Source organism: Megalobrama amblycephala, linkage group LG3, assembly GCF_018812025.1.
Source record: "Megalobrama amblycephala isolate DHTTF-2021 linkage group LG3, ASM1881202v1, whole genome shotgun sequence".
Taxonomy (NCBI): domain Eukaryota; kingdom Metazoa; phylum Chordata; class Actinopteri; order Cypriniformes; family Xenocyprididae; genus Megalobrama; species Megalobrama amblycephala.
This window is the reverse complement of record NC_063046.1, coordinates 19,880,444-20,024,622: the sequence shown is the minus strand read 5'-3', so window position 1 is coordinate 20,024,622 and position 144,179 is coordinate 19,880,444. Positions and strand designations below refer to the sequence as shown.

Here is a 144,179-nt window from a genome sequence, read left to right as displayed (position 1 = left end):
AGCAAATGTTTCCACAAACACAGCCTACATCATTATCTGAGAAAATAGTGAGCACACTGAACACCTAACACTGAATCTAACTCAGTTTTGTATGTCTCCTCTTAGAGGTAAAACCTCCATATTGGTTAGACTGAGATTCCAGTCGTATTACCATAAGCTGCAAATGTCATTAAAGACTCAATGGCAGTAATATTGCCAAGTTTAAAGCATTTAATGGCGGTTCATCATGTATGATTGCTGCTATTAAGTGAATACTGGCTTTCATTTATTGCACAAAGTAGCTGCATCATTTTTTACCAAGTAGCTACAGAGAAATAAAATGTATTCCATAAAAACGAACAGTATATTTTTGTTACTAGTACTTATTTTTAGTTTCTAGTAAGTAATATATTTTACATCTAATAACCCTTTTCTGCTACTCACTATCGTGATAGTGACGAGACACTATTCTGAATATTTTCCTATTTTTTCCAGTGAATTCTATAGGTATCTGTGGTTCAGACATCAACTTTTCACTTCTGACTAATACTGTATGAGTTCAATTTTGTGCTGGCATACCTAGTTTAGTTTTAATAGTAACTATTCCTTTTGTTCTTGTAACTATAGAAATCTAATTCTAGTTTCATAGTAGGTCAATAATTGAATACAACTAGGACCTATTTATTAGACCAGTGTGTGCTCTGTAACTAGTGAGGTTGTAAATAAGCTAGTAACAACTGGGATAGATACTAATGTCCAACAATAGGTATTTTCCGTGAATAAAAACAGTACAGTAGAAGTAAATCAGGACTATTTAGATAGTTACTATAAGGAGAGTTTTTAATAGGCTACTAGCAGCCTACCTTTTGGTTTCTAGGCAAACTGAAAAGATAACAGTTGATGAAATTAGCCATTTACTAAAAATAAGTACAAGTAACATACAGTATAATTAATTTTAAGAAATGAATGTTAAAACGCCTTGCCACTGAGATTTGCCTGCGTAGCCTACTGAAGGCAGACAAACAGTCCTCTACACCTTCATATAGTCGTTCTTCAGGCGGCTCAACCGGGTCCCGTGACTCCGGATGATGAGTGACAACAGCTCGTGCTTATCCCTCAGTCCCAGCGAGATGTCCAGCGTCTCCTTCAGCACGTCGCGCGTGTGCACGATCATGTTGAGGAAGTCGTCGCTGATCTTGTGCTCCTCTTTCAGCTCGTTTTCCTGGCTCTGTTTGAATTTCACCTCCAGCTCCAGTAGAGACTTCTCGGAGTTGGAAAACGCCTCGCTGATCTGGGTCGTCTCCCGTCTCAGGTATTTCCCATAGCTGTCCTCTCCGTCCAGGTCGAAGGAGATGCTCTTCCCGATGCCCTCGAGCACACGCGCCGCGTCTTCGATGTGCCGCTTGATGATGGTAAAATCGTCCCGGATCACTGAGTCCTGGTCTTCGTCCAGGGTGCATTTGCGATTGTCAGTCATTTTGAATAGCATCTGACATTTCTCAGGATCGTCGTTATCTTCATAGAAGCCGTCTGGTACGAAATAATGATGAAAAGTGCCGTTGGACATCTCCGGGTGAAGGGGACCCGAAAAGAAGGCTCCTCCGAGACGCAATGAGACCAGACAGGCTATCAGTATGAACAGAGGGGAAGCCATCATACCCACCTCTGTCTTATCACAGTCAATAGTAGCCTACCTTCAGCTCTTCTCTTCAAACTTTACACAAGCCCTCCTGCTCCAGCCCCACGCATGTCCAGCGCGTGAAATGCCGAGCAATCCCGACAAGAAACAGCTAAATCACACAGAAACGACCGCAGTTTGGGATAGCAACTTTCCTATCCCCTTTCCTGTCTGTGTTTTTGGCAAAATCAACAGGCGTGAGCCACATTAACCCTCGCCGTGTCCTTCCTTGTGTCCGTTTCAACATCTGGACCGTTCAGACTCTGTGCTAGGTTTAGATAATAATACCCCCGGTCAGACTCTCAAATTACAAGCCCGTCACTCCTTCACTTAAAAGGCAGCACACATTACAGGGGCTGTCATTAAAGGAACTCGAGTTTGCACGAGCTTTTAAAGATCCTAAAAGCTACAAAACACACTTTAGAATTAGACTGGACCAGGCTAAACTCATAGAAATCTAATAAAAATGACAGAAGACAATTCATTACATTTATTATACATTAAATGGATGAAGACAAAGATTATGGTATTAAAACAATGAAGAAAATGTTTTTTGGTTATAAATTATGGAGAATTGTATTATTCCGTATGCAGGCTGTTCTCTTTTTATTAAAAATAACTAACTATAATCATTGCACAGTAATGGTTAAATAGTTTGTCCAGTTTTGTGTTTAAAACGAGAAAAATCAAAGGCAGCATTTAAACACTGCCACAAAGATGCTGAAAATGGAATAAATGGAAATCTGATTCTTTGCACTGTAAAAAAATAACTGATTATTTGCACTGTAAATCTTATTCTTTGCACTGTAAAAAAAAAAACAATAAATATTTGTTTTTTTTGTTTGTTTGTTTATTTGAAACTCTGAAAATCCATTAAATTGAGAATTGAGAAAAAAAATACATAGTTCTGTCATGAAACTCTAGATGCCAGGCTGATGGGTCTTTAATGCAAGTTGATGATAATTACAGCATTAACTACTGGCACAAGCTGATTGGTCCATGTCACAGCCAATGAGCTCATTGCTCACACATTTGAATGGCTGGTTACATTCACTATAGCAGTTTGCAGCACGCTTTAGAGTTTCTCTACTAAAACCCTCCACCTTCCCCAGCTCCACCTTTATAGTTCTGCTATGGGTTATTGATATATGCTGTTGTGCAACAGCACTGTCTTACTCACAGCAGCATATATTGGCAGCAGCAGTAGCGTAGCAGATCTATTCCACCAAGACCAAATACATTAACATTGTCATATGCATTACCATGCTAAAAATCTTCTGAGAGTTGTCATGATTAAAATAACATTATTTTTGAGTAAAAAATGGATGGAAACAAAGACTTGGGTGTGTGTGTGTGTGTGTGTGTGTGTGTGTATTTGTATAAGTATATACATTTACTGTGTGCTTTTGTTGGTCACTTCTAGAAATGCTTATTTTTTCTCTCTCTTTTGCAATGACACACTTGTCTCAGTTTAATGCTAAAAATACATAAACAGCAATGTGTCAGAAAGTTATGCAAGAGTGAAAAGCCAAAAATGGGGCCGTCCTCACTTTAGACAAAAGCAGACACTGCAGATGGCCACCTTGCATGGTTCTCTCTTCAATTTGTCTTGGAGGTGTGTCTGACAGGCCTCTGAAAAGAGGGTGCTCTCTTTATACTGGAGGTCTTCATTCTCAGAGACAGGTCTCCCAGTTGCATATGCCGATTACCTAAAGAGGATGTCTGAGTGATGACGAAAGGTCGTGACAGAGCGTGAGACTGAGCAGGAGCAGTTCTGCTCCGGCATCAGGATGTGCTACTCGTTCTCTTTCCTGCGCGGGCCCCTGTAGAGATAGGGTGAACAGCAGTGTGCTCACACTTATACACTTCTCTGTCTGCTTTCATAAAGCCCAAGGCATTAATGAACCACACATTCCTTGAAAAATAAAAGACAAACATTTTGTGGAAAAAATGGTGATGTCATATGTGAACATGCATATGAAGACAGATTTTCAAAACCTGGATCACAGAAGATCACAGCAGAGCGTCGGCCATGGAAAGCCTCGTTTGCTTGGCCTTGTTGGATTTACAACCGCCTTTTATCATTTTTACAGACACTGTACAGACACTGCCAGTGTGCTTTCATTTCACCATATGGCTCTTAAGCAAACACATATACCCACACACTAACAGACACATGAGCACTCCACCCCACACAAGACACAAGCTTTCAAGACGCTCACATGTGTTATTTACAACATTACATCCCTGGCAAATAGTCATTCAGTCTGGTATTTGTCTGTGAATATGAGGTAATAAGGGAATACCGCACTGATGTATGTTCATTATGGCACAGATGTGTGCCCTACCATCTCATTGATGCCAAGAAGCGAAGTTCCTGTAGAATAATAGCTCTCCCTCAAACCCCTGTAAAAAAAATCACCACAGATGCAGAACAGAACATGAGCTCGAGTGGAGAAAAGCAGGGAGAAAATCAGAGTATGTGTGTGTGAGAGAGAAAGAAAAGGAGTCTTGTTTTCCACTACACTGGAAGTTGTTCCACTAGAATCTATTCTTTATAGAGTGCTCTAATTTTATGGTCTTCAGTACCTCTTCTCAGACGCCCTATACCCCCTTTGAACCTGGTTCCCCCAATGTTCCTCCTACAGATATCCACTACAAGAGGGCCGTCTCTCTCTCTCTCTCTCTCTCTCTCTCTCTCTCACGTCTCTTAAACCCCAGTGGATGGAACAATGCCAGCTCCTGAAGAACTTCCCCCACTGTTGCCCTGCTAATGATCCTAATAACAGGGGTCTATAAGTATTGTTAGAGTAGGTTTTTTTTTTTTTAATGTTTTAACTTAATATCAGGTTAAGCTCACATAAAATGATCATATTCCCAAATGTGGCTTAGAATTATGTTGTGAGTTGCACACCTCCACCAGACTTTTCACTGAGAGAATGCTTCATAAATACTCCTGAAGTCATCATGTCGCCCTTGGGCGGGCCTCTTTAGTAAATGATGGCTGCACACAGTTCCTTTGTGGTTAGACTGAATTCATGCCATCAGCCTGGCAAGGATGAAATGGGCACCGACTTAAATGCCATGAACCTTGCATGAACTGGAACTCTGGGCCAGTTCTAATCTTTTGAGGGAAGAATTATGGGAGAACAGTTGTTTCATCATTAATCCATGGTATTTTCCACAGGCCAATAAGACTCAATTACTGAAGCTTTTAAGCAAGACGCTCATAAAAGATACAGATGCTGGAGGAACACGGCCAGTGGGGCCATGAAACAGAATACACCAATACAGAACCTATTAGAAGACCTCAGAGAGGACAGGCACACGCAAAAAGTAGCATACAAAAAAAGCAACATATTAAAGTAATAGTTCACCTAAAAAATAATTTTTACTCACCCTCTTCATGTCATTCCAAAATTAGACTTTCATTCTCAAATGGAGAATTTCTAAAGACATTCTGTTACAATTCGGACACAAAAGTAGTGGCAAAAGTAGCAAAAAATGTCATAAAAGTATTTCATGTAACTTCTGAAGTGTTCCGAAATCATAAAATAGCTATCTGTGTGTGTGGAACAAACTGCATTTTAATTTCCCTTCAGTCAGCTTTGAATGGCTGTGACTTGTTAATGAGTCAGTGAGTTGAACTCATGAATGAACCTTTCAGACCTGTTTTGTGAACTGAATCAAGTGATTCATTGAAAAAAATATTTGTTCACATTTACAGCTTGAATTTTGGTCTGTTTCTCACAACACAGTCTTATGGCTTTAGAAAACTTGGAATACAGCACATACTGTATGGAGTACTTTTTATAATACTATTTTGAAGTTTGGAAAAGATGTTCATCTACATGCAGTCCCTGGGGTGGAAACCCCATTAATGAGTGCCAGATGATAATAATACGGGAGGCCATAGAATGTTAAAAAGCTATCACTGTCCCAATCTGAAGCCCTAAATTGAATGTAACAATCAACAGGTGCACTTGGAATACAACTGATTGGGGTAAAGAATGAAGACTATCAAATCTCTTTTGGTTACAAGCTCCCTTATGCGTTAGAAGGCTAATGAAGACTTTGGTCCCTTTGAGTTTTTCCTTTATCACACACATATGTTCCAGGAAATCAGTCCAATGGTGACCTAACACCAGCCTCTCTGATAGCTGCTCTACTGCCCAGTTCTGTAAACCTCTGGATTTACAAGTCCATTAACTTAAAAAAAGCTTCATGACGCAATTCTAGGAGCTGCGTTGATCCCTGGAAGAAAGCATAATTACATAGCCCCGCATTCGAATGAATCAGTACAAACTAAATAATCCACTCCGAGACTAAAAACAAACCAGATCCATTTGTAAATAAAAATGTTGTAAGACAACAACCCGAGGATGACCACAACAAAGTTTTAAATGTGAGTTGTGAGAGATTAAATGCATAAAATGAGCTATGTCTATAGAACTACTGAATCATACACAGCAAAAATGATATATTTATATCTATAACCTGCCATTATAGATACAGATCTACCTCACCATGCATAAAGGTCCACAGCAATCAGAGGCAGAGGGAGGGATGGAACATAGGGTAGGCCTAAATCTCCACAGGGAGAATCGAAGGAATTGGATTTGTTTGTTGAAGAAGTGCTGAAGAGATTTTTCCAGCTGTTTTGTGGTTAACTGCTCCCCTCACAACCCCTTTTTCATTTATACATTTTCCATATGGAAATATTCTGAGATTTATGTACATACATGCACATTACAGTCCTGCATTTAGCCTCTTTCCTCGAGGAACAGAGAATCTAAACTCTAATTGGCCCAATATTTACACAGGTATGGTCATCTGGGTTAGGTGTTAAATGTGCTCAGTGTATGCAAAAGTATGTGAAAGGTCAGATCAGAATTTAAATCAGTCCAATAATCAGTGCCAGCTGTACTATAGGCACCTCTTTATGTGTAGGGCTGCCTCTTCTTCTACTCGTCAGACTTTCCTGGCATATCTTGAGAATGACACTCTTCTTCTGTTGTCTACTCAGGGTATCCTCATAGCACAAAACAACCCTACACAGCAGGGGGCATTTTGTCTTCCATTAGTAAGAGTCTGAGTGCATCAGTCTCCATTCAAGCTATGCCAAAATGATTATGCTATGATTATTCCCTACTGATCCCAAATGGAAACAAACCTCTGCAGTGAGCAAGAAAGGCCAAACAAGAAAGGGATAAACAATAAAATAAAGAAATAAACAAATGCCCCCTTTTCCCTGTTGTGTAATTTGGTAAATTCCCAAAGTGCTAGTACATATTAGTGAGATCAGAGGATGTTTATGTTTAGAAAAAAACACTGACTCTAATGAGCTACACATGTGGATTTAGAGGAATGGCTCTATGCTGGCTCTTTTTTCCCCCCATTCATTAATCCATGGTGATTTATCGGGTTGCTTGTAAGAAGTCATCGAAACTTCCAAAACACATGTATATGGCCCCCCTTGTTTGCTCCTCTCTGCTTGAAATGTTATTCAGAGCATTTGAGACACAATTAGGCCTACTATAAACCCTGAACTGTGAACAGTAGTGTATGGTTGTGGTATTGAACCTTTGGTCATCTAAAGGTATTTGGACATAGTCGAGCCTGCTCTAAAGTGGCTCAACCATTGGAGAAGCATAATGGCAAACTTTAATCACATGTGCCTCGATAACCAATCACGTTACGGCATTGACGTCAATGAATTTCTTTCAGTGTTGTACGACAATCAATCGCTGTTAGCGGATACCATAGAAATGAATGAAAAGTGCCATTAACTGAATCCTACCTGCTGCAAAATTGTCAGTGACTTCTCTTATAAAGCTGCATTTTTTTAGCCTGGTAATACCAGACTCTGCTACTTCACTTTGCTTCGTAGACAGAGTCTGGAATGGCATAATAGAGAAGTGTTTTCTCTCTCGCTAGGGGACGCTTGTCTGAAGTTTAAAATCATTGGTTACCCGTAAGCCAATCAGATACGTTTAGTTATGACGTATGTTATCCGCCTGTACAGCTGCATCGAAGCACAGACATCATGCATCGAACTCAAATCTATGATTGAACTTCCACTGTAAACCTGTTGTAAACACATGATGATGTGAGCGAAATACCGGAGTGAACATGGCTGTAAACGACTTTTGCAGATTATGCGAAGTTAATGCATCCCGAAGTTTGCATCCCGTGTCTCGTTTCCCATTTCCGCGGTCGTTTCGGTTTTCGATTTCTCTAACCTACAATGTAAAACTCGGCGCTTAGCATCTACGTCACGGCTCTCAGCCCGCCCTCTGTTCGTTGATTGGCCCGGCTGTTTCCAGACCGGTGGCAAACACAAAGCTCTGACGCTGTATCAGACTGAGTACAGAAGCGAAATGAAATTGAGCGGAAGTAGGAAGTCTGACGTAGTCAGGCTAGCATTTTTTCAGTGTAAACTTTAAAAAAGATCAAATCTAAAATAAATGTTTAATGGCTCGTGGAGGGTGTTTTTTTATGTCAGTGTAGTTCTTCCCCTCAGGTGATGGATGCATTACTAGTATTGCACCTTATGTTGCATAAACCTAAGCATTAAATGTGATATTCTGGCTTATATATATATATATTTTAAAGCTTCCCTGTAAATACTTCAGTGTTTGTGTAGGATTAAACTAAGTGGTAGTGCAGGTTTTTCAGTTATTAATCAGTGAAGAGCACAGCAGGAGTAGCAGCCAAAGACTGCAGTCATCTGTACACCGACTCTGCAGGCACACACTGGAGGATTTAGTATGTATACTGCTCTGTCATAATGAGTGGAAAAAATGAGCGCTCAAGGACAGTCTGGTAAAAGACTGAGAGATTCGCCCTGTTCCCTGTTGGCCAGTCTAAAACGTGCCATCTCCAAAAAATTAGAAAATAACAAGCAATAAGAGTAAAACTGACAGAAAGAAGAGAGAGAAAAATGAGAGAGACAGAGCAACAGCTACCAACACAAATATGGATGAGACTATAAATGATGATCTGTCTGGCAGGAAGAACATTTTCCATGTTTGTGCACACAAGAGGGCCCTCTGTGCTCAATTCATCACCCTGGACTATAAAAAAGTGGACAAATAAAAAATGGAGCAATTAGCAAAAGCCTTTTTAAACTATTAAATTATTATACAATGAGCATTTGTGCTTCTTTTACCATAATGTTTACTTTTGAGTACTTTTACCATAATGTTTACTTTTTTGCTCACAAAAAGTACAAATGAGTACTTTTTGTGCACAAAAAAAACAAAACAAAAATAAAAACTTTACTCAATAATTTCGGCCAATACTGAGTAAACACCAGGGATGCAAACACATCAGGGGTGAAAAAGGTGAGAAAGATGCGAGACATTCCATACCCACCCCCCACCCCCCCAAAAAATATTTATATTATAGCTATATTTAATATTCATATTGACTTATGAGTAGTACAGTAGAGTTCAACTAAAGTTGTATTCATTGGCAAAATGGCAATGTTAGTAGCGTTATACAAATTGTATTTGGAATAATAAAAAGTACATTCAATTAAGTGGAAATAACGAAACAGTGGAAATCACAACAAGTCAGGCGTGTCAGGCTTATTAACAGGCCCAAGCTTACAGTGTACATTTTAGGACTTCCTCACACCGTCATACAACGAAAGGCGCCATGTCTCAGACTAAAAGACTTCAGTCATTGGACTAAACGGCATCGCGCCTCAGACTGAAAGGATTCAGGTCTCAGGAAAAACAACGTCAGGTCTCATACAATTAGGCATTGAACTAAACAGCCTCAGACCAAAAGGCATCAGACAAAAAGGCATCGGATGAAACGAACTTAGCAAGAAGCGAATTGCCCCGCCTCAATGTGACATCACGTGCATGCAGTTTTCTGTTAAAAGTTGTATAAAACATATCCCATTAAGTTTATTTTGTAAATTTGTATTATTCACTAGTTTTATTTGCATGTATAAAAAATTAGCTAAATAACAGCATTGCAACTAGCTTGCATTGCAAACTATCTTGAACGCATACGAAAATTAACCATGGTTAAAAGTGTGTTAACTATGATTTTTTTTTTTGTTGGATTGATAGACTACTATTTGTATAACAATAATTTTACTACAAATACCAACTATAGTGTAGCAAAACCATGGTTAAATTTGTGGTTACCATGGTTAACTACAATAATCATGTTTTTTGTTTTATTTGTAGTAAAACAATGGTTAATTTTTATAAGAGAGGTAAAAAAATCTTTCGAGCTATTTGACTGCATTGTTATAAGCACAGCTGCTTTGTGTACAGAGGTTACGAAGGAAACAGCTTTATTTCTGCTGTTCCAGTGCCACCTACTGTCAGAGAGTCGATTAGGCAAGGCAATTTTATTTATTTAGTATATTTCATACACAATGGTAATTCAAAGTGCTTTACATAAAAAGGAAACAAATACATAAGAATAAAAATGGAATGCATAAAAAATAAAAATAACAATAAAAACAGAATACCACTACCTGGATGGAAGAGTCACATTTTACATTTTCATTCAGCCCGTTGCTGTTTTTCTGCAGACCAATGTGAAAATTGGCATGTTCTTTTCTGTATAGAACCTAACCAGTGTAATATTTAATTAAAGCTTGCACACACACCTTACATCAATTTGGGAATAGTAACAGTTAAATAAATAAAAGGGAAAAAGAAAAAGACAACTGAAGGACGGCATTATGATGGGATAAAAGCCAATAGAAAATTAGGCTATACAAAAAAAAAAACAACAGCAAAAAAAAGATGCCTTTTAGACTGATGCCTTTTTGTCCAAGTCCGTTTCATCCGATGCCTTTATGTCTGATTTACGTGATTCTCATGATTTCATTCACCGTGACCCTGTCCAAAGACTGTCCTCTCAGACGGCATGAGGGTGAGTAATTAATGACAGAATTTAAATTTTTGGGTGAATTAACCCTTTAATGTGTTTTTTTTTTTTTAAACAAACAGACAAAAGAAATAAAAAATGACATGGAGCAGATGAGGATGATGATGTAATGAAACCAAGTGCACATGAAACATAAGACAGCAACTTACTTCAGAGGACTTTAATACAGAAAGCTAGACCAGAGACAATGGAAACATGAGGGCTGTTTATACAGAGAGACTAAAGAATAACAAGGAACACTTGTGCATAATCAAACAATGAACAAATCAGAACATGACACATAAGACAAAAGAAGCACAATACATGATCACATGACGGGATAAGGGAATTACATGACAAGACCAGGAAACAAAGGAACCATGATAATGACATTTACAAAATAATGATAGACTGCGTCCAAAAACTGGAAAATGCTGCCTTCGGAGGATACATTTCAAGGTAGGAAGGCATCAAGGCACATCCAAATCCAATATTAGGTTCACTTCCCGTTTCCTGAGATACCTTCCTCTGATCGATTTTTGAAGGCAGCATAGATGTGTCCTTCACTGCCTTTGATATCCCACACTCCATTCTGTGACAGTTGAGCTTGAAAAATAAAGATGGCAAAGTTGCGTTTGTTAGTCAGTTTGTGTGTAAATGTACGTTTTTTACCAATGTTTCCCACTTAGTTCTCACCAAAGCTTGCGCAATTTTTCGGTAGATCATGAAACTGTTACACTGCCTCAGAAGTCTGTGTGTGTGTGTACTGACCCCTTCCAGTGCCCAGCGTAAGCTCCAGCCACCCGGCGCACCTGGGGGGTGGAGAAGGGGGCGAGCTTACACTGAGAGAGTCTACTGCTGTTCCGCAAGACCCACTACAGAAGACTTAGACAACACTGGGGAAACAAACCCGTAGAGGACGCTGCGGAGGCCACAACCTACCCTGCAGGGGAGGAATTTACGCGGAAATACACATATGGACTGGCCGTGGGCAGTACGCATATGGAGTCCCTGGGATGGCTCCAGCCTAGAGATAGGGGGAGACTCATCTGACAGGTGACAGCAGAGCTGGCTCTGCTAAGGGAAAGACAAAGGCTCACCGTGGGGAGTTTGATCGTGGACAATACACATATGGGACCACTCACGTGGAGGGGACACGACATATGGCACCCAGCTAAACCTCAACGTAGATATGGAGATTTGGCCTGGCATCAGACACTTCGCAATGTCCGAGCCACAAGGGGAGGCGGAGGAACTCAACAGGGTTCGCCAAGCGGGGAACTCTACTGGAGTAATGGATGCACGTATCCGGCCCAGGGGGTGGGAATGGCATTGCAAGCCAACACTAGAACGGGTTCTTTACGTTTACCGGCTACTGGAAGCGAGTACACGGAAAGATACCGGTTCCACACAAAGGCTATAGAATCTAGCGAATGTGTTGGGTGTCGCCCAGCCCGCAGCTCTATAGATATCTGTCAGCCGTGTGCCAGCGCCCAGGAAGAGGCAACTCCTCTAGTGGAGTAAGCTCTCAACCCGAACGGGCAAGGCACGCCTTGGGACTGTTAAGCCAAGGCGATAGCGTCCACTATCCAGTGGGCCATCCTCTGTTTGGAGACAGCCTTTCCCTTCTGCTGGCCTCCGTAACAGACAAAGAGATGATCTGAAGTCTTAAAGCTTCGCGTTCTATCCACGTACAGGCACAGAGCACGGACGGGACAGAGCAAAGCCAGGGCTGGGTCTGCCTCCTCCAAAGGCAGCGCTTGCAGGTTCACTACCTGATCTCTGAAGGGAGCGGTAGGAACCTTGGGCACATATCCAGGCCGGGGTCTCAGGATAACGTGAGAGTCACCGGGCCCGAATTCCAGGCACGCTTTGTCGACCGAAAATGCATGCAGGTCCCCTACCCTCTTCACCGAGGCCAATGCTACCAGGAGGACGGTCTTAAGTGACAGTGCTTTTAACTCCAGTGACTGCAAAGGCTCGAAGGGATGACCCCGGAGAGATGTAAGTACCAGGAAGAGATCCCAAGAGGGTATAGAGGAAGAGCGAGGTGGCTTCAGTCTCCTCACCCCCCTCAGGAACCTGACGATCAGGTCGTGCTTCCCCAACGACTTACCTTCAACTGCATCGTGATGTGCGGCAATAGCGGCAACATACACCTTGAGGTTGGAGGGAGACAGCCTTCGCTCCAAGACCTCTTGCAGGAAGGAAAGCACAGACCTGAACGAACATGATCAGGGGTCCTCTCGGAGAAAGGAACACCATTTGACGAACAGGTTCCAACGCATAGAGGTTCCTGGAGTTGATTGACAGGATTGCTCTGCTCCTGTCTGATTGCTCGATTGCTCCTGTCTGCCTCTCTGCCTCGCTGCTCATTGTTTTGTATCTCCGTATAGCTTTGTTTTCTCTTACTTTTATTGAATCTCGTACTTTTTGTTGCTTATATTATCATTACTTTATATATATACTATTGCCCACCACATTAATCTGACGTCGCCAGCTTGTAATCTTTGAATCTAAATCGCTGTTACAACGCGTTTGCATCTCGCTAGCTTGTTTAACTTGTCATCAGTCTCACGCGCTTCTCTTCCAACGCGTTCATCAAACAGCTGTGGCAACTCGGATCAGTCTACAAACACGGTGAGTTATGTCATCCTTTCCCAGTGTTATATCGTGTTCCATCAGTCACATGTTTAGCATAGCCCTCTCTGTCAGCGATGAGGGATTTACATGTCATAAATGAGGGAAATAGTCAGGCTGACAGAGAGAATCTCAGAATTAGAGACACGCATCCAAACTTTAATCGAGGATAGTAAGAATGCAGGGGCTTCAGATACTGTTTTGGATGCGACTAGCTTAGTGAACTCTGTACATTGTTCGGTTCCGGCTGTAGAGCCCACGCAGCAGGGCACTTGGGTAATGGTGAGGCGGCCTAGTCGCAGAAAACACCACTCTTCCGTTCCATTAAGAACATCAAACAGGTTCTCCCCACTCAGTGACGCACCCACTGAGAATCCTGTTGAAAGTGCCCTAGTAATTGGCGATTCTATTACACGGAACGTGAAAATAGAGACACCAGCCACCATAGTCACATGTTTGCCGGGAGCCAGAGCACCTGACATCAAAGCAAATTTAAAAGTGCTGGCTAATGCTAATCGTAAATACTCTAAAATTATTATTCACGTCGGCACAAATGATGTTCGACTTCGCCAGTCGGAGATCACTAAAATTAACATTAAAGAGGTGTGTGAACTTGCAAGTACAATGTCAGGAGAAGTAATTTGCTCTGGTCCCCTTTCTGTTCGTCGGAGTGATGAGATAGTTAGCAGATTATCATCACTCAATGGCTGGCTGTCTAAGTGGTGTCCGCAGAATAATATAGGTTTCATAGATAATTGGAAACGTTTTTGGGGCAGACCTGACCTGTTGAAAAGAGATGGTATTCATCCCTCCCGGGATGGTGCTGCTCTTCTCTCTAGTAATATGGCACATAGTCTTAGAGCTGAAACATGACAAACTACGGCCCAGGTCAGGAAGCAGACACACTGGCTAAACCGACCGTCTGCTAGCTGCCTCACGTTACAGAAGTCCGATAAATCTATCTCGATCTCAAATCTCGATAAATTTATAGTAATATTTACAGTATTAGTCAAAAGTCTTTCAAATATAATTCCTTCGAAGTGATGGTGCTTTACGTAACATTATGTAAGTTGACATTTGTGTTGGCTACTGTATACAGGCCACCAGGACACCATACAGACTTTATCAAAGAATTTGCTGATTTTCTATCAGAGTTAGTACTAGCTGCAGATAAAGTCCTTGTTGTTGGTGATTTTAATATCCATGTAGATAATAAAAAAGACTCATTGGGATTGGCATTTACGAACATTCTAAATTCTATTGGTGTTAGACAACACGTGTCAGGACCCACTCATTGTCGTAATCATACTTTAGATCTAATATTGTCACATGCAATCGATATTGACGCGTTGAAATTCTGCAGCAGAGTGATGACATCTCAGATCATTATCTAGTCTCGTGTATACTACATTTAGTCAAAGAGGCTAAACTGCCTCCCTGCCATAAATATGGTAGAACCATCACTTCTACCACTAAAGATCGCTTTATAAATAATCTTCCTGATCAGTTTCATCACCTTAGCATTCCAGACAGCTTAGAAGACCTCGATGTTGCAACAGAAACTATTGCCTCTGTCTTTTCCAGCACATTAGATTCAGTTGCTCCTTTGCGTTTAAAAAAGATTAAGGAATTTAATCCAACACCATGGTACAGTGAGCAGACTCGGGCCCTAAAAACTGCAGCCAGAAAAATGGAGCGTAGCTGGAAGAAAACAAAACTAGAAGTATTTCGCATTTCGTGGAGAGAGAAAATGATTGAGTACAGAAAGGCCTTAAAAACTGCCAGATCTGCCTATTTTTCAAAACTCTTAGAAGAAAATAAACACAACCCTAGGTATTTATTTGATACAGTGGCTAAATTAACAAGAAATAAAGCTTCAACTTCTGATGTTCCCAAAGAGCACAGCAGTAATGACTTTATGAACTTCTTTACTTGCAAGATTGATAATATTAGAGAGAAAATTATAACCATGCAACCGTCTACTACAGTATCGTGTCAGACATTGCATTGTAGTGTCCCTGAGGAAAAATTCATTTCATTTACTGCTTTAGGAGAGGAAGAATTGTCTAAACTTGTTAAATCATCAAAATCAACAACATGTATGTTAGACCCTATACCAACTAAGCTATTGAAAGAGATGCTTCCAGAAGTCATAGATCCCCTTCTTAATATTGTTAATTCATCTTTGTCATTAGGATACGTACCAAAAACTTTTAAGCTGGCTATTATTAAACCTCTTATTAAAAAACCACAACTTGATCCTAAAGAATTAGTCAATTACAGGCCGATCTCAAATCTTACTTTTCTGTCAAAAATACTAGAAAAGGCAGTTTCATCGCAACTATGTTCCTTTTTAGAAAGAAATAATATCTGTGAGGATTTCCAGTCAGGATTTAGACCGTACCATAGTACTGAGACTGCTCTCATTAGAGTTACTAATGATTTGCTCTTATCATCAGATCGTGGTTGTATCTCTCTATTAGTGTTACTGGATCTTAGTGCTGCATTTGACACTATTGATCACAATATTCTTCTAAACAGACTCGAAAATTATGTTGGCATTAGTGGAATTGCATTGGCATGGTTCAAATCATACTTATCTGACCGTTATCAGTTTGTAGTAGTAAACGATGAGATATCATATCGATCACAAGTTAAATATGGAGTACCACAAGGCTCAGTACTAGGACCATTGCTTTTCACTCTGTACATGCTACCCTTGGGAGATATCATTAGGAAGCATGGCGTTAGTTTTCATTGTTACGCTGATGATACTCAGCTCTATATTTCTTCACGCCCTGACGAAACTTACCAATTCACAAAATTAACAGAATGCATAGCTGATATAAAAAACTGGATGACCAGTAATTTCCTACTACTAAATTCAGAAAAAACAGAGATTCTAATTTTTGGACCAAAAACTTCTTCACGTAATAACCTAGAATATTGTCTAACACTTGATGGCTGCTCTGTTAAGTCTTCGTCGTCAGTTAGGAACCTGGGTGTGCTCTTTGATACCAATCTTTCATTTGAAGGCCATGTTACTAGCATCTGTAAAACCGCTTTCTTCCATCTTAAAAATATATCTAAACTACGACATATGCTCTCAATGAAGAATGCAGAACAGTTAGTTCATGCGTTCATGACCTCAAGGTTAGACTACTGTAACGCTCTACTGGGTGGTTGTTCCTCCCGCTTGATAAATAAACTACAGCTCGTACAAAATGCAGCAGCTAGAGTTCTTACTAGAACTAGGAAGTATGACCATATTAGCCCAGTTCTGTCGTCACTGCATTGGCTTCCTGTTAAACATCGTATAGATTTTAAAATCTTGCTAATTACTTACAAAGCACTAAATGGTTTAGCCCCCCAGTACCTAAGCGAGCTCTTAATGCATTATAGTCCTTCACGTTTATTGCGATCTCAGAATTCAGGCCAGCTGATAATACCTAGAATATCGAATTCAACTGCAGGTGGTAGATCCTTCTATTTGGCACCTAAACTGTGGAACAACCTTCCTAGCATTGTTCGGGATGCAGACACACTCTGTCAGTTTAAATCTAGACTAAAAACGCATCTCTTTAACCTGGCATACACATAACACATTATATATTTATATTTTCAAATCCGTTAAAGGATTATTAGGCTGCATAAATTAGTTCAGCCGGAACCGGGAACACTTCCTATAACACCAGATGTACTTGTTACATCAGAAAAAGAATGGCATCTCTACGCTAATATTAGTCTTTCTGTTTATCCCGAGGTTTACCGTAGCCAACCGGATTCGGGGCCGTTTCCAGATGAGACCGAGGACCGGTGCCTTGACACGACCACAACGCAGCCCTGTATCAGCAGAGATCGAGTCGACTAGATCATCCATTGTGAAGACATCATCGACACGACAGCCAGTGCCACAGTTTCCTCAAAATTATAATCACGATTATTAATCATGTTTATTCTATCAAAAGAGTAATGTAACTATGGCTATTTTGCAAGTTCTTTACCAACCTACACTTCACCCAAAAGGCCTGTAGGTGGCACAAAGACTTAAATTTAACCAACTATGATAACTTCGTTAGATGGTAAATCAATACAAAACATGGTTTTGGTGAGCGCTTTGTAATATGTATTCACATTAGATTTTAAAGCAACACAATTCGTTTGCAATAAGACAAACCAGATTCAAATTGCCCGGCAAATTCGTAAAGCAAAGAAAAATCATTTCTAGCTGATCAACATTATGAAAACTGGTAAAACCTTTAGGAACTTCAAAAGATAAAACAGCGAAATTCCTAATATTACTTCCAATATTTCCAAATTATGTTCATTTTCATAGAGCGGGCCAATATCGTGACGATTATTTAAAATCAATCGAGAGAAGCAGATATCGTTATCATGATAAAATACGATTAATCGTGCAGCCCTAATTTAATTTAATTTGACTTGACATTTGATATTCAACAGTATCCTTGACATTTATTCAACAGTGCTTTTGATCTGCCTGCATTGACACTATTCTTTAAAAGGAAAAATTATATACCAATTATCAATGTAAAGCTGCTTTGACACAATCTGCATTGTAAAAAGCGCTATATAAATGAAGGTGACTTGACTTGACTTGACTCGTAGAAGGAGCTCTAGCGGAAGTGATTGTGTCTACAACCGACTGGAGGAGATCACTTAGAACTTCCGCGTCCCATCCAGGGACCAGACATGGAGTTTCAGAAGGTCCTTCCTCAGAGGAATGGGCCAAGAAGGTGCTGTCGCGAGGAGCAGATCCGAAAACCAGGTCTGAGTGGGCCAATATGGAGCCACTAGCAAGACCTGCTCCTCGTCCTCCCTGACTTTGCACAGGAACTGTGCGAGAAGGCTCACTGGGGGAAACGCATATTTGCGTAGGCCCTGGGGCCAGCTGTGTGCCAGAACATCCGTGCCGAGCTTGCCCTCGGTCAGGGAATAGAACAACTGGCAATGGGCTGTGTCCAGGGAGGCAAACAGATCTACCTGTGTGGCCTCGAAGCGCTGCCAAATCAGCTGGACCACATGGGGATGGAGTCTCCATTCATCCGGAAGTGGAGGCTGCCGTAAGAGCTCGTCGGCTGCACGGTTGAGCACGCCTGGGACATGAATTGCATGAAGCGACCTCAGATGCTTCTGACTCTATAGCAAGAGATGGCAGGCGAGTTGCGACATGCGATGGGAGCGTAGACCACCCTGATGGTTGATGTACGGAATGGCCGCGGTGCTGTCCGAGCGGACCAGTACGTGCTTGTCTGTCAACAGCTCCTTGAAACGGCCCAGTGCAAGAAGTACTGCTAGCAACTCAAGGCAATCGATATGCCAATGCAGTTGAGGCCCCGTCCACAGACCTGATACTGCATGCCCGTTGTACGTGGCTTCCCACCCGGTGGCAGAAGCATCTGTGTATACCACAGCATGCCTGGACACTTGTTCGAGAGGAACTCCTGCCCGCAGGAATGAAGGGTCTGACCACTGAGTGAGGGTGGGACGGCAGGTCGGTGTCACGGGGACACGGAATGTACCGCGCTGCCACACCCATCTCGGGACCCGGCCATGAAGGCAGTGCTGAAGCGGCCTCATATGAAGCAATCTGAGCAGAATGACTGCGGATGCCATATGCCCCAGGAGCCTCTGAAAAAGTTTCAGTGGGGCCACTGTCCTGTGCTTGAGCATACTCAGGCAGTTCAACACTGACTGGACGCGCTCCTCGATGAGGCGCGCTGTCTGGGCGACCGAGTCTAGTTCCATACCGAGATAAGAGATCCTCTGCCCGGGGGCGAGTTTGCTCTTGTCCCAGTTGACCCGAAGACCCAACCGGCTGAGGTGAGCTTACACCATGTCCCTGTGTTCGCACAACTGCTCCCACGAGCTGGCCAGAATTAGCCAGTCATCAAGGTAGTTGAGAATGCGAACGCCCTGTTCCTTGAATGGAACAATGGCTGCCTCCGCAACCTTCGTAAAGACACGGGGCGACAGGGCCAGCCCAAAGGGCAGGACTTTGTACTGATATGCCCGACCCTCGAACGCAAAACGTAGAAAGGGTCTGTGTCGAGGCAGAATTGAGACATGAAAGTACGCGTCCTTCAGGTCGATCGCTCCAAACCAATCCTGGGAACGGATGCATTTGAAAATGCATTTCTGCGTAAGCATCTTCAATGGCAGCCTGTGAAGGAACCGATTCAGGACACGCAGATCCAGGATTGGCCACCTGGCTTGACTGGGTTCTGAGCCGCGTTCGCGACCGGCTTCCTGCTGTGGGGGGTGTAGGCTGCTGCTTGGCCAACTTAGCAGGGGTGGAGGACGACGCAGGCGGGCGCCCTCGGCGACGAGCGGGCTGCGGCTCTGCGGCCGGTGGTGGGGTGGGTGCAGCAGCGGACCGCCAGGGCAGGACGTGTTTGATAGCCTCAGCCTGCTTCTGTGCGACCAAGAACTGCTGGGCAAAGCTCTCGACTGCGTCGCCGAGTAGGCCGACCTGGGACACGGTATTTATCAGTCTCCCTCATGTCCGCCAAGGTCAGCCACAGGTGGCACTGCTGGACTACAAGTGGCCTGACCAACTGAATGCGCCGTCACCTTAGTTGCCTGGAGGGCGAGGTCAGTGGCAGCGTGCAGCTCCCCCAGAAGCATGTCTATGAGCGCTTTGGCCTGATAGACCTGTAACAGGGCCGTGGCATGCAGGGCAGAGGCAGCCTGTCCGCAGGCTCTGTAAGCTTTCTCTGTCAAGCCTGATGAGAATCCGGGGCGGGGCGCTGAGGACCAGAGCAGGCCGCCCCGAGAAACCAATCATCCAACCGAGAAGGTTCGGGACGCAGTGGAGGATTCCAGACGAGTCTGACCATCTCGGCGACCCGGGACTGGGGCCTGTGGAGCGGAGCGGAGCCCTGACCATAATCCTCAAGTCACCCTGCCTACATGCCGCCGTGCCGCTCCCCTGGCCGAAGCCAGAGAAAACGGCCATACAGGGCATAGGGAGGGGACCCCCACCCCTTGAAAACCAAGGAACGAGAGTCTAGACCTCAACACTGAGATAGTCATGTTCCCGCAGTGAGAACATGAACTATCCACAAAAGCTGCCTCAGCATGCTGAATGCCCAGGCATGTGACACAGCGATTGTGACCATCAGCGGGGACCAGGGAACGACCGCATCCAGTAACGCACAGACGAAATGACATCTTGAAAAAGACACAGGGTTCGTCTGTGAAGCTTTTTAGACGGGGGAAATTCAGCTCTGTTCTATTGTGCCGAAGCACTCAGGGAACAGCCGCGATGTGACTGCAGGTAAACCACTCCCTGAGTCACATGCACAGAGGAACCCGCCCAAATCGCAAACCAACAGGTCAAATGATGCTGTGAAAACAGCAGTTGAGAGCTGTATAAATAGCTCGAGGGCTCGCTCTGGAAAGCTTGCGGCTTTGGTGTAACGTGCCTTCACACCAACACACATAGAAACGGCTCTTCAAAGGCTTGAGAAGTCACTCTCAGTCTAATAGCAGGAACACACAGGTTGGCTCCGAAGTGAAAGACAAAGTGCGATTGCATCCGCTTCCATATTTATACCACCTGGCGGGGGCGGTGCAAATATCGCACACCAATTCCATTGGCTTGTTTTAGTTCACTCGAAGCTGATATGGCTCTCTGGCGATTTCCCAATTCATCGGTCACTACTGACATACGTCGAACATGACCGACTGAATATATTGAAAAGATTCCTAAAAGATAAACATTGTGTAAATATTATGTAGCAGGAGCTTTGAAGTATGGTCTGTGATTAAATGTGTGGCCTACTTCCGAAAAGTGTTGTAACAGATAGTATAAATCACTCCGACATCATGACACATTGAAAATATTTTAACTTAGAAACTTGCTCTAACTGATAATTTGAGTTCACCATTCATATGTCACACAAAAATGTGCTACTTCACACAGAATATATCAGCGTTTATGCATTAAGCAGAGTTTTGGTGAAAGGCCATTTAATGTGTCACACCTTTAAGAGGGTTATAAGTTTTGAGTCATTCTGGATCCAGTCAAGGATCTCCTGCTGACCATAACAGTGATGTCAGCATTACAAAGTGTTTTAAAGAGGCATTTATGAAATAATGGAAGTCCATTTTAATTGGCATGGGCAAACAGGACCATTGGTCTTTCCAACGCCTGTTAAACACCATCATACATAAAAGCAGTATAAAGGCTAGAGAAGGAGAGTCAGAGAACACATTCATAAACACGCTTCAGTTTTCATTATAACAGAGTGTTGCAGCACACTCCTTAGGTGTGCAAAATATTCAAACATTGGAAATGCTTAGAGCATCTAGGTCCTTATTTAACACAGGGAGGAGGATCATGCATGCTTTCCATATGCAGTAAGTGTTGGGAGCACTGAAGCAGTTGGAATAGACCCATGCTAGGCCAACAGTGGACCTACACTGGGCTTTCTCTGGTGCAGTAATGGTTGGAGCGTGCTCAACAGGAATAGCTGCGGTAGTGTTAAACCTCCATGCATCTGCCAGGAACGCTGCCGCAGAAGCAGTTCTGTCTCACTACGTCTGAGGTCTATAAATGCCCTCATTGTGCCCAAGACACTGCCAGAGTCAGGCAAATCACGCTACACCATGTCCTACCACACTGTGACTGAAAATAGCCATATTCCCAGCATAAAAAGCTGATGAAAAATGACAAATGTTTACACAATGTTAGTCTAGGGCTAGTCGATTAAGTTCTCAGGGACTAAGTTCTTAGGTCTAGTGTCTAGTGGAATGAACAGTTTTAGATGTCAATGTGAGATTGTTGCAGAAAAAAAAGACTGAGAAAAAGAAATGTCACTTTAAGTTCGATGGATGGATGATAGTGCTGAACTCAACCAAGCTGAGTTCTTAATAATTAAACTCCACATCCTCCCAAAAGGATTGAGAGGGAAAGTGCCAAGGTCATACTGGGCTTTTAAAAATATCTGTCACATTTGATAAAATACAGCTGACATTGAGTTTGTTTTCATTTCAATTTATAGCCCTGTGTTTTTGCCACTGTATTTAATTAAAAAAAAACACTTCAAGATGCTTTGCACATGCTAGCATATTACCAAAAATGACACTGCTAGCAAATTTATAATGAATTATATTGTTTATGTAAAAAATAAATACATAAATCCACCGCTGGACTCTGGTCAATAACAAACTTTACAGAAATATTTCATAGGGCATTTATTGAGAACAGTTATAAAAGTATGACAGAAACTCTTACAACAGATGGCTGTGAGTCTTGTGCCTATTGCCATAAACTAAAAATAAAATTCTCTTAGGGATCAGACTTGTCACTATTTTATAGTTTGTAAGAACAATCCATGATTGTTGGAGCAGAGTAAGTGTTTTTGTTAGTGCATTGCTACAAAAGCCAGCAACAATTTTTGCACTTCCAAACCATTTGTTCAAACAGTGCAAAAGTGCTGACTAAAAAGAGCTGACAGATCTATAGATAATATATAAGTTCAATATATGAATCTACGTAGTGAAGGAAAATCAGTAGTACATACTGTAGTCTAACTATGAATAACATCTTAATAATGACATTTGCATAGTCCTCATATACATTCTGCAATAAAAGTATGCGATTCAGGACAGCGAGACAGAATGATGGATGAAGGGTTGAATGAAATAAAAATGAAAAAGACAAAGATTTTCCAGCCCAGCATATAAAATCCATTGTGAATTACAAAATCTGCAAGTATTCCAATTCTCCAGACGCATCTTTTCATGAATATGCTCATATACATCTGTGTGTATGTGTTGTGAGCACTGTGATATATCACCATCATTTTAAACTGTTTAAATAATCCATCATTTTAAATAATTGTCATAGATTAGTGTAATATCAAGTTTTATGTTACTTTATGGTTTATGTGTGTGAGTGAGTGCATGGATTCTGTATGGATTCTGTAATTGATAGAATCCAGCTGAAAACAAAAAATGTGTCCAAGTGACCTAGTTTTTTTTAGATGTTTTTATGGATAAAGGGTTAGATCGCCAGTCAAAAAATCGCCAAAAAATAATATTTTATCTCACATTCCCTACATCTAAGCTGTAGTGGATCTCCAAGTTTTCTTCTTCAAGTCTTTCAACAGCCAACCTTCTGGCCTCCTCAGGGCATCAATCAGCAGTGAAACATCAGTGAAGCAGGATGCTGAGCTCATGTCTGAGGAAAGTCTCTCTCTTATTATCTCTCTCTGTCTTTCCTCCAAATCTGGAAGCATTTTGGGCTAGATTCTCACTCTCCCTCACTTTTCTTTGCCCATTTCTGTACTCTCTCTCTCTCTCTCTCTCCGTCTCTCTCTGTCTCTCCCTCTCTCTCTCTCTCTCTCTCTCTCTGTGCTGGCCTGCAGTCACATGTGCCCAGGAGGTAAACAATTCTCACTGTCAGCAGGAAAAGAATAGCTCTAAGCACTGATCTTATTCTGAGTCACTCACCAGATGCCCTTAAGTGTTTGCACAATTTGTTTTGTTCTAGCAAAGACTATTCTAAAACTATCTCCATGTGTTCACCATATCTAAGGTTAATATCGCTGCCAGAACTGCAAATCAAAAGTTGTTGTTGAATTATTTGTACCTGGTGGTTATTATGTAGGTCTGTGCTGTATCTATTCAATTTAACTGTAAAAAGAAAAAAAAAGAAAGAAAAGAGCCTTCAGTTCATTAGTCCAAATGCACAAGCAATAATATCAGAAGAAGTTTTCTGATCTCTAAACATCTCTGATGTCCTTTGATGCACAAAATGTCTACAGGGAAAGAAAACCTCTTACTTTGAACCAGATACTATATTGCTACAGATATTAATCATTATAATCCTGTATCTAACATGATCTTTGACTGGGAAGTTAAGCTCCACTCCCACATTTTTCCAGGGTTTATGTAATAGTGTGATAAACGGAAAAGCAGCTGCTGAAAAGGTTGAAAAAAGTGGGGACAAAAAAACCTGTACGAGAGAGAGGAGAGGGGAGGAGAAGGAAAAGTTTGTGGTCATTGAGTTTGGCTTCTAATGGTTGGCCAAGAAGATTCCAGCTGTAACACACCTTTATATATCATTGTACGTCTGTTCTCTTTAATCATATGTTGGGCAACAGAAAGTGTATTTTATTCCCATTGAGACTTTGCACAGTTTGCAGGTTAACTAAGGTTTTGAAAATGCCACAACCCTAAAAATATTTTAGCAATTTTGTAGCTTTATATTCTCTCCATGTATTGTAGTACATGGATATTGGATGTAGGTTTACATAATTTAATTTAGATGGAGAATTACAATTCTTTTTAATTTTCTGAATACGCCCATTGGTTGGTAAGTAATACATTTTCATATTAAAGATAATTCACACCAAAAAAAAAAAAAAAAAAAATCTGAAAATTTATTCACCCTTATGTGAAATCTTTCAAAAATGTTATGACCAAGGAACACAAAAGCACGTACAAAAAGCACGTACACCATGTTTACACCAGACGCGACCGTTGTCTCATCGCATCGTGCCACAACTGCTAAAAGCTGTCTACACCAAATGTGACAAACCGACTGCAACAGTCAAATCTTTTCACGCATCCTGTCGCACCGCTCACGTCGGGTGTAGACACGGTGTTATGCCACATCGTTATGCCAGTAGTAGATGACTGTGTTCATGAGTGAATCATTCACTTAACCGCTTTGGTCAACAACACTAATTTATTCAGGAATGAAAAAGGAGACATCTGCAGTGAGTCACTGAATCATTCACTAAACCGATTTGTTCAAAATCGGTTATGAAGGAAACACCGGTTGTGTTTCTCAGAGACGTGGCATTGTCTGGAACTGTTATCGTTGTCGATGCAAAAACTGACTGACAAAATGTCTGGCAATACTGTGTCTAAAATGTAAGTTACCCAATATTACCATCTTGTTTATTGAACTGTTGTATAAAAGCAACATCACAGTTGTAATTAGGCGGCTGTTTGAAATATCAAAGCATGCACATGATTGGTGACCATGTTACATGGATTTTCAGGGAATAATTATCTAATATGTATTATTTTTTTAAATGTTCATGTTTTTTTTTTTTTAAATGAGTGTTGGTGCACATCTGCTATCATTATATGGAACATACTAGTGTCAAAACTTATAGGCTATCTTGTGTTGCTTAGAAGAAGAAACTCATAACAGGATTGGGATTAAGGAACATCATTTTCATTAATTGAAATAAAATAAAATAGCATATAAATATTAAACGAAAATGAAAAAATGAAATAGTCATTTACATTGCAACTAACTAAAAAGCTGAAGTAAAATGACTAAAACTAATATAAATTAGATTAAAGTTAACAGAAATATTTAAAAGTAATAAAAATTGCAAATGCACATAATATTACTGAAACTTAAACTAAAAATAAAATGAAAACGGAGAATATATAATAATAAAAGTATATTAATAATAGATTAATTTTATTTATTTTATTAATTATATTAATAAAAAAGGAAAAAACATTCCTTTCACTGTCTGAAACCAAGACAGTGTCACAAAAAGAAAGTTACAAATTAATGAGACTGTTTGGTTGGTCTACTGACATCAACATTCACTCTTATCTAATAAAGCTGGAAAATATGTTAAAACATATTCTGGCCTTCATTTCTAAAAACTGCAAGATATCCCAGAGGCTAGTCAAATATTGCTTTATCTAAAAGTCTTACTTAAAACATACTGTTTTGGCTTCCATAAATACCATAAAATGTTTGAGTAAAACTTCTGGTAAAACATTAAAAACCTTAACGGAATGATCTGGCTTTGTTGTGATCAAAATAGTTTGGCTTGCTTCTCCCAGTTTAATAAAGCATCACTCAAGGACATGATGTTCATGATTTCTCAGCGTCCAGCTGCTAATCATATTTCATGCAGTATTGTAATCATTTACATTTGACGCTGTCACTGCATAAGTCTGTTAACTCACCATCCATCAGGTTCCTCCAGTCAAATACAGTTCACTGCTCCCCCATGAGGTCTTAAAATGCAGGAGGCCCCAAATAAACTGTAAAAAAGTTCTACGCTTTCAGCTGGTCTAACAGTTTCCTTGGATAATCATTTGACCATGCTGTCATAGCAATGATCATTTTATATTTTATTCTGTTTTATTCAGTTTTCCATAAATACGGTGTTTTCTGTGAAGGCAGCTTGACAACTACAGTGTGCTGCAGCTTTATGATGTAAAGCCCCCGTAGTTTAATAGTCTGGCCTGTGGGCATCAGGCTTTTGTTCTCTTGGGGCAGTTTATGGCTCAATTTCATTTTATTCATTTGAATAGGAACCTTCTGCAAACAACATTTTCCAATGCCCAAAGTGTTAAATTGGCTTGGAAGACGCTGCCTCATTTAAAGGGTCAAGAAAGCAAATAAAGTAAAAAAGTTAGCTACTCCCTCTAAAAGAAAGTTTCTAATTGAAAACAGCCCTACAATAGTAGTTTTTCTAATGTCAGGATTTCTTTTGTCAGGATTTCTTTTGTCAGGATTATTAAACGTAACAGTTTATTAATAACTTTAATCATATTTCTAAATGTGTGATGATCATGTGTAATATAACGACTGGAATTGTTACTTTAACTTGGGACAAATTCAGCATCCTAATTTTTCAAAAATACATCAAGAGTGTAACGATCAGAAATATTTCAACATTATTTTAACTGATTTATTTTTTGTTATTTTGTTGGTTGGTTTTAGAAGGGTTTTGGTCCCATTTCAGCATGTCAGGCTATAGAGTCCAGCTTAACCAGGCTGGGGAATAAGTTTAAGTTTAAGTTACGTTGGCCTGTTGGTAACATCACACTGATATTGTCTGATTGTGAAAAAAAAAAAAAAAAAAAAAAAAAAGAGGTAGTATAGGGTCATTCCATGTCAAATCAACCAGAGGCCCCCGGCTCAAATTTCTGATTTTGTTCATATTTTTTCTGTTGAAAGACAAACATAAATATTGACGAAAGCCAAAATATTAAATGTCACAGATGTATATTTACTGAGTAATCCACTATTTTGTAGAGGGGGGTCAAAATGACAATTTTCACCTGAGATTTGGAGTCAATTTACAGGGGTGTAAAAATTACTTTAGAAAGATGGCAGCATCATTATTTTATTTTTACACAGAGATTGTTAAGTCTATTAGTAAAATCTGTTGACTTTAACAATCTTTGTTTCATTATATGCCAACAGTGACAGTTCAAAAATGGTACAAATCACTTCTTGTGTTTTGTGCCTCAAGTTTGCATGCCTGTAACTCAAGAAGTATTAAAGATATATTAATATTCTTTTAGATTCTGGATCTTAACAAACTTTCATTTTGGTTTCTTCATTTTAAAGGCCCTCGATTGTTCATTTCAAGAGATATGGAGATTTTAATGCGGCTCCATGAGTAAACTGGTAAACTGTACTCATTGTCAGTGAGTGTCAAATGTGGGTCATTTTGCATACAGCTGATACTGAAAGGAGGAATATCTGAAGAACAAATAATGTTGAAACTAGAAATGTATCTTGTGTTTTTCTATCATCTCAATTGCATAGAACATACCTGTCTGAGTGCCATAAATATTCCTTTTCTAAAGTTGTCTTTGCACTAATGTCATACTGCTGCTATCTGTCATGTAGCTTACAAATGCCTTTATACTCAGAAGTTCAAAATGTTTACATATTTTGGATGTATATTTGCACTTTACAAATTGTTTACATATATTTGGACATTAACAAAGTTCACTGTTTACATTTACTTATGTATATTTATTCAGAAGTTTTATAAGATCTAGTTTAGTTGGTCTATCTGTTTAGTATTAGTATATTGCTGCTACCTTCGTACAACATCTGTTTTATATTGCATTGACTGCAGATATTTTATATATATATATATATATATATATATATATATATATATATATATATATATATATATATATATATATATATATACACAAACCTATAGTGCATTGACAATGTAAACACTTGATGAGAGAGAAGAAAAACGGTATTTCGATTCCATTGTATGTCTGCACATATGGTGGCACTGACAAATAAAAACCTGAACCTTGGTGTAATCAGGAACTGCTCCAGCACTGTCCCGCATTGTTTAGGCCTACATTCTGCAAATTTTTCACGCATTGAGATTCCTTTATATATTGTGTCAGTTTGTAGGGCCATTCAAACCCGATAGTTATCAAATCCTTCAGTATATGACATACTTTTATAACGTTACTCTATGTACTCCTGACAGTAAAATAAGTAACTATAAGCCTATATAAAAGGCACCACCAGAATCTTACCGCCCAGCACTACTCCAGTAAAAAGTCTTCTTACCTGTAATTGGTCAGGAGGACGCTCTTGTTCACTACAACCATGAGGAAGGAGATTAGCTACTCCATAAATCAAGACTACAGTACCGTTTGTGTTTGTCAATAATCCCCACCGCTTCATTCTGAACGCAAGTACACGGTGTTCTCTGTCGCCATCATGCGGCAGCTGACCGCAAGACATTTACCTACAGAGGGTCATAATGACACTACTGAAGAGTATTTATATATATTGTCATTAAAAACATTTACATTACAGTCCAAAAGTTTGGAACCACTAAGATTTTTAATGTTTTTAAAAGAAGTTTCGTCTGCTCACCAAGGCTACATTTATTTAATTAAAAATAGGCTACAGTAAAAAACAGTAATATTGTGAAATATTATTACAATTTAAAAAAACTGTTTTCTATTTGAATATATTTGACAAAGTAATTTATTCCTGTGATGGCAAAGCTGAATTTTCAGCATCATTACTCCAGTCTTCAGTGTCACATGATCCTTCAGAAATCATTCTAATATGCTGATCTGCTTGCTCAAGAAACATTTAATGTGTACAATTGTACAAAATATTTGTGTACAATATTTTTTTTCAGGATTATTTGATGAATAGAAAGTTCAAAAGAACAGTGTTTATCTGAAATCTAATCTTTTGTAACATTATAAATGTCTTTACTGCCACTTTTGATTGATTTAATGCATCCTTGCTGAATAAAAGTATTCATTTCTTTAATTTCTTTTCAAAAAAATAAAATAAAAATTCTTACTGACCCCAAACTTTTGAACGGTAGTGTATAATGCTACAGAAGCTTTGTATTTCAGATAAATGCTGTTCTTTTGAACTTTCTATTCATCAAGGAATCCTGAAAAAAAAAGTACACAACTGTTTTCAACATTGAAAATAATCATAAATGTTTATTGAGCCGCAAATCAGCATATTACAATGATTTCTGAAGGATCATGTGACACTGAAGACTGGAGTAACGATGCTGAAAATTCAGCTTTGCATCACAGGAATAAATTACTTTGTCAAATATATTTAAATAGTACACAGTTATTTTAAATTGTAATAATATTTCACAATATTACTGTTTTTTACTGTATAAAGTATTTTTTAGTTTATAATTCATATTTCTAATTTAATAATTCAACAATATCCTTTAACACAGCATTGATTTGATATTTGCATACAGTTCCACAAGACATTGTTAGATAGTGTGATAATATTAACCTATAACCTATAAACACACTAATAACAAACTAATATCAATATTAATAATAAATGTGTATGGTGAAATAAAAATATAGCATATGTCATTGTAAGCTTGAGGCTTCTGCCTCAGCAGCTTAAGGATCTTTAGTTTTTGACTGGGACCTTGTCTGGCATGGGTGCTCCATGTGGGGAACATGCGAGCACCATAAAGGCAGGCACAGGCGCTCTCTGTAAAGACTTGGTGGGCATGGGTATTTCTTGCGGGAACAGGGAGGGCACAGGTGCTCCCTGTGGGGACCCAGCAACCCCAAGTGCTCCATGTGCAAATGAAGCCTTTTGCAAATGCTTAATCAGATGCTCAGGGATCCTGAGTTTTCCTCTTTGTTGGGAGCCAGTGGACACAGGTGGTTCCCAAGCAGACCCAGCAGGCACAGGTGCTCCCTGTGCAAAAGAAGCCTTTTGCAGATGCTGAATCAGATGTTTAGGGATCCTGAGTTTTCCTCTTTGTTGGGATCTGGCTGGTACAGGTGGTTCCAGAGGAGACACAGGAGCTCCCTGTGGCTTTTTCTGCCTCCGCTTTCTCCGCTGCTCCGTGCTCTTTAGTGTTGCATCTGAGAAGCCTGAGTGCGAGGCCCTCATTATTGCACACCACTGCCCCGAAGCAAGGGCCGTGATGAGCTCATCTGTGAGTTCAGGAGATGAGGACTGCTTTGCGCTCTCAGGAAAACTGGTGGGCATGGTTGACATACTCATCCTAATGTTGGATTTGATGGTGAAAGATGATCGTAAATAGAAGTGAACAATACTGCCTTTGTGCAAGCTATTGCTGTAAATCACTGTGAAAGAAAGAGAAAGGGAAAAGATGAGTTGAGTAAACATATAAGAGTCAGGAAGATGGTTGTCTTAATTTTCCAAAAAATAATATTTATATATATTTTTTTTAACAGTGTATGCCCAGTGGTGGCCTGTCAAAAGAGGCAAGGGAGTATGAGAACCTCCTTAAAATGTATTTGGAATAACAAAGCTGAAAAAGTAAAGTATTGTTTTTATCATTTTACCAACAAATGTGCATAAAGATTGCTTTGCTTCTTTGAACATTGATTGCTTCTGCCTAAAATGTGGCTGATAAATGCATGAGAAAGACTAAATGAAAATTGGGAGCATAATGGGATCATAATTATTAACAATTAGAAATATTATTTTTAATAAATCAAACCCAATTTAATTGGTTTGGTCGTTATTGATATACATATCAGCCTCCCCAGAAATTTACACACAAACCACCACTGTGTATCTTATTTATCTCAGTGTAGACCTGGATTAAAACTGAACTTGCAATAAATAAAGAGACTAAGCATTTTTTATATATGAGCCCATGTATGAGTTCTTGTTTTTTATATTAATACATACGGTAGGTATAGTTAAGCAATAATGTTTCGACCCCCTGCCAGATTATTACCCCACTATGAATGGTAGGTTTAGGAGTAATATGGGGGAGGGGTTAGGATTAGGGGTGGGGTTAAGATTAGGCAATCAGGTAGTGACTTCAACGAGGGGGTAATAATTTGGCAGGGGGTCGAAATTCGGCACATCACCGGCAGTACCATGTGGGTTATGGGCATAGGCGGAGTTTAGACCATGAGCCAGACCAGAGCCAATGCTTTTGTCTGAGGAGCTATGAATAAAAATTTTTTTTAAATAATACAATTCATATTTTCTCATTGAATTTGTCTTTTTTATTGTTTTAGTGTAGAATGAGTAACATTAAAGCTATTTATTTTGCCCTCACAATGGCATTTCTCCAAAGTTAGACCAATAGGTAAACTCTTTCCAGCACGTATTGTGGGAGAATGCTGCTTTATTCCACACCACAATGAATATGTTGAAACAGAGTGAAACTACAGAAAGGAGATGTAAATATAATAGAACTACTTAGTTATCTCCAACCATAACACTAATATGAATTCATGGTATAAAGTTCCTAAAATGTCTGAAATTCTACATTATACAGCTTTATAAATGGTAAATTTAACAAATTGAATACAAATGAAGACTTACATACAATGCTTTCTACAGAGGATCACAAAATGAATGGCTGTTTCAAGTTCCTTCTGTGTTGTATCAAAAGTCCTTATAGCCTTTGGTTGTACTAACTTTACTAAGCGGGGACTTAAACTAACTTTTTGCCATACCTGCTAATGGCCGGAGTCTCGACCAAAGCGCACACACATAGCCGCCTCTCGCGAGTGTCAGATTTTCAAGGTTTATTAAACATAAATGTTCAAATACACACACAGTTATGTCAAAATGTCCGTCTTGGCGTATATTCGCGTTGGTTATGTGAATGTGAACAGCATGTGTAACAGCATATTGTCTCCGTCCATTAGGTCTTAGTGACAGCAGCCTCTAAAACATGGTACTGTCTACTGTTGGCTGTCTGTATTATAAATTATAATCAAACAACAAAAGAAAAGCTTTAATAAGGATTAATATATATTTAATTTATACAGTTTAAAACAGAGTTAGGCTATTTTATATTTGATTATTCAATTACTGTGGTAGTTTTACTTACTACTATTAGACCTACCTGAAAAAATATATAGCATTGTTTTATTTGTATCTTTACATATTTTTACTGTGGTATCGACTTTGGTATCGAGTATTGTGCACTTTTGGTGGTACCGGTACCGACTACTAGATTTTTGGTATAGTGACATCCCTATTTGTTACTTAAAATTTTTAAGTATTATAGTATGTTTTAATAAAGCTAAAATGTTTTAAAAAAGCTATAAAAAGCTAAACTATTCCATGTTTTTAAATTATTAAAAAGAGTTTCCTTTCTATTGTCTATCTGGTCAAGGTTTATTGGGATTTTAAGAAGTAATTAGTAATGAGTTGAATTACTTATTGAGTAATTAAAATACTTTTCAGACAGAGTAATTAGAAAAGTATTTTAAATACTACATTGATGAAGTAATTAGTAATTAATTATTAATTAATTTTTTGAAGTAACTTACCCAACACTTCACAAAAATCACGTTTTGCTTTACAATCGGGTGCGGTCTCATCCTGCATTGGCTTAGATAGGAAGTGGAGGGTTCTTAAACAATGGTACAGTAAAAATATGTTTAAAATGTAGATATTGTAAGACCATTATTGTGTCAAGCCAAGCCAAACTACTATATTTTATGCAATATGCCAGAGAAACAGTGCTCTCTGTTATGGGGACAACGGTAGCCTATATTGGATACAGATGCGTTATGGAAGCGTCACGTTATAGAACAGAAAGCCTTAATAATTAGCTATTAACTTAACTAACCAGATTCAACCTTGTGATAAACATGTGAGTTTGCAAAATAGATGAAACTGTCGTCACACAACAACAACCAACAGCATTTTCCAGTTTATCAAAAAAAAATATTTCTGGCATAACAGTTGTCATGGCGGGAGACTCTGACATGGCTTCCATGACCGCTGAAGACTCTGGCGTAGCGGCCATGATGGCTGGAGACTCTGGCATGGCTTCCATGACCACTGAAGACTATGGCATAGCGGCCATGATGGCTGGAGACTCTGCCGTGGTGGGTACAGTGTGAATGTTGCATTCTTCCTCTGCAACTCCAACAATAAAAGCCGAGTCACTCAGTTGTAATGCTAAGTATATGTACAGTTATAATGTCCAATTAGGATTATGCAACCGCATAATTGAGATGGTTCAGATAGCATCATTATTGTTGTTATATGATATATCAAAGAACAATCATGTAATTGCTCCCTTCAGGACAGAAAGAAGTTATAATACACCCTCTGCTGGGCAAATGTGGGAAGTACAAATCATCTGGCCAGTTTGCCCACTTTCATTCCAGCTACAGGTACTCTAAATTCAGGCACAAGATTAAGCACTGAAAACATACCCCTACTATCCCTCCTAAACACATGTTTAAATGTTTCACCATCTCAGTATGACATTGTAAAAATACAGAATTTGACCCCACTACCACAAAAGACACCCTTATGACGCACAAGGTCATGTAAAAATAGCATGTGTCTTTTGTAATGGCTATTGTTGCAAAGATATGGGGAGGATGAAAGCAGATCTGAGCAACCTATGTGTTTCCATGGACACAGGGCACGGGAGGAATGCTCGGAGGCCCAGCGCGTCAGGTGCTCCTCCCTCCAGGGAGTTTTAGTTGCTCAAAGTCTTCAAAACCCACCTCCAGGATAAACCTGTGTACAGGGATGAGGTGTGTATAACTGACGTATGACTGGAGAGTGACGTTCAGCTTAAATCCTTGTTACAGCTGATGTACATCAATGCTTTTTTTTTGTCTGTTCGTTGCAGAGGTGTGGTTTACAGGTGACAATTCAGGAAAGGCCAGTTTCCTGATAGCCACAAGCGAGGTAGATCCCTCCCCTTGCCACTTGTCTCTGGATGCCTAGTCTCTGAACTCTCAAACGATTCTTTTTCAACCTCGATCATCTCACCCGAACACAGCAAGCAGAACTCAGGTAGGTACACATGTTTCATTTTAAATACATAGAAGTCTACTGAGGAAAGTTGTACTGCTTTCACATTCGGCTGCCCTAGTTTGGTGTAAAATGGAGAATAGGTATTAGATGTCAGTGGTATGAACGCTATTGAAATTCTGATCAAAGGAAATCATTAGGGTTAAATAACTAATAATAAATCACCATTGGGATGTTTGACCGATGATGCCACATACCTAGAGGTTTAACACCTGAAAATCATAAGTAAAGTTTTTCCAAATGTGTTGATAAACTTCTATACAATAATGAATGAACCAAAAATGTATTCTTTAAACAAACCTTTGGAATGTATATTATATTATAGATTAACACATTTGCCTAACACTTTTCTTTTCAGTACATTGCGTTATTGACTATTCTTTAATCCTGTATCGAACTTTAACATAAAAGATGCCACATAATCAGTACTGGGAAACCTGTTTTGGCACATTCTAAGATAACTAATTCAATATTTTCCCCCAAAGATGGTATGTACTTGATGGCATGTACTTTTTTTTTTTTTTTTTGGCCACGGGGGTTAGGGGAGGGATTTTCATATTGTCCTCATATTGCCAATCAAACATAAAATACAATGATAACTGACAATATAGAATACTTTATATATTGCCCATAAAATAAGAACAAGGAAATGTTATAAATAATTGTTACAATAACATAACATTATCACTTCTATTTTTAGTTTTGTTAGTGTTTGGCAATAATAAACTGGCCAAACAGGAATAGCTATGAAGTCACGACGTGATGGAAATAGTTACTCAGTTAGTCACAAATGTAGGTGTGTCTGTTCAACAACACATTAAAATTAAAATATAGATATCAAATTACTGACATTATCATTATATGCCACTTCTATATTGCATCAATATTCAAATTTTTATACAAGTATTTGTATAAGAGTCACATTGTCCTTTTTTGTTTTGCTATAATTTCACTCAAAATGTATATGTAAATTTGTATACCATACAAAGAATACTGAATATTGTGTGCTCACATTGTGTTATTGCAATGCGGTGACATGGTTGAACGGTGTACATTACACTTGCATCAAGAGGGCTTAGATACACTTCAGTGAAAAGGACTCATGGGAGTGGAACAAAGGGCTGCTAAACAGAGGTTTCTGGGAAATAAAGACTGAAGAACACTTTCTGTTTATATAGGAGAGACATCTTAGGATTTGCTTCTTTTCCTAATGTTGATTAATATTGTGAGCATTTGCCTTTTGCCAGCATTTATAGCGACAGTGTCTTTGTAATATAACATTCGTCACATTTAAAATAGTGGAATATTTTTGCCCTTTTTTGGCTGTTGGTCTTGAGAGTTTGTCCTAAGTGAGACCAAGTTGTTTTCTGTGATAAGCACATTCACTCTACACACAAGTAACATGTCTTATTTTGACAGGTAGAACAACCCAACATGAATTTGCCACTGGGCATCACACTTACACTCCTCTTGATACTTCAGACATTCCAACAAGTGTCCACCCAAGTGTCCATACCTGAAGAATGGAAAAGAGATAATATGGACGTCAACGAAACACAGTCATCTAGTGTGAAACCACCTCTTTCACTAGGAGACAATGCAGAGAATTCAAAAGTCAAACCAGAGGGAAGTTCAGGTGATGGAGAATCATTTGGCTCAATCATTTTAATTAAAGAAGACAAACAGAAGCAGAATTTCACAACACTGTATCAAATCCCTGATCACGTGGATAATGACACAGAAGAAGCCAGTTCTGGCGAACCCATTGCTACAACGCCACCTCCTATGATTGCACTTAATTCAAGTTCTGATCCCTCAGATACTTCAGCAGAATCCACAACAGAAACAGAGGAGACAGCCACAAATACCCCCACACCAGAGCCGGAGCACACAAATCAATCTGCTCTTAATGACACATATACCAGTCCAACACCTGAGACAAACACAACAGAGAGCAGCTTCGGCGAATCAGGTTCTGGATCTGTGCCCTCAGACGATGTGCCCACCAACAGCACTACTAAGAGTCCGGCCACCACAACAGAAGATGAGAGCATCCAGTACAAAACTACAGTGAGTCCAACTGAACCACCAGTATACAGAACAACAACAGCAGAGATTCCACCTGCCATCCCTGAGAACATCACTACACCTGCCCCAGGCAGTGTGAACACAGGAGCAGACCTAACCGGACCTTTTGACAACAAAGAAAATTCTGAAAGAGGTTAGACTCACAAATCAGCATTAATCAAGCATTAATAATCAGAGTGTTTATACCAAAGAGTAAGCTTCATTTGATGGCCAAAGAATTTTGTCATGAGATATTCAAAATATATTCAAATAGAGAACAAATGTTTTGAATTTGAATATTCGAATAACATATTTTTTGATCAAATAAATGCAGCCTTATAGAAGATTACTTTCAAGAACATCTTACTGACCAGTAGTGTGTATGACAAAATAAATATTTTAGCTGAACTGGAAATACAAAGCACACTACAAATCTGGGACACTGATAGTGTTTTGACCTTTTATAAGCATTTTTTTTACTCTCCGTTCCCATAGTTCACAAAGATCACAAATCTTTTCATTTCATCCCTCAAGCTAAACTTTATTCTGAGCTTCTCAATTCAGTCAAAAAAGCCATATTTGCTGCTGTTCCTCTGTGTTAGATTGGGTTTCGGGCTTTGTTTGTCCTCTGCTCTGGGCCAGAGTGTCTAGTTACTGACACCTCACCTAACCTCACAATAAGAGTGGTGTTCACCCTGCTGATATTAGGAGGGGCTCCTTTCGAGGTCAGGTGTGGACCAATGTGACACAGAACACCTGACATTGCTGGAGAACAAATAAATCCCATTATCTCTTCGTGTAACTCTGACCAATTTGTGTCCAAACTGCATCCTAAACTTTTACTGCATCCAAATTTTTACATATCTAGAATTATTATAGATCTTGTGTGTTTGGCCTGTTGAAGTATTTTAACCCTTAAACAGGCAACTACGAGATACATACTCTTTAGTGTCTTGTTTGGGGCATAAGAAAGATTTTTTCATCATCAAATCCTTTTATCATTTATCATAGTCTGGTCTGTCTTGAGTATGCTGGTCACATTATTTGTTTCAAGTTTTCTGTGATCAATTAGTCAGCCTGACCTAAATCCAAGATGGGCTCCATTAGTGCGGGACATTCAGATTTTGTGATAAGTAAATATATATTAATCTTACTTTTTTCAGAAAACAATGCAAAACAACAGCCAATATTTATTTTGAGCATTGTCTTAAGATGTTGAAAAAGAAAATGAAGTGATATGTTGCTCATGTTGTTATTTACCGCATTTTCAAAAGTATGTATCTCCCAGTACACATTGCCTGTTTAGGGTATAAAAACAGGATTATCCACAGTTTTGTCAATGAATGGTGTTTCAAGGTAAACTGGGCTCCCTGTACTGGTCAATGCATTGCGAATGCATTCTGGGGTGATGAGTGAGGGGTCAGTTGTGGGTGGTGGGAGGGCCAGTAGAAATCTCGTTCCAGGACCGGGGCCCTTTGGGAAGACCCTTATAGGCCCTCCAGGCCTCTGGGCCCACTGTACACAGTCCCCCTTCTCAATCTATGTATTTTGAGTTAAACAAAATGTGCAAATGTTAATATTCACATGTAAAACTGATATTATTACTTTTTTTTTTTGACTACATCTTTACGTTTTTAACTAGATATTTTCTTGCAGAGTTTCACACAGCTCATTTTATGGTAGAACAGGGGTGTCCAACCCTGCTCCTGGAGAGCTAGAGTTGCAAGAAAATAAAAATAAAATAAATTTCTCTGCAAGTACTTAAAAATGCAACAATATAGTCAACAAAATGTAATAATATCAGTTTTACATGTGAATATTAACATTTGCAACTCAAAATACATAGATTGAGAAGGGGGACTGGAGGGCCTATAAGGGTCTTCCCTTTGCCCCAGTCCTGGAACGAGATTTCTACTGGCCCTCCCACCACCCACAACTGACCCCTCACTCATCACCCCAGAATTTGCAATAATGCATATTGACCAGGACAGGGAGCCCAGTTTACCTTGAAACACCATTCATTGTCAATACTGTGGATACTCCTGTTTTTATACCTAGAACAGGCAATGCGTACTGGGTGATACAACTCATAAAATGCGAACTACATCAAATATTTTAAAAATTCCTTTGGATATGTTTTACTTAAGTCCAAAGGATATAAAAAGTGACATGAAATGATTTTTTGCAGATCATTTTCCAGTCGTGCCTGTTTAAGTGTTAATAAACTGCAGGAAAAAAGGCTTTTAAAAAGCAACAATTTTAACAATTGTTAAACTCTTTAACAATTTTAACTTTGAAAGATCTTCGATGGTGTTGGCCTGATTCTATTCACATTTTTTTAAACAAGGATCTCCATATTAAAGGCAACCACAATATCATGAAGCAGGATATTCTGCTGTTTTATCTCTGTTCTCTAATTTGGCCAAGCATTTCTTTTATTGTGGGCATCTTTGGATAAAGAAGTTTGTGTATTTGTTACAATAAACATGAAATATGTCTTCACAGGTTTATCCTCAGATGTTACAGATGCTACTGAAAACAGGAAAGGGCAGGCATGGGCTATAGTCCTAGCCGTTGGGATTGTAGTGGGGATCATTGCCTTGGCAGCATTTATCATCCTGAATCGAAGGAACAGAAGAGACTTCTCACACAGAAAACTGGTGGAAGAGACGTCACCTGATCCAGGTAATATAAAACTCTCCTGTCATTATTTGCATCACTTTGATCCATTTGAATAGCCTATACCTGTTAAGGCTTCTATGAACATAAAGAATCATTTCTCCACTCTGATGTTATTTAAATTGTTTTGTTTCATCCTTTCAAAGTTCTCCGACTGGATAACGGTGAGCCACTAGACCTAAAGTTTGATGGATTTGGTTACTACAATCCAGGACTACAAGGAGATAACATCCAGATGACCAACTTTCCACAGGGACGGACACAATGAGAACAAATCTGTGATGCCAAAGACTCTTTATTTAATGTTGCACCCATGTGAAGACAAAAGGATGTAATTAAGAAATTATCGTCATTTTTAAAGTGATTTGCCAAATCAATCTCAAGGCAATTTTACATAGCTAACTGAACAATCAAAAATGTTTTTAATTTTAAATAGTGTCTTTTGTTGGGATGTTTTAGCCAAACCAAAATATAAAGCATATTGGTCACACTTTATATTAAGTGGCCTTAACTACTATGTACTTGCATCAAAAAATAAGTACAATGTACTTATTGGGTTCATATTGAATTGCAAAACACTTGTGCTGCTATTGAGGTGGGATACAGGTAAGGTTAGGGAAAGCTTTGGTGGTATGGGTAGGGTTAAGGGTAGGGGTAAGGTGTAAGGGATGGGTCAACAGTGTAATTATAAATGTAATAACAGAAATTAATTACAGATGTAATTACATGCAGGTGTTTTTAAAATATAAGTACAATGTAAAAGCATGTATGTACACAATGAGTGCATTGTATCAAATTATTAATTTAAATGTGAGTACATAGTAGTTAAGGCCACTTAATATAAAGTGGGACCAGAATATTTCCATACTAGGCTTTGTTGGGATTGCAAAGCATTGGATTGTATGTCTGCTTCTTTTTAAGTGTTCTTTGTTCTTCTTTAGATCAGCGAGATTGTTTACTTGACAAATAATTATTGTATCACGTCAAAACCAAACCTAATTTCTGAATGTTGCTAAGATAGTGTGAAATGACCAGCATTATGACACAATTTCTCTATGCACACTATGTTTTGTCTAAAAGAGTATGTCAGTGAACTGGGGGAAGTATTTTCTGACGCAGGTCTAATAGCCTACCTTTCTTCTGAGCCTATTATTTGAAGAATGTTTTAGTTTACAGTAGCTTAAATGTAAAATAATAATAATAATAATAAATCGAGAATTAACATGACAGTAGGTTTTCAGATTATTATAAATAATTAAAAAAAAATTAAAAAATAATAATATTTGCCTCCGTGTCTAATTGATTATAAATTAGTATAATATATTATGAAGAATACCGGGACCAGTTTGCGCTTGCTCGCGTCCTCCAGTCCTGTAGATGGCGCAGATTCATTCGAATATAATAAACACATCTTAATAAACAGCAAAGAAGAATTGAGGCTTCTTTTCTGATGTTTTTGAATGTTACCTGAAACTGTAGTTTATTATGGATGACCCGGTCATTATCAAAACCGAGAAGGTTTTACATTTGAACAGCTCTAAGGGAAGAAAGGTCCGTGTGGTTCGGGAGCATTATGTGAGGCAGCAGGTGCCGTGTGGAAACTCGTTCTGTCAAGCGAATTGTCACAACGGTAAGAGGAGCATGAGACACTTGGGTAAAGTTGGTTTTATATTCGCACATTCGGACATCCGTATTCAATAGCCTTGTTAATCACACTACATTGGACATTCAGTGGACTTTCACAAGTAAATATGCCATTAAAACAATACTTGCCTATTTTGATCGACTGTGAAAAATGTTGTAAGTTGACAATCGTTGGTTGTCAATATCATGTCGCTGCTTAAAATTAACAAACATTAATTTATTGCACATTTATTGGAAAGTCTGAATTTATCAGAAGTCCGAATGTGCGAATATAAAACCAACTTTACCCAAGTGCATGAGACAGACAAACATCAAAACAACATGAAATGTGTAGATTTTCTTCTCATCAGTATACCAACAGAACTAGCTAACAAGAGGTAATCTTAAAACACGTGGTCTGTACCTTCTACACTTAACTGTAGTTTTAGGAAATGTTAAATTATTGCTTCAGAAAATCTTACTTATGACAGTAATTCTCATATGAGATTATGAGTAACATTAGCAGTAATATTACTGCTTACTAGTGTTGGGTGTAATTAGTTACTGTAATTTAATTACTTTTCCATTGCAAAAGTGAGGGATTACTCTTATTTTTTTCTGTAATTTAATTACAGTTACTTCTGATGTAACTGAACTACATACTGTGTATAGTCTGTAGAACAATTATATAGTGGATTTAACATAAAAATTTAAAGTCTAACGTTAAAATGCAATTTTTGTATGTATCCTTTTCATTTTAAATACTTTGGTCAGTTAATAAGAATAATTTATGTAGTTTTATTTGAAAGAATTAAAAGAGTCGTTTCATGTCAAGTAATCACATAGACACTTCATAGGATTATAGGAGAGACTTGAACTGCAAATTTCTTCATGGGGAAGTCATTTTTATCTGTGAAAATGATGTTGATTCTTCCAGAAGTTTCGTACTATAATCATCTGGCTGGACTCTGGCCAGTGGTCATGATTACAGAAGATGCTGAAACTATTTCAGAATATAGTGCCTTAACCAAAATATGAAGAATATTTCCATACTAGGCTTTGTTGGTATTGCAAAGCATTGGATTGTATGTCTGCTTCTTTTTAAGTGTTCTTTGTTCTTCTTTAGATCAGCGAGATTGTTTACTTGACAAATAATTATTGTATCACATCAAAACCAAACCTAATTTCTGAATGTTGCTAAGATAGTGTGAAATGACCAGCATTATGACACAATTTCTCTATGCACACTATGTTTTGTCTAAAAGAGTATGTCAGTGAACTGGGGGAAGTATTTTCTGACACAGGTCTAATAGCCTACCTTTCTTCTGAGCCTATTATTTAGTCTGTAGAACAATTATATAGTGGATTTAACATCAAAAGTCTAACGTTAAAATGCATTTTTGTATGTATCCTTTTCATTTTAAATACTTTGGTCAGTTAATAAGAATAATTTATGTAGTTTTATATTATTTATTTGAAAGAATTAAAAGAGCCGTTTCATGTCAATCCTTGTATCATTTATTAACTAGTCAAGGTTGATATGGGATTTAGAAAATAATTAACATTAGTTATAAGTAATTAAATACTTTTTGGAGAGAGTAATTTGAACAGTAATCTAATTACACTATTGAAGATGTAATTAGTAACTAGTAATTAATGACTTTTTTAGAGTAACTTACCCAACATTACTGGTGACTAAATGTGCCTCATCACACCCTCTGGAATGATAACAGAACTTTGCCACTCCATAATAGTTTAGGATGAACGTAATGTAGATTTTAAGCAATTGAACAAGCATAAGTTTACAAGTTGCAACCTTTCTACGCTTTACCCTACTGCACCGATCTGTGATTTACTGATGTTTCGGTGAATGATGGACAATAAATATTTTTGTTCGGTTGTTCATCCTGTAATTAATTTGTTTCATGTGTGATGAATTTTCATATTGTGTTCACAATTTAGATAATAAGATAATAATGGTTTCCAATATAATATCAACCATTTGTGCTCCATCAGTTGGGAAGGTGCTGTCTAGTGATGTAACCCACTATGTGGTTCCGGATGTGGGAGTAGTTCGGGATTTCCTGGAGATTCTGGAGTTCAGGGAGCTGCAGGGTATCGTTTTGACCCAGACAGCCTACCAGACTGTACAGCACACTCGTGGACGCAGGTCAACTTCTCAAAAATCATTTTTGATATTAGTTTTACTTTATTTTACTGTAACACATGGTGCATTTTTAAGCTCTTACTCCTAATGTTGTGTGTGAATAAAAAAGAAAAATTCATTCAGGATATTTAGAAGGGTTATTTTTAAAGGTTGTTTTTATAGATGCATTTTTTTTTGGTCTTGTATAGGCACTATAACAGACTTCGTGCGTTACTGAAGGACCCTCGCCATGATTGCGTGCTGTTTGCAAATGAGTTTCAGCAATATTCCTACTGTCCCAGAGACAAGGGTGAACCTCAAGACAAATGGAATACAAGGTGAGTCCTGACTATCCAGTATTGATGCATTATGTACTTTGAGAAACGAGTATTAATTGTGTATAGAGAAATAGAGTATTCATTTGTGTCAACCTCTAAAGTGACATGCACTTTGATTTTTAATAAACAATAGAAGCATGTTTTTAAAAATGCAAATAAAGCATATGAAACTTAATTGAGAAGTGAAGCTGCTTCCATGATCACATAGACACTTCATAGGATTATAGGAGAGACTTGAACTGCAAATTTCCTCATGGGGAAGTCATTTTTATCTGTGAAAATTATGTTAATTCTTCCAGAAAAGTGTACAATGCAGCAGTTTGGTACTATAATCATCTGGCTGGGCTCCGGCCAGTGGTCATGATTACAGAAGATGCTGACACTATTTCAGAATATAGTGCCTTAAACAGCGGAGTGTATGTCATCTCGACTCAGGTATGTTCTTTTATTTTATTTCCTGTCAAATCTGTAGTATTTTAAGTGCATTAAATGAGACCAACATACTTGTCCATTAGTAACGCCAGTGAACTCTACTGTAGGAGTACCTGTTAAGTTTCTGGCCGCAGCTGCAGGCTGCCCGTGATCTATACAACTCCATTGCTCAGACCCTTCAAGAGCGAGAGAGTGAGGGAGCAGAGAAGGTGTACGCTGAACACCTGCCTGCAGAGGTGCTTGAGGCTGGTATAAAATCTGGCAGGTACATCCAGGTAAGTGCCTCTCAGAGATACTCCTGTTTTTCAGATCTCTTTTTGGTGGCTACATTCCAACCCACTTTCTCCCCTTTAAGGGCATCCTCAGTGTGAACAAACATCGAGCACAGAATGAAGCGTTTGTTCGTTATGAGGGTTCGGCCAGCAAAAATACAGGTTGTTACCAACATACTTTCGTTCACAGATTACTGACACTCTTATTGATAGTTTTATGGTCTTTTACCTTTGACTCTGCCTGTGCGATCCTGTGTTTTTAGAGCTAAACAGTGATGTGCTGATCAGTGGAGTGAAGCACCGTAACCGAGCGGTCCATGGAGATATGGTTGTCATAGAGCTTTTGCCCCGTAATGAGTGGAAGGGCAGGACTATTGCGCTAACAGGAGGTCAGGGGGAGGAGCGGGTACAAGAGGACATCCAGAGTCAGCCCTTGCCCACAGGTAACCATAGATATATGATGATTACAACTGGTCTAGATCATTGAGAGCAGAACGTGATGATTGACTGATGCACAGTCAGATAGATAATTACACTTGCATTTGGATTCAAAAGTCTGAAACAGATTATAGTATGTGTTTGAGTGACCTATTTTATTGATTTTTTTTTTTTCTATTTTACATCTTAACATTGTTTTAATTTTTCAAAGAACTTTCAGGTTCAAATGACAACATTTCCAAAGTTTCAGTAGGTTGCAGATTGATAGCTGTATGAGTTGTGGCTGTTTTTAACTCTCTCATCTCTTTGCTGTAGGCAGGGTGGTGGGTATTCTGCAGAGGAACTGGAGAGACTACGTTGTGACATTCCCTCCTCTTGAGGAGGTGCAGTCCCAGAGCCGAAATTCACAGAAGATTCTGGTTATTCCATGGGACTACCGCATACCTAAAATCCGTATCAGCACACAGCAGGCTGAGGCACTGCAGGTGGATATAGAATTCAGTATTTTAAACGCATTTTGGTATACAATAAAGGCTAAATTAGCAGATCTTGTTGCAGCAAGCGTAATGTAATGTTTATATCATTGTTGACTTGTTTCGCACTCAAACCTTTAGTAGACTTAGTAGTACACTACTGAAATTAGAAATGAATGACTAGAAATGAGAAATTAAAGGTCCCGTTTTTCGTGGTTTTTTGAAGCTTTGATTGTGTTTATAGTGTGCAATATAACATGTGTTCATGTTTCGCATGTAAAAAAACACAGTATTTTTCACATAATTTACTTATCTGTATACCGCTGTTTCCACTGTCATAAAAACGGGCTGATGACTTCCTTGTTCTATGAAGTCCCTCCTTCAGAAATACGTAACGAGTTCTGATTGTGCCAGCGGTTCCTGTGTTGTGATTCGACAGCAGTTTAGCGCATCTTGCCCGCCTCTTACCATAACGTGGAGATGCACGCGCTCAGTGTTTTTGTAAACATGTCTTTAATTTTACCCTATCAATTTGAGCCGGAATCAGACCCGGTGATTGGACTGCGGGATGAAAATAACAGCGTTTCGACGACATGGCGACAAACACACTCTACAAACGCAACTCTTGTGTATTCCTGTGGGCGGAGGTTAGTCAAAAACTGTTTTAGTGACGTCATTAAACTAGTCCAAACTGGCCGTTCGATGTAGGCGACTTCTGTTAAATAAAATATCTCGCTTGGCATTGAACTTTGAGCTTTAAAATTTTACAGATTTTATTTATACTCTAACAACAACATTACACACTAACTAAAGTTTGAAACATGGGATCACGAAGAACGGGACCTTTAAAGGGTTTAGTTCACCCAAAAATGAAAATTCTGTCATTAATCATGTCGTTCCAAACCCATAAGACCTTCGTTCATCTTCTGAACAAAAATTAAGATATTTTTGATGAAATCCAAGAGCTCTATGACAGCATATTTCATAGACAGCAATTTAATTACCACTTTCAAGGCACAGAAAGGTAGCTCAGTCCAGCTCAGTATTGGCCAGCTCCTGCATCAGCTTCACACTCTCTTGAACAGTGTCGGCCAATACTGAGTTGGCGTTCTGATGTAGAACCTGGAAGCTCTGCACTGTGTTTACAACGTAAACAGTATAGGTCAATGGCAGGGAATAGAAGAAATTGTTGAATAAAGTCATTTTTGTTTTGTTTTTGCGCTCAAAAAGTATTCTTGTCGCTTCATAAAATTAAGGTTGAACCACTGTAGTCACATTGACTATTTTAGCAACGTCTTTACTACCTTTCTGTCTGTAAGTCTTATTCATCTGGCATGCTTTAGGACCAAAGAGTAATTGTGCGTCTGGATTCGTGGGAGAGTACTTCTGTCTACCCAAATGGCCATTGTGTGAGGGTTCTGGGAAAAGCAGGTGAGCTGGAGACTGAGATTCAGACCATCCTGGTGGAGAACTGCATCCATGTTCCACCATTCTCCGAGGCACAGGTGAGGTCATAGCATCTGAGTTGAGTCATTTCAAATGTATAAATTGTGATTTTGCCCTATTAAAAGGGTAAATTCCCAGTAGTAGACCCTCCAGAAAGTTATAAGGTGTATTCCCATAAAATGTGTGTTTTTGGATGTCCCTTTAGTTGCGAGAGATGCCAGTTAACACAGAGGAGAACCCGTGGCAGATGGACAGCAGTGAGGTGTCTTCTCGACGGGACCTGAGAGAGACGCATCTAGTGTTCAGTATTGATCCTAAGGGCTGTGAGGACGTGGATGACACCTTGTCTGTACGGATTTTGCCTGGTGGGAAACGGTTAGAGCTGGGTGTCCACATTGCTGATGTCACTCACTTTGTCAGGGAAGGCTCTCTTACAGACCTAGAGGCACGGTCCAGGTATGGAAATTCTCCAGTTATTCAATATAAAGTGGTGGAATAATAAGAGTATATTATTGTTTAATATAATTAATATGGCACATTGATATAAATGTGTAATGTCATGTTTTTGTCACACTTACTAATGAAGAATAATGGTGATTTATATGTTTATTATCAAATGCCTGTGGTGAATGTATATTTGTAAATATTAAAATATTTGAATAGCATATAATATTATGGTAACTTAATTAAGTAATTTAAATAAGTTGGGGTCAGTATGTTTAAAAAAAAAAAAGAAGAAAAGAAATGAATATTTTTATTTATCATGTATGCATTAAATTCATCAAAAGTGACTGAAAAGACATTAATAATGTAAAAAAAAAATGCAAATAGATTTTGAACTTTTTATTCGTCAAAGAATCCTTAAAATATGTATCACTTTTTCCACATAAATATTAAGCAGCACTACTGATTTCAACATAGGTAATAGAAATGTTTCTTGAGCAGCAAATCAGCATATTAGAATGAGTTCTGAAGGATCATGTGACTCCAAAGACCAGAGTAATGATGCTGAAATTTCAGCTTTGACATCATAGAAATAAATTACATTTTAAAATGCACTAAAATAGAAAACAGCTATTTTAAATTGTAGTAATATTTCACAAAATTACTGTATTTTTGATCAAATAAATGCAGCCTTGATGAGCATAAGAGACTTATATCAAAAACATCTAAAAAATCTTAACAACCCTAAACTTTTGAACAGTAGTGCAAGTTAATTTTTGGTTTAGGTCTCCAGATTTAAAATCCCACCAGATTTGAATCAGCTCTCTTTTCTAAATGCAGGGCAACCACTTACTACCTTGCTGACCGGAGATATGACATGCTGCCAGCAGTGTTGAGTGCCGACCTGTGCTCCCTCCTTGGAGGAGTGGACCGGTGAGTAACACACAAACCTCTCCCTGCTATTTGAGACTTTGAAAGTGACCCTAATGTGCTGCCTGAATCTGTGTGGATTTTCTGTCTGTATTCTATGACATTAATGAGAAATAACAAGGAATGGCTCTGTAATTTGTTCCAGATATGCCATGAGTGTGCTTTGGGAGCTGGATGCAGAGTCTCTGGATGTGTGTACAGTTTGGTACGGTCGCACTCTAATCCGCTCCTCCTATCAGCTTCACTATGAGCTGGCCCAGAGCCTGCTGAATGGCGAGGAGGTCGAGGTGCCTGAGCTAGGCCAGCTCAAGGGTTCACAGCGGGACCAAAAACTAGCTGAGCTCATGCAGGCCCTGGAGACTCTGACGAGGGTAGCCAGGCACCTCCGGGCACAGAGAGATAAGGGTGGTGCTCTGGAGTTGGAGGGGGTGGAGGTTAGGGCTCAGCTGGATGAGGAGAAGAACATTACAGCCCTTGTGCCTAAACAGCCTTTGGAGGTTCATGAGACTGTGGCAGAGTGCATGATCCATGCCAACCACTGGGTGGCACGCAAGATACAGGAGAGCTTTCCACATCAAGCTCTTCTGCGTCATCACCCACCACCCAAACAGGAGTTCTTCAATCAGCTAATCGACAGTGCCAAGGCCCGTGGCTTCAGTATTGATACAAGGTAAAAAAAAAAAAAAAAAAAAAAGTTTTGAAAAGTTAATGTTAGTGTTTTTGAAAGAAGTCTCTTATGCTTATGAAGGTTTCATTTATGTTATGAAAAATACAGTAAAACAGTAATATTGTGAAATATATTTACCATTTAAGATACCAGTTTCCTATTTTAGTATATTTATTATGTAATTTATTCCTGTCATGGTAAAGCTGAATTCTCAGCATCATTAGTCTAGTCTTCAGTGTCACATGATGCTTCAGAAATCAATATGTTGATTTGGTGCTTAATGAACACTTCTTCTTGTTATTATCAATGTTGATATAGCACAGTTGTGCTGCTAAAAATGTTTGTCGAAAGTCACTTTTGATCAATTTAATACATCTTTGCTGAATAAAAGCGTTAACTTCTTTCACTCTTACTGACCCCAAACATTAGTGTGTGCATATATAAATAACAAATAAAAATAAGTATAATTAAATCAATAGTCACAGATAGATTGTATACATGCATGTATATTCATGTGTCTGTCTCCATTGTTTAAACTAGGTCAAACAGGGCTCTGGCTGATTCTCTGGAGCGAGCTGTGGATCCTCAGGACCCCCTGGTGAACAGGATGTTGAGAATGATGGCCACACAGGCCATGTCTAATGCTCTTTACTTCTCTACAGGAGCCTGTCCAGAGGAACAGTACTATCACTATGGTAAATGCTTTTCATTCTCTCATTATTACAGATCATCTGAAATCTCATTATTACACATGTTAAACATCGGTTGAAGCTTTTATTTTTATAGCAATAAATAGTATGAATAAAAATTATTTTGTATATTTGCTTGCTAGAACTAAAAGAATGAAGGTATACTATAAATCATGCTGTTCATGTTGTTTTCAGGTCTTGCACTGGATCGATACACTCACTTTACCTCTCCAATCAGACGCTACGCCGATGTATTAGTTCACCGGCTGCTCATGGCTGCCGTTCAGCTGGAGAAGGAAGGATCACTAAGCAAAGTTTTGGACAGTAACAAAGAACTTGAGGAGCTGGCTCAACATATCAACAATAAAAACAGAGTAAGTGGGGCCATTAGCTTTTCTGTCAATGTTTTAACAGTAAAATATTAATGATTTTCTGGGACATGACCCCAACACTTCTCAAACTCTCTGTTTGTGTGACAGGCAGCGCAGCACGCGCAGAAGCAGTCCACGGAGCTCTTCCAGTGCCTCTACTTCAGAGACAAAGACTCCAACACAGATGAGCGCTGTGTGGCTGATGCTGTGATCTATGCTGTCCGAGCTAATGGTTTTCTTGCCTTCGTACCACAGTAATGACCTGCTTATGGATTATTACTTTGTTTTGAACATGGTTTAGACAAAACGTTAAACAAAAAATAATATTATACAACATCATTCAAAAGTTTGGAATGGGTAGAACGTTTTTGAAATAAGTGTCTTGTGCTCACCAAGGCTGCATTAATTTGATCAAAAATAGCATAGTGATATTGTGTCACACGATTCTTCAGAAATCAGTCTAATATTCTGATTTGCTGCTCAAGAAACATTTATTATTAATATCTGTGTTGAAAACAGTTGTGCTGCTTAATATTTTTGTGGAAACTGATACATTTTTGTCAGGATTCTTTGATGATTAGAAAGTTTAAAAGAACAGCATTTATTTGAAACAGTAAATCTTTTGTAACAATGTAAAATTCTTTTGTCACTTTTGATCATTTTAATGCTTCCTGAATAAATGTTTCTGAATTAAAAAATCTCACTGACCCCAAACTTTTGAATGGTAGTGTACAGCAAAAATAGCTCTTAAATATATGTTGGACGTGATGTTTAAAGTCGAGCTGCTCTAACACTTCTGTAACCTGTTCACATAGGTATGGTGTGAAGGGAGCTGTGTACCTTAAGGATCGAGAGGGTCAGGTGGTCAGTGTTGATGGAGACGGAAGATGCGAGTGGAAGGCTGGGATATTGCAGAGATACCCTGACAGGATCAACACCTGCACCAGCACTGGAACTCATACCTTTCACCTCTTCGACCACGTTACAGTACGTTAAATTCTTAGCAAACGACGAAAAATCACATTGTTTGTGGTACATTTATTTAGACTGTCATAGATATTTGCTTGTTATATCCCCTGATTTTTTTTCTTTGTTCTTTTTGTGTCTGTCTTCCTCCGCAGGTCCGTATCTCTGTAGAACCGTCTCGTTGCCATGCCGACAGCTTGTGTCTGCAGCTTATCAGCAACAAGCCCCATTGCGCTGTGAAACCCGAGTCCCAGCCAGCTGGTCGTGGTCGGTCCGAGCTGGTTCAGGAAGTTGTGCGCTGGGCAGAAGAGGCCTCTCTCCAGGCAGAGGAAGAGAAGGGGAGGAAGCCCAAACTGAGCAGGGAGGAGAGGAAGTTCAAACAGAGCAGAACACCAAACCTCTATGTCCTGTTACAGGAGATCAGTGAACTTGCCCTGCTGGATCTGTCTTTATGCCAACTCAGAAATACAGAGGAACAGACTTGTACTGCATCTTCTTAGCTTTTTACTGCTGATACTACAATTGACTAGACACAATACTCACCACAGAAAGGTTTTGTAATATTTGCTAGATTTAGGCCTGCCATGAAGTTCAGTTTAAGTGTCCAGATGTGAACTAACAAATAAGAGTTATACCTACTCAGGATTTATGAACCCTGGCTGCTTGCATTGTGTAATACTTGATTTCATAAGGGAAAACATTGGGTCTTCCTGATACAATTTGATGGGAGATTATTTCTCAAAATGACTTATAAATAACCTAGAATAAGATCACAAATAGCATGCAATTTACACAGGCTTTTTTCTACATGAAATCCTTGTTAAGCACATCTGTAAACCAGTCTGAGGCAATGAAAATTATAACCTACTATATTTTTGAAGTAGGCTTATAGACTTCCAAGATGTTTGCATTTTTAATGCTTTCCATTTTAAATTTTTTTTTTTTATTTAAATAAAATGTATTTTTGTATGTCAGTAATGTTTCGTGGTCTATATTTATTTTCTCCTTTGATGTTACAGAATCAAAGTGTGAGACATTTACTTATCTCCAGTAAAGGCTTGAATACACTACATATCTTTTGTCCAGATTTGGAGTTGATGCCAGTTTCTGAACGTCAGAACCCATCTGCATATTTTGGGCAGTCAGAGTCGACAGATCTCACAGAAAATCATGTAGTGTATAATACATGCGTACATTTTTTGATGCGCACAGACTCGAGATTTTTTTTTTTTATAGCTTCAGACTGATTCCAGTCGGTGGATATTAAACAATTTTTGAAAACATCTTTTTCATTTGTCATGCCTCTCCTGACAACAAGATGCACATTTCTGCATGAGTTCGCTGTGTACATAAACTTGAAAGTCTGGTAGTATGTGACCCTCAGTAGTTTAGTGCATGATGCAGTTTTAACTTTTTAACCATTTATAAAATCAGCAAGTGTATGGTTTCTTGTGTTTTAAAATCTGATTAGATTTTAAAAGTTGTGTAGTGTATTTCAGCCTTAAATCTCACTTGAATATATAGAACTGCATAAATTACATCATACATCCAGGGTGTGCTACATCAACATTTTTATTCAGAAAATCAAAACAAAAATTGACACTGAAACACTGAACTGTCCAACATAACTGACAATAACATTTGTTTTGTGATGACAAACTGGCTCAATCCCCACCTCCCCCCTTTAGTCCTGCATTATTGCGTGCATACATATATTAGGACTTTTTAATAAACTACAGCTAACAATTAAGGAAATGGTGATACTTCAGATCATCTGCAAAAAGGGAATGTGATTCCCAGTGAACCTGAGGAAGAGATTATGAAAAATGTTTTGAATATGAGCACAATACTTCAAAATCCTCACAGAGGATAAAAGATAATATGACAAAAAGCAAGATGAACTAAATGTGTGTGGAAGACCATTAGAGGTGATCAATCTCTGGGGTGGCATTACAAAACATGCCAATGAGCTGCAGAAAATGTTTGGCATATGACTGGGAAGATTTTATAAGGTTAAAATGTAAAAAAGCTCAACTGATCCAGCTGCTACTCCCCCAAACACCCTCAATTTATTTGTAGTCTTCTTTGTCCAAACAGGCAGGATTGGTTCAATTGCTATCATTATCATCATCAACTATGCCATTTGGAACAGGGCTGGCACACTCTTTATCATATAAAGGGGAATTCTGAAGTACAGCTGGCTTTTGTTTGAGGGGAGTTTGGTTTGAGGTACTCTGATCGAGAATGCCCTCATTCTCTTGACTGATATTCTGTCCTGAAGAACTGGTGGATGGTTCATCTGCAACTCCCTGGATGGAATTCTGAGAGGATTCTGGAGGGAAAAAAAAAAAAAAAAAGTGAAACAAAAATGAAACTGAAGCTGTTGAATCTTAAAATTAATAAAAATGTAATAGTCGGTTTTTCCTAGGACAAGAGGCAAATGAAATAACTTGCATTATGATCATAACACAAACACCCTTATATTATATGATGATGATGACGATGCCATGTCATGCCATGACTCCACACACCTAACTGTTTCTGCTTCGCAAGTCTCCTCTCCAGAGCCAGCTGTTTGTTGAGCTCTATGCGCCGCTGTTGTTCCTCAGTGAGAGAGGCTGGAGCAGGAGTAGAATGGACAAACGGATCTTCAGGGAAACCTCCGTCTCCAGCTGGATCGGACTCTTCCCGTACTCGAACCTCAGCTTCCTCTGGAGGGGAGTAGGAAGTCAGTGAAACTTCAGTTTTACCTGCTGCTTTCAATAGTAGTGCAAGACTGCCAATAGTTGAAAAGTATCATTACCAACGTAGTCCTCGTGTGTTATTGGCATGTCCAATCGAATTCGTTTTAGACATGTCTAAAGGAGAAACAAAGTCCAGCATTAACAAAGGATGGAGACAACTTCTATTAAGGATGTAAAATATCACATATTAATTGTTTTTAAATGAGGTTAACTCTTCCTGTTCACAACAGGATGTTCTTACGCTAACTGAACAGAAATTGTGCGGTAACTCATATACCATTGCTAAATCACACATCCAATATTAAAAAAGTGCCAGTCATGGTGTGACAGAGGAAGATAAAAACAACAAGATGTGGCACAACAGCCTAAGACACTTGTTTAGTGCATGTGTGCATAGAGTAACAGTTAAAATTGCAGATTGGTCAGATAGCATACATTTGCACAACAGTGCTTCAGGGAAGCCGAGTTTGAGTCCCAACTCATTGTCTATTCCCTACTCCATTCCCCTCTCTCCTCTCCTATCACTTCCTGTTACTGCATCTACTGTCCTGTCATAACAAAGGCATAATGCCAACAATAAAAAGAACAAATAATAAAAAATAAAATTAAAAAAAAAGCACAGATGGAAAGTAAGAACACATTCTGTGTGAACGGTTCCTAGATGAGCTTGATTTTTCCTCCATATAAAATTATTTATTTTATTTTCATTCACATTGTAAAGCCAGAAGTCTTACCTGAACTTCTTTTTTGCTTCCCAGACCCTCTACTTTATCAATGAACTCTTCGAACTGCATTTTAGGATATAGACGATGGGCCCAGTTCTCCATTTTCTGCATGAGGAGTTTCAGATTCTCTGTCTGAATCAGAAATGAATGAAGAGGGTGAGCACTGATAACTAGTCACACACCACTCTGATTAATTTATAAACACAAAAAAATTCCTGGAACAACAGCATCTGTAATCATCTAACAAAGAATTCAGGAGCATTTCAATATTCCACAAACAACTGAATTCGAAATGAAAGATTAGCCATTACTTCGTGTCCTTTGCCTTTGAACTTTACATCATCAAATAAGGTACGGAGAGCTGGAAGACCCTTTTCAGAAATCAACCTAAAAGAAAGAAGAGAGGGAAACAGTAAATATTGAAGAAATCCAGTCATACTCTGTTTGCTAAAATCAACAAATAATTATAATTAATTACCAATTAACTGCCATCTGGTGCAGTACCTGTTAGCATCCAGTTTCGGCCGAGGCCTCTTCACCGTTCGTCTTTTTGCCACTGGCACTTCCGCTAGTTTTGACACTTCTCCATCCTCCTCACCTGAACACACAACAAAATGGGATTCATTTACAGATTCAACTCAAAACATTTTTACTACGTAGAGTATGAATATCAGGGATTATGTAGCATGGAAAAGCAGGATGACAAATTTGACCAGCTCACATCGCCAAAGCAGCAAGTGGAAAAAATTCCCAATGCAATGTTCATTTTAAAATGACTAAGAAGAAGAAACGTACCCTCTCTATTGCCAAAAGGATCCTCCTCAAGTTCCCCCCGGCCAGGCGATGACGGAGGAGGAAAAGGAGGGAAAGTCTCGTCCTCTGTGTGCTCATAATCTGGCATGTCAAACAGGCCATTTTCTAATGGATCAATCATGGTGCATAGGCTACTGTAGAGAGATAGGAGCATATGATCAATTCTAGAACATAAACACAATTTCATTTTACTTTCAGCAGTATTCACATAAATACATCAGCTGTTTTTTTTTCTTTCTTTTGCGTTTCTGAACAGGAGGACATTATAAAGAACCTACAGTACAACAATAAATCTACATTTATGACATAACATTGTTATGACAGGCAGTTGTGGCCTAATGGTTAGAGAATCAGCCTTGTAACCCAGAGGTCGCAGGTTCAATTCTCAATACCGGTAGGAAACGGTGTGTGTGTGTTCACTGCTCCTAATGTGTGTGCACTAACTTTGATGGGTTAAATGCAGACAACAAATTCTGTCTGGGTTACCATTCTTGGCCTTCATGTCACTTCATTTCATTATTGAAGTGACCCAATAAACAAACAGCGGGTTTTTTCTGGGGGTTATGTGGTCAGATATTAATTTTATATTAAAATTTCATATTACAATCCAATTAAAATGTTATTACTTTATGATTTATACAATGTACATGTATTTCTAAAATGTCAAACTAATTCTAAATGTGGTCAGTCTATTATTTAGCTTTATTAATATTTTTATTGTACAGTTGTAAGAAGCAATCTCTCATGTCACCACAATATTGGATCTGTAAACCATGCTAGAATGTTGCAGAGAGTTGTTTACAAACAGAGAGCCAATTATAAACTGATTCACTAGTTATCTTATTAAATATTCATGTAACGTTAGTTGTACTGTCGCAGAAACATTCACAGTGTTTAGTCTGTATCTGACTGAAACTTTTAAAAATGTGGAACAACTATTGGAGTGATGAAAAGACACTTATTTTGGTTTGGAAGACACAGTCAGAGCAAATCGACAGCAAAAAATCGTGTCACTGGCTCATAAATTATGAAAATAATAAACATCCTGTGTTTAAAAGTATGAAAAGTGCATGAGTCATTCCACGAAACCGGTACGATTTGGACTTACACATTTTTAGATTTTTTTTTTACCAAAATGTATTACTTTTCTGAACACCCCACAAAATTAATGACATATTTAACTTCCAGAAAAACATATTTCCCATCTCAGGAATCAAATCCCTATTATTATTGGTCATTATTTTAAGTTATGGACACTATGGGAGCTCTCTTAATATTATTATACAATGTATTTGCGATAAAAATCAACATTTTCCCATTAATGAGATGGCCCTTACACTAATTCAGTAATTGCAAATATAAAAGTTACATAAAATCTCACACTTTTGCTAAACTAAAGCCTGAAATGGGCACTTTTTGTGACAGCAACCTCATTTTTTATCAAAGGCTTAACTTTAGAATTTGAACTAAAATCAGTATTCAGTATTCTTATGATTGCTCTGAACATTTCAGACAGAATTCAACTAACTTTAAGTTACTTTTTCATAAACTTAACAAAAATAATAATAAAAATATAGGTGCGACAGGGTTGACTGTGATGGGGTTGTGATTTTTTGCCCAAATTGGCCACTGTTTTAAATCTAGTGAATAAATGGAGAGCGCATGGCATGCATGATATTGAGAAATCATGAATAATGTTGAAATAACAAAGATACTTTTCACTAGTTTTCTATCTTTAATTGATGTAATGGGGTTGAGTTGTTAAGCTTGACAAACACAATTTCACAACATAATTTAGTTATAATTATTAAAGAAGGTGGTAACTTGCCTGTGTCTGCTCACAATGTTGTTCAGAAGACTTCTAAGATGTCACTTCCTATTAATGGTGTCACATAAGTATCAGTTCATTATTTTTATGGGGGAGAATGGTTTGTGTAACAGGGTTGAGGGGTTACTGAGGTACGGAACTAAATGATGTGATTTTAATAAATAATCATGAATTTACTTGATTGCACAGATGGATATTATGGGAATGGCAAAATGTATGGACTTTTTTCTCATTTTATTATTCATATCCCAAGTACACTTTCAATTAAGGCCTTGAGGGACATGACAATATAAGTGGTGTCAACTGACAAAAACAAAATAATTTCTAATATGAAGATAAAATGTATGTCATGTTTTTAAACATTATTAAAGGAGATATTTCAATTAATACAAAAAGCTTTTAAAAATATACTTTGGTGACCCCATAGATAAAATACACTGAAAAAGGTCAGAGGGACTCACATCGTACCGGTTTCGTGGAATGACTCTCATATACAGTGCAAAACGACGATTCAGTTATTAGAAGTTATTCTTATGCTATATCGACTCATCAACACTTCACCAACCTCACAGCACACACCGTGATAGTTCAGCTGTAGAATTGAGCAGACAAAATGTAAGAGTTTTAGAAGAGAGTTGTTTTGTTTCTGTCACAGCAATTTGGCGCCAGACACTAAAGATTCAACAATACGCACGACGCCCTCGGTTTCGCCCATGACTGGATATCAAGCCCAACCGATGTCGCTGTAATTTCAGTGAAAAGCTGAATATCAGTGCGGTCTGTCGAACTTACTGAATATGTGCCGTCAAAGGACGAAACTTCAACACCGACCGCAGCACGAAGACGTCGATGCAGCGCAGAACCAAAGTTTCTACCGCCGGCTTTCGCCTCAGCCAATCACATTTCTGATGCGGCGAACGTCAGCGGTTCTGTTGCGTCGTTTCTCGTGTAACTGATGAGAACTGCGACGTCTACCGGCGAGGAGCTCTGGCAAGTCTCATGTTCACAACAAAATAAAACACTCGATTTAGCAGCAGAGTAGTTAGCTAATGCTGCTTTCACTTGCTACAGGAAATTTGATAATTCCCACTTCTGTGGTCGTGATTGTTTTAGCGAGAGGTTACCGATGTAGACATATCAAAATATTAAAAAGAGATATAAAGCAGGGTTTTTCAGACTTTATTGAAAGCACAGTCTCATACATGTGGATCTTATACTGCAATGTGAATGAATCACTGAATTTTTGTGTTTTGAAGTTTTACAAACACATTTATTATAGTGTTTATCATTTGCTTGTTTGTCACATAGAAATGGCATTGCTGTTGGAGTTACAAAATTGCTTTCAAAAAGTTTTTAACAAAAACTCTTTCTCACCTCATGTTCAAACACTCAAACCTCAACATATCCTCTGAGTAATTTGTTGAGAGATGTTTGGATGGTCCAACAATTCATGAACACAGAAGTACATTTGTGGACCATTTTATTTGAAGGTACATGTAAACGAGTCTCTGCATATCATAATTATTAATAATAATCAATAAAAAAAGAAATGCTGCACGGACACATGCAATGTGAAAAAATATAGTTGTGTAAATGTGAAGCAGTCAGTTTAATATCCGTGTTCTCAGCAGAAACATGAGGAAAACTGCACTGAGGAGAATGCAGAGAGTGCACACAGTGGGGATGACAATCTCTGTGACCATCTCCATGTGGCCGATCAGTGGATCTGGGGGGGGAAAAAACACACAGGTAAGTCATAAATAGACATGTGAAACATGCCACCCTCTAAAAATAGCAACATTTCAGCCCTGTACCTAAACTTCATCATGCACAGGCCAAACCTTTGGCATGTCTGCATGTTCCTTATTTTCCTTGGATTTTCTTCTAGCTGGAAGGGCAAACAAAAGAAAATTCTTGTTAGAAAGTTAGGTTATAATTTTCTTTCTCTTTATTTTGTGCTTAGTTATAAATAGAAAATGTAATTTTAGACAGAATTTTCTTTTATTTGCCCCAGCTAGATCACTGCCGGCTGTAGGGAGTGAAGTCAGTAACAGTTACACTAACCTGCTGCAAGGAGCTGATTACTTGAGGTGCATGTTTCCAGGGCCTTTCTTTTCCAGCTTTCAATCTGTGGCAAACATTATCCATCATAAAAAAACGGCATAAGATATGAACTGAGACATAATATAAAGTTCATCACAGATTGCACAAAAATGCTTGACTCTTGAAAAGATGAACTAAACATTAAATTGATGAAGTCATACCTCTCTCTGATTGGGGAAACCATTCGAGCTGATGATGCGCTTGTAGTACTGAACTGATGCTTTTGGGTAGCGTTGTTTATTTTTGCTCCCAAAATCCACATAGTACAGGCCAAATCTTTCAGAGTAGCCCTCATCCCACTCAAACTTGTCAAGCAGTGACCAAGCTGTGTAGCCTTTCACATTCACTCCATCTTTAACCGCTGAATGAAGAAGAAGAAAAAAAACAAAAAGGTTCCTTTCACTGGTTGAATGGGTTTTATTTATTATCAGTGTATGAAGAGCAAAATGATTTGGAGCTCTGTAGAATTGTTTAGAAGCTTTTTGAATTTTAGGGACCTAAAGCATTCACGTGGTCAATCCGTAATCAAGTTTCCATAAATTTAGATTTGCAAGTTTTCTATGTTTTTGTGAATCAGGCTGAATGGGTCAATTTATTACATCTAGTCAAAGAGAGTGGTTCTCAACCTTATTTGACTTAACTGTGACAATGCTGCTTGTTTTCAAACTCTTTTATTAACAGAAACTGGATATATTAAATTAATTAATTATTCATTTTGTAATTCTATAGGATAAAGCTAATTTTGTAACTTTATATAAATAGGAAAATTGGAATTTGTTTGTTTTTTTTATCTATATTTTTTATATTAGTTATATTTATGGGATTTTTTGCTTTTATCTTGATAGAACCATAAAGAACAATGGGAGAGAATAATTAAATAATTTTTAATACAAAGTGGCCCTGGCTCCTTTGTTGACCTCCACTTGTCTAAAAGTATTTTAAAAAATAGAAGGCATAGATTTCTCTATTGATACTGACCTTTAAACATTTCATTTATGTAATCCCTGAAGTACTGCATTCTCCAGTCATCACACAGTTCTGTGCACATAATCTTCTCCGATACTCCATTTCCTGTCACGTATATCATGGGGTCTCCATACTGTGTCTAAGAATACAAAAAGAGCCACCAATGTGCTAGTCAGACTACTGGCTACCGTCTGGAAGTAGTTGTTGCAAAGTTGTTTACAGAGATGTGATGTGTAAATGTACCTTTACATAGCTGAGCAGACGGCGGAAGCCCCATGGCACAGAGTAGAGCCACTCTGATCCAGGGTCAGGCCACTGTGGGTCCACTAGCTCAGCCAGATCACGGTCAGTGAAGTAGTTGTTTCCTCGGTTGGAGGGAAAGTTCTTTTGTGTGATGTAGCGTGTGGTGAAGTGACTGATGCCCAGGAAGTCACAAGTGCCTTTGACGTAACTTTTCTCTTGGGGGCTGAAAGTAGGCAGGCGAGAGCTACTCAGGCCCTGCTGGGCACTCTTCTTACCTGCAGAAATGAAACAGAAAAATGTTGATGATATGCATGTAAATTATCACCAGCCTCAACTAAATAAGTAGAACAATTTTTTGTTTTTTATGTTTATTTGCGGTTTGCCACTTACCTATGTATTCTTTCATTATTTGAGGATAGTCTCCATTATAGAATGGCGTGGCAAACCAACCCAGGTAGAACTGAACATATCTTTCAGCAGCTTCTATATCTCGCTGATTGGTGATATCCACTGGTTCTCCCCAGTCTGCTGACAGGGAGATGCCCACCATACCTGAAATGGCAGAAACACTTATACCAGTTTGGACCTTTGTGCCTTGACAGGTTAAAAGCTGAGTTCAGTATCTGAAATTTGTCTACCTTTCTGTTTGTTTCGCCATTGGGCGTCGTATGTGTGCCAGACCTTAGCATGAGCCTGTCAGTGCAGCAGAGGGTAAAAGTGAGCTTCAAATTTATATCAGAAGAACAGTGGTTTTAATAGTTGATAAGTATTTTTGGAATAGCTTGCTATCCCTAAATGCATGCTTATATAATCATTTGTGTTTTATCATTTATATTTAGCATTTTTGCCTCTGGTGCCCATAATCAGAGCAGTTTCTGCTTTAGAGTATCCACCTTATTTTCCAGAGGTAAGCTATTTTCTGTGAATGTGTGAGACTTCAGATTCATTAGCCACTATAGATAGATAACTAGAAGAATAACAGAGCACAGTAACCAGTAAAAATATTTGCGCTACCAACCAAATTGCAATATCAACTGATACCGGAAGCTTTGCACATTCAAGTTACTGTACAAATGTGTTAAAAATAAGGTGGATACTACAGCAAAGTGGATTGCATATGAATTATGTTGCTCATTTATTATGGTTTTTAGACTATAGTGGACTGTGGTGGATTTTGATCACCTTAATGATGTTGTGGGCAGCATTATAGGCACCAGTACCCCTCATCTTCAGACCAGGAGCATGTTCTCCAGTCTCATAACCCTCCACTGCAACAGACTGGAAACATGGGAGGAATCTTTACTGTGAGTTCAAGAATGGTCTTTATACCAGATAATAAACAGATTTTTCTCATATAAGTCAAAGTATCCCTGATAGGAAGTGTTGCTAGTTTTCATTTTATTAAAAAAAAAAAAAAAAAAAAAAAAAAAAATAACTTAGAAAAGACTGGGAATTACTCAATATTGTGTAATTTCTAGAGAAAGGCCAAGTTACTTAAAATTTACACTTTTAGCGAGTTGGAAATTGTAATAGTGGACACTTTTTACAGTTCTTACCCAAGGATTGTTGAAGGTGATCCAGTATTTGACTCGATTGCCAAATCTCTCAAAGCACAGGTTGGCAAAATCATTGAAGAAGTTGACCATACTTGCATTTTGCCAACCTCCATATTTCTCCTCCAGAACCTGTAAAGGCAAAGGTATTTTGAAAATTAAATCTAACTGAAGTTTACTCTAATGTATACTCTTTTGAAAGATGTGTACTCTGACCTACAACTGTATATAGTATATGTAATATTCAGAAAAATGTCTGTGATGTCTCTGACATACTACATGTCAGTTTCTAACATACTAAATATTAGTTGTAGGTGGATAACGAGCAGTATATTTGAGGTGAGTAGAATATGTGAATTCACAGTATTCATAAAACAGTAACAGTAAAAAGTACCCAGATGACCTACTACTTCCTGTGTGATACTGAAGTGTGCATCCAATGGAGATTTTATTATCCCATAAGGGCACAGGAGAGGATTTGTGAATGAGAGGAAGTCATGCAACTGGTGCTGGTATGTCACATGACAGCATGGCAAATGTAGTACGTTTAATTCATTCATACTTCTCATTTACAGTACATACTATATAGAACATACTTTTTTATTAGTCGCAAAGTACATTTCAAACTAAATGTAGTACCCACTAGACAGTATGCAATTTCAGACACAGCTATTGTCTTCCTCTGTGAGGATTTTGTTTTACCTGAGGTAAGTCCCAATGGTAGAGCGTCACAATCGGTGTGATTCTGTTCTCCAAAAGCATATTAATCAGGTTATCGTAGTGTTCTATCCCTTTCTCATTGATGTAGTCCGCTAAAAGACAATCAGAAAAACATTTGGTAATGACTCTTGTAAAATATTACAAAAAAAACTTTTTTTTTAATTTTGCCATTAATTTGAATTACTCTTAATCCCACTGGGCAGAATCCTTGGCCAGGAGATGGAAAAGAGATAGTGGTTCAGCTTCATGTCTCTCATCAGTGAGATATCATCCTAAAGCATACATCAAAAAGCTCTTAGAACCAAAGTGTCTACATACAGTACATAACTGTGTATTTCTGATAAAGTAAATCATAGCACCTTGATTTTATAATAGCCTTCACAGGATGAGTCACCAGTGTCATTCCGGTCAATTTTCCCTCTCTTGTGAGAGAACACATCCCAGATGCTCTTTCCTTTTCCATCTTTATCCCATGCTCCTTCTGTTTGATATGCTGAGCTGCCAGCGCCCCAAGAGAATCCTGAAAATGTATCCATACACACTTTGCTATTTTTATAAAAATTACATATATATATACACTGCCCTCCAAAAGTTTGGAAAAACCCTAGAAAAGTGGGGTTTTGGACAATATTGGCATGAATCCTTTTTAATTTGTGATAATTTTGCACTGATAAGGGACAACACAAACTACGAAAACATATTTTATTTCATAAACAGTTTATACATAGAAAAAAACTTAAATTTTTGATTCATCAAAATATCCACCATTAGCAGCTATCTGACCTAAACTGGGTTCTAATTGGTTCATTGTATTCTAAACTTAATTGGCAATCAATTGTTGAAGCTATTAAGGTGTGCTGACCCAAAAATCTTTTACAAACCTGGCATCACAGCTGGCAAAGGGGCATGTCTGACTTTGACATGTATATATTGCCATTATTAAATGATTAGTAAATGATTTATTATTCATGTATTCAATGATAATGTCAAGTTACTCTAATGTATTTGCACCAAAAAATGATAAGTATTTATGCTGATATCATCCAAAACCACAATTTGCCAGGGGTGTTTCCAAACTTTTGGAGGGCAGTGTATATATATATATATATATATATATATATATATATATATATATATATATATATATATATATATATACAGTACATTCCAAAAGTTTGGAACCACTAAGATTTTTAATGTTTTTAAAAGAAGTTTCGTCTGCTCACCAAGGCTACATTTATTTAATTAAAAATACAGTAAAAACAGTAATATTGTGAAATATTATTACAATTTAAAATAACTGTTTTCTATTTGAATATATTTCACAAAGTAATTTATTCCTGTGATGGCAAAGCTGAATTTTCAGCATCATTACTCCAGTCTTCAGTGTCACATGATCCTTCAGAAATCATTCTAATATGCTGATCTGCTGCTCAAGAAACATTTAATGTGTACAATTGTACAAAATATTTGTGTACAATATTTTTTTTCAGGATTATTTGATGAATAGAAAGTTCAAAAGAACAGTGTTTATCTGAAATCTAATCTTTTGTAACATTATAATTGTCTTTACTGCCACTTTTGATTGATTTAATGCATCCTTGCTGAATAAAAGTATTCATTTCTTTAATTTCTTTTCAAAAAAATAAAAATAAAAATTCTTACTGACCCCAAACTTTTGAACGGTAGTGTATAATGCTACAGAAGCTTTGTATTTCAGATAAATGCTGTTCTTTTGAACTTTCTATTCATCAAGGAATCCTGAAAAAAAAAAAGTACACAACTGTTTTCAACATTGAAAATAATCATAAATGTTTATTGAGCAGCAAATCAGCATATTAGAATGATTTCTGAAGGATCATGTGACACTGAAGACTGGAGTAACGATACTGAAAATTCAGCTTTGCATCACAGGAATAAATTACTTTGTCAAATATATTTAAATAGTACACAGTTATTTTAAATTGTAATAATATTTCAAAACTTCTTTTAAAAAGATTAAAAATCTTAGCGGTTCCAAACTTTATTGATATATATATATATATATATATATATATATATATATATATATATAATTCTGAAAATTAATGATTTCAATAAAGTCATATACATAATTTTTTATAAAACATTTTTATTTTAATTGTATTTTATTTAAACTAAGACAGGATTATTGTTTACAGTGTTATTTTTTTATGTGCTGCAAACATAATGAAAAAGAACATACACTGTAAAATATAAAAACATAATATGTACTGGTAATTTTCTGCAAAGACATTATCCTGTAATTTAACTGAAATTTCCATTAACCCTTAAAACACAATCTATTGCAATGTGTAATTCAAAATACCGGTAAAACACCTGTAATAAAACAATACGGAAAATTCCTTCATATTTATACAGTACATTGTGCCCTATTTTTACTTTTTTTTTTCTTTTTTCTCTTTTTTTTTACAGTGTATTGTTTTCTGGATTACCAGATATATACTATTCTTTATATATTATTATGTATATTTTAGTATTTGAGCTTAAAGAACATCTATTTGCCGTTATTTGTACGTGTTATTTGTTTTTATGAATTATGCTTTACCTGAAGGAAATGTGCCATACTGAAATGATCCCTTTTCATTCTTGGTCCAGTCAAAGTCTTCGCTAGAAAAAATGCAGGGTGCCAGAAGCAGAATGTGGCATATCCTCAGCACACTGTGTAGTGGCATCCTCTTATTCTCATAGGAGTCTGTTTTTCACCAGTAACACCTGTACAGATAAAACAGACTGCTTTTACTTACAGGCACATCTTTGAAAAAATGTTATTCTTGCAGTTGTTCGTAAATATATATATATAGAGAGAGAGAGAGAGACTTTACATCAGTTATCCTCATTTCAAAAATAAGAAAACATACTCGGAGTGGTCAGTTCTGCAGCTGAGGCATATCAATGATGCACCCCAAACTAAAAAGCTGTCACAATCCACGTGCAATCAGCCGAAAATGAAAAAAAAAAAAAATTCCAAACCCAGATCAGATCAGATGAATTAACTCTCATTTCAGCCAGCTATAAGACAAACTGATACAAAAGGCTATCAGAGACAAAAAATAAGTCAGTTTGTCAAGAGCTGCCAATATGAAAGACATCTCAAAAGTATTTATCCTGAAAAGAGGAGATGTGAGTTTCTGTCTGAAGGAGAGAGGATGAGAAGATGATTAAAACACTCCCTTCTGTTCACAGGAACCAGCAGCTTTGCCCTGTCTCGTGTCTCTCTCTCCCTCCTCTCACCCTCTCCCTCCATCTAGATTCACACTCAAGCACATATACACGTATACCTGCTCCAGGCCTCACATTTGTCTCGACTGGAATCCACTCCAAAGTGCCAGAAGGTTACCTAAGCTTCTGAACTTCATTCACCCTCACAAAGCTGCCCAGTGCCTGTGCGCCCGCATGCACAAAACAGTAGCGAATCATCTAGTAGTTCCAAGCTCCATTCAGGAGCCACACACAGGCCCAAATACCCACTATTCAAATTCAATGGGCTGAGAGGGGAAAAGTGCTGCTCCTAACATGTTTTATAGAATTGAACATTTGACTCTGTAAGCAAGTTGATGCTGGTGTGGGTGAAACATTTGCATTTTGGCCCCCAAAAGAGAAATACAAGTTTATGCATAAAAGAGCACCATATAGTTATAATGCATAATGTTCTTTTATAGAGTGCAGAATATGACATATAAATTATATAAAATAATATTTCAGTATATAGTATATTAAATAGTTAAATAAACTTAAATAGTGCTAGAATACAATTCTGACTGAACTAGGATAATCAAAATAGACCAATATTATATAAAATCATGGTTGGTTACCACTGGGCAGATCTCTATTATACATACGGCTGTTATTGTTTTATGTAAAAGGTTTAAATAAAGATTACTGGAGTACATTTTTCTGCTTCAAAGATCCATGTTTAATTTAGTGTGTTACTTGCGGTTTCTTTGTTATTATTTGTGAAATAACTAGTAATTCCTGCGTGAAAATTGTTTCAATATTTTTGTATAGCTGCCCCAGTTCAAACACAAATACAGTTACAACGTGCTTTGTAAATGAACTGTGGAAAGAATGCTGAATTGTTTCAGAAAGTGTTGGCACTGCACTCTTTAATGTGTATGTTTGTGTCTTTAGGTGTGTATGAAGCAGAATTTGTTCAATGTATGTTGGTTTATCATGTGAACATGTGTGTTGTCTTGCGTGTGCTACTGATGTGCATGTTTAAGCTTTTGTACTGTATGTGTGCATTTGAATTTCTGTATGCACGTATAGCTAAAGGCTTTGACAAAACATAGCAAACTGTATGTGTTTAGCATATCAATACACAGACAGACTACAGAGAGAACAGCAGAAAGAGTATGAGCATTCTAGCACTCCCTGTTTCTATGTACCTGCTGTATTTAAGGACCATCTTAGTGGCCACCACGAGCTGACATGAACATCTTTACTAAGGTCCCCGGACTAGCCCAACAAACCAGGTATGTTTGCGGTGCGTTCGGAAACAGGAGCAACACCAAATTTCGTAGACCGAGTTTCAATCAGATCTGCACCTCCCAAGTGGGCTGTATTAATCTTTGCAGAGAAAGACGTATAAAAGTCAGACCAACATCCGTGACTCATTGCAGTTTTGTGAAAGAGAAAACATGTAGTTCAGACCACATCCATACTGTTAGGAAAGCCCTGAAACAACATACTGTTGTTATGCTTATGTGTACACAAATGTATACACAAATATACATTTAGCTTGTTATGGAACAAATAAAATGTAACTTTAATTTAAATGTTATAAACATTTGGAAAGAAACTCCAAACGGGTCAAAAGCTATGTTTTCTACTGGCTTCTTTCATGTCATATTTTTTTTTTATTGCTTGTTGTTGATTATGTGTTCTCTGTTGGAAAATGTGCTAAGAGTATTGGACTTTTTTTCTCTAGCAAGCTGGGGTCTGTGCTCCAACGTGCCTTCTACGGGTCCAGTGGGAGGGTAAGAGTTTATTTTGATGTTTAGCTCTGAACAGCTCTGTTTGGTGCTGATGAATAGTATATCAGTCTGTTAACTGTTTGCTACTCTTTTTATTGCTTCTCATAGAGTTTTAGTGGTGTTTTTAGGAAAGGCCTTTTGGAAAATTAGCTGAAAAAGTAGCTAGTTTTTAATTCAGGTTTTCATATGCTCCAAAAATTAATCCTATTGTGCTTATTTAATACTTAAATGAATGTGTATATATTAAGGTGGGGGGTTTTTTAACATTAAGTTGTGTTTTTCAGGTGACCCTTTTCGAGCAGAGGAACTTTGCAGGTCGGCGGCTGGACCTGACCTCTGACTGTCAGAAATTGAGTGAAAAAAACTTTCCCGACAGATGCAACTCTGTCCAGGTGGAGAGTGGAGCGTGAGTACATGACAGTTTTGTATCACAATACCTTATTTGACCTTTTAAAATTCTAACAAGTGTTGGGGAAAGTTACTTTTAAAAGTAATGCATTACAATATTGCGTTACTCCCTAAAAAAAGTAGGCTAACTAATTGCGTTAGTTAACTTGGTTGCTTTTTATGTAAAGTAATGCATTTCATTATTTTTGTGTAACTTTTTCTCACCTGGGCTGGGCTTGTTTGTTTGTTTGTTTGTTTTTATAACAAAAAAAGTTCTATTTTTGGCAAATGTAAGGGCCCTTTCACACCAAAAGTGAAATGAATAAGCCTCAGGCTGAAGGAAATGCATATTTACACCCAGGGATGGGCAGTATTTATGATACATGTATTTCAAATACGTATTTCAAATACAAAATAGTATTTTATCATTTGTATTTGATAGGGTTGATGAAAATGGCTTTGTATTTTGTATCAAAATACTTTAGTGTTTTGTATTTTTGTATTTTTAAAATACTGTAAAACACTTAAGAAGTCTACATGATGACATCATAAAATTGCGGGCTCTGATTGGTGCTTACTCAGTAGTTTGCCCAGACTTGTTGAGATCAGAACAGAAAATTGATCCATATGGAAGAAGGTGGTGAAAGTAAGAAACATGCAGGCTGTCAGCTTTCCATCAATCTTTTGCATAAATTGCGATAATTTTTAACAGTTCATGTTAAGTTTTGGTAGCCTAGGCTAAATAGTTTACCAATTTACATAATGTTCTTGAAAACTATTATACCGAGCAGCAGCCCCCTATGTTTATGCTTAACAATCAAATGATTAATTAGTTAGTAACTAGTTGCTATGAATACAGGTGCCATCAGTTGTCTTATGAATGATCAATGATGTTTGTCATTGAGTCAGTGTTGCTGATGCAAAGTAGGCCCTTTGTTAACAAACACCAAATAACTTAATTAGGACACAATTATGTGTCATTCGCAAACATTAAACTGTTGGTTACTTTAAAACTAACCTTCATCTAGGAGATCACAGGTATATGTGAATATTCAATCTGTTAAAGCCACAATATGTAAATTTTCGCCTCTAAAGGTCGTTTATTCAAAACAAAGGCGTAGCTCGATGACACCTTGATTTCACGGAATTATGGGAGGTGTTGTCTTCACGTCTACAGCTGGTGGTAAAGAATCGGGACGAGACTCGGGAGGAAATCATTTTCATGGATGAAATTATTAACATTACTGTAGTATGAAGCAGAGCATGGCCGAGTGCTGTGAGAGCTGAACGAGGCTGCTGGAGCGATTGCTAATGAGACACGAGCGCAACACACGTCTCGACAGCAGCTTTGAACTTTTATTATGTCGCAGTCGCCGCTTCCACTTCTTCTGCTCAAGCGTATGTGGGGTAAAGCAGCGCTGTCTTTTCATATTAGATACCTTTGTGTGTTGAAAGTTGTTATAATGCTACTCTTTTGCGAAGAAATTTCATGCTCCCTTGTAAAAGTTTTTTTTAGTATTTTTAAAATACAAAAATACAGTAGTTTATTTTGATTCATGGTGTGGCTGCTGTATTTTGTAGTTTATTTTGATACACTTAAAATTAAGGTATTTGGTATTTTATTTTAAAATACATTTTGATGTATTTTTGCCCAACCCTGTTTACACCTATACAGTAGAGGGTGCAGCTCAAACAAACCTTTCAGCTGTGCTGCCATTCTGGATTAAAGAAGAATATGATACAGGAGGAAGTTCAACACTCTTATTTCTTAATTTAATCTAAAATAATTTTTGCTTATTAGTATGGGTCAGCAGAAAAGACACTGGTTAATAAAGTGAGATTAAATACATAAAGTATATTTGTTTAATTTAATATAGTTCATTATTACAGGTTTGCATACAATTCTGAGATTGCATTTCACTGTTTTTATTCATTTTGAGGAATACTGAATGTTTTTGTGCAAGCGAGATGAGTAAATTGCTCACATTTAGTCTAGAACTACAACAACCATCACAACGCCTCCGCACTTTATTTCTCCTAAAGGGATAGTTCATCCAAAAATGAAAATTCTGTCATCATTTACTCCCCCTCAAGTAGTTCCAAACCTGTATGAATTTATTTGTTCTGCTGAACACAAAGGAAGATATTTGGAAGAATGTCAGTAACCAAACAGATCTCACTATTTTTACTACTATAGTAGTAAATGAGGGGCAAGATCTGATTACTGACTTTCTTCCAAATGTCTTTCTTTGTGTTCAGCAGAACAAATAAATTCATACAGGTTTGGAACAACTTGAGGGGGAGTAAATGATGACAGAATTTTCATTTTTGGGTGGACTATCCCTTAAAAATGGAGAGCTGTCAGTCAATAAATTTGAAAAAGTAACTTGCGTTACTTTACTAGTTACTCGAAAAAGTAATCTGATTATGTAACTCAAGTTACTTGCGTTACCCCCAACACTAAACTAACATAAATCTAATGATTACTTCACATTTTGATTCGGTTGATATTTTGCTAAATAAAATCAAATAAAATTTTTGCATCGTCCACCCCATGTAATGACATTTTGCCAATCATATGTCATATGTAGATGGGTAGGATATGAACATGAGAACTTCCGAGGGCGTCAGTATCTGTGGGATATGTCTGACAGGGGGGAGTACAACTGCACTGATAAGTGGTGTGCTCAGGGTGACCACATCTCCTCTGTTCGTGCTGTGAAACAGGTGAGACATTATTATTTACTCATTTGTAATACATCTGTATTACTCAATAATACCAAAAATTAAAGTACTATTACAACTAGTGATGGCATGATCCAAAATCATAAATCTTTTTTATCTTCAATTTTTTTTTTTTTTTTTTTTTTTTTTTGCATCTATTTAATGGGCTAGGACACCAACCCTGCCCGTGCACAGCTGTTTGAGAGAACAGGTTTCTCAGGCAAGAAGACAGAGCTCCATGATGATATCCCAAACCTGATGAGCCGTTACAGCCTTAACAGGGTGTCCTCCATCAGAGTAATGGGCGGAACGTGAGTACAAGTTCACTGATGTTCAAGTACTCGGATATTTATTCTGTTTCTGTATATATTCAGTATTGTGTACATATTTTTGCAAACATACACGTTATATTTCCCATCTCTCTTTCCTTGACAACAGCTGGGTGGCGTACCAGGAGCCAAATTACAGAGGAGCGCATTACATCCTGGAGAAGAAGGACTACAACAACTTCTCTGACTGGGGTGCTCAAAACAGCACCGTTGGCTCAATTCGTCGTGTCCGCTTCGGCTAAACAAAATCCCCTGAAAAACACTCACACCCGTCAGCTCTTTATACAAACAACATGCCAGCTCTAAGTGAAACAAACCCTACAGAAGACCTATTTTAGTAATAAACTGATGAAAAAGACAAATATTGTTGTTTGTGCTTAAATGATCTAACAGTAATTACACAATTTATCAGACATGATAAAGATGAAAAGTTCTTCAACCGCTCAAGAGCTTGAGAATGAGTGTTGTGTTGCCCTCTGGTGGTGAAGCACATCATGCGCATTTGAGTCTGTTATTCTGTTACCTGGCATGTCAGAGCCACCACCATCTTGAGATAGTCTCATAGCACAGATTCAGGATTGTTCCCAGGGTACTACAGTACTCAGGGTTTTGTCCCACTGCCCTGATGGGACGCATCATTAGACGTGGGATGCTAATAGGAACTGTGAGCTCACGGCTTTGCCCTCTCTTCTATGATCCGAATCCTTTAAAGAGCAGCTGTGGAGCTCATCTGTGTATATTTGAGCATACGTTGAGGAATTCACACGGGCTTTAGCTCTGTGTTGGACTGACAGACACATGCTGCCGTGCTTTCTAAAGGCCGGTGAGGTATTTCTGTGGGTCGTGGGAGTAGCAGTTGCTGTGGCCCGGTCGTGCCGATGATGACATTGTGCTACATATCTCTCACGGTCACCACAGCAGCCTGAAGGTACCCACCAGTGCCTCCTTTACATGCAGAAACAGAAAAGGGGTAGAAAGAATGCAAGTTGGTTTGGGATTAAGTCTCAGAGAGAAGGACATACAGGGAATGAGAGAGAGCCAGGAGTGAAAAGAGGTTTATGTGATTATAAACAACCATTATGCTAACTACTGGCTCTTTATTTACAACTATAAAACTAGCTAGATATTGTTCCCATTAGTGCTGCAGTTACTGTTGCTCTTATAATATAGAAGATGACTAAATGGTTCCAAAGATTTAAAAAATAACCAGAAATCCAATAATTAGTGTGAGACATGAGTCTAGTGTATTATATTATATTATATTATATTATATTATATTATATTATATTATATTATATTATATTATATTATATTATGTAATTACATTTATAATATGAATTAATATAAGTAAAAAGTGAATATTTACAATTCATTATTTAAAAATAAAAATAAAAATGACAGTTTCCACAAAAATATATTAGCAGCACAGCTGTTTTCAACATTGATAATAATAAGAAATGTTTCTTGAGCACCAAATCAGCATATGAAACTGAAGACTGGAGTAATGACTGCTGAAAACTAATTTAAAAATATATGTATAAATTGCATTTTAAATATATTAAAATAAAAGTTATATTAAATTGTAATAATATTTAATATTCCACAATATCACTGTTTCCACTATATTTTTGACTTGTTTAAAAAAAGTTTAACATATATAGGCTATATATATATATATATATATATATATATATATATATATATATATATATATATATATATGAATGTCTACACAGTATTTTGGGGTTTTTTTTAGAGCTCAGGGTAGGAAGTCTATCACAAAACTCTTTCCCTCTGTACCACACATACAAACAAACAAACAGTCAGAGTCTGTCCTTGAAGGTGGCAAGGCCTGTTGAATGGGAAGGATCCTATGTTACTTTCCAGTAAACCATTTGGTCACAGCTGAAATGGTAAACTAATTGACCACCCATACACAGCATTCCTCTTGCTTGAGTTCAATCCCACACACACAAACACATACATAAAAACATATAGGCCTACATTCACACAACAAACCGTAATCCAGTTTTAACAATCACACTTTGACTCCCTCTTTCTCTCAGTGTGTTTATATGGTACAGTATGTAAGTTTGCACTTACAAACATACCACACATTGGTTGTTCCTTAAAAGCTGTTTGTCCTCTCTTCTATTTTTTCTTTTTCTCTCTGTGATTACTTTTACTGTGATCCATAAGTCAAACTTTATAGATTACCAGTCCTCATGTTACATAATTACAGTACTACATGACAGAGTCCCAAACAAGCACACACCTCACAGAACAACACACCTTAATGGCAGTTATTATCTCAGTCTGGTTTAGTTTCGTTCACACAGTATTGCAGAGGAACTTCCCTGAAACCACTTCTATCAAAGTGTGACCCGCATCTTCATCAGAGTGTCACAGCAAAAACTGACACTCTCTCAAGCGAGGCAGTAACAACATGAATGTCACTTTGTTTTTGTCAGTTCAATCTGGGAAACTCCACCAACTTGATTTTGGCCCAAGAGAGAAAATGTATTGACGCTAAAGAGATTTAGACAAAATTTACAACAGGATATTCTGTTGTTTTGACTCATTTGCAGTGTAGATATAACTTTATCAATGCACAATGTTCTTTCTTGCGCCTTTTTGCTTGGTCTATATTACAGAAAGATGATCTCACCAGAAAATAGCTGCGAGGCTTAAACGCAAACTCTTTCATGTCTGACAAGCTATTTCAGTATGATTATCAGGGAAATCTTGATGGTACATGCCACTTTGCAGCGTGGCGTCTTGTTCCAACATGTTTTGGTCTTTTAGTCAACAAAGAAGGGAAATGCCTGGGGAGACTGCATGCTCAATGCTAATGGCATATCTATGTTTGAAGGAATTTCTCCATTATCTGATAACAATATCTGATAGGCACCAAAAGTGGTTTTACTGGGGCACTTTTGCTATAATGCCACTAAAATTTCCTTGATCGCTTTGATGTGAAATCAGTGACCATTTGAATACATAGTTTTGCACTCATCAGTAATGGGGCTGTACTAGACGGTTTGTACAATTACAAGAACTAGTTTTACTTAGAAGTTATCATTATTTTCATGCACTTTTATGGGTTAATTGTGAGTTTAAAAGTATAAAAATCATAGCAGTTTCAGAACAAGCATTTCCAGATACTAATGTTACTATTCAGTATGTAAATATTGCCATGAGATCTTAAAGGGGACATATAATGCCCCTTTTACAAGATGTAATATAAATCTCTGGTGTTCACAGAATGTGTCTGTGAAGTTTCGGCTCAAAATACCCCACAGATCATTTATTATAGCTTGTCAAATTTGCCCCTATTTGGGTGTGAGCAAAAACACGCCGTATTTGTGTGTCCCTTTAAATGTAAATGAAGAGGGCGGAGCTTAAACAGCTCACGCTTTGGTTGCTCAAACAACAAAGCTGGAGAATCTCACACAGCTAAAATGACGATTGTCAATAATGGTGTTCAGTCTTACATTGTTCAAACCGGAGTCAGACACTGATGGAGAGACAACTTTTGAATGCATCTGGACATTTCTGAATGGTTAGTGGATAAATTTATGTAGTTGCTGTGGAGTTGATTAAACTCGTTGACTAGCATGTGCCGTCATGTTAATCTTTTGCGCAAATCCAGCGCTGAATTGACCCTCGTTTGTGAAGCAGTCCGGCATAAAATGATCAGTGTTGCCAGTTGCTTTCATTTGAAAGTAGCTAAAACTAGTCGCTAGATGACATCATACTGGCGAGTCCACTGATCTATATTAATGTAATTATAGATTAGTGGGCGAGTCACAGAATCTATATAAGGTTTGTTCAAGAAGTTGCTAGATTTGTTGATAGTCTTTTGAAAAAAGTCTCTACAGGGGCGGGGAAGTCGCTAAATCTAGCGACAAAATCGCTAAATTGGCAGCACTGAAAATGGCGGAATGGCAACAACACTCTACTACAACAACTCTTCCTTTTCTCTAAAGCAGCCCAACATGGCCTCCCCCTCTTTGTTGCATGTTCCCGGGGGCAGGGTTTATGTGGATTTTAGGGTAAGTGATGTCACTAACCCGGGAAGAAGCTTGTTGTAGTCTCTACCAGCCGTTTGTTGTAGTCCTTAAACAGAGAATTCTTTAAAAGAAAATATCTCGCTTTGCAGTGTACTTTGAGCGTTGTAACTACGCAGTCGTTGTTTATGCTCTAACAGCAGCATTACACACTAGCTAAAGTTAAAAAAGTGAAATCATAATTAACCCCCCTTTAACATCAATATTGTGTTCATTGCAGTAGTGTTCATCAAGGCTCTTGTTTGAATTCTCATGATAGAGACTCATGGACTCATGTCTAGGTGGACAGCCAGAGGCTTTGACCACAGTCAATAACAAAGAGCCCTGGATTCTTTTGTCTTTTGTCCCAGGCCCTGGTATGAACTCAAAGCTTGGACAGGCCACCACTGTGGCCACCTGTGAACCACAATTATCACCAATGCTTGCACACTGGACCAATTAAGCATCCCGTGCACTCTCCTCCATTCAGCCAGCACTAACATCTTTGCAGCGATGCCAGGACTGACTCCCTCACATCCCGCTCACTCATCAATAATGACTCTTTTGAGCAATGTGTGTGTGAGTATGAGCTGAGAGATATTTAAAGGGTTGCCAAGTAATTACACAAACAACACATTTCCTGCTATTCAGATTTCAAAAAATTACTTCTAAATCGTGTCAAGATTTATTAGACGACTTTCAGGAATACTTGATTCTGATTGGTCAATAGCGGCACTCAGTGGTCAGATATTTCAGAAAGTGATACATTTCCACAGCAGTTAAATCTCTCCTTAAAGGGTTAGTTCACCTAAAAATGAAAATTATGTCATTAATGACTCACCCTCATGTCGTTCCAAACCCGTAAGACCTCCGTTCATCTTCGGAACACAGTTTAAGATATTTTAGATTTAGTCCGAGAGCCTTCTGTCCCTCCATTGAAAATGTATGTACGGTATACTGTCCATGTCCAGAAAGGTAATAAAAACATCATCAAAGTAGTCCGTGTGACATCAGTGGGTCAGTTTTTTGAAGCATCGAAAATACATTTTGGTCCAAAAATAACAAAAACTAAGACTTTATTCAGCATTGTATTCTCTTCCGGAATCCTTTGATTCCATTGAATTGATTCCATTGAATCCTTTCCATTGAATCCTTTCATCTGTCGGCATTGGTAATGCACTTTTACGTCGCCGTGGTTGTTTTTGGCGATTAGGACATCCGCAACATGCACACTTACGCACCATTTTAAAAAATATAGCTATACCAAAATACAAACAATGTAGAATAGCTTGAATACAGCGTGCGTCTCCCTCAGACTGTAAACGAAGCTCTGGCGCACCGGATAACACGTCATCAGCGTCTTACATCAGCAGCGTCACTGCAGAGTCGTGAACCACACAGAAGGGGGCGGTAATGCACCAATAAGCTGGATGCCAACCGCCGTAAAACAGGAAAGAAGAAGAAGAAGAACGGAGTCGTGAACGCGGATTGACAACAGACCCGGAAGAGAAGACAATGCTGAATAAAGTCGTAGTTTTTGTTATTTTTGGACCAAAATGTATTTTCGATGCTTCAAAATGTCATGGATGTCCTAATCGCCAAAAACAACCACGGTGACGTAAAAGTGCATTACCAACGCCGACAGATGAAAGGATTCAATGGAATCAATTCAATGGAATCAATTCAATGGAAGGGATTCCGGAAGAGAATACAATGCTGAATAAAGTCGTAATTTTTGTTATTTTTGGACCAAAATGTATTTTCGATGCTTCAACAAATTCTAACTGACCCTCTGATGTCACATGGACTACTTTGATGATGTTTTTATTACCTTTCTGGACATGGACAGTATACCGTACATACATTTTCAATGGAGGGACAGAAAGCTCTCGGACTAAATCTAAAATATCTTAAACTGTGTTCTGAAGATGAACAGAGGTCTTACGGGTTTGGATCGACATGAGGGTGAGTTTGTTATCATATTTTTTAAATAATATAATATACATTTATAACACTGTATTTTGTGTTGTATATACTGCCATTGCACAAAACTAAACACTGCTGCAAGGTGGTTTCTAATACAGCTACTTAAGGTACACTCTTAGAAAAAAACATGTTCAGTTGGGTTCAATACAGAACCCTAGGGTTCTTGACTCAATTGACTCAAGAACGCTTTATGCCAAAAAAGGCTCTATATAAGGAGAAATGTCTTAAATGGTTGCATAATACTTTCATGTTTAATGGGTTGATTTCTTTTTCAATTGAAAAGTATGTTTACGAGTTGTTTAATTTATAAAATTTATTAAAAATTAAAAAATAAATTAAAACAAAATGAGTTAAATTGAATCCATAAAATGATCCCATGATAACCCCCTAAACAATTTTAGGCACCTTACAGAGCCTTTTAAGGTTCTTTATAGAACCTTTTCTTCTAAGAGTGTAGTTATTATTCAACATATTTCTCTCGTCTGACTGCCTTAATCCAACTATTTATATTTTCAGACGTCATATTAGGCCTGTTTATGAAAATCCATCAGATGACAATTTTCATATCCACGTGTGTTATGTCGCCCTTATGAAATATACTCATATACTATCAGTCACTGATACATATAATGAGCTTTATAACATTTAATTTACTTGAAAATGTTTCAAAGCGAGTAAGACATCACATCAAAAACTGTGAATGGGATTTGCTGCCTGTCAGGGTAGCATCAGAGTTTTAACCCCACCTCTGCATACAAGGCCACTGTCTGTTTCCAATTAAGAGTGGAGGCTGGAAAACAGCCTTTAAAAAGGGCCTGAGCATGTTTGGATGTTTACATTTCAGTCCTTCCCTTCAGCGTGGAGGCTGCTTGGAGGCTGAGCAGAAGAAATAGCCCAAAAGCAGCTAGGGGTTTTTAAAGTCTCAGTACTCAGTTACCAGAGTCCTGCGCCACCCACGGAGCCCCCGATCCTATCAAACACAAACACAGGCAAAAGTGGTTTACTCAATAACACAGGCATGCCATAGCCTTCTGCCTGGCTGCAGAGATATGCACTACCAGGTCATTTCCATCCCTCCATACTTATTTCATGCTTCTTCATGGTTTTTGTGTGTGTGTGCAAAAGTTGTTGTTTTGGCATTAGTTTTATTTTTAGATGCTGCTAAATATTTTTCCAATGCATAAATCCCCAAGATAATAAACAGTTTATGATTTTATATTCCATTTGATTCATGCATGAAATCCATTGAATTAATTAGAGATGTTTTTGCATTATTTGTTATGAATACAATTTAAAAACCAACAGTTCTAGCAGCCATGCTTCATTCTCCTATATAAAATTTAGCAATACTGTGTATTGCCTTCGTTCCGGAAAGAGTGCTTCGGGCAGTTTTGGGAATAATGTGTTGCCTTAGTTCTGGAAAGAGAGCTCTGGACAGTCTCTGGCCTGCTCCAAAAGCGCTTATACTGACCCCATTATGGGCGTATAAATGTGGATGCTTAAATTAGAGCTGGTCTGCATTCACATGTCATTGCCAATCCCAGCTATGGACTGTGAGAGGGACCATGAAGCTGTAATCTAGAGTTTATGTGTGTGTGTGTGTGTGTGTGTGTGTGTGTGTGTTTGGTGTGTGCCATTCACAGGCCCAGGGAATAAAACTGAATGCAGTTCATCTCAGGCACTTGGAGTGACTTGAAACTTGCCAGTTCCACCATCTTATGAAACATAACTTTATAAAAACAAAAACAAAACAAAAAAACATTGTAGTGAATCGTAGAAATTATTTTTGTACAATCATATGTAGTATGCGTATATAGAAGCATATGTGCATATTAGAGAAGAGAAGGAGAGAGGAAAACATGCATGTGAACATTGTTCTTTCACAGTTGGAGTCAGTATATTTTGTCCTAGATGTGTCAAGGTCCAAACCATGCACTAGACTATATCATAATAGAAAGGCCAGTATGTCTGGACCCAGATTTCTTTTAGATAGCTCATATTTGGATTTCATGTGAAAACTGGCCCTGAACCTACTGATAAAGCTTTATCTGTCATGCTCCACCCTGGGCCATTCAATGTATGTCTTTTCTTATCTCACATGGATGATAATTATATGATAGGCTACTGCTCTATGTCACGGATGCAGGCAAAGGAAAATGATTAAAAAAAGAAATGCTTGAAAGGAAAAAAAAAAAAAGTTCATAGAGAAGATTTGATTAGTTGAGTGAGATGTAGCAGAATGGAAACCCTCTTTTTATTCACACGAAGATGGATAAACTGTAAAGAATGTGCAGTTGTTACCTTGCAGCCACTTCTGCCTGATTTGACTCTTTAAAAGTATTGTATTGGTGTATTCAGGGCAAGCTTATTCAGTAATAAAAAATAATTAATTAATTAATTAATTCTTTGACCTGAATAAAAATGGTTAATTTAGATGTTATGAACTTTTTGATGTTGAAACTTTCTGTAAACCTCTCTTCTGTATTTCACACGTTTCTGCCTCAAATTCTCCCTCTCTCTCTGCTCAGAGTCAGGCAGGGACAGGAAATTGAGAGCCGATCTGGTAGTGGTCTGGCCTCCCAACCTTAAACTGCAGAACCGCTCGTCTTTGAAGTTGAGAGAAGAATCACATGCAATTACTTGCGATATAAACCACGTTCTTCAAAAACAGATCCCCTCTCTCTCCTTCTCTCACTGAGGGCTTACTTTTTTTTCTCAAGAATTATGAACTAGTGGGAGAGTCGTTGACTCGCCAAAATCTGGGAATTTAATATACAGTAATCAGGGAGAAAGATTTAGAAACAGTTGAATGAATCAAACCATGAAAACATCCCACACATTCCCTCCAGAAACATGCAGAAAAAAACACAAATTCAGTGAATTCATTACCCATAATAGTTATTCCCTATACATTCAGTAACTTTCCCTTTGTCTTCACTTTTAGCCTTTTTTAGAAATACGAAAGTGTCGCACCTTTATGCCCAACATTCTTGTCTCTCTGAAGACCAAGCTGGGTATATATTGTCTGAGTCCAGCAAGTGAAGAAGTGGAGAACTTCCTCAGGAGAGAAAGAATGCAAAGTATTCTCCAGATGACTTTTGTGCACAATCAGAGAAGAGTAAGTCTCTCTCTGTCTCTCTGTCCATTCCCACCCTTTTTGAAGCATAATATAGAGGATTGTTTTATTTGTGTTTTCTATTAAATAGTAACTTTGACATGATTGTGATGTGTGGCGCTCAAAAAGCATTCAGGGGGACCATGTTTATTTAATCCTGACAATCACTCCTTTGGCAACTGCAAGTCCACAACCCCAAATCCACCTTCATTTCTTCTATAGATATTACATTTTAAACTTCATTATTAGTTCCACCACTAAGGACAGTACTGATAAAGCTTTATCTGTCATGCTCCGCCCTGGGCCATTCAATGTCTTTTCTTAACTCACATGGATGATAATTATATGATAGGCTATGCTCTACGCCACGGACGCAGGCAAAGGACATCAAGCCAAATATGTTTATTTCATTCAAAGATTATATATGAAGTATAATTTTGAGGAATATCTGGGCTTTAGTATGTTATTCCTGAAAAAAAAAAAAAAAAATGTTTTTTTTAAATAACTTGTTTTTTAGACAATTCATATATATTGAATTAAGTTTATTTTCTTTAAACCACTGTAATTTTTTATTTTTTTTATTTTTTAACATAAGTCTATCAAGAACACTTGAAAAAAATGTTTTTTAAGTATGCTTAGTTTGACTGGAAAACAAGAAATATGATTAACCCTTATAGGGTCTTTGGGGTCTTTTTAGATCATTTTTGGAGGATTTATTATATATTTTAAATTTATATAAATAAATAAATAATTTTGTTGAGTAGGTTTTTATACAAGAACAGCTTTTTATGTAAAAGTCACTTTATAAAAGACCTACATTTCTAACTTTCATTCATGAGGATAACATGGATAATTTGACATGGTTTAGTGTAAGATTTTTGCCCATCTTTTGGAAAATGCAGTTTTAAAAGTAAAAAACTATGGTTTTTACCAGTAGATGGCTCCAGAGCTCCACTATTTGCTATGTGCTATTTTACTAACTGAAAGACATCTTTTCACAAGTATTTTTTGTTATATTGCAGCCATTTGCTAAAATCATTTAAGTTCATTTTTTTCCCTCATTAATGTACACACAGCACACCATATTGACAGAAAAACACAGAATTGTTGACATTTTTGCAGATTTATTAAAAAAGAAAAAGTGAAATATCACATGGTCCTAAGTATTCAGACCCTTTGCTCAGTATTTAGTAGAAGCACCATTTTGATCTAATACAGCCATGAATCTTTTTGGGAAAGATGCAAAAAGATTGCAAGTTTTTCACACCTGGATTTGGGGATCCTCTGCCATTCCTCCTTGCAGATCCTCTCCAGTTCTGTCAGGTTGGATGGTAAACGTTGGTGGACAGCCATTTTTTAGGTCTCTCCAGAGATGCTCAATTGGGTTTAAGTCAGGGCTCTGGCTGGGCCATTCGAGAACAGTCACGGAGTTGTTGTGAAGCCACTCCTTCGTTATTTTAGCTCTGTGCTTAGGGTCATTGTCTTGTTGGAAGGTAAACCTTTGGCCCAGTCTGAGGTCCTGAGCATTCTGGAGAAGGTTTTCATCCAGGATATCCCTGTACTTGGCCGCATTCATCTTTCCCTCGATTGCAACCAGTCGTCCTGTCCCTGCAGCTGAAAAACACCCCCACAGCATGATGCTGCCACCACCATGCTTCACTGTTGGGACTGTATTGGTGATGAGCAGTGCCTGGTTTTCTCCACACATACCGCTTAGAATTAAGGCCAAAAAGTTCAATCTTGGTCTCATCAGACCAGCGAATCTTATTTCTCACCATCTTGGAGTCCTTCTGGCGGGCTTTCATGTGTCTTGCACTGAGGAGAGGCTTCCGTCGGGCCACTCTGCCATAAAGCCCCGACTGGTGGAGGGCTGCAGTGATGGTTGACTTTCTACAACTTTCTCCCATCTCCCGACTGCATCTCTGGAGCTCAGCCACAGTGATCTTTGGGTTCTTCTTTACCTCTCTCACCAAGGCTCTTCTCTCCCGATAGCTCAGTTTGGCCGGACGGCCAGCTCTAGGAAGGGTTCTGGTCGTCCCAAACATCTTCCATTTAAGGATTATGGAGGCCACTGTGCTCTTAGGAACCTTAAGTGCAGCAGAATTTTTTTTTGTAACCTTGGCCAGATCTGTGCCTTGCCACAATTCTGTCTCTGAGCTCTTCAGGCAGTTCCTTTGACCTCATGATTCTCATTTGCTCTGACATGCACTGTGAGCTGTACGGTCTTATATAGACAGGTGTGTGGCTTTCCTAATCAAGTCCAATCATAATGAAACACAGCTGGACTCAAATGAAGGTGTAGAACCATCTCAAGGATGATCAGAAGAAATGGACAGCACCTGAGTTAAATATATGAGTGTCACAGCAAAGGGTCTGAATACTTAGGACCATGTGATATTTCAGTTTTTCTTTTTTAATAAATCTGCAAAAATGTCAACAATTCTGTGTTTTTCTGTCAATATGGGGTGCTGTGTGTACATTAATGAGGAAAAAATGAACTTAAATGATTTTAGCAAATGGCTGCAATATAACAAAGAGTGAAACATTTAAGGGGGTCTGAATACTTTCCGTACCCACTGTATACCTAAACATTATGAAATCCCAATTATGACAATCAAAATTACTTTTTGTCAAAGTTTAGCATTTTTTTGTACTGAAAAAAATAAGTTTTTCATTAATGTTGATTTTGAGGATGAATTTTGTCAATTTTCTAAGTGGGGTCTCATCATAATGTAACAATATTGAAAAACTGATTTTTTTTTTCATTACAAAATATACTAAACTTTGACAAAAAGTAGCTTTTATTGTTATAATTGTGATTTCATAATATTTAGATATGAATCCAACTGAATAATACTTGTGAAAAGATGTCTTTCAGTTAGTCAAATAGCACATAACAAACAGTGGAGTCTGCAGCCATTTACTGGTAAAAGCCATAGTTTTTTTACTTTTAAAACTGCATTTTCCAAAAGATGGGCAAAAATCTTACACTAAACCATGTCAAATTATCCATGTTATCCTCATGAATGAAATTTAGAAATGAGGGTCTTTTATAAAGTTAATTTTACATAAAAAGCTGTTTTTGTATAAAAACATATTTAAAAAATATATTTTTAAATTTATATATATAAATGTAAAAAATATGATAAATCCTCCAAAAACTGCACAAATTGTGGAGTAAAAACATTAATAAACAGAGTAAAATTACATTTGTTTAAAAAAAAAACAAAAAAAAAAAACAATTATTTTGTTACAAAATTACATTTTGTTGCCTGGGGTCTGTGGAGACCCCAAAGACCCTGAGTGTACTTCCCAAATGAAGACTGCAAAAGGGTTAATAAAATGATTTTTTTCAGCGTACATAGTGATAATCAGTTACACTATGATTTAAAGGACAGTGTTTTTCTGTGAAGCATTCAGGATGTTGTGTGCTATGATACAGTGCACAAAAAGAAAGCCACACAGGATCAGTTTACTCACAGATCAATGAATGTTCAGTCCAAAGACTACAGCGTTTTAAGGGGTACTGAAATAGTAGTACCTCAGTGTCTCAAAATGCAGCCTCAAAAGTAATTTTTGAATAATTTAGCTTAGTTGACAGTGAAAAAAACCCCAAAGTTTTCTTTCTTTTTCTTCTTTTGCAGTGGAGCTCAATTCCTCTGTTTTTCCTGCTCCTGTGTCAGTCTAAATTAGAGCCAAAAACACACAAAAACATACACACATTTTTGGTAAACTTATACTCAACATTGCTGTCAAAGAAGAGGGTTCTTCCTGAAAGAAGTAGCTTTTCCCTTAAGTCTCCTTTCTACTCTGTCTTTTTTGCTTATCTTTGAGGAAAAGTTCCTCTGACCTCTGGCCAGACTCACACATTTCTCAGTCAGGCCCGTGTTTCCTCACCTCGGTGTTGTGGATCTTGCTTATTCAAGGACGAAATACATGTGAGTTCAGCCAATCTATTGTTACCATTTTGACCAGAGTTCAACTGTACATTAAAGGGTTAGTTCACCCAGAAATTAAATTTCTGTCATTGATTACTCACTCTCATGTTGTTCCAAACCCGTAAGACCTTTGTTCATCTTCGGAACAAAAGATAAAAGATATTTTTGATGAAATCCAATAGGCATCTGATTCATCCATAGACAGCAATTTAACCACCACTTTAAAGGTCCAAAAAGGTACTAAAGACATTGTTAAAATAGTCGACATGACTGGTGGTAAATTGCTGTCTAGGACGAGTCAGATACCTCTCGGATTTCATCAAAAATATCTTAATTTGTGTTCCAAAGATGAACGAAGCTCTTATGGGTGTGGAACGACATGAGGGTGAGTACTTAATGAAAGAGATTTCATTTTTGAGTGAACTAACCCTTTAAGAGAGAACAAGACATCATAATAGCTGAATAACATTGTGTATAAAAGCCTCACATACAGTAAATTAAAGAAAAGTATCTTAATGAAACATAATCATAAACACTAGGGAAGTCAAGGAGCATTAACTCAGTCAGACGGTCCCCATAGCAGTGCATGAGTGCTGATGAAAAGCACCAGCAGAGAGGCCCTGTGGGTGTCTGGTCAGTTGACAGTGAGACAAAGTATGTGTAGCTGCTCGGCCCGGGAGAACAAGTGTGTTTGTGTATGGAACTGAAGCCCTTATCTCCAGCCTGTACTGACGCCATAGTCTTCCTGTCTCAAATCTCCTCCATTGATTTACTCTCTCCACTCTGCCTCTCCACCCCTCGCTCTTTCTCTGTTTCTCTTTCTCGATCTCTCACTTAATTCAGCTCACCCCGAGGAGCCCTGCTGGCTCCTGGACCAGTCATCTCCCTTTTCCGTCCTCTTTTTCTCTCTCTGCGTCTCTCCCGGAGATTAGATGTAGTCTTTGTACCCACTGACGTAAATACCAGTTGGCACAGATGCACGCAAAGTCTATTACTGTTGATGGGACACGCCTGTCTCTGGTTATGCAGGTTTACTGATGAACGCAAACTGATGAACTTGTAATCTTTATATCTGTCTGTCTGTGTTTGTACATCTCTGTCTCTGTTTTCCTTTCTTTTTTTCTCAGAAGCATACTTCAATCTCAGCAGAGGTCCACCGTTGCTCACGTTTTGACTGGTGTTATTGTAATTATTTAGTCTTGTGTGCCACTGTGAAGATAATAGTTCTGGAATGACTTGGCATAAGATAACTTCATTTGCATCGACTGTGCTGCACAAATGCATAGTGAATTACACGCTAAGTGAAGTAAACTCTTTGTTTACTCACACAAGTAAGAGTATGAGCTCTATCTCTCTCTATCGTCTAGAAGTTTATGGCCTGCTCCGTCGGCGCCAGGCGCTCTGCGACTAGACTAGACTACAATCAGCTACAGCAACAGAGTGGCCTGATCTCACTGAGTTTCTCTCCCTTTCCTCTGTTTTCAGCCTACTTCCTTCCTCGGGTTCTCAGATATTCTCTTTTCCTCACAGAGGCAACAACAGGCATGCTTTAAAAAACACTAAATGAATGGAAGGAGTCAGCTTTGCAATGCAAAGACAAAGAGGAAATAATCTTTGAATTGTTTGCTTCTCAGATTTATATTGTTTAGCTATACAATAATTAAAATATAGATTATGTTTTTTTTTTTTTTTTGGAAACATTTTTTGGATGTATACATACATAAATGTAATTTAATGGCTGGCTTAAGTAATATAAAAGTGACAACCTGCAGTAATATGTTTTGCAGTGATGAGATTTTCTGACCACTTTATTAACAATAATGATGTATAGTCTAGTTACAATGCAGGTTACATTGCAAGTAACTGTATTTAGGAGTGAGTCATTTGATAATTCACTAAACTGATTCATTTAAAAACTCTTATTCATTCAGGAGCAAAGCAAGTGACTATGAGAGAGTCATTGGTCAAAACAATGGGTAATTGAATCATTAACTGTACTGTTCAAAAACACTGAATCGTTCAGGAACGAAATGTCAGCAGCCGTTCTGCGATGGCTTTCTTTGATACAGTTTTCAGTGTCGCAGCAAATGCACAAAATAATGCATCTACAATGTAAGTTACTCAATATTAACTACTGTTTTTTAACTGTTATATAATAGCTGGTATATAATGTGCCTCCTTCAATAACTTCTCAAAATGGCCTACACATTGTCATTTATTTTCTGTGGTGATGCTTTATGGCCATAACACGCTCTTGCTCATGGGACATTGCTAGGAAGAAACTCATAAATCTGGTTAAAACTCATATAATCAAAAAACACTGAAATTATTGCGACAATTTAAATGAGTGGAAACAAAGATGTTGGTACGGCAAAACGATGAAACATTTATACAGTGAATGTTTCCAAACAGTAAAGGTAGCCATTATATTACAATTTTCAGAAAAGTAGAAGAAAATTTCACATTCTGCTTTTGTTAAGGATATTCCTTTTTTTATATATGCTCATACTCCTGCCACGTAGAAACATCTGCCACATTTACACAGCAGACATTCATTTAAGGCTCTGGCTGTCTCCTTGTCTTCACCATAAATGAGGTTTTCCTTGCCGAAACTCTGTTTTGACTTCCAGAATCTTCCACAGGAGACAGATTACACTGCTAATGTCTGTCTGTGGCTACGACTTCCTGCTACCATAGTCCACACCAGAAGAAACAAATCAGCAATACTGCAAAAACATCTTTACATTGTCTAATTGTGCTTTTAATTTATTTGGAGATATTTTCTTAAACTCAAGCCATCTTCGCTCAACTCACTTATTAGTCATACTCACCCTCTGAATGTTTTTTATTTAGTTTTTGTCTCTCTAGAGTATTTGAGCAGTATCTACTGAAACTAGCGCCATCCAGTATGGAGTATGGACCCAAGGAACGGCCTTGATGGGATGTGAGTGCCGTCCTTTCTGTCTCACCACTCTCCCTAAAGTCCATTAAGAGTAAGGGGCTTGTTGACATGCTATTCCTGTTGGGTCTTGCTAGACTTCATCAACGGGACCATGTCTGTCCGGACTGGATGGACTGGGGTTATTTTGGGTGGTGCTTTGGTGCTGGTCTCTCTGTCTCTGCTCCTCTGCTGATAGATTATCTAAGAGACTTCATGGGAGTAGCTGCAATTATTAGACTGACGCCAGGCTACAACAGTTATCACCCCCTCTGATAAGTGCAGGGAGAAAGCCTAAGGATTCTGCCACTGAAGTAGTGAGAAGAGCAAATGCAGTTTACTCTTGATGCTGACAAATTTGCAAGATTTACATAACAGGGGCAAAATCTTCATCATTCTAAATGTCTGTTAAGTATGCTAAATATCATTCACCAGTGCTGAAAAATAATGCTTAGGCTAAGACAAATTGCAAATTCTCAAAGTAATAAAGAAATATCACATGCAAGATTTCTGATTTCTTTCAGATTTCACACACACACACACACACACACACACACACACACACACACACACACACACACACACACACACACACACACACAAACACACACACACACACACACAGTTCTGGTATACTTTATAGGGACAAAATGTTCCTGCAAGGTATGCAAAATCCCTGTCCTTGTGGGGACATTTTTGTTCCCTATGAGGAAAGCAGCTTATAAATCATACTAAGTGATGTTTTTTTTGAAAATCTAAAAATGCAGAAAGTTTTCAGTGATGGTTTAGGGTTAGGGGAGATAGTATTTGTACAGTATAAAATCATTATGTCTATGGAAAGTCCCCACACAACATGAAAACCCATTGTGTGTGTGTGTGTGTGTGTGTGTGTGTGTGTGTGTGTGTGTGTGTGTGTGTGTGTGTGTGTGTGTGTGTCAAACACAAAAATCTATGTAGAATAAACTATTAAAGTTAAATGAATCAAGTGAATTGGTCTTGCAGTTATTTAAATAAAAATGTCTCGATAATAATAATTATAATACAAATAATTAGTAGTAGTAGTATTTTATATTATACATTTTTTTATATTTATAATTTCTATAAATAACAAAATAAAATGAAAGATGCATTTTATTGTTCCCCAAAAAAGACTATTTTTATTTATTTTGAAATCTGAGTATCTTGTCTAAGATACTGCCACTCTGAGAAGCTGGCAGCTTGTAATACGTTTTTATCACAATCATTACAGCACTAACATTTTGGTGTCCTGTCGCTGTCACAGCGCGCGCACACGCAAAGACACACACACACACACACACACACACACACACACACACACACACACACACACACACACACACACACACACACACACACACACACACAGAGGTACATGTTGCTCCTTTAAGAGTTCGGAAACTTGATACTGTGTTTGCGCAACAATCAGCGCGGCTCGCAGCCGCCAAAGTGTCTAGACGAGCACATGATGGGAATCAACCAATGGCTCCACTTCTCTCCTCAGGGGCCCCGTGTGTGTGTATCTGAAGAAGAAAGAGAGTGAAACGGTGAAAGAAACCATCGAAGAATCACATTAATCTCGCCCGAAACACGGAACGAAACCTCAAGACAGTACATGTCCGTCTATCCACCCGGAACGACCACTTTGCCGTCTCAACACGATCATTTTCTTCCGCGAGGAGCGAGTTAAACGTCAATAAGGATTATAGTGAGATCCATTCATGTGTTCGGCGTCATTAAACTGCTGCAGAAGGTTTGCTTGAAAAAAAGGGGGTCTGTTTTGGAGGTTATCAGAGATTTTTTTTCCCCTGCATATCGTGCATTTCGCGTTGTTTATCAAAGTTTCTCATGTTGACGGGGAATGTTTACAGACTGGATGCACTGCTCCTCACTTAGGTCACTATCATTACAGCCATCCCTTTGCTACAGTGTTGATATATTGTAGCAGTGGAGTCTAATGTTGGGCTTTGCTCAGGCTCTGCTCGGCTGTGCATGTGAGCACAGATCATTGATGTCGGACAGCGAGCGCACGAGCGTTTGGAGTCTCCGCGGTTCTGACCAAACATAGAAAAAACGGATGCAAACTGTTTAAATTGTCGTATGTTCAGGACGAGACGCTCGGGTCTGGTTCGGCGACTCTGGAGAAGCCGTTTGGTCACCGCAGGTAAAGAGGGGGGCGATGGAGGTCCGGATGACTGGAGTGACAGCAACCCAGAGAAGATCCCCAGAACGGAATACGCACCGGGAAACAATGCGGACTCTTGCAGCAAACGCGTAGAGGAACGCGGGGAACCGGGGGTCCTTATTGAACAGGATGGACCCCTCGACGAAGGGAGCGAGGGCAGGACGGTGACATGCTGTTTGTTTAAAGACCTCACCAGAGGCAAAAACCGACTCGCTTGTCGTGTGGAACATAGGAACCACAACAACTATAGCAGTTTGAGTGGCAGGGAACTGAAACATGGTGCCGTAACCGAGCAAGAACTCAAGAAGTGCACTTATGCGTTTCTCAAAAAGTTGAAAGAGAAGTCTCTGGATGTTTTACTGGAAGCTGTGGAGTCACAAGGCGGGATGCCGAGTGGATGTGTTCTGGTTTCGCAGACTGAAGTGCGAATTGGAGGTCAGGTGGTGTCTCCGCAGTACCTGTTGTGTCGACTCTTTCGCTGGCCAGACCTGCGGCTCTCCTCTCTCCTCAAACCGCTCTGTCACTGTCAGAGCTTCAGGGCAGAGGACAGTCAGACTCTCTGCTGCAACCCCCATCACTACAGCCGCCTCTGTGGACCAGTCAAAGATGGTGAGGAAACCCTGTGAATGGTTTTAATCAAGGCAATAATGATTTTCTTGTTTACTTTGTTATGCATCTGAAGTGTAATGACAATATAATTTCAACCCTGCTGAAAAAAAACAAAACAAACTGAACTTCTTTGCTGTTTTAGTTGGCCTTCCCATCGATCCAGGCTGGTCTGTTTCATGCTTTTTAGATGAGGTTTTGGGCACTTTTTGGAAGTAAAAAATGTACCCAAGCCAGGAGACCATCTTAAACCAGCTAAGACCACCAAAGCATATAAGTGTTTCTATAGCATCAAATGAGGCGAAACAAAATCTTAATATAAATGTGATTTTTACTTGAAGCCTGGGTGAATGATAGGGAGGGGAGTTGGACAGTGATACTCCTGTTCAGGAAGTGGAATTCCCAACTAGAGTCCCTCTGGGATTCTCAATTTCTCTGCTCCCTCCCTATTCACAAAAACTCTACCATAACATTGTGTATGGACAGTTGCAGATTGAGAACAGAATTGATTGAACAATAATCTTAGAAAGAATATAGTGTAAAAATGTAGCATGCTGGTTTAGTGACTGCATAACCATACATCAAAAATAAAAGTAGTATGACTTACTCTGTAGTCCTCCAAGAGACTGAGTCATGCATACAAATGGTCACTACAGTCCAACACTAATGTCCTGTAAGTGGTTATTAGTTTTAAAGCAAAGTCTGATACAAGTGTTTTCCATATTTTTTCATTGGAAGGTTTTATTCACTGTCAGCCAAAAAAAAAAAAAGTATTGTTTCCGCCCAGTGTAATAATGAGATTCAGAACAGGTCGCTTTTAATTGGATTCCATGCATTCTTGGCACATGACACATTCATTGTCTTTTTGATGGATGCTCTTCTTCACCTGTAATTTCCATACCAGCTGGTAACATTCTCATTGGCTGTGCTGGAGAAACTGTACCAAACGCTTTCGTAGTATTAGATCTCTAGTTGTAGGGGTCTGGTCATATAGGCATAAGAGATTTATCCAGAAAACTCTAACTCAGTTCTCTCTATTTTTCAGACACACCACCTCCTCCATACTCCCATCTATCCCCCTTACCAGAACACAAGCCACTGAGTAAGTAATTTAGTTTTCCTCAGTTCAAGTAAGCAAAGATTCCTTGAAATAAAAGTATGATGTTAACTCTGTATGTCATTGTTTTTTTAACTGCAGTCAAATGGAGAAAAGATTTAATTTTATGTCTTGTCATTTTGCAGATTCTTCCCTCCCAATGCTGCCTTACATAGAAACCGAAGCCACGCGTTCACTTTGTGGCATGTCGCAGGACTATTCAGGTTGGTGTGCAAGTCTTCAGTAAATTAATGGCTTTAAATGGGGGAAAAAGAATTCAATAATTACTGAGACTTCCTGGTTGATCCTGAAAATCAAATAACTTATATTAACACTATACTGTTCAAAAGTTTGGGCTGCTACTTGAATTGTTGCAAAAGATTTTTTTCAAATCAGTTCTGTTCTTTTGAACTTTATATTACTCAAAGAACCCTGAAGAGAATTAAACATGGTTGCCACAAAAATATTAAGCAGAACAGCTGTTTTCAACATGAATAATAAGAAGAAATGTTTCTTGAGCACCAGATTAGAATGATTTCTGTATGATCATGTGACACCGAAGACACTTTACATCACAATTACATTTGTTTTTTAAAAAATGAATAGAAAGGTATTTTATATTCTAATAATATTTCAAAATATTCCTGTTTCCACTGTATTTTTTTATCAACAAAGCATAATAGAACTTTTGAACGTTAGTGTATGCTGAATGTGATGCTTTGGTTTGGTCCTTGCTGTTTTCAGAGCTGCTAATTAGGATAATATAATGTCAAATGGCTTAGCTTATCCATGCTGTTTTTGTTAGAACTGGTCAGCTAAGCATTCCTCTCTCTGTCGTGCATATATAAAAAACTCCCAACATAAACTTTCTGTGCTTGTTCTATGGTTCTTGAAGAAGGAGCATGTTGTCTAAATGCAGACATTTATTCGGTTCTCTCTTTCCTTTTTTCTCGTTCCTTGTCCAATTATGTCAATCATGTGGTTAATGGTTCTCTCTATTTCATCACTTCTGTGTTTAAAGATATTTTTTTTAATATGATGAATACACTTTCCTCTGAAGATTCATTAACATCAATGTTGGCTTTCTCCAGTTTGAATATGATATCTAGATGAGCTTTATGCAAACAGCTAAAATTTCTTAGACGTCATCCACCAGCTTTTCAGCACTAAGTCAAAATTAGATTATGAGCAACAATGGGTAGTCTTGTCAGGATGCTGACTGGGGGACTCAGGGCCTCCTGAGCTCTTATCAGCTGTGTGTCTTACAGCCCTTTGCTGATTATTACCCAGCATATAGAGCTCTGAAGACAAGGAACAAGATCCTCTTTTGGTGTGTCACATACGTTCTTTCCTCCATTATTTTCATGTTGTTGCTTCCTGCTGAGTTTTGCAATGCAAGCCCTGGCATAGCCAGCCAGTCGCATTTTAAAATAAGGTTTAAATTACAGGCCTCGCTGTGGCTTCCCCTCTTCCTGACAGAGCGCAGGCCAACACGCAATTTAACTAATGAAATCCTGCCTGTCTCTGCAGAGATTCTTTACAGATGTTGACAAAGAATGACTCTATCAATTGTTGGAAAATTATTTGCCCCTGCTTTTTAGGGGACATGCATGTTAAGGCTTTTTAGATCTAGTTTTTGCCTGATTTATTGTAATTGCATTTATGTGCAATTGTATGTGTCTGTCTGCATATTTCTGTCCGTGTCTCCTCAGTATTGTGACAGGGAGAAATCATTTTGCTTTCTCATCCTGACACAAGCTGTTAGCTTCATCTTAGATAAGGATCAATATGCAGTCAATTCTCTTACCACAAATTCATCATCCAGAGGAATGAGCAACAAAATGACTTGCAAAAGAAAGACATTTCTGCAAATATGTCCCCCAGTGTAAGGATTTGTGCATGTATGCCTGACTGCCATGTATTTCACTGAAAATGAAGCATAGGAGGACAGTTCACCCAAGAATGAAAATTCTGTCATTATTTGCTCACCTTCATTCCAAACAAATGACTTACTTTGTTCTTTAGAACACAAAGGAGTGATATTTTGAAGGAAGTAAATGGGATCCAAAACAACATTGGATCCCATTGACTTTTGTTTTATGGATTTTATCGTTTTAAGAAAAAGTCAGAATATCCAAAGCTATCTCACGACCAATTCATACGTATTTTATGAGGTGGCTAATTCATACGACTTGTCTAATTTGTGTCGGGTAGGTTTAGGGGGTAGGTCATTCGTACGAATTCACATGAATTTGGCAACTCGTAAAATACGTACGATTTAGAAAAAAACATTCGAATTTGTACGAGTGAGTTTGTACGAATTCATATGAATTAGCCACCTCGTAAAATACGTACGAATTGCCGCAAGATCGGGTCGGAATATCTTCTTTTGTGTTCCACAGAAAAAAGTAAGTCATACAGGTTTGAAATTACATGAGGGTGAATGATGATAGAATTTAGAATTTTTTGGGTGAACTGTCCCTTTAAGAGTGATTTCAGAAAATAGATTTAGATACACAGAAAGAAAGATGTTGGCTTACTTTTGGAGCCAAACAATTCAGACCACTGCTATTGTTCTAGAGCTGTGAAAATACTGGAAGTGTTCTATAGTTCTCTGGCAGATCTTGTCGTGGCATTTCCATTATCACCCCTCTAAGTTCCCCCACCACTCACTGGCTCGGTGGAAGGGTCTAATATGTGGAGGGAGATCTAATATTTGGCACAGCAGGACAGACAAGACTCCATCCTCTCTTCCCCCCTCTGATTTTGTGGTGTTGGTTTAGGCTAGGCACACAAGCACCAAGAATGCTTTTGCAGGCACTAACAACTGTGCATGCAAAACAGTGCATATGAGTAACTTACTAAAGGAGAGCTTCTGAAAAGTTCCTGAAACCTCATTATCATACATAATAGCACTGCTTACAGATTTAAACTAGGCAGCAAAATGTGATTTCCATGTCATTGCATAAGAAACTTGAACATTAATGGGGCACTCTTTCAAAATTATAATAGTCCTTTTTCTGTCTTTTCCATGCATATGTGTTATTTTATATATTTGGAAGCACATACTAAGAACCAGAGAATCCCAAGATAATGACAGTGCATTTCCGTACAAAACTTACTTCATTAACAGTGTGTCCTCTGATGTCTGTTTGGGCCAGAGAGGTTTGAGACTGAGCAGAATGGGGGCACAGGCCCAGGGCTTTAGATCTTCTCCCTCAATAGAGCATGTGAAGCAAAATAATGCCATCAGTCTGTGTTTGAGTTAATCAGACTGGATAGGCTGGCGGCTGGGGGGTCAGGGGGTCACGAGCCTTCACTGAGTGGTCAGAGAGCTGAATGCTGGCCCTCGGAGGGGAAGAGGGGGCCCCAGTCGGCCCCGCGCGGGGAGAGAGGAATGCTGAGGCAGAAGCGGGGGGTGTTAGAGTCAGAGATGACAGATTTGGGCCTGTTAGTGGGGGTCGTTGCTTCTTCAGTTTCGAATCCTCTCCTGATAGGATTGGAGATTTAGAGAATGAATATGCTCCGTGTAACAGCAGAAAGAATAAGGGAGCTGATACATGAGAGTGGTCAAAACATTGACATTGCTTGTCGCGACAGCACAATATGGTAGAAATAAGTGTGGTAATGCTTAGGAACACTCCGCTGACACACAAAACTACAACAACAAAAATAATCTATTAAATAATTTTATTTATTTTTTATTTTTTTCCTAATCAGCCTAAACTTTTACCAAAAAAAAAAAAAAAAGAAAAATCTTTTCTTGGATAAAAGACTAAAAAAATATTGGTATTCTGTTTTATATTGTGCTTTGTGAATTTTTTTTTTTAATTCATACCTTTTTTTTTTTTCTCTCCCTCCTCAGATGCCAGTATGTCTCCATCCTCCGTGGCACAAAATCACTGGTGTAACGTGGCATACTGGGAGCTTCGTACACGCGTGGGCCGCCTGTACCCAGTTCACGACGCCTCTCTTAGCATCTTCTATGACCTACCTCAGGGTACAGGCTTGTGCTTGGGCCTGCTCCCCCTCTCTCCACGTTCCACCTCCGTCCAGCGCACCCGTGGCAAGATCGGACACGGCATCCTCCTCAGCAAAGAGCCAGATGGAGTTTGGGCTTACAACCGCAGTCAGCACCCTATTTTTGTGAATTCCCCAACTCTGGAGCATCACCCCTACCTGAGTTTGACTGTGAGGAGAGTCATGCCAGGCTACTCCATAAAGGTTTTTGACTATGAGAAGTCGTGCCAAATTCAACCCCCCAGCAATTTGGTGCACCTGGAAGGGCCGTACGACCCCAACAGTGTGAGGATCAGTTTTGCCAAGGGCTGGGGACCATGCTACTCCAGACAGTTCATTACATCATGTCCATGCTGGTTGGAGATTTTACTCAACAACCACAGATAACGTATATACACGAACAAATGCAGACATATACATCATTCTTACCATATACTGCGCACACTCACTACAAATGCTCAGACACCCACAGCCACAATCCCAAATGTAATCTATCTAAATTTAATATAAAGTTTTATATAAACGTATTATATGGAATACTTGTAAATACGGAGTCATTTTTACAACAATTATTTATGTATGGTGCAATGTCTTTATGGATGGATGGAGGAAATAAAACAAAAGAAATGCACTTTGGATTTCTGTGTGTTGAAATGTGCCATTGTTGGAATTTACATTGAGTCTTGTAGTATTATGCCATGAATTGATACAGTCAGTGCAGTATGTACAGTTGATGATGAAATATTTCTTTTAATACAATGTGTAAAAAAAAAGAAGAAGCAATAGATTGCAAAATAACTCATAGCCCTGTTATTATATTAATATCAGTGGATTCATATCAGTGTTCAGGTGTTTTGTATGATTTTGCTGCCTGCTCTCAAGTGAGGAATTGAGCAAAAACTTAACCTCTAATTTAATTTCACCCTTATTATCAATGCTAAACTTACATTTATGAATTTATCACTGGGTCCTTTGTCTTTGCTGGCAAAGATCTGATGATTGGTTGAATTTTCCTGAATAAAACTATAAAAATGTTATTGCATATCAAAAATTCCACAGTGAAATATGAGTCAAGGTTGTTATCTAGAGCTCATTTAGCTCAAGGCTCAAGTATACTTCAGTAGAACAGGGCATGTAGTGTTCTTCATACAATCTCAGATCATTTCTGGAGAATTAAACTTTTGCATTCCTTTTTTTTTCTTTTTTTTTTTAAGTAGAAAGTGAACTTTCCTATGCTCACACATCACATAAGTGTCGCAGCTTTCAGTTTCCAGTGTTGCAATGCATCAGGGTCCAGGGAAGCTTTCTTTTAGTGCCGTTGTTTGTTCTAGAGGGCGACCGCGTAGTGGCTAGCTTACTCAGCAGTCTGCCTGGCCCCACCTCATCCCTTTTAAAACAGGACTCCCAGAAAGCAACATAGACATTATCCCTGCGCCATGCAGCCCCAGCCGCCCAGCTCCAGACGCATTATTCAGTTCTGTGAACACCATATTATGACTGTGGAGACAGAAGAGAAAAACTAGCACCTTTGAACATTTATATCTGTGCAGGGAAACGGAAAAAATCATTCTGGAAACGGCCCCTGTGAATAGAGGCATTTGCATTTAGCATGTTTGTCTTGAGTTGGTGCTGCTTTTCATGGAGGATTTGAATAGATTAAACTTTTTAAATCATCGTTGCGTTCTCCCACATTTCTCAGGGTTCAGCGGTTAACGTGATTCTGCTTTAAACGGCATAATCGACTCATAATATGATCTGTTCTCATATGCATTTTTTTTAGTTTGTATCTCTAATTGATCTCATTTGTTACATTCTCAAAGCAGGATCTCTGTCTGAATGTTTCTGTGTGAGGTTTCTAGCCGTGGTGTTTTTAACTCCATGGTGGGCTGACCTCACAGTGAACTGGATTTCTGAGTGAGTGTGGTGATATTGGCTCAACCAGTGCTGCTCTAATTCAGTTTCAACCGCACCAGATCTCACCAGTTTGGGATTTATTCATGCAACTTGCAAAGAATTAGTTCAAATATTTGCCCTTTGTATATGCAAACAGAGATAATTTTAGTTTAACTACGATATGCTGTAAAATCAAACAATTGCCTTTTTTGAGATGCCTAAAGTTATTAACTTGAGTAACTTAGTTTGGCGATCTTATGCTTTGAGCTGAAGATACATTCGAATATCAAGGCAGATAGCTGAAACAGATAAATGAATTATTTACAGTGACTAATTTGAATGACTGTGGATTTAATCTACATGACTACCTTTTTATGTAAGGAGAAATAATATTTTTTTGTGGGGGGGGGGGGGGGTGAACTTTAGCTAATCTATTAAAACTAATGAATGCATTATTGTTAAATCACACTGTAAAAACAATCCCTGTAAAATTTACGGTAAAAAAAACGCAGCTGGTAACAACATTTTAGGTTTTATGGGACAGCACATAGTTTACTGTCTATTTTACAGTTCAAAACCATATAATTTAAAGGTTTATATTGTAATGATAATTACAGTTCATAACTGTTTATTTTACACACTGTAAAAAAATTCCCTTAAATTTTTGGTAATAAAACGTATTATATTAACTGATAATATTAATTTACCAACCTACTGAAGCAATAATATGTGTTGTGTACCTTTTTTAATACACTGACAACCACCAATCACAGTGGTGATGAGAGTCACATAATGAATCAAAGCTCATTCCAAGCAGCTTTTTCAAAAGCTGAGAAGGACAATATTAATATACAGAAGGTGCACACAGTGTCATTCACACAAAAACTAAACATCACCATGGTAACACATGAAAGTTTAAAAATGCAACAAACATTAATTTAACAACATTAGATGTAACATAAACCCTAATATACATAACAGATTAGAAAAAACTATGATGTATGAAAATGAAAATACATCAAATGTGAAGTGTCATGCAGGGAATTGTGGGAATGTAAATTTACGGTATTTTACCGTAAAATTAGATTAAATGTTAGATCTAATACAGTTATTCACCGTATAGTACGGAAACTTTCTGTAAATCAATTAACTGTTTGGTCCCACTTTATATTAAGTGGCCTTAACTACTATGTACTTAGATTTAAATTAATCATTTGATACAATGCACTTATTGTGTACATACATGTTTCTACATTGTACTTATATTTTAAAAACACCTCCATATAATTACATCTGTAATTAATTTCTGTAATTACATTTATAATTACACTGTTGACCCATCCCTTAACCCTTACCCCTACCCTTAAACCTACCCATACCATTAAAGCTTTCCCTAACCTTACCCATATCCCACCTCAGTAGCAGCAAAAGTGTTTTGCAATTCAATATGAACCCAATAAGTACATTGTACTTATTTTTTGATGTAAGTACATAGTAGTTAAGGCCAAAAGTGGGACCAACTGTTTTTCACCGTAGCATTTTTACAGTCTTTTACCGTTAAAATCACAATACTTTTTTAGACTGTAAAGTTTGTAAAGTTACTGCTTGTTGAATTCGTGGAAAAAGCCTTTAAAGGGATCAACCTAATCGAATCTCAATAGCAGATGCAGAGAGATGCAATTATGATGTCACATAAGACATTTAATTATATATCAGGTGATGAGTTTTTTTTTCCCACATGTACCCTTTTCTTCCTCTTTATTCCCATACAGTTTCAAAAAATATGGAGAATAGAAATTAGCGTCGACATCACCATAAATCATTCTGTCATCAGGTAATTATCTAAATATAATATTTAGCCTTTATTTTCTTTCACCCTTTTTCCTTCATTTAAATCATTCAGCAGTCTATATAACTTTTAGATTATTTAAAGTCCATGTAAGTATGTATGTAATGTGCCTGTGATGTGTGTAGAGTTTCTTTGTGTGTAGGCATATTGGTGTTTATTCCTAATCCTGTCTCTGTTTTGTTTCTTTAAGCACTATGTCTGTCAGCCACTGTAGTAATTATAGTGAGACTGGAAGCCTGGCTCGGGACGGCCCGCTCCTTAAACATCCTTCAGACACAACACTGCTAGACCCAGATCCTGAAACACTGCCAAAACCATTTTCCTACCCTTTCACCTCTTTTGAAAATTCTCTCATCTATGTCCCCCTCTCTTTTAAATCTAAAAAAAAAAAAGCAGTTTGAATTAAAAAGCAGTTTGAATTACCCCAAACCGTTGGATAAGTATCTGTCTATGGAGGTGGTTTTCTTTTCAGGCTGTTTTGCTTGCCGAGGAAAAATATTTGCCTTTGCTTTATCATGTAATTTTGAATTATTATATTTTTGCAGTGTTTTTTTTTCCAGTAGGCTATAAACTGTGTACTTTACAAAGGACTGAGCCACTGTAGACTGTCCAGCATTTCCTGTCAATAGCTCTGCAGCAGAGAAATCAATATGGTCCCCATGGAGCCAGACACAGTTCTGCTGTTCAGCTCCGTGTTTATCAGACACACAGTGATATATAAAGAAGACAATCCATTCTTCCTTTTATTCCTGATAAGCACATATTGGTGTGTGTCTCATTGAGTGACTATTATTATACTTTTTCATTCATCACAAGCACTTTATCATTTGATTAACTAACTGAACTTTTTATTATATAGGCCTATAATTATATGTGAAAATTCAGTGTTAATGTTGCACCTACACTACCGCTCAAAAGTTTGGGATCGGTAAGATTTTTAATGTTTTTAAAAGACGTTTTGTCTGCTCACCAAGGGTGCATTTACTTAATTAAAAATACAGTAAAAACAGTAATATTGTGAAATATTATTACAATTTAAAATGACTGTTTTCTATTTGAAAATATTTTAAAATGTAATTCATTCTTGTGTTGGCAAAGCTGAATTTTCAGCATCATCAATCCAGTCTTCAGTGTCACATGATCCTTCAGAAATCATTCTAATATGTCAATTTGCTGCTTAAGAAACATTTATTGTTTACAATTGAACAAAATATTTGTGTACAATATTTTTTTTTTCAGGATTCTTTGATGAATAGAAAGTTCAAAAGAACAGTGTTTATTTGAAATCTAATCTTTTGTAACATTATAAATGTCTTTACTGTCACTTTTGATTGATTTAATGCATCCTTGCTGAATAAAAGTATTAATTTCTTTAATTTATTTTCAAAAAAATAAAAATAAAAATTCTTACTGACCCCAAACTTTTGAACGGTAGTGTAAAATGTTACAAAAGCTTTGTATTTCAGATAAATGCTGTTCTTTTGAACTTTCTATTCATCAAGGAATCCTGAAAAAAAAGGACACAACTGTTTTCAACATTGATAATAATAACAAATATTTCTTGAGGAGCTAATCATCATATTAGAATGATTTCTGAAGGATCATGTGACACTGAAGACTGGAGTAATGATGCTGAAAATTCAGCTTTGCATCACAGGAATAAATTACTTTGTAAAATATATTTAAATAGTACACAGTTATTTTAAATTGTAATAATTTTTCACAATATTACTGTTTTTACTGTATTTTTAATTAAATAAATTAAGCCTTGGTGAGCAGACGAAACTTCTTTTAAAAACATTAAAAATCTTACCGATCCCAAACTTTTGAGCGGTAGTGTACATGTCAATTAACTCTCATTAGAGTATTAGTAGACGGTCTGCTTAATATCATGCGAACGCTTTATTGTGATGGTCCCCCAACAAACATTCTATTGACTATAAGTAACAGCAAGCTACATGTCAGCTTATTCCACTAAGTAAAGTGTTATAAAATTGCATTACTTCCTAAAAAGTAACTGTTACTTAGTTACATTTTATAGAAAGTAATGTGGTATGTTACTTTTTTCTCACCTTGGCTGGACTTGCTTATTTATTTTTTTAAAACAATAAAATATTCTATTTTTGGCAAATGTAAAAGCCCTTTGAAACCAAAAGTGAAATGAATAAGCGTCAGCTTGAAGAAAATGAAAAAATTCAGGCCAGTACAGGGTGCAGCAATTAAAAAAAAGAAAGAAAAGAAAAGAAAAGAAAAGAAACAAATGTGATGTTTAACTGAAGTAATTTTTGCTCATTCTTATGGTTGAATTGGACCATTGAAGGTCAGCAGCAAAGACATTAATGAAGTGAAATTAAATACAAAGTGTATTTGTGATATTTAACATTTAATTATTGTAGGTTTGTGTAATATTGATATCTGATATCTGAGCACTGAGTCTGTTTTTGTGCAAGTGAGATGAGTAAATGCATGCTTACATTTAGTCTAGAGTTACATTAACCATCATGGTTACACAGCGCACACAATGCCTCTGCACCTCACTCACGATTTTTTGTTTGCTTTTGCTGTTAGTCAATAAATGTGAAAAAGTAACTCAGATATTTTGTTGTAAATTTAAAAGTAATGTGTTACTTTACTCATTACTTGAAAAAAGTAATCTGATTACGTAACTCGTGTTTACTAGTAATGCATTACCCTCAACACTGTCTACTAACACGAACCCTACCACTGACAGTCCACTAATACTGAACTAATACAATAATGAGAGTTAGTTGACATGTAGGTGCAATGTTACTTATAGTCAACAGAATATCTGAAGGGGACCATCAAAATAAAGTGTAATTCTAACATAATCTGATATTGTAAAAAAGTATTAGGATGTACTCCACCCTAGCCAGCCTTCTCTCTTTCTATTTTATCACCTTTGCTCTCTCTCTCTCTCTCTCTCTCTCTCTCTCTCCACAGGAGGATCGGATGTTCTCGAGTCTCCAGGAGGGCAGTCGGCCGGCAGACGGACTGGCTCCACACTAGACTGGGCATCCGTACACAGTCAGACATTTTCTCATCAGTTTTACTTTCACTAGGCTCAGCTAAACATGCTTGTTGCCAGCAAACAGTTTCACACATATGTATACATGAGAAACCACATGCGTGCATTCATTATCTTAATCTATATATGGTTTTCTCCTCAAGCCTAAGTAATCTAGAACTTATACTGGATAGGCCTATATATACAGCATATATGGTAGAAGGTGATATTCAAGAATATGATGGCACATAAGCATCTATCCACACAATGGCAACTTATGATGAAATGATTGATGGGGTGACCGGCACATGATACCAGGTTTTGATATTAATTTTATATTATAATTTTTTTCCCCCCTGTTTTTTAATTAAATGAACCAAATTAAGTAGCTAAATATTAAATAGTCAAATAATTAATAAACTATAATGAAACAATTTGTGTAAATTATTTTGTGCACTGTGAATTATGGTCCTCCAATTTTATGATTTAAGGATTAGGTTCATACTGCAACAGAGAACGTATATGTTTGTCTGTGTTATTTTGTCAAATTTTTTAAATTGCTACATAATCATCATCATCATCTCTCTTTCTCACACTCTCTCGCTCAGTGAAACCAGAGCGGGGGACATTCCTTCTTAAAATGGCTCCCTCTTCCTCTGTCTCATCCTGTGGTGTTATTAAAGCAGTATTTCAGGCCTGTCATAAAGTCTCTTAAGGATAAAGTATCATAAGTGTCTCCAGATGATTAAGGTTTTAATACCTCATTACAATAATATGAGGTCTTTAATTTAATATATATATATATATATATATATATATATATATATATATATATATATATATATATATATATATATATATATTTTTTTTTTTTTCCTCCATACTGCATTACATAAAAAAACATAGCTTAGATTCACCCTAAATTATTCGTTTCAGCCTAAATTATTATTTTCTTATTTTCAGGTATATATAGCCTACCTAGGGGATGGGGGGTGGGTGTAAAAATGTATTCTGTCATCAATTGTCTGCACTTGCTGCCACCTATCGGCGTATGAACTAACTACATGTCAGTAACAACCTTTTGGAAGGAGCAGGACAATCCTCTGGCATCATGTTTTGGCTACTGGCCATGCAGCTAGTCAATATTTTCCTGGAAGACACATTAGATGTGAACGCTCACTGGAGCCAAGCAACCTCAGATGTTTTCCTTTGCCGTTTCTGCTTCCATTCATGAGGAGCTGGAGCTCAGCCCAAATAGCTGTGTGATCCGTTAGTGATTTATAACTGTGCTGTATTGTTTAATCTCCTAAATTATACTAGCAGACACTGGAAATGTTTCCACGGTTTTCTAAACGCTGCCTAACCATGATGAATTTTTTCAACCCACATGCCTGGAGTCTTTTGCTTGTGAGAGATACATTGAACTATTCATAATAGTCTAATCAAATGGTCTGTCAGCAATTTTCTTGTCTGCCTTCCTTGCTGGAAACTTCAGCTTAAAAATGGCATCTGTGTTTTAGACAAGGTTGCTGGTCCAACCTAGTAGACAATCTTGGACCACCAACAAACCTACAACCAGCTGATTAAACCAGTCATACATTTTTGTCTTGGTTTTATCACTGTTCTTCAAAATGTAAGTCTACAGACCACAGAATGCAAATTCAATCTTTTGTCCCCTGTAGAAAACTCATAAAATGAGTTATGGAGTGCATTTCTGTCTCTACACATTCATTAGCAAATTACAGTAAATGTACATTATTATTCTAATAAGTGGAAAGTTTTAGGAGCTATTTGCAAGCTGGCTTTTGCTACTCTAAATAAAGGCTTGTGCTTAATTAAAGAGTATCCCATGATCAAGCTCTGTGTTGTATAATGGGTTGTGTTTATCCCTCTCCATGTGTGAGGCAACAGCTAAAGAGACTTGACTGTTCAGACCCGTGTTTGCTCAAGTTATATTTTTAAAGTCTGTTATTTCCTCTTAAGAATATTTGCAGTGCACACAACGGTATTTAAGTGTGGATTAAAGGGCGCTTGTAAAGCTGCTTCAAGCCCCTTCGGAGCCCCTGCTTCAGACCCACCCAACAGCATCAGACCTGAGCCGAGCCCTGCATCCACTCACATTAAACTCGCTCCGACAGCCCAGCCCACAACACTGCTGACAGTTTAATGTGCTGGTTTATCGCTCTGAAGTATATATAACAAAGGGAAAATCTCAAATAAATAGCCATAAAAATATTAATTAACAAGATAAAGCTATTGGGAAAAAATGTTTTGGAAGATGGTACCAGGCAGGGGTGTCAAAACAGATGTGTTGTTATTTTTTTTTTTATCATATATTAAAGGCACAGCTAAATGTGACATTTATTACAATAAGTTTATGTGAAGACTGTTTTAAGTTCACTTAAATTAAAAGTTGATCTATTTTTAAAAGCCTATTAAATGTTAAAATTGATCGTTTTCAATTATACTGTTGAATGGCTATAATTAATTGCTAAAACTGAGAAAAAAATCTATTTAATGTCCCCATGAAATCAAAATTGAAGATTTTTTTGCTTCTAGTATGAATATGTTATCAGTGCTGTTATGTATAAGCTAGTTTGCGCCAAAACATTTACAAAATTCGCATTTAGAAGATATAAGCATTCAAAACTTAGATTTGTGTTCTCGTGGAGACCGGTCTTGCCAGGCTACCTTGAAAGTACAAACTCGGAAGGACACAGAACGCATCCTTGTGAGAACTGAGATGAAATCAATTGTCTAATAAATGTATATGCTCAAATATTGTTAAAAAGCTTATTTTTTCAGGCTGGACCAGCCAATGCACATGCACACTCCTAAGTGCATGTTTCGGACTGTTTCAGCTGCAGTGACGCAATGACTTTATCAATCAGCGATTGGCTTTTATTTAGAAGGCGGGACTTATTTCGCCATTTTGCACGTTACACTTTCTCCCATTCATAGTAATATGAGTGTGCTGTCTTTCTATATACAAAGTCTTTGATGTTACCTATGCATTGTCAATGATTCTTTTTAATATGCCAATAAAAAACTGCAGGCATCTTCTTCTTCAGCATCTTCTGGGATTTCTAATGGTTCGATTCTCTCAAGTCTGCATTCGGTGCATCCTCAATATCAAGAACACATCCGGGTACTTTCATGTTACCTCTGTACTTGTGTTTTTGAGAAGTGAATTGGAATTGAACTTTAGGAATTGACGTAGCATACAGTGGCAGATGAAGAAAGTGGATGATGGATGGGCCTCTAAAAGTGTGGGTGGGCTGGACGTTTTCAAACAGCTTGATTTGGAAGTAAAAAATTGATGGACTGGTCCCTGCACAGCACTATAAACGCCCATGAATTAAAGGGATAGTTTTGATATAAAAACCGAACAGTATTTATATCATTTTTTACCTCTAAAACACCACTATGTCCAACTGCGTTCAGCACTCGCTTAGTGAGGTCTGATCGCGTTCTGACAACGGCAGTGATGTCTCGCGCATATACTTCAATGAATGCTAGACATCACTGCCGCTGTCAGAGCGCGATCAGACCTCACTAAGCGAGTGCTGAACACAGTTGGACATAGTGGTGTATTAGAGGTAAAAAATTATATAAATACTGTTCGGTTTCTCGCACAAACCGATCGTTTCGTGTCTTAGGACATCAATTTGTCGTCACGAGCCGCAGGGTTTAATTTGGATTTTTTCTATGCAAGGTTTTTTGACCCTTATTGATCCAAGTTCCCATTCACTCCCATTATTCGGCTGACAGACGGCAACGGTTGAAGTTAAAAATCATAATTTGTGTTCTACTGAAGAATAAAAGTAACCTACATCTTGGACGCGCTGGGGGTAAGCAGATAAACATCAAATTTTCATTTTTGGGTGAACTATCCCTTTAAAGGTGAAGTATGTACGTTAAAGATTAAGCAGGTCATGAACATGCCAAAGCGAATGGGGCATTGCAATGCACTACAATGAACGCTTCGAGACAACATCATCATGCACTCTTTCAGAAAGACAAATGTTCACTTTTTCATTTTACGTGTCCAGTATGAACAGCCTCAAATAGTTGTGGCGCATTATGTCAAAAAATGCTCCCGGTGCAGATATGTTTGGATTTATTATAAGCCAGTGTCGTCTACTTAATTGCTCTCTCATGATGACACATAGCAACACAGCTAAAAGTATTCCTCATATGTTGGACCTTTTATTGTCTATTGTCTTTTATAGGCTACTTCTCCCTGTTGAGACATGCCTTCACAAGCGCCTGTTCGAGCTGTGGTGTTTGATTTGGGAGAAGCTCAGGAAAGCTCAATGCATGGAAGGGCTGTTTGCAGGGTTGATTTATTTTTGAAATTCCGCTAGGTGCCACTAGTGTCGCAGAAACTAAACTTCACCTACACTGTAATTGTAACTGTACAGTGCATCAAGTGTGAGCGACTGCCATGTGAAAAAATGTAGAAAAAATATTTTTTTATTTTACATTTATCTCATTAGATAGTTGAAACCCAATACTTACATTTAAAAGTGTAATTTGGTAATCTTGGTCCTTCCGTCTGTTGTATCTTTCATTTCACAGGAAATGAAGGATGCATTTGGAGGAGCCATTGATTTGGGACAGCCTTTGTTGCACCTTCGAATCTGCCTTCGCATGCGGACTTCAAAGGATGCAGCATCTAAATTGGGACACAGTCACAGTCTCTTGCCAGTTCATAGTTTTTAGTCACATGACTGCCACGGAAACCCGGAGGGCAAAACATGCAGAACTGCATTACAGATCAGTCAATTTTCTATCTCAAAAGAAGAAAATTAAAAACATGTGAACAAAATGCAAGTTTTGGGTGATGTGATCCATATACAGCACCTGCTGCAGTATTTCAACTATCAAAAACAGTGGGATGTTCTAAAACGCTTAACGTGAAAAAGACTTAAAGTCTCTTAATGTACTAAAAAAGTGTTATTAAAAGATCAAATTCAGTATAAACCTTATTGAAGATGCATACTAAATACAGACGAGTAGATGAGCCCATGGTTAAGCTTTGGAAAAACACTTAATGAGAAACTGTGCGTTGTGTTTATATTCTGGGTTCATCTGCTTGTGTGTACATAGTAGGCCTATACATCAACAATAAGGTGTATACTGAATTTGATCTTTTAATATCACTGTCTTACTACATTAGTAGATTAGTACACAAACCTGGTAAAAATGACTGGCGGGCAATGGAGGAAAGCCTTTTGCCCTCCTGGTGGGCGTTCCTATAAGAGTGTGACATCATGTGAAAATGATGAATATGGATCAATGATTTTGATGATGTCACTCTGCAGCTTCTCATCAGATTTTCTGTCCAATCGAATGCTCTCTAGAATCTAAAGTGTCCCGCCCCCTACATTATAAAGAGACACTGAAGCTGCGGCTAAAATCGGTCACTTGTTCACACCTTTACTATTTTCTACATGGTGAATGGCAGATATAGGGGATAGGGAAGGATTCACACAGTATGTTTTCCATTCGAGCGAATTGTTAGATCAAAATCTCAATAATAGGTAGAATATTTGTAGTCTCAGTCATCAGTTTAGAAACAGGCGCCTCAACCCCTGTGATGTGTGGCAGCAGCAGCGCGAGACCTCGGGAGAATGACCAAGCAGACACAGATCAAGTGTTGTACAAAGCATTCTCAGATTTATTCAGGAAGAAGGGTCATATTTATAGACATAAGTCAAACACCAATGAGCATCCAATCATACGACTTAAGAATCAAACCTTACCATGTATGGCATTTCGAGAAATATAATAACAAATAAGAAATGTATGTGCGTAAATGTATGTGTGTCTTCAACTTCTGGTTACGTGTGAGAGTGTCAGTGTGTCCAAGGACTGCTACTTCTTGTTTTGTCTAGGTAGGCACATGATGGGCACAATAGAAAAATCCCAAGACACAAAGAAAGTCAAAAACTGAAGCCCAAGAAATAAGAAATTATTTAACATGAATGAAGTCTGGTTTGTGTCACGCGAACCGTTGCAGCGCACACAGTCTACTTCGGTCCAGACTCCAGAGACATACACACACACAATAGTACGGAAAATGTATTTCAGACCCATTTGAATTTTGCACAGAATGCTATTATAAAGTGATATGGAGAACGTTAGTTGGAGAAACGGTTAGAGATTAGGAGGAAATTGCAGCTTTACTGAGCTCAACGGCTCTGGCCGAGTTGTGATATAAACTAAACGCTATTGGCTATTTAAAAAAAGGGGTGGAGCTATTCGACATCGGTATCAGTACTGGTATCAGATGGCATTTAACAAATATTTAAAATATAGGCCTACCGTCTTTATGTTGTTTCTACATTATTTTGTAGATTCAATGTGAAAGTATTACAATATAAAAATGTATTAAAAACTTTCATGTTAGGTGATTAATCACGATATATATATATATATATATATATATATATATATATATATATATATATATATATATAAACATGAAGTTTCTTGTCCAGCTTGAACCAAAAATACATTCTTAGTAGCAACTTCAATAGAACACCTTCGCCACCAGGTGGCGCTGAAATGCTTATGAATCTTCAAAGAACAGCTGGCTCTACTAAATGCCATCTGTACTGTTAAGTATACATTTTGTACAGCCAGCTAAGTTGTTGAAAAAGCAATTGGGGGACAAGCTAAAAAGAAAGACTTTTAGTTGTGCGTTCCCCAAGATAAACAAATTAGATTATCTTCAACTCAGTCTAACCCAAATGACAGGCCAAGATGACACGGGATAGTGGCATCTTCACCATTTATGGTCTCTGTTAGATTTTACTCAGTGCTTGCTGATCCGTGTCATTCTGCCCTCAGTATTTCCATCACACAGTTGGCTATTCGCTCTGACTCATGGGTGCTAAGACCAGTATGCATCACACTCAGCACAATAGAGGAGTCAGATCTTCAGCCTTGTGCACGCATCAGCACGTGAATCATGGTAATCCTCACATGGGTGTGGAGTACTTTGAGCCCATTTCAGCCACAAAATATATGCCCTCCATGCTGGGTCTGCACTCTTTTAGTCCCTGTTACTCACAGATAAATAAAACAAAAAGCATACACACGGTGAGTCACTGTTGGTTTTGCAATGCAGCACACTCCAGAGCGTCATATTACGTAACGCCGGAGTGTGGGCTGGTTTTGACTAAGTGGTGTTGACCAGGTTTATCACAGCCCTCGGAGCTTATCAGTGTCTTTCCACAGACAATCAGAGTGACAAGATGAGTGACTACAGCATGCAAAATAACTCAGCTAATCATATGTTGGAGGCTTCTATATTTTTATTCCAATGATTCCAAACAGCATTTCCTCATTATTTACTTGAAATAGGATGGAAAAGCATTATTTTAATAGATGCAAGAGGCGTTGATAGACTCTTAGTTTCCTTGTGCAAACACTGAGGTAACATAATTATATATATCTTGGGTATTTATGACTTTGAATGGCTGTATTTGTGCTTTGGAGCAATAACGAATCAAACATAACAATATCACTTTAAATTCTTAGAGCTGAAAGCAGCATGATGAGTCTAAGTTTGACCTCCCAAACCTTTAGCACTCAATACACTTTAAAGGAATAAGTGACCTTCATGTGCAGTGCACAGGGACTTCAAAATACGTGTCTATATGACAACAGAGAATGGAGCATTTATGGTGGTGACTGCCTGAGGAGGTGTATGTGTGTGTGTTTGCACATGCCTGTTGTTCTGTTTTGAAGTCTGTGGACAGATTGATGGATTTAGAAGAGCAAAACCTTTTATATTGTGCTCTGCTGCCTGGAATCATTATGCTGCCGTAAAACTTGCCTTAATCACAGCCTATGGAGTTGGAAATTTCTCAGGTACACTTGTAAACATGCACCTGAGCGTGCACGCACACATACACACACAGAGTTGTTTTGCTATCTTTGTGAGGACATTCCATAGAAGTAATGGTTTTTATACTGTACAAACTGTACATTCTATCCCTCTACCCCTAAACCTACCCATCACAGAAAACATTCTGCACATTTTTAATAAAACATTGTTTAGTATGTTTTAAAAGTTATTTTAAATATGAGGACTCATGAAATACTTTGTAATACTAGTGTAATACCCATGTCATTATACAAATTTGTGTCCACAAAAATCACAAAAGCGCACACACACAAACACACATACACGTTTGGTTCACTATCCTTGTGGGGACTCTCCGATGTAATGGTTTTTATACTGTACCAACTGTATATTCTATCCCCTTACACTAACTCTACCCCTAAACCTACCCATCACAGAAAACTGTCTGCACTTTTACATTTTCAAAAAAAAAAAAGAAAAAAAAAAAAGTAGGATTATAAGCTTGTTTCCTCATGGGGACCTAAATTGAGGTGACACGAGTCCCCATCAGTCTGTGTGCATTCAGGTTGAAGTCCCCACCAGGATAAAAAAACACGTACACACACACAAACGCACACACATTTACTTAATATAAATTACTATAAATAACCCAAACCCACATGCTAAACCTAACAAAAATCTTTTTCCTTTTTATTAATACACTGTTATTCAAAAGTTTGCCATAAGGTTTTTTATAGAAAATTAATACTTTATACAGCAACGATGCATTAAAGTGATCAAAAGTGACAGTAAAGACATTTATAATTTTACAAAAGATCTTTACAAAAAAAATAAATAAATAACGGCTCTTTTGAACTTTCTATTCCATAAAGAACCCTGAAACTTTGTATCACAGTTTGCAAAAAAAGTATTAAAGGCACAGTATGTAGAATTTTCACCACTAGAGGTCGCCTATTCAAAAGGCATAGCTTGATGACGCAAAGTTTGAGCGCGAAATCTAGGTCGTCTTTACCTCACAGTCAGTGGAAAAGAATCGGGACGGGACTCGAGCAGAAATCATGTTCATGAATGAGAGTACTGTACTGTACTGTAGTATGAAACAGCGCAAGGCCAAGTGCTGTTGGAGCTGAACGAGACCACTGGAAAGATTGCAAACAAGAGACGAGCGCGACACATGCCTCATGAGCAGCAGAACTTCTTCCGGTTAAGTGTTTGCGGTAACGCAGTGCTGTTTTATCATATTAGATACATTTGAGTGAGTTGCTGCCGAGCGAACACTGTGAGACACTTGTTGCACACTGCAGTAAGCTAGATCGATTTTTATATAGCAATAATTAGTTTTCTGTCTATAAATGTAACCAAACAGTTGTTCCCTTGTCTAATAAAACATGTCATATATTAAAGCGTCTTTGGTGTTTCCATGGTTTCTACAAAATAAAACTGGAAGTCAAGGATAATGTGGGTATGACGTCACTGATGACGCACAGACAGTCAGACACGTTCATGTCCTGGTTAAAAATTGCTTATTTCTCTAGATTTAAACATTCTTGGAAACATTTGGGATAGTGTAAGCACACAATTCAGCAAATATATATAACATTGTTCTAGTGGTTTTTGGATATTTTAATAAAAAAATCCAACATGTTGTGCCTTTAAAGGTGCTAAAGAGGATGTTTTGTTTTATAAATTTTTGCAATATTACTTGAAACTGTCTTTACTAACTGATAAAAGACTATTTATTAGGTGCACTGAAAGTAATAATATTAATATACATCATCTGTGCACGAGGTAGGGCCTTAAAAACATCAGCCAATCGTTTACACGATCATCGCGTAAATGATTGGCCCTCTGGCTTGTCAATCACTGCCGTGACGTTCCTTGTGAGAGACATTTGCGGATTGGCCCTCTGGCTTGTCAATCACTGCCGTGACGTTCCTTGTGAGAGACATTTGCGGATTGGCCCTCTGGCTTGTCAATCACTGCCGTGACGTTCCTTGTGAGAGATGAGCGCGGCTGCGCGCTCCAGTAACTTTCCACACTCCACAGGCGTGCAGTGTTTTTGTCAGGAGACAGGAGTAACAACTGCAGATTATGAGTTACCTGCGGTGAGTCCGACATAATGAATCCAAAAAACACAACACAACGAATGCTGGTGGTAAACACTCGTGTTCCAATACTCGTGCACGAGTTTTGGGAGGCGTTCCTTTGAAATGAGCTGTGAAGGAGGGGGGTTGTTCTTACGCATGCGCTCATTTCAAAAACTCAGTAACAGTCTTTGGATTCTCAGTCGACGAAAAAATCCTCTCTATCACCTTTAAGCCCCACAACTGTTTTCAACATTGCTAATAATAAGAAATGTTTTTTTGAGCACCAACATCAGAAACTTATTTTAAAAACATTAAAACATCTTCTGACCCCTAACTTTTGAATGGTATCAGTAAAGATCAGGATGTCTCTAAATGTCTCCAAATGCAGGTTTTGTCAGATTTAGCTCACTTCCAGGAACAAACATTTCCCCCGAAGTATAGCTAAGTATGTACACACTCACAAATTTAGGCGATGCATTCCCTGCAGAAAAGTTTAGCATTGCTGGTCACCAGCATAAGATATGTACACATGCTTACCCTCCACATAAACATGCATATATAGACACATACATTGAAATAAAAGCTCAAAAATCTAAACACAGATGGATGTATGTAAACAAACAGATCCTGCCACACACAAAACACTGCTACTCTGAACTCTTGGCAGAAATGGTTGTTTATCTCTCCGTACCTGTCACTCGCAACATACTGGCGCAAAGTCATCACGACAGAACTGTTTACCAAAACGATTTAGTGACATATCTTTCCAGCTGTCTCCTTCAGCAGTAGACTTAATACTCATCAAATTTCCTTGTGAGAACACTGCATCACAGCAAAACATGTTACACTAAAGAAATATTCAAATATATATACAGTAACATAATAGATATATTATCAGTATTATAGTATACACTGATAAAGAACAGTTCATGTGCAATTCGCAACATTTTTTAACTTAATATAAAAATAACTTCATCAGATAGTCTGACAATGATGCTGTTGTCAGATGCTCTAGTTCTGTTTTCAGTTCTGCTGAATGTACAGATGAAGCTGAAATCATTGCTATCCCCCACCTGTCCTGTATCACACTGGTATTGTGTTAAACACTGTTGATTAGACATAAGCTTCATCTTATCACTCTAACACATGTCCTCCACTGGGACATAGTTCAGCCCCTCTTTACCACCGTGTAGCTCCCCAGGGTCTCTTGAGTCCAAGTATTGCACAATACCCTCATCAGCCATCAGACTGTATAGGGCCATACTCATTCACGCAGCCTTGCCTTTTGTGTGAGGCAATTCTTCAGACAAAGATATGCACAGACACATATACCCCCAAATCCCCCCACTTTGCCCTTCTACATCCCATCTGCCCCCTGCCCCCACACATCCTCAACTACAAGCCCTCCTAGGCCCTGGACTTCATCCCTTCATACACCCCTAAACCAGCTGTCCGAGAGCTGAATCCCCTGAGGGAATAAACAGGTGCTGAGCTTGTGCTGGCCACTGCAGTCAAGCTGCACATTTTAACACTCACAACCTCCATCCTGCCACACGCTGTCACATAGATGACAAACACACACACACACGCTTAGCTATCTAACTGAGGATATACCATACAGACCTTTGTAAACTACCATATACCGTTCAAAAGTTTAGGGTCAGTAAGAATTTTTGAAAGTAGTCTCCACTCACCAAGGCTGCATTTATTTGATACAATACAGTAATATTGTGAAATAGTATTACAATTTTAAATGTTTAATATTTTCTTTAAATGTAATTTTGTGCTTAATTTTGATTAGATTATTGAAGAAATTGTGGATTATTCAGGATTATTTAATGAATGCACAGTTCAAAACACCATTTATTGGTGTCTTTATTATCACTTTTAAACAATTTAATGTGACCTTGCTGAATAAATGTTGTTGTTTTTTTTAACAATGAATGGTATTGTGTATTTTAGATGTACATTTGTCATATTTAGACCGCTTTTGACAACAAATGCATCCCTAAAGTATGTCTACGTAAACTCACACACAAACATGTTGTTAAAGTTTCCTCTGAGGAAATATTAAAGGGATAGTTCACCCAAAAATGAAAATTTGATGTTTAACTGCTTACCCCCAGAGCATCCAAGATGTAGGTGTCTTTGTTTCTTCAGTAGAACACAAATTATGATTTTTAACTCCAACCGTTGCTGTCTGTCAGTCAAATAATGCTAGTGGATGGGAACTTCTACAATAAGAGACTTGCTTAGACAAGTCCAAATTAAACCCTGCAGCTCGTGACGACACATTGATGTCCTAAATCAAGAAACGATCGGTTTGTGCGAGAAACCGAACAGTATTTCGCGCTCTGACAGCGGCAGTGATGTCTCGCTCTCATTGAAGTATATGCGCGAGACATCACTGCCGCTGTCAGAGCGCGATCAGACCAAACGAATCGAGTGATGAATGCAGTTGGACATAGTGGTGTATTAGACGTAAAAAATGATATAAATACTGTTTGGTTTCTCACACAAACCGATCGTTTCGTGTCTTAAGACATCAATGTGTCGTCACGAGCCGCAGGGTTTAATTTGGATTTGTCTGTCGTGTTTTATTTACTCTTATAGTCCAAGTTCCCACTGACTTGCATTATACCACTGACAGACGGCAGCGGTTGCAGTTAAAAATCATCATTTGTGTTCTACTGAAGAAACAAAGTCACCTACATCTTGGATGCGCTGGGGGTAAGCAGATAAACATCAAATTTTCATTTTTGGGTGAACTATCCCTTTAATTCTTGAAAACCTGGAATTATATTTCAGCCAATTAGAGCATAAATCTGTTCATTTTAGTAATTTTTCATGAGGTGTGTCATGCTGTGCACAGAAGGATCTGTTTATGCATCGGTTTTGAGCATATATTGACTATAACCATGTGGGAGGACAAGAAGAAAGGAAATGCTGTAAAGAATATATACATCAGATGTTCTTTAAAATAGATAAAAGGAAGAAGCAGTGCCAGCATGCTGAGCTGAGGTCCAGGGTATTTTTAGCACAGCTAGTGAACTATTTTAAAAGTTGCCATACACAAATTTAACTAAACCTGTGTGGGCAGACTTTAATGACCTCTAATGAAAAACTTCACGAAATTCATGAAATTGCCATGATGTTTTATCATAACATCTGAGAAAATTGAGAAATTGGCATAAAAACTGCACACTTCTTACTTATTGCTTCCTTCTTGCGTAATGTCTTGTGTAGAGGGACAAAAATCTTGGGCTCAATCTGATAAGGATAAATCAAATCTGACTAGTGCAGTCCCTTATGTTTGCATTTTGTGTGTAACAGCTGGCCCTTGGCCGCACACACGTCTTTAACACTTATGACCTAAACTCCCACTGGCATATGTTCATGTGTGTGTGTGTGTGTGTGTGTGTGTGTGTATGTGTGTGTGTTCCCAAAGATGATGGTCTGTAATCACATACAACAAACACAAACAAAAAACATTCAGGTTAAAAAGTTAAAAACATAAATAATCATGATAAAAAAAATAATGATGATAAAATATCATCACAAGTCCACACAAGAACTAAAAAGTGGAGGAAATATTATACTACATACATTTTTAATCTCCTCTATGTTAGCTAACTGTTTATAATGTGCAGAAAGAAAAAAAGCGGTTTGTTACTTGTTTATTGTTCTTCAAAAGAGTCATTTTTTGTGTATGTATGAGTTTACTACTACATTAGGGATGTGTATGATCACATGTTGTCATGCTGAGGCAAGGCATCTGCATACTCAAAGTCTTTCATACCCACTCCCACACTAAAAAAAGCAGCCCATGCCCAGTATCACATTAATTAACTGCATACTCAGTTCGGTAGAATATCCCACTTAGCCTACTCACAGACAGTCCTATGAGAGAAAGAGTCGGGGTGGGAGAGCAAAGGGAATGTCACTCTTTTCTCTTTTGAGAATTAAACTGTAACTGCTTTTAGTGAGTCTGTGAATGATAAGGTCTTGTATAACTTGTTTCCTGTGTGTCACTGTCTAATAGTGGTTATTGGGTGGATTTTATGAGCGTTTACAATAGCACAAGAGGAAGAGAGCAATAAAACTGTTCAGCAGGACTGTTTCAAATGTATGACATTGCTTCTATCTTAATCTATGGTAGCATATAGCCTATAGCCTATGTTTTTGTATATAAGGGAGGATTTTAGCCATGTGATGTCAACATGTCGCACTCATGGACCACCAGAAAAACCGCTTGTGGTTGTACATAATTTTAAACACATTTCATTGCATTAGGGGTAAAACTTGAGGAAAAAAAACCCACAGAGTGCACCTTTAAATACAGACGCAATACATCACAGAGAGCCGCACCACACAGCACAGCGGATGACTTTAAATTTGAGCAAACCTCACTTTTTAAACTGTACACAGAAACGTAGGCTATATTACAAACAGATGAGGTAATCACTTATTTAATTAAATATATCTGTTTTCTTTCCCTTCCAACTTGTCCAGACGGGATGGAGGGGACTATTTTCCTGCGCGGAGTGATATGAATGGCCTGGCAGTGAGTGGTGTGTGGCGCGCGCGCTATGCCTGATGATCTCGGGAGACAGACGGAGCTGAGCTGAGCGCTGAACTTGAGACTGTGTCTCAGTCACGCCTCAAGTCCCTCTCACTTTCCTCCATATTATTATCGAGCTCTAAGCAGTTTATTTTGATTTTACGCCTTCGGTTTATACTGAAAATTACAAAAGTATCCCGAATCTCTCTCCGAGTTGCGTGAGAGACTGCGCAATAGAGGAACGTTGAACTGAATTCAACATGTCAATTTTACCCTTTACTCCGCCGATCGTGAAGAGGTTGCTGGGCTGGAAGAAGGGAGAGCAGAACGGACAGGAGGAGAAATGGTGCGAAAAAGCCGTCAAGAGTCTGGTGAAGAAGCTGAAGAAAACGGGACAGCTGGACGAGCTGGAGAAAGCCATCACAACTCAGAATGTCAACACCAAGTGTATCACCATACCACGGTGAGTGCTCTTAAACACATCCTCGACTTTACCGAGGGAAAGCATTGGGTTGTGATGAAGTGGGGCTGTTTTACTGTCGTGATTTTAGCTCAACCAGTCTCAAACTGAAGCTATAACACATTTAAACAGCACAGGAAAGTTAAAGAAAGCGGCAGAGCCCCTTCTGTTGAGAAATCAACTCTTGTGTTTCCTGCATAGATCATGAACACCATCTCATACTATGAGTGCAGCAGCTCGTATCTGTTTATATGATCAAATTCCTACACTCCTGTTGATTTATTATGACTTCATGCTCTTCTGGGCTTTCATAAACCCACATTTAGTTTGCTTTGGGTTGTCATTTACTCTCTGATGAGGTTATATAACCCGACCTTAATCTGGGCAGCGCTGTAGCTGCTTTATCTGGGCTAAACGGCGTGTTAGGAATTCCGTGCTTATATTTTGGATGGCGGATATATTTGGCGCAGGACGTTCAGCTCTATTATTCTTCACAAGTGTGTGTGCATCGGTGGATATAGGATGTAGGTTGTGGTTTAAAGTTGTTTTTTCCTCTCAGTTTTGCAATGACTAGTTAATCTCGTTATGTCACAGTACGATGCAGGCCAACTGCTCACAGGTCTTGCCCGTACGAGCCCACAAGTCCCTGCACTCAGCAGATCTTCAGTCTCTGCACTTCAGTACCATAGGCTGTGTTCAGCACAGAGAAACATGGCTTCTTTTCTTGATGTATACAAACATTGTGCGAATTAAGAACTCACTAAAGAGGTCAGCGCAGAGTTTTTGTAAAATATGTTTTTTTTTTTTTGTTGCTGTAAGATATTGTCTTATAGACTGGTTTGGATAGTAGGTTACAATAATTAGAAGGTCAGGCCATCCTTAAAAATATTCTTGTTTGCCGTAACCCGACCGACCCTGTCAATTTAGGACCGACTCAAATTATTATTTTTTTTTTGCTTTAAGTCCGACCGACTTGCAGGTTGTAAATTTGCGTTAAGACCGACCAATTTGGTTTTTTTTACTCTTCAAACAACTAATACAAAAGCAATAAAATAATATTAATTATATTTAAGTAAGTATTGTAAATATATAAATAGCCTAGGCCTACATACAAACGAAGGCTACTTTCTTTCTTTTAAATAAAAACCGTCATCTATGTTTACAATATTGGTTAACGGATGTCACACTATGGCCGGTGCGTTCGCTTCGTCTCAACCCGTTGAGAGACGAGACGTGCTGACAGATAAAATAATTACATGATTGTGATAGCCTACGTATATTTCTCTGATTTCTTCAAGCCGTCGTATTTACCATGTTTACTATGGTAATAGCGCGCATAGTCTTGGTGATCAGAATCCACATCGGATCACAAACATAAGTTATTTAAAACACTTGCTGCTGTCTGAAAGTGAGTTTTGAGCTAAAATGATTTTAAAAGTCTTTAATGCTGGTGTTAGCTGGTAACCTACATGTAATCATCGGCGCCTCCGTCTCCACACACGGATAAACTCCGCCTTTGCTCGTAACCACTCCCTCCTCAAGCCCGAGCTGGCCCGCTTTGGACCAAGTTATTCGGCGGGCCGAAAAACCCGGGCCGTTGGCCCCGAGGAAGCCCCGATGAGGCACGATCAAGCCCCGGAAGTGACAGTGGAAACGCGACTGGCCCTGGCACGCACTAGCACGCCCGCTTTAGGCCCGACAGTGGAAACACGGCTGCCCCCGAAAGCACGGGTTGAAAGACCCAGTCAGTGACGCCACGATATGCTAATTTGTTTAAATTCATACCTACGTAATCACCATCACCAAAATTTATTTTTTTTTTTTACATTGAAACTTGAAAAAAAAAATATATAGACCGACCTACCGACCCTTTTTTTTTTTTTTTTTTTTTTTTACTGTTACTGCAAACCAAAATATTTTTAAGGATGGCCTCAGCTAGAAGTTCACTTGAATTTTATGATAGACTAATATATATACAGGTCAGGCCAATCAAGCAGATGACAGATTTGAGATGTTTTTGATATGATTTGAGATATTTTATATTTGCACATTCGGACTTCCGCGTTTAAGGGCGTTCTAATGATGTGCAATAAAATTAATGTTTGCAAATTCTAAACAGCAACATGATATTTACAACCAATGATTGTAACCATACAACATTTTTCACAATCGATAAAAATAGGCAAGTATTATTTTAATGGCATACTTACTTGCGAACATCCACTGAATGTCCAATGTAGTGTACAAAGTTACTGTAGCATATGCGGAAGTCTGAATGTGCGAATATAAAACCAAATTTACCCAAGTTTAACAGAAGTGTTATCGTCTCCTGTTATTTGCCAAACATGCTGACAGCCTTGTCCTTGGGAAAGTAAATGTTGTATAAAATAAGCAATTATGTCATTTAAATAATGATGTGTTCATCTAATTTGCTGTCTATATATTATATTGTGTAAATATGCTACTGTCAGTAAGAATAATACTTTCATTCAGAAAGGATGCATTACATTTATCAATAGTGACATTTATAATGTTACAAATTATTTCTATTAAAAATAAATTGAACTTTATAATCATCAAAGAATTCTAAAAAATATGTATCAAGGTTTCCACAATTTGTTTGTAATGTTTACATTAAGCAATAAGATAAGACTCATACGCATTTGACGCTGTGAACGCAGTTCAGTGCTTCCGTGTTTACGTCCAAACGCCGGCTCAGTATTGGCCAATGCTGTTCACGTGAGCATCACATGATGCTGGAGCTGGCCAATAATGAGTCGGCGTTTGGATGTAAACACGTAAGTGCTGAACTGCGTTCACTGCTTCTAATGCGTACGAGTCTGATGGAGTAGAGAAGAAATTGTTGAATAAAGTTATTTTTGTTTTGTTGTTGCGCACAAAAAGTATTCTCGTCACTTCATAACATTAAGGTTGAACGACTGTAGTCATGTTGACTATTTTAACTATTTCTACTTTTCTTAACCTTGAATGGTGGTAATTACACTGCTTTTGATTGATGATAAAATAAACCCTCTTGGATTTCATCAAAAATATCTTAATTTGTGTTCTGAAGATGAACGAAGGTCTTACAGGTGTGGAACGACATGAGGGTGAGTAATTAATGACAGAAATGTCATTTTTGGGTGAACTAACCCTTTAAATAGGGTCACCAGATCCACCGGACTGCAGCGTCTATTGTCTATTTCACATTGAGAGAGTAGGTAAGATTAAAGAAGCTCTTGACAGAAAATGATCTTGTGATGTGTGTGTCGATGCTGTAATTATTTTCCATCTGCATCTGCATGACAGACATTTACAACCTAGTCAGTCAAATTGACGGATATTGATTATTTGTATTGTATTCTGATCGTATTACCAGTGAAAATGTAGTAAATTAATTTGGATTTTAATTCAACAAGGTTACTGATAGAGTAACTTAGAGTTAAATCAATTTACAGAGACTAAAATACTGTAAAGGTAAAGACTAAAAAAAACCTCACCTCTCTGTAGTCTTCAGCCTTATGATCACATGTAGCTGTAGCTGTCTGAAACGGGACCAGATTCTGCAAAATGACTTTGCTGGAGAACCTCATATGAGAGTTTATTCATGAGCTATATGCAAAGTCATTTTCTTGACACATTTGGGTTGCTTGACTAAATTTACTATATTTGCTCAATTGGGTTGGCTAACGGGAGTTAAATCAATTTACAGAGACTAAAATACTGTAAAGGTAAAGACTAAAAAAAACCTCACCTCTCTGTAGTCTTCAGCCTTATGATCACATGTAGCTGTAGCTGTCTGAAACGGGACCAGATTCTGCAAAATGACTTTGCTGGAGAACCTCATATGAGAGTTTATTCATGAGCTATATGCAAAGTCATTTTCTTGACACATTTGGGTTGCTTGACTAAATTTACTATATTTGCTCAATTGGGTTGGCTAACGGATTTTAATTAAAAACTAGAAGACACTATGAAGGAGTATGTAATCCTATAGTCACAACATTTACATTTATAGTCCCTTAGAGATTTCCTTTCCAAATTTGAAGTTTGCATAATTTTGTGGTGTTACAGGGCCGAGCAGTGCAAGCCTGCAGCGCTTTTGTACTGGTTGTTGTTTCCAAACAACAGATCACTCAGTGAAAGCAGGGCTCCCGGCCAGAGGCCAGGCTGAGTCACCCCGAAGGGAGAGGGAGTTTGAGCCTGTGGCTTTGTGGTGTGACCCACTGGTGCTTCTCTGGTAAAGCTTGGTGGTGACAGAAACCATAACAAGTGAAGACTGCTACTATTGGGATGTGAGTACCAGTTCTTTGACTGGGTTAGTGTCAGTTAAGTGCATAAAAACAGTTTTAGCTTAGACTTCAGTCAGGTTTTTCCCCTTGTTGTTAGAGTAGTGTAACCTGAATCAGCGCAGTGTCCAGTCCAAGGCTCTATTCTTGGCCAGATCTGTAGACGGTAGCCTTCACATCTGAGATACAACACTCTGCCTCACCCTGCTGGAGGATCCAGATTCCTCAGTCAAACTCGACTCACCTCAAGCCACACAGTCCTGGCTTGCCCTCACACGCAGCTCATGCTGGAAACCTGTCCCGGCCTGCTAGAGATCCAGAGAAAGAGTGATAAAGAGATAGTATTGAGTGAAAAAGGACACCAAGTTTAAAAGAAGCAGCGGAAAGAGGAGATGGAAGACAGATTGAAATTGTCCAAGACAGGATACGAAAAACATAATTATACCATAGTCACACTTCCTTCGCCTGCCATACACCTGTCGAAGCCCTATCGGAGTCTCCACATAAGACTTCCTGAGAGGATGTCTGTTCCACAGCTTGTCTGTGTTCTGGGATGCCTGCTATATCTCAACCCCACAGTCACTGTTTGCTTTTGCACTTTTCGCACAATGACTTCAAAGGCATCTGAACTGTGAATAAAACCTGTGGTCCATTGTGTGGGTCGCCTATCAGCTAAGAAATTGTATGTTCCCTGCCGTGGTGATAGAGTTTATTGTTGGCATTTGAAACTGAAAGTGTCTTCGCCTTGAAGAGATGTCTGGCTTTGAGTCTGACATCCTGAAACTCTATAGAGTTATTCAAAGGCGCTTTTGATAAAACGTGGAGATTGGATGTCATTGGCTTGTAATTGATGTACCGAGGGTTGTTTTGTTTCAGCCAGGGTAATGCCTTCAAAGCGCCGCTCGTCTGAGGGAAGTGAATCTGTCTGATGATTCAGAGTTATTGTGTGGCAGCTGATCGAAAGAGAGTGAAAGACAGCGTGACAAATTTTCACAACTCTTTGAAGTGTTGGCTGAAACAAACGGTAAAGACACTATGTGACAAGCGCCGCTGGCCGCAGACTCGTCATAGTCTTTTAACAGTTTTATCTAAAGCACCTTACTGTACTCTTATTACTGTGACTGTCCTGGAGAAACCTGCGGTTAGGTGTACTAGTGATGATTCATGGTCGAGTAATGTTAAACTACATATTTTTAGTATTGTTTAGTTTGTGAGTTGACAGAACAAATAGTAGTCTAATAGGCCTCAAGGAAATCCTGAGGCCCATTAGGCTGGTTTTGGGTTCACCTGATCCTGATCAAATGTTTCATGGTGTGCAGAGTGCAACTGAATGTAACAGTAGTATGTAAGACCAGACAAATGACTATTTTTAACATCACTCTCTTAGAAACGCAAAGCTTGTGGTGGGTCTCTCTGAGACGCAAAACACAACACAATGGCCAAAGATGTCTGTCTGAATATGTATGGCTGTAGTAGTGACGGTGCTTAAATAGAATTCGTGCAGCTCAAACAGCAAAATGTGATGCTAGCAATGCCAAGGTCATTGTTTCTTCTTTCAGGGAATGCCTGAACTGATAAAATGTAGACCTTAAATAAACACCTTAAAGTCCCCAAGTTTTTTTGGCTTTTCGTATAAATATGTTAGCCTTAAAAGTTTAGTTCACCCAAAAATGAAAATTCTGTCCTTAATTACTCACCCTCATGTTGTTCCAAACCTGTAAGACTTTTGTTCATCTTTGAACACAAATGAAGATCTTTTTGATGGAATCTGAGAGCTTTCTGTCCCTCCATCTGACAGCTATAAAACAGTTATATAAGAAAGAATCTACATAATCTAGTCAATTCTCTAATAGATGGTCAACTAGTTGTCTAAACAACCAACTAGTCAACTATTGTAACCCATCCCTACCGTCAGCACTTAAAGCACCGCTGCTAAAAAATATAAAAATTACACCCTACTGTTCAACAGTTTTTTAAAAAAATACTTTTATTTAACAAGGATGCATTAAAGGATGCATTAATGTTACAAGAGATTTCTATTTCAAATAAATGCTGTTTAGACGCTTTAGAACTTTCTATTAGTCAAAGAATCCTGAAAAAATATATCACAGAATTTACTATTTCAACATTGATAATAATAAGAAATGTTTCACCAATTCAGCATATTAGAATGATTTCTGAAGGATCGTGTGATGCTGAAGACTGGAGTAATGATGCTGACAATTCGGTTTTGATATCACAGGAATAAATTACATTTTCATATATATTACAATAGAAAATAGCTATTTTAAATTGTGATAATATTTTATGATATTACTGTTTTTACTGTATTTTTGATCAAATAAATGCAGCTTTGGTGAGCATAAGAGACTTCTTTCAATAGCATTAAAAAAATCTTTGAGACCCCAAACTTTTGAACGGTAGTGTATGTCAGAAAAACTAGTCAACCTCGCTTATCAGCTAGTTGGTTGTTGGATGACTAATCGTAACCCCCTCCCCACCCCAGTTCCTGATTCTCTCAAGAACCTTTCGGTTTCCAGACCAGATGTTTAATGAGGCACCACTAATTTGAGCGGTTTAGAACTACTGAATGCTGTTACCTTTTTGATGCAAAATATATCCCTGTCTGTGTGTGTGAAAGTTATGTTCATATTTGTGTTCTGTTTGACTGATAGTGTGTCTCTGAAGGTGTTTGTGGATTCCCTGAGAGTGTTATGAGGGTTGTAACACCCAAGTGATGAAGTGGGCCAAGTGGGCCAAGTCTGACTGCAGTTGTGGTGAAGATTAGCGACACAGTTTGTCATGTGTGAGTTTGTGTACAGTGCGTGTTTGTGTGTCTCTGTGTTCTGGAAGTGTGTGCATTCATTGTATACGGTATGTGTACACACACTGTTGTTGTGTCTATGCAAGTCTGTGCAACGAGAGCAGGTATTTGAGCGTTAGTCTCGTGTGCTCGTGTGCGTCTCTCCTGTGTGTGTGTTGTTCGAGGCGGGGTTAGTCAGCCTTCAGGAATGCTCTGTCTGCCCAGGGGAGGGCGTGGGCCGCTTCTGGGTTTGTGGCTCCTGCCGGGGTTGAAGGTTTAGAAAAGCTCTTTGCCGCCTCCATATCTGCTGGAATAATAGACACTCTGTACAGCAGACAACAAGACTGCTTTGTACTACTCTGTCATCACTAACCCTACCGCTGACCCTCAGACTGATTCTGACCACCCTGAGAAAATAACCGTCCTTCAGTCGTGAACTCTCTCTGTGTATGTGTTTTTTATAAGAGTGCCAGTGTAGACTTTGCACAGGATGTTTTGAAGTTTGTCTGAGAGTTTTGAGAGACTTGCTTTAAAGTCTGCCACAAATGTACACTGACACTGATCCAAGTTAATCACTGTAGTCTTTAATTTTAAGACTGTTTTATCTGAGGTGGCTCGATAGTATTGCAGGTACACTAAAAGTTAATGTCTTTGATGGTTTTTGTTATCTGATTGTTTTAATGTTTAATCATTTAAGTAACTCTAATTTTATATTATATTATATTATATATGGGGGGCGATGCCAAACGCGCTTGACTAAAACACAGAAAATTTTACACCGTGTCTAACACTTGACAAGACCGTTGTTGCATCGCACCGCAACAGCTCGAATCTGTCCGCATTGGACGCAACAAAGTGACCGTTGCAAATCCGTTTGTCCTTTGTGCCAGACATCAAAAATAGAATGACACATCAGTTTACTGTCAGGGATTTGTCGTGTCACATCACACCGCATCCAGTGTAGACAGTATCACTGATTATTATGTATCTATTAGTTCTATAGGTTCTATTGTCTTGTGTCATGTTAAACAGTCTGTGTAAATGCATCTAATGAAAAATGACACAGATGCAGCTTCTGTGTTTCCTCTGCATTGCAAAGGTGAATTTTGTTGATACTGATTTCATTTGATTGGTAGCAGCCCTAATTTTAATTAAATTTGATTTAAAAAAAAAAAAATAAAAATAAAAAAAATAAGATAATGCATACATTTAATTAGGTTAAAAAAATGGCTTTATAAAGGTCAAAATGTCCATAAAAGTTATATCATTTTATAAAACGGATAATTCCGGCCCTTGATTCTGATTGGTTGAGCCGCGTTCGAAGCTGTTGTAAAACATACAGCTGACCGCATTACATAAGTATTGATGCGCCACTGAGTGTGTATGTAGCTGCGTCTGTCTTAGCAACCACTGTTAGCAACGTAAACATATGTTTGTTCTCAATTGATTTTGTTCATTGAAGCTTAAGTTACTGCATAATGTAGAAGAGTATTGTGAGAAAGATATCGAGTGACCGAGTGTATTACCTGCATTAAATTTTAGCATTTTCCTTCAGGTCAGTCATTTGTCATTTGCATCTTGTTCCATGTTCACAACAAGTTTCAATATAAAAGTCTGTGTGACTGAGTGACGCTCTCAAAAAGACAAACTGCCGCCATCTAATGTCGTAATAAATGTAACTTCTGTTGCTGTTCACGGTCAGGGGCTATTTTTTTTCCAGCGAAAGGAAGGCTTTTAATGATTTTACTTTATGAAAGTTGCATTGATACATATTTTTTTGGCTTTAATATTTGTATTGTGTGGTAACTGTTTTAAAAAAGCAATAAGCCCTTGTGAAGCCATGGTTTACAGTGAATTTATAACAGTTAAGGGGGTTTTAGGTACTTCGCGGCCCTTTAGCTGTTATAAATTCACTGTAAAGCACGGCTTCTTGGGGCTTATTGCTTTATTAAATTTAGTGTAAGAGATAATTTCTGTCACTGATGCAAAATGACCACCACACAGAATATGAAGAATATCAAAAACTTTAGGAGTCAGCTGTCCACGGCAGTCCTGCCAAGTTACCAAACACAATAAACACACTCAGCAAAATATTGTCTAAATATCGTCTAATTATCGATAAAATCCCAGAAAATATCAAGATAATTTTTTTTGTCAATATCGCACACCCCTTGTGCAAAGAATAATATCTTTGTACTTGTTTAAACTGGAGTTGTGTGCGTCTCTTAATCCTCAGACACAACTGCTCGTCAACGTGGCCGTCTGTTGTTGCCATCTCAAGTAGTTTGTTGTTCTTTCTCCTCCGTTTCTTTTTCAACTGTTAAACAATATCTTGGGCCACCGTGTTATATAGTGAAAAAAATTCAGTGGGCATGTGCGAGCTGAGGGTACAGAGTACATGCAGTTAGAAAAATCTGGCTGTGTGCATACAGTATGTGCGTACGATTTAGATTGCTCACTGTATGCATAACCTAGCATATGTGTAAAACTGAAGTATACTTTGGACTTAAGTTTACAATGCTAGTTTAATTCTGCATCTTGGATTACTGTGCCCAAGTGCCTGAAATGTTTTGATGGATCTTTCTTGAAAGTTGTCTTCCCTGACACAATTCATGATGTATCTAACCCGCTTTAGCTATATGTTTTCAGCATGGGTCTGTTCTCATTAAAATGTTGAAAAGGTGTGATGGGAGGATGAGAAGAAGGGGGCGGGCACAGCAACTGTCTGGTGTTGGTTATCAGTCTAGTTCCAATCCTAGTTCTGACGTAAGTGAAACCATGCAAAAGAATATTTGCAGAAAATGTACCTGTCAAAAAATAATGGTAAAGAAGAATAATATGATCAGGTACTCAGATACTATTAAAGTGAGAGGTACAAAACATTCTTGCTTACTTTTTATCAAATGACTTTACTCAGTATCGATTTCAAACCTGGAAGAAGAAAATTTCACTGTCCCCTTGAATATTAATGGGCTAGTTCACCCAAAAATGAAAAATCATTAATTACTCACCCTCATGTTGTTCCACACCTGTAAGACCTTTGTTCATCTTCGGAACACAAATTAAGGTATTTTTGATGAAATCCAAGAGGTATATGACCCCTCCATAGACAGCAATTTAATCACCACTTTCAAGGTCCAGAAAGGTATTAAAGAAGTCATTAGTCCACTTGACTACAGTGACCTTTAACCTTAAAGGGTTAGTTCACCCAAAAATGAAAACAATGTCATGATTCAGTGAGGCCTGCATAGCCAGCAATGACATTTTCTCTCTCTCGAGATCCATTAATGTACTACAAACATATTTAAATTAGTTCATGTGAGTACAGTGGTTCAATATTAATATTATAAAGTGACAAGAATATTTTTGGTGCGCCAAAAAAAACAAAATAAAGACTTCAGAGCTTCAGAGCATTATGAATCGGCGCGTCGAATCATGATTCGGATCGCGTGTCAAACCGGCAAACTGCTGAAATCATGTGACTTTGGTGCTCCAAACCGCTGATTCGACACACTGATTCATAACGCTCCGAAGCTTCATGAAGCAGTGTTTTGAAATCGGCCATCACTATATAAGTCGTTATTTTTTTTTTTTTTTTTGGCGCACCAAAAATATTCTCGTCGCTTTATAATATTAATATTGAACGACTGTACTCACATGAACCGATTTAAATATGTTGTTAGTACATTAATGGATCTTGAGAGAAGAAATGTAATTGCTGGCTATGGAGGCCTCACTGATCCATCGGATTTTAACAAAAATATCTTAATTTGTATTCCGAAGATTAACAAAGGTCTTATTGGTGTAACGGCATGATGGTGAGTAATAAATGACATTATTTTCATTTTTGGGTGAACTAACCCTTTAATTTTATGAAGCGACAAGAATACTTCTTGTGCGCAAAAACAAAACAGAAATAATGACTTTATTCAACAGTATCTCCTCTTCTGTGTCATTCTCCTACGCTGTTTAAGTTCAGCACTTCCAGATTCTCAGAACACCAGCTCAGTATTGGCCAGTGCTGTTCACGTGAGCAGCACGACACATGCGTGTGATGTTGACGCAGGAGCTGGCCAATAATGAGCTGGCGTTCTGACATAGAACCTGGAAGCTCTGAATGAAAACAGTGTATGAGAATGACACAGAAGAGAAGATATTGTTGTATAAAGTCTACTTTTATATGTGTAAACTCACAAAAGCAAAATTTTGTGTCTTTGTAAAATAAAGAAAACACACAGGATGCGCTCTCTGCCATCTTGATCTCCGTGCACTGGCGCACATCACAAAAATGAACCGAAACTCAGTGTATAGGCCACTTGCCTCACAGACATAAGAAATATATCTATAGAAAGCTTGAAATGTCTACTTTTAAACAAAACAATTCAAATCGAAAAGAAATACTCTCTACTTATGTAATTCATATGAAAGGTGCATTTCTCTCTATAGGCGCATTCACTGGACAGTGGAGATGGCGAGGCACCATCGTCAACTTCATCTTTGCAGCCGACACTGGCTCAGAGAACACTAGTTTCTTAATAAATAATTAAAGTGTCTTCCTTTTTTCCCAACACATTCATAATCATTACTTTTGCCAGTGCTTTGCAGCAAGCTTTAAGTGTGCACTTGCACGGGGTTTAACCCCGACATCCTGGCCAAATTTAAACATTGCCCTCTGTCCATCATGGCCTCCTAAGCATCCCCATATTCTGACTGGCTTCATCACTCTGTCTCCTCTCCACCAATAAGCTGGTGTGTAGTGAGCTTTCTGGCGCAATATGGCTGCCGTTGCATCATCCAGGTGGATGCTGCACATTGGCGGTGGTGGAGGCGATTCCCCCTTCCATATGTAAAGCGCTTTGAGTACCCAGAAAAGCGCTATATAAATGTAACGAATTATTATTATATAATTATTAATTATAGGCTATATTTTGCCTATAGATTAAAGGCTCATTATGGTTTAGTATTCCCCTCAGTATGTATTTAAATATAAACCTGCAATTAGTCGACTAATGGTCGACTAGAAAAATCTTTAGTCGGGGACAGCCCTAATTTTTTTCAGTAAGCCATCTGTATGTGTGTGCTTTGATTAGCTCGTTTTACATTATTTTACATTGTGATTTCAACTGTGCAGTATTTTGTTACTGCTAAAAAAAGTGGCTAACTGGAGTGTTACTTTTGGCCCCTTGCTGCATTTGTATGGTTGTAGTGTTTCTGCTATACATGGGTTTCATGTGACGTCACTGTATTCTATCGCCGCCATATTTGGGACCGGTCACAGCTGCGCGCCCTGTTAAAGTCTATGGTGACAGCAGCTACAATTACCAGAGGAAGGCCAACGAAACACTCTCAGAAGGTTCACAACAAGTTTATAATATATCTTGGATATGTGGTGATGTTAGCCGTTTCAACAGTCGTCAGAACTACAAATTTATTTGATCCCAAAGTAGTTAGATCGGCAGAATTATTGGCTTCATTTAGAAGGGACCACACCACTGGCAGCCAAACAGCAATGCACAACATTAATAACTGCTGGGACTGTCATTTACATAACATTATAACGAGAACACTATTGTAATAAAATGTTGTGAATTCTCTGTGTTGTTGTTTCAGCGTGTTGTTGTGGTAAGAGCGCGTCGACTGAGTTTGATTACATTGATTACATAACTTGTTCAAACTTCACTTGTGCATTCGCGTCATTTTGTACAGATAAAACTTATTAATTTTATTAAGTATAAATATCTGATTATTCTCATAAAGGATGTGTTTCGTTGAGGTAAATAACCCACAGAGCTGATGATCATCTATAGCTTCAGCGCGAGCGCTCAAAAAGTAAGACAAAACATTAATATGATTGGGACTGTCTTCTTCTTATACATGATATTATAATCGTATATATTTGTAAAATAACGTTGTGAATTATTTGGGCTTATTTGCTGTGTTTCGGGGTTTCAATGACGTTACTTCAAGTTCATCTGTGCGTGATTTTGTGCAAATGCTAGTTGTAATATTTTTATTTTACTAATATCTGGATTATTTTATATAGGATGTGTTCCGATGAGTTAATTAACTTTCAGTTTATGGGTTTTTATTATCTTCAGCTTCAGCGTGCGCAGCTCAAACAGCAATGATTAAGTCATTAAAATGTTTAACGTTACTACACAGTAATATTAAAACTTTAATATTTCTTTTAGAAAATGAATGCATTATTTTGAATAACTAGCTCTTATATTGTTCTAGTATTATTTTCATCAACACATAGTTTGATTAATAATAAGGATCATGAACAATAACAGATTTTTTTTCTCAAATCATCTCATTTTGATAACAGTATTATTTGAGCTGCGCGCACTGAATGAACACCCGTAAACTGAAGCGCTTTGCTAGAAGGTTAATTAACTCAACGGGACACATCCTATATATGGTAATTCATATATATTTATACAAGATATACATAAAATTACAACTTATATTTGCACAAAATCATGCACGCATACTTGAACTAAGTAATGTAGTCAGCTGGTGTCGTGAATTTGTTCATCCTGTAACAACACGCCGAAACACAGCAACTAGAATTCACAATATTTTCAAATAAATCAAATAAATTTGTAGTTCTGACGACTGTTGAAACGGCTAACAGCACCACATATCCCAGATATATTGTAAACTTGTTGTGAACCTTCTGAGAGAGTTTTGTTGGCCTTCCTCTGGTATTTGTAGCTGCTGTCACCATAGACTTAAACAGGACGCGCAGCTGTGACTGGTCCCAAATATGGCGGCGGGCATAGCGGAAGTGACGTCTTTGAAACCCATGTATAGTCCTGCTCCCCTGCTGAGAATGGGCCCCCGTAACCACATCCAACCACCTGCACATGAGACCCCTGCAGGGCTCTGTTTACTTAAGGAAGGCCTTAATGACTTTAGCAGAGGGAGGAAAACCAAAACCTTTCGAAAAATAATGCAAGTTAAACGTGATATTTTCACCACACTCGCATAAATAAAGGATACGCAGTTATATAAGTCTTGAATTAGTAAAGAATATTAGACTATATAAGAGTTTCCATATGAGTTGGGTTTCCCTCAGATATTTTATACAGTATTTTTTTACAGTCAGATTTTATATTTTATCAGCTTCCCGCTGTTATTCCAATACAAATATTATCCAAAGTTTAGTAACTATGTTCAGACATAAAAAAGATTAGGTTGTTTTATATCTTATATTCAGTAATAACTGAACATTCAGGTATGTGTCCTTCATCACTGCACTGCACTGAGTCGTGTAGCATTAGATCTGTTGTACTGCTATATGTTGTCTGGGTTTAGGCTGGGGGGAAGGGGGAATAGCAGTGCTCTTTAAGTGTTTTTAAAGGGGGGCTGTGGGGGCTGCGTCGGGGTATGTTCCACAGGGTGAAATGGTCCCACAGACGGTCTGGTCTGACGTCAAAGTTGCTTTTGTCCTTCTCTCCCTCTGCATCAAATTTGCATGTATCAGAGTTCACTGAGTTTGTTTTGTCAGACTCAGTGATTTCAAACAGAGACATATAAGTTCAGGTCTAAAAACATGCACACTAAAGGCTCAATACAGCATGAAAAGGTGAAACGAAAAAGCAGGCGAAAGTTGATGTTTGTCTTGTTGTCTGTCAAACAAATGCATCATGTTAAATCTAGTAGTGTATAAGTGCAAATAAACAACACATCGGCAGTAGTTTGCCTTTGCATATTTTTGTTGCATTGTCTAAATTTGTGTTTAAGCAAAACTTTGTATTAAGTTCATCTGAGTTGCATGAAAACATACGGAGAAATAGACCTGCTCCTGATTCCTTTTAAGCATTGAGTTGAGTAAGATAATGCTCTCTGTGGAAGTGTCAGTGTCATGGTCAAGTCAAGGGTGCCTGGGCTGATACAGAAATTGCCCACTACAGCCCACAGCGTCTGTGTTTTTACCCTCTAGATTAAATCTGCCCAGCGTGGTTCAGCCTGTGTCAGAGCCCTCCATCCCTCCAGCTCACCCCCTCAACTCTTTCTCTTCCTCACCCCCTCCCTGTTCATATCTCACTCTGCTCTCTACTCAAGTGACAGCCGGCATGCGGGTGGGGTGGGGGTAGCAGGCTAGACCCGCCCTCCAGGCTGTGTGTGTGTGTGTGCACATGTCTGCATTTATGTTGGTTGGATGTGCCATACTGCTGACCTAATTTGCCCTCTGCAGCTCAATCAATAGTCATTCAGTGCTTCCTTTTCACATGAGGTCTGCCCACGCAGCAGCAAACACAGGCTCCCTCTCCTCTGAGCACTGGAATGTAATGGAAAAATGAAGGACTGATGGTGAATACAATATTTTCAGACTGATGCATCTAATGAAAGCCAGACCCCAAGGTCTGATCTCATCGCAAACTTTGCCATCTCTTAAATGATCCTAATTGTTGTTATCTTTTGTATTTCTTTTTATCTCAATTAGATCTTTGTGTATGAACCACAAAGTTACACCACCATTCAAAAATTTGAGGTTAATATGTTTTTGTTGTTGTTGTTGTTGTTATTGAAAGAAATTAATCATTCTATTCAGTAAGATGCATTAAATTGATCAAAAGTGACAGCAAAGACTTCTACATCATTATGAAAAATTTCTACTTCAATACGTGGTGTTTTTTTCATCAAAGAATCCTGAAAAAACTATCACGTTTTCCACAGATATTAACTGTTTTCAACATTGATAATAATAAGAAATGCTTCTTGAGCAGCAAATCAGCATATTAGAATGATTTCTGAAGGATCGTGTGACACTGAAGATTCAGCTTTGACGTTCGTATTTAAAACTGTATTTTAAATTGTTATAATATTTCAAAATATTTTCTGATCAAACAAATGCAGCCCTAGTGGTGAGCATAAGAGACACCTTTCAAAAAAAAATCTTACCAACCCTAAACTTTTGAACGATAGTGTGAATGTCAAAAAATGCAACATTTCCTTGATTTTTCAATGTACTGTGAAAACAGACTGTAAGATTGTTACATTTCTGACACATGACCATTGTCACAACGACATTTGGTAACAGCACCATGGCCCACCCAGTCACATTGTGGTCATAAGGAAGGACGTATGATAGATATTATTATTCTTAAACACCACTGTGTTTTTCACAACTATCACAAGAATATAAAGGGCTTGACATTGGTTATTGATTCATACAGTAGCTGCTCAAATATTTTATACAAGCTGTTATATGACCAGGACAGTTGGAGAGTCAGACCTGTTATTAGTGTCCAACACTGACTGAATGAACAAAGCCAAGATGCAAGTAAAAAAAAGGGGAAAAGGCCTGTTTATTTCAAAGGTGAGAGAGGGAATAGTCATGAAAAAACTGCGTAATGACCTGTTTTTGGCAAAAACATAAGTGCAGTATAGAACAAAAACAAAATGATGTGAAATGCATTATATGACCAACCCCTTTTAGAGAGTTCCGGTAAGGAAAGTTCACACCTCTTTTCTCCTTTCTTTTCATATCTCTGCTTTTATGGAGTGTGTATAAAGGATGAATAGTGTCATGAATGGTATCTGTGGCCTGGATTCCTCAAAGGGTTGCTGACCTAGTGCACAGCCCTCCTCTCTTTCAGCACTTTGGCTGCTGTTGCATATTTCAAGCACACAATGTAGCAGTCATGTATAATAGAGTGCTCTGAGAGGTTTGGCCCATACTGTACGGCCCCGTTTCAGCACACCGTAGCAGTGCATGCATTGCGTCGGCGTATTTAATCTGATCTCGACCGCAAGTGTGCCGTTATAGGAGGCCGCTACACAGATAGGCATCATAAAAATGTTTTAGTTGCAGCCCTTGACTGTAAAGAGAAGCGCTGTAGGCGTACAGAACGGGGTTAGTGTGAAAATGTGTTTTGATATGATGGTGTGCTCGATTGTGTCTGCAGAAGTCCTCTTTGTCTGAGACTGGACTGGTGAATAACTCTCCTCAGACATGAAAAGTTCACTGTGTGGTTGTTCTCCATTGCTCAAGGCCTTCACCACATTATTCTGAGATGATTATGCCTTTTTCCTTTTCCACATGGGGCCATCCAAAGAAAAGTCTGTCTGAGTTTATTTGCCTGCAGTTAAAAAGTGAAGCAGGTAAAAATATGTTGTGTACTGGAATATATATTTTTTGTTTTTCTGTCCGAGTTCATCTCTTCTCCTCCTTTCCTCTCGTCTCCATTAGCCTTAATGTGTCTTTGACTGGTTGGATGTGCATGTGTGAACTGTGTGTGAACTGAAGGAAGTGACCCTTTTTTTACAGCTCTGTTTGCTGCGCTCTGCCTGTGTGAGCCTTGTTGCAACCATGAAGTGCATTGTTTGTGCCTAAATATTCTTGATTATTCTTCAGTTGTTATTGCGTAATATTTTCTTTTCATTCTCTCCATGGGGCATCTGGATTTTTCATCATTATTTTTTTCCTCTCGCAATCTGACTGTGAAGTGAAAGCTCTGCTATGAAAAATTAAAAGCATATTTAGCTGCTAGGAGAGCCTCAGAAGCCTCGGGCAGGGCAGGCAGGCCCGTGCCGTTGTCTGGGCCAGGCTCGGTGGGTGTAAAAGTGGGAGGAGGGGGGTCTGACAGACATGCTTTAAAGAGCTTTTGGGATTTGCATTATTTGGCTCGCACTACATATGTGTGTGCGTGTGTGAGGAGTCTACAGTTGCTTTCATATGGCTTTATAAGATGATGCTGTTGTTAAACTAGAGCACAATCAAGTCCCTAAACACACACACACATATATTGTTCTGAAACATAAAGTTTTTTTTGGACTTCCTCTTCCTCTTTCTTCACCTCATTCACATCACGTGTGACGTGTAACCGAAAGCACCACATTAACAGGAAATTGGGCCACTTTTACTTCATCTGCGGTCTCACATAATACCTTGGCATTGTCCCTGCAAGCCTTAGAGCAGTGAGTGTTTATATTGTGGTGATTTAGGATTTTACACAATGTTTCTGACTTAAGCCATAATAACCTTTCAGCTGTATTTCTGCTTTTGATTTTAGAGAATGAGCTGCTGGGATTGTTTCTGCTGCAGTGATCATCATTAATGCCTTTTTGTTTTTTCATTTCTCTTTTTCTCTCAGATCACTAGATGGTCGGTTGCAAGTATCTCATAGGAAAGGACTCCCTCATGTGATCTACTGTCGTCTGTGGCGCTGGCCCGACCTGCAGTCTCATCATGAGCTCAGAGCCATTGAACTCTGTGAGTTTGCCTTTCACATGAAGAAGGACGAGGTCTGCGTCAATCCCTACCATTACCAGCGCGTTGAGACACCAGGTAATGCATCCTGATATTTAGACAAGCGTCAAGTACAATATCAGCCAGTATCATTTGTTTAGACCTTCTTCAACAAGAGGTTGATCGCAGGGGGTTTGCTAATTATTGGTTGATTGGTTTTCATGAAAAAAAAATTAAATATGAATTAAGGGGTTGTCATACTAGATTTTTGCATGCAAAATTTCTTTGGACACTACAATACAACTGGATATGTCACTTGTTGACACCTTTTTTAAAATCAGAATTTCAGTGCAGCAAAATGTGAAACTTCGTTGCATCAGCTTACCATCCAGTCTCATGCATTTGTATGCGTATGAATGGAATCAATGGAATGAAAAGTGTAGTGCGGCCACCCCTTTAAACAAAAATATGATAATTGACTTCAACCAAAGCTAAAGACATTTTGGTAAAAACAAAAAAACAAAACATTAAATAACATTAAAATGCAACGCACACATACATAACTGTGCAAAAGTATTAAAATAACCATTATGGGTGTATGCATCATCACAAAGTATGTAAATACCATAAGTATGTTATTATAAATTCAACATTTAGTTTTATATACCATACACCCAGCTTAATCTCTTCAAATACTGTCCACATTCTATGCTGTTCTATCTGAATAAATATAAATGTAAATATCTGACACACAAAATATCTAAAACACACACACATACAAAAATCTTAAAAAGATAATTTGCTGTCATGATCTTCAGAACCTTATAATAATCAAACATATTAGCTGGGGTTCAGTCCCCACGAAAAAAATCATAATCAAATTACTAAGCAACCACTGAACATAATAACACAAAATAAAAAAAATGTTTTTTAATTTAATTAAATTTTAATTATTATTTAATTATTTTAAAGCTTAGAAACTTAGCATTTTAATGCATCTAACTTTTGATCAACTCTTAATGAGTGCTGAGTTAGTCCCTCTTAAACGGAGTGTACCGCCGGTGGGCGCCAAATAGCTACAAAAAAATTAATAATCATATTTTTCAAAACTACTGCCTTGATCAACACAAAATAAAACACAAAATTTTGATCAACAAAATTTTACAATGAATGTAGCCAATTGAACTCCTAAGTAGTGCCGAGTTATATGCTGATAAATAGAAAAAAAATGTTTTCACAATTTCTAAAATACTTCTTTGTACTATGTACTACAATGTGTCAAAAACATCTTACAGCTCAGATTGTCTTGTGTCATATGTCATTTGTAAGGTCTCATGGAGTAGAATACAACAAGCATAATTGTTTTGTAATTGTTTTGGGCTTTGACTAAACTTGAGCGAGTTTTTGTACGTGAAGCCCCGCAATACCCATATGTAAATAATATATGGATGCTGCATTTATATCACTTCTTCCCTTGTAACTTCATGGAACATGTTCTGATTGTGGAAAATTGCACATCATTATTTACAGCAGATTCTCACGATTAAAATGAGTCGAGATATTCCTCATGGGGTTATGACACATAATACTCCACAGGCGCTAACTAAAAACAAATATGTAGCTTTCATGTGGCGTTTGTAGAAAATGGTACATCATTACATACAGTGGATGCTCCTGACAAAAATGAGTCCAAAATCAACATAATCCATTGCGTCAATCACAAGATATTCCTCATGGAGGAACGATTTTAAAAATGCCCATTAGGGCACGTCAGGGGCTAAACAAAAAGGCTACCTTGGTTCCAAATGTTGGAACTTTTGATTACTTTATGCTATCACCATAAAATTTAATCCAGATGCAGCTCACATGTAGGGGAACATCACCTTAGGGGCTGTTTACACTACACCTTTTTCAACTAAAAACGGACAATTTACTTTTTAATGAAACCGTTCATTTACACGACAATCGGTTTGTTTTATGTAAAGTATAAGTAGCTGCTTTGAAGGTGCTATATAAAAATAAAGTTTATTATTATTACATTTTGACTCTCCTTGCTATTTGGAGTTCACTTGTTTCATTAGTGGTGTGGTTGAAAAGACACTGAAGCTGTTTCATACCTATACATGACAACTGCTCTCTCTGGCTCAGTGGCAGCGGCAATGCAGATTTGAATGTTCTGGTGTGATTTAGGAATGAGATCACATAGGTGTTAATTGTGCAGCTCTTCCTCACATTCATATTAGTATATGACAAGTACATGCAGTGCATTGTGCAAGTTGTGGATCAAAACATATCTTTTTTTGTTTGGTTATTCAGGTATCATGTTTTTTTTTTTTCTCTTCTTTTTCATTCTTTTTCACTTTTTCTTCTTCTCTATAGTTCTTCCTCCAGTGCTGGTGCCTCGTCACACTGAAATCCCCAGTGAGTTTCCTCCTCTAGATGACTACAGTCACTCCATCCCAGAAAACACAATTTTTCCTGCCGGCATCGAACCCCAGAGCAACTACATACCAGGTAGAAGACAAATACACACTAATACATGAAGTATTGGAGAGTTTCTTAGTGTTATAAAAACCATTCAGCCCTGAGATGGAACAGAAAACCCAAACCAAATAATGTCAAGTGGCTTCTAAATTAATATATCGCTATGAGCTGCCACAAAGTGGCACAATCTGAAATGTTTTTCAGGTCTAATAGAGTAAGTTTAGTCTGTAGCTGTAGTCCCAGTGGTCTAGTACACAATGGGTGGATCACTTTACTGGCAGGATGTAGGAGGAGCAGAAGAGACCAAACACACAGTCCTGTCCATTCACTATATCATTGTTACAGTGTCTTGATGAAGCACAAAGAATGAACAGTTAATGCATGAAAAAAAAAAAAAAAACATGTTCAACCAAAATAAATCAGAATTTTAAAATAAATACAAACATATTTCAAGCAGAATTCTCACTCATTTTAGATATTTATACCTGTATTTATTTATAACTGTAAACTTCACATTATCTGTGTCTGCATCTTGATATCAGTCATAGTAAAGAAGTTTTGCATTTTTATCTGCTGTACCAAATGTTATGATCAGATGGTTATTTTGATTTAAGCTGCTCTAAAACTTCATAGTAAAATCCTTAAACCCTTGCATAAAACCCTTGTTTTAGCAAAGTTGTTGATTGACAGGTGAATAGGCGGCCATTGTTCTCCAGGACACATCAGCATTTACACTATAAATACAATGTGGTCACATGCATTTCTGACCTCTTGTATATAAACTACCATTTAAAAGTTTGGGGTCAGTATGATTTAAAAACAAAACAAAAATAATAGTATGTCTTTTTTTCCAGCAATGATGCATTAAATTTATGAAAGTGAAAAAAAAAAAAAAAAAAAAAAAAAAAAAAATATATATATATATATATATATATATATATATATATAAAACTTTCATAATGTTACAAAAGATTTCTATTTTATAATGCTGTTCATTTCAACTTTCTATTTATCAAAGAATCCTGAATTCCACAAAAATATTAAGCAGCACAAATGTTTTCAACATTCATAAAAAGAATACATTTTCATAAGCACCAAATCAGCTTTATCAGAATGATTTCTGAAGGATCATGTGACACTGAAGCCTGGAGTAATGGCACACACTCATGTCCTTATACAAGCAACTACATGTGAAACGCTAACTGTACACACAAGGAACTCAAGACAAAAAGATTCACAGGTAAACAAACACAGCCATGTAACTATTTACACGTTAATCCCACCTATATGCCTGTTTTCTTATTTTTTTGACAAGTAAACAATGCAGACATTAAAAATGATCTATGGCCCTGCTTATTATATATAACTCTGAAGTGATTCAAAGAGTGCTTTTGGCTACATAAGGGGAAGATTATCCCATGGAGTCTGAATGGAGTGGCTTTGGCTGGGATTAGTTCCATCTGAATGGTATTCGCTTTAGAGAGGCAGTCTATTACTGTAATAGGGCGGTTTGTGTTGTTTCATATCCTGCTGCTGAAACTGAGCTGACCCCAGCTTTCTAAATCAAGTATCTTAATCTGAAGGCAAAAAATAAAACCCTTGTGAGACATTGTCTCTGCTGCACCTGCTAGATTTTGCTGGATGTGTTTGCTGATGTGCCTAATCCTTCATCCATCAAGTAGGCCTGTCGCGATAGTCGATACATCGACTTATCGCACAATATATGGACATGACCTCGATAATTTTTGGTGACGCGATATAGTGGCATAAAATGGTTTTAAAATGACAATAATATCGCATATCGCAATTATTTCTGGGGCAATATATCGCACAACAAAAAGTAGTTATCGTGACAGGCCTATCCATCAGCTGGGTCACTGTGTTACGGGTGTGTACAGTTTGTGTGCATGCAGGCTAACCTGTGTGTTTTTGTGTGTTACAGAGACGCCCCCTCCAGGCTACATCAGTGAGGATGGAGAGACCAGTGATCATCAGATGAACCGCAGTATGGACACAGGTGACGCCAGTTATACCATTGCATTTGTTGCATTCTTTGTTTGGTTGACACATTGAATTTTCTAGAACTGCACGGCTATGAAGTTGTTCCAGGTTTGTTTTTGGTGGCATTTCAGTTGCTTATCACTATTCCATGTTCTTTTTAAATTTCTTTCTGACACTTCAGTGGTGTAAGAAAGTAGAGCAACAGCGCAACATTTAGGGACAAAAACCTGAAAAAAGTCTGAAGACAAACACATGCATGTGATGGAATGGAAGTGGAATAATTGACTTTGTGCTCTGAATTATTGGAAATGTAATCAGAAATGTTTGTTCTGTGTACTGTATATTCTTACACCACTAAATTATTATTCTGTCCTTTTCTTTTCAGGGTCTCCAAACCTATCACCGAACCCTGTGTCTCCTGCCCACAACAACTTAGGTAACTCTTGATTGCTTGTGTGTGTATATTTTGGACCATTTTGGAATTTCATTGCAAAAACCAATATACAAAACCAAGTATCATCTGAAAACATATGATGTTTTACATTTTTCAATATTTAGACCACTTCTATTATAACAAAAAGCGTTTTTATAAAACATTGCCTACCCTAGCTTTAAGAATTTGACTTGACAGTATAAAAATGGGGGGAGGGGAACCCTCATTCATCTTTAAATTCATCTTTAAAAACTTTTTGTGTTTTCTCTTTTTTGGCTAATAAATTACACTTGTTAAATATCACAGTTATCATCCATACCGGTATATAGTGACACCCCTAGTCTTGATTCAGGGTCTGTCTGACATCCTGTTGCTTTAACAGTTCTTCTTCATGATTCAGACGCTGATGCGACTGAACACCACGACAAAAGGAATGATGCTATAGCTGAGTTGTGCTTGCAATCTGAATTGAATGTGATGGGAGTAAAAGACTGGACACCACAATCTAATGCAATGACAATGAATAAACTGCATAACTTTCAAATGCAGTGACCTCCCTGGTTTTATGCAAAACACACAAACATACAGCACAGAGATTGTAGACTGAATTGTGAACTAATGACCGTAATGAATCGGTCAAAACAGTCTTGAACTCATGAGTGAATGGTCTGAATCAGTCTAATGACTCACTCGCTGACTGAGTCAGTCAAAGCAGTTCTTATTCACTCATTCAAGTCATTATTTTTCTCATTTCTAGCTCTATATGAACCACGAACTGTTACTGTGTAATGGCCGTTTAATGGCTTGTGAGATCTAAATCAGTGTTAATATGTTCATATAACGGTATGTAATTAAAAATACACATTTAGAACATTTTCATAAACTGAGTGTTTGTTGAAATGTGTTTTCAGTCTCTCAGAGGAAATGGATTGCTAAATGGATTGTTTGTATGTCCCCAAAACAACTTGGATGAAAACCGCCCACTCTAAACATCCTGTCAGTTACCATCTTAGCAAGGGAGGGCCCACAATCCCTTTTGTAGCAGATTGTGCTTTTGCAGACACCGCTCAGATCCCACAGCGATTTCCCCTCTCCACAGCAGTGGTGTATGAGTGTGTGTCAAAGAGAAAGGCCAGTGCCATGAGCCTATAATTTTCTGTAGTTTTGTGTCCAAATGATGATGATATTTCCCGATTCAGCCTTTTTTTCTGGGAAGTAACATTTGCTCTTGACATCATAGTGCCGTCAGTTCCCAGCCCCCATGCTCTGTCTCTTTGAATATTCTGAATCCCCACCCATTTGTTTTCTTTTTCCTGTCATTTTTTCTTTTTTCTTTTCCACTGCCTCTTTCTGTGAATGTCTGTGCCTCTTGGATTCTCTTTTTTTTATTGTTCTTCTCTCTCTCTCTCTCTCTCAGATCTACAGCCAGTGACATACTGTGAACCAGCGTTCTGGTGCTCTATCTCCTACTATGAGCTGAACCAGAGAGTTGGTGAAACTTTCCATGCCTCCCAGCCCTCTTTAACAGTAGACGGCTTCACAGACCCATCTAACTCTGAGCGTTTCTGCCTGGGCCTGCTGTCCAATGTGAACCGCAATGCTGCTGTGGAGCTCACGCGCAGGCACATTGGTATGCACACATCTGTCTCAATCACTTATTCATAAGACAACATTATTTTTATTTTATTTTATTGTATTATTTTGTAATAAAATAAAGTAATATATATATATTTAATGTGGTAACTGTCTATTTTTGCAGGTCGGGGTGTGCGTTTGTACTACATTGGTGGTGAGGTGTTTGCAGAGTGTCTAAGTGACAGCGCCATCTTTGTTCAGAGTCCCAACTGTAACCAACGTTACGGCTGGCACCCCGCCACTGTTTGCAAGATCCCACCCGGTAAGATAAAACGAGAGACACTCAACAAATAGACCTAATCAACAGAGAGTTCAACTACTAAGTTACTGAATAGGTGTTCTGAAAAGGATGAATCAGAGCTCCTTTTTTGATAGTTTTTCGATTTTAGTTTGTTTTGGTTTATGTTGATTATATGAACTTTGTTACAAACCGCTTTCTGTCCATCTAGGCTGTAATCTGAAGATCTTTAATAACCAGGAGTTTGCAGCTCTGTTGGCCCAGTCTGTCAATCAGGGCTTTGAGGCTGTGTACCAGCTCACCCGCATGTGCACCATTCGCATGAGCTTCGTGAAGGGCTGGGGAGCCGAGTACAGGTACGATAACTGCAGTCACTTCACTCCCTTTATATCTATCAATGCTCTTGCCACTTCTTCATTGTGGCCTTGATTTGTCTTTCTCAAAGACTTTTGCATTACTTGTGAAGTGGTGTTACCCAAACCACACAAGCCACCGATGCTTCCTGTTAAATTCTTTAAATTTGATTGTCGTAATCAGTTTTTTGAGGAAACAGGATTATGATTATTGAATGACTTAAACGCTACAACTGGTTATTTTCTTTTACATTTACATTCATTGTCTTGATTTGAAAATTCTGGCCAATACCGATAATTCTCATGTTATGGCTGATAACATGATGATATTAATATTAAATTTCAATTTTATCTATTAAAAAAAAAGAAAAAAAAAAATCTAAAAAGGCATGGGCTGTATTCACAAAACATCTTAAGGCTAAAAGTAGCTCTTAACTTGCAGATTTAAGAGAAACTCTTAATAATGGGCATGTCAGTCCTAAATTTAGGATTCCTAAATTTTTGCTCTAAGAGTATTTCACAAAGCATTTTAGCACTAAAACTAGTGCTCCTAAATCTGTGAAAAAGGACTCCTAAGTCACTAAGAACAAATCACAAACAATCCTAAAATGGTTGTTGCAGGAATCCGACCAAAGACACCATTGAAGGCAATAGAGCCTTGAGTGCTTAGCCTTTTCTTCAAAAATACAATACTGTTAATATTTTGATTTATAGGTTTTAATCTGCAATGACATAACATAAAGGTTCATTTATGTACAGGCAAAATGTATTGAATGATGGAGAATAAAACATTGAGGTCAAGTTGAAAATAATATGCTGTCGTTGGCGCCGATAGCCTTGTGGAGAGTTCTCTCTTCTCTCATCTTTCTCTCTCCCACTTCGCTTCCTGTCTACTCACTGTCCTATCATAATAAAAAGGCAAAAATACCAAAAATAAACCTTTTGAAAATATATAAATAAAATAATGTCCTATTACCTGTGGCAGTTGTTTTCATGAGTTCACTCTTACAAATGATCCAATAGAGTAAAAGAGTAAAATAAGAATATTTGGCGTGCCATCCGAGGGGAGCTAGGGCTCCGAAGTTAGCCCAAACCCAGAGTTCTCCCCTGTGTCCTGGGAATAGGAACCAGCAGAGAGTGAGGAGTTGGGGTGGTGGAGGGATGCAGAAATCTGTCGAGGTGAATCGACTGTGTATACATATGTCTCCTCTCCAGTTGATTAAATAGATCTGTCATTTGTTGCTTAAATTCTGCAATCTCTCTGATGACGATTAGCATATAAATGTTGACAATTAACATATACTTGTTTAATTAGTGACACTAAGCCTACATTTTAAAATCTTTATTTGAATATGACATTTTATTTTAAAATCTTTATTTGAGTATGGCAACATGATACCTCATACTACAATATATCTATGAATAAATCACTGACAGATACTCCTCCCCCATCAGCCAATCACTGTGTGCATAGTTAGTAAGCGTGTTGACATCATCCATAGCAACGAGGTCAACCCCGCCCTTTCTCTTAGCTCAAAACTTCTCTGTATTCTTTAGTAAAAGTTGGTCTCGGGAGCTTTGTGAATAGGTTTTAAGATAAGACTCTTGGCTTAGGATTTTTACTGATATTTAGGAGAGCTCTTAGTGGTAAGATAAAATGTTTTGTGAAAAAAGGCCCCAGAGGTTTAGTTGCTTGTGAATTTAGGTATCACAAATTTATAATGAACAATGGATATTCATTTTAAAATTAACATTTTAGTCATCAGTCAATATTATAGCTTTTTTATTTATCAGTGTTTTTTTTTTTTTTTTGTTATTTTAAGTTATTTACAAAAAATAGTTAAGAATTAAAGGCACAATATGTACGATTTTTTTTTATTAAAATATCCAAAAAACACTAGCACGGTGTTATATATTTTGTTGACTTGTGTACTTACATTATCCCAAATGTTTTAACAAAGTTTAAATCCAGAGAAATCAGAAAATTTTTACCAGTGTAATGACCCGTGTCGTTGCGTCACCTGTCAATCACGTCATATCCGCGCTACCCTTAATTTCCGTAGTTTTACTTCCATAGAAACCAAAGACGCTTTAATAAATTATGCATTTTATTAGACAGGTGAGCAACTATTTGGATACCTTTATTGACAGAAAACTAATCATTGTTATATATATCAACACAGTCTTATTGTTTAAATCTCTCGTTTTCTTGATTTACCACGAGTAACATGTTTGTGCCTCAGAGACAACACTATTTTGTGGCTATAACATAGCATAATCAGAAAGAGCTTCATTTGTAGTAACTGTAATACAGAATTTTCTCCACCATACAATATATTTTAAATAAATGCCAACACAAGTCTTGCTTTTATTAATATGCTGTTCTAATATCGATCTAGCATAGTGCAGTTTGCAACAAGAGTCTCATAGCAGCCACAGAGTGAACGCACAGATTAACGTTAACATAACTTTCAACCAAAGATTATAGAATAACACAAGACGCATCACTCGTATTATTATTAATGGGAGAAAGTGCAACGCGCGATATGGCGGAATAAGTCCCACCTTCTAAATAAGAGACAATCGCTGATTGGTAAAGTCATCGCATCACTGCAAGTGGC

The 144,179-nt window shown here is 38.0% G+C and overlaps 8 protein-coding genes across 10 annotated transcripts in view; 5 read left to right on the top strand and 3 right to left on the bottom strand.

The window, feature by feature from the left end:
• Window positions 1-2,043, bottom strand: part of fibinb (fin bud initiation factor b) — a 2,613-nt gene extending 570 nt beyond the window's left edge. The window contains exon 1 of the mRNA XM_048184572.1: window positions 1-2,043. This exon is cut by the window's left edge and continues 570 nt beyond it. Coding sequence (XP_048040529.1) covers window positions 1,010-1,636 — 627 coding nt within the window. The 5' untranslated portion in view covers window positions 1,637-2,043 and the 3' untranslated portion in view covers window positions 1-1,009.
• A 31,858-nt stretch (window positions 2,044-33,901) lies between these two features.
• On the top strand, window positions 33,902-39,640 carry muc15 (mucin 15, cell surface associated). Its single transcript, XM_048184517.1, has 5 exons — window positions 33,902-34,003; window positions 34,102-34,268; window positions 35,706-36,507; window positions 38,859-39,038; window positions 39,179-39,640. The coding sequence occupies exons 3-5, from the start codon at window positions 35,721-35,723 to the stop codon at window positions 39,298-39,300; spliced, it is 1,089 nt and encodes a 362-aa protein (XP_048040474.1). The 5' UTR covers window positions 33,902-34,003; window positions 34,102-34,268; window positions 35,706-35,720; the 3' UTR covers window positions 39,301-39,640.
• Window positions 39,641-39,761: 121 nt separating this feature from the next.
• Window positions 39,762-51,241, top strand: dis3l (DIS3 like exosome 3'-5' exoribonuclease). The gene is made up of 17 exons (XM_048184511.1): window positions 39,762-40,662; window positions 42,672-42,825; window positions 43,011-43,139; window positions 43,439-43,574; window positions 43,679-43,846; window positions 43,927-44,005; window positions 44,107-44,286; window positions 44,597-44,766; window positions 46,098-46,259; window positions 46,406-46,656; window positions 47,485-47,577; window positions 47,720-48,244; window positions 48,782-48,936; window positions 49,126-49,304; window positions 49,410-49,555; window positions 50,117-50,288; window positions 50,423-51,241. The coding sequence occupies exons 1-17, from the start codon at window positions 40,518-40,520 to the stop codon at window positions 50,765-50,767; spliced, it is 3,189 nt and encodes a 1,062-aa protein (XP_048040468.1). The 5' UTR covers window positions 39,762-40,517; the 3' UTR covers window positions 50,768-51,241.
• Window positions 51,242-51,821: 580 nt separating this feature from the next.
• On the bottom strand, window positions 51,822-57,319 carry tipin (timeless interacting protein). The gene is made up of 8 exons (XM_048184515.1): window positions 57,170-57,319; window positions 54,532-54,683; window positions 54,241-54,334; window positions 54,048-54,123; window positions 53,746-53,868; window positions 53,071-53,125; window positions 52,799-52,978; window positions 51,822-52,599 (listed from the first exon to the last, which is right to left on the bottom strand). The coding sequence occupies exons 2-8, from the start codon at window positions 54,668-54,670 to the stop codon at window positions 52,376-52,378; spliced, it is 891 nt and encodes a 296-aa protein (XP_048040472.1). The 5' UTR covers window positions 54,671-54,683; window positions 57,170-57,319; the 3' UTR covers window positions 51,822-52,375.
• Window positions 57,320-57,540: 221 nt separating this feature from the next.
• Window positions 57,541-64,684, bottom strand: lctla (lactase-like a). 2 transcript variants are annotated; one of them, XM_048184513.1, is made up of 14 exons: window positions 64,550-64,684; window positions 62,322-62,482; window positions 62,147-62,234; window positions 61,945-62,054; window positions 61,246-61,374; window positions 60,872-60,967; window positions 60,328-60,382; window positions 60,080-60,241; window positions 59,690-59,964; window positions 59,459-59,585; window positions 58,642-58,841; window positions 58,442-58,505; window positions 58,192-58,265; window positions 57,988-58,103 (listed from the first exon to the last, which is right to left on the bottom strand). In XM_048184513.1, the coding sequence occupies exons 1-13, from the start codon at window positions 64,674-64,676 to the stop codon at window positions 58,192-58,194; spliced, it is 1,668 nt and encodes a 555-aa protein (XP_048040470.1). In that variant the 5' UTR covers window positions 64,677-64,684; the 3' UTR covers window positions 57,988-58,103. The 2 variants fall into 2 exon arrangements, with proteins under 2 accessions (XP_048040469.1, XP_048040470.1); XM_048184512.1 differs by lacking the exon at window positions 58,192-58,265 and having other exon boundaries at window positions 57,541-58,103.
• Window positions 58,009-70,775, top strand: crybgx (crystallin beta gamma X). The gene is made up of 7 exons (XM_048184516.1): window positions 58,009-58,126; window positions 66,404-66,476; window positions 66,932-66,980; window positions 67,262-67,383; window positions 69,956-70,091; window positions 70,260-70,399; window positions 70,527-70,775. Exons 2-7 carry the CDS (start codon window positions 66,433-66,435, stop codon window positions 70,657-70,659), a joined length of 624 nt encoding a protein of 207 aa, XP_048040473.1. The 5' UTR covers window positions 58,009-58,126; window positions 66,404-66,432; the 3' UTR covers window positions 70,660-70,775.
• Window positions 70,776-87,820: 17,045 nt separating this feature from the next.
• Window positions 87,821-94,999, top strand: smad6a (SMAD family member 6a). The gene is made up of 4 exons (XM_048184514.1): window positions 87,821-89,255; window positions 90,298-90,354; window positions 90,495-90,572; window positions 94,214-94,999. Exons 1-4 carry the CDS (start codon window positions 88,562-88,564, stop codon window positions 94,753-94,755), a joined length of 1,371 nt encoding a protein of 456 aa, XP_048040471.1. The 5' UTR covers window positions 87,821-88,561; the 3' UTR covers window positions 94,756-94,999.
• A 20,676-nt stretch (window positions 95,000-115,675) lies between these two features.
• The window catches only part of smad3a (SMAD family member 3a), a 36,151-nt gene continuing 7,647 nt past the window's right edge, over window positions 115,676-144,179 (top strand). The window contains exons 1-8 of one of the 2 annotated variants that reach the window (XM_048184509.1): window positions 115,676-116,125; window positions 134,320-134,513; window positions 136,794-136,928; window positions 138,841-138,915; window positions 139,285-139,335; window positions 140,750-140,962; window positions 141,092-141,229; window positions 141,417-141,561. In XM_048184509.1, the coding sequence (XP_048040466.1) occupies window positions 115,923-116,125; window positions 134,320-134,513; window positions 136,794-136,928; window positions 138,841-138,915; window positions 139,285-139,335; window positions 140,750-140,962; window positions 141,092-141,229; window positions 141,417-141,561 (1,154 nt within the window). In that variant the 5' untranslated portion in view covers window positions 115,676-115,922. Of the gene's footprint in view, window positions 116,126-134,013; window positions 134,144-134,319; window positions 134,514-136,793; window positions 136,929-138,840; window positions 138,916-139,284; window positions 139,336-140,749; window positions 140,963-141,091; window positions 141,230-141,416; window positions 141,562-144,179 lie in introns of those variants that run through there. The other variant, XM_048184510.1, reaches the window with a different exon arrangement.

What these genes read in the sequence shown, in the direction of transcription:
- muc15 (XM_048184517.1), top strand. Translation starts at nt 35,721, where the DNA reads ATGAATTTGCCACTGGGCATCACACTTACACTCCTCTTGATACTTCAG. An exon ending in CAAAGAAAATTCTGAAAGAG is followed by an intron (nt 36,508 to 38,858) that starts GTTAGACTCACA and finishes ATGTCTTCACAG; the next exon opens with GTTTATCCTCAGATGTTACA. An exon ending in AGAGACGTCACCTGATCCAG is followed by an intron (nt 39,039 to 39,178) that starts GTAATATAAAAC and finishes ATCCTTTCAAAG; the next exon opens with TTCTCCGACTGGATAACGGT.
- dis3l (XM_048184511.1), top strand. Translation starts at nt 40,518, where the DNA reads ATGGATGACCCGGTCATTATCAAAACCGAGAAGGTTTTACATTTGAAC. An exon ending in CAGCACACTCGTGGACGCAG is followed by an intron (nt 42,826 to 43,010) that starts GTCAACTTCTCA and finishes GGTCTTGTATAG; the next exon opens with GCACTATAACAGACTTCGTG. An exon ending in CAAGACAAATGGAATACAAG is followed by an intron (nt 43,140 to 43,438) that starts GTGAGTCCTGAC and finishes TAATTCTTCCAG; the next exon opens with AAAAGTGTACAATGCAGCAG.
- tipin (XM_048184515.1), bottom strand. Translation starts at nt 54,670, where the DNA reads ATGATTGATCCATTAGAAAATGGCCTGTTTGACATGCCAGATTATGAG. An exon ending in TCCTTTTGGCAATAGAGAGG is followed by an intron (nt 54,335 to 54,531) that starts GTACGTTTCTTC and finishes TTGTGTGTTCAG; the next exon opens with GTGAGGAGGATGGAGAAGTG. An exon ending in AACACACGAGGACTACGTTG is followed by an intron (nt 52,979 to 53,070) that starts GTAATGATACTT and finishes ACTCCCCTCCAG; the next exon opens with AGGAAGCTGAGGTTCGAGTA.
- lctla (XM_048184512.1), bottom strand. Translation starts at nt 64,676, where the DNA reads ATGCCACTACACAGTGTGCTGAGGATATGCCACATTCTGCTTCTGGCA. An exon ending in AAGGCTATTATAAAATCAAG is followed by an intron (nt 62,235 to 62,321) that starts GTGCTATGATTT and finishes TGTATGCTTTAG; the next exon opens with GATGATATCTCACTGATGAG. An exon ending in TCACCTTCAACAATCCTTGG is followed by an intron (nt 60,968 to 61,245) that starts GTAAGAACTGTA and finishes CCATGTTTCCAG; the next exon opens with TCTGTTGCAGTGGAGGGTTA.
- crybgx (XM_048184516.1), top strand. Translation starts at nt 66,433, where the DNA reads ATGAACATCTTTACTAAGGTCCCCGGACTAGCCCAACAAACCAG. An exon ending in CTGTTCGTGCTGTGAAACAG is followed by an intron (nt 70,092 to 70,259) that starts GTGAGACATTAT and finishes TTAATGGGCTAG; the next exon opens with GACACCAACCCTGCCCGTGC. An exon ending in ATCAGAGTAATGGGCGGAAC is followed by an intron (nt 70,400 to 70,526) that starts GTGAGTACAAGT and finishes CCTTGACAACAG; the next exon opens with CTGGGTGGCGTACCAGGAGC.
- smad6a (XM_048184514.1), top strand. Translation starts at nt 88,562, where the DNA reads ATGTTCAGGACGAGACGCTCGGGTCTGGTTCGGCGACTCTGGAGAAGC. An exon ending in CTGTGGACCAGTCAAAGATG is followed by an intron (nt 89,256 to 90,297) that starts GTGAGGAAACCC and finishes TCTATTTTTCAG; the next exon opens with ACACACCACCTCCTCCATAC. An exon ending in ACCAGAACACAAGCCACTGA is followed by an intron (nt 90,355 to 90,494) that starts GTAAGTAATTTA and finishes GTCATTTTGCAG; the next exon opens with ATTCTTCCCTCCCAATGCTG.